The sequence below is a fragment of the Mytilus californianus genome, unplaced genomic scaffold, assembly GCF_021869535.1.
Source record: "Mytilus californianus isolate M0D057914Y unplaced genomic scaffold, xbMytCali1.0.p SCAF_17, whole genome shotgun sequence".
Classification (NCBI taxonomy): domain Eukaryota; kingdom Metazoa; phylum Mollusca; class Bivalvia; order Mytilida; family Mytilidae; genus Mytilus; species Mytilus californianus.
Genome location: NW_026262659.1, coordinates 10,599,971 through 10,744,149, shown reverse-complemented (window position 1 = coordinate 10,744,149; position 144,179 = coordinate 10,599,971). Strand labels below are relative to the sequence as shown.

The 144,179-nt window shown below is 32.5% G+C and overlaps 3 protein-coding genes and 1 long non-coding RNA gene across 8 annotated transcripts in view; 1 reads left to right on the top strand and 3 right to left on the bottom strand.

Annotated features, from left to right (window-relative positions):
* Positions 1-25,168: 25,168 nt before the first annotated feature.
* LOC127726365 (uncharacterized) lies at positions 25,169-136,561 on the bottom strand. 2 transcript variants are annotated; one of them, XM_052233724.1, is made up of 37 exons: positions 134,801-136,561; positions 132,966-133,030; positions 110,138-110,417; positions 109,303-109,416; positions 104,986-105,146; positions 103,049-103,111; positions 101,989-102,757; positions 101,514-101,620; positions 100,085-100,208; positions 98,906-99,103; positions 90,635-90,800; positions 90,041-90,212; positions 89,478-89,624; positions 89,040-89,129; positions 87,902-88,011; positions 87,366-87,450; positions 86,398-86,544; positions 85,470-85,649; positions 84,718-84,926; positions 82,896-83,046; positions 81,438-81,555; positions 79,514-79,715; positions 73,527-73,593; positions 72,962-73,123; positions 71,134-71,226; positions 69,315-69,494; positions 62,841-62,912; positions 59,985-60,095; positions 58,886-59,128; positions 58,162-58,276; positions 56,165-56,298; positions 55,124-55,201; positions 37,665-37,847; positions 36,901-37,001; positions 35,721-36,091; positions 34,622-34,787; positions 29,284-29,432 (listed from the first exon to the last, which is right to left on the bottom strand). In XM_052233724.1, exons 1-36 carry the CDS (start codon positions 134,883-134,885, stop codon positions 34,627-34,629), a joined length of 5,814 nt encoding a protein of 1,937 aa, XP_052089684.1. In that variant the 5' UTR covers positions 134,886-136,561; the 3' UTR covers positions 29,284-29,432; positions 34,622-34,626. The 2 variants fall into 2 exon arrangements, with proteins under 2 accessions (XP_052089685.1, XP_052089684.1); XM_052233725.1 differs by lacking the exon at positions 34,622-34,787 and having other exon boundaries at positions 25,169-29,432.
* LOC127726411 (uncharacterized) lies at positions 39,224-50,995 on the bottom strand. Of its 2 annotated transcripts, none has more exons than XR_007993521.1 (5): positions 50,636-50,995; positions 49,747-49,839; positions 44,632-44,805; positions 42,948-43,055; positions 39,224-39,428 (listed from the first exon to the last, which is right to left on the bottom strand). It is a non-coding gene; the product is annotated as an uncharacterized LOC127726411 (long non-coding RNA). The 2 variants fall into 2 exon arrangements; XR_007993522.1 differs by having other exon boundaries at positions 49,760-49,839.
* On the top strand, positions 114,414-136,369 carry LOC127726381 (uncharacterized). 2 transcript variants are annotated; one of them, XM_052233766.1, is made up of 5 exons: positions 114,414-114,531; positions 125,180-125,813; positions 127,149-127,340; positions 127,635-127,701; positions 129,549-136,369. In XM_052233766.1, exons 2-5 carry the CDS (start codon positions 125,181-125,183, stop codon positions 130,352-130,354), a joined length of 1,698 nt encoding a protein of 565 aa, XP_052089726.1. In that variant the 5' UTR covers positions 114,414-114,531; position 125,180; the 3' UTR covers positions 130,355-136,369. The 2 variants fall into 2 exon arrangements, with proteins under 2 accessions (XP_052089726.1, XP_052089727.1); XM_052233767.1 differs by lacking the exon at positions 114,414-114,531 and adding an exon at positions 116,793-117,710.
* A 3,814-nt stretch (positions 136,562-140,375) lies between the features above and the next one.
* The window catches only part of LOC127726366 (uncharacterized), a 73,751-nt gene continuing 69,947 nt past the window's right edge, over positions 140,376-144,179 (bottom strand). For both annotated transcript variants that reach the window (XM_052233726.1, XM_052233727.1), the window contains 2 exons: positions 143,207-143,359; positions 140,376-141,916 (listed from right to left, as the gene is read on the bottom strand). In XM_052233726.1, coding sequence (XP_052089686.1) covers positions 141,848-141,916; positions 143,207-143,359 — 222 coding nt within the window. In that variant the 3' untranslated portion in view covers positions 140,376-141,847. The remainder of the gene's footprint in view (positions 141,917-143,206; positions 143,360-144,179) is intronic.

The following is a 144,179-nucleotide window of genomic DNA, read 5'->3' as shown; positions in this document are numbered from 1 at the left end:
ACCTGAAATATTGATATACAGTGATACAGGCTATTATATGTTAAGTAAAAAAAAAGTATTTAAGTGTTGCTACTCCAGAGATGTGGCAAATGTCCTCTCACTTGATTTTATTTGCAGTTGTTTTTATTTTATTTTTAAAAATTTTTGCTGGAAATGTATAAATATGATTGATTGTTTAGCTGCAACAGGTACCATGGGACGAGTGAGCTCTAACAAACCTTCTCGTATATGATGCAGAGAAACAAACATAAATGTAGCAAAAGTTAAGTTTATTCACAGCAAATATCACTGCAGTAATAGGTATTGAGAATAGTTTAGCTAGTTTCCCTACTGCAACAGACACCAAGGGGCGGTGCTCAAGGGGCTGTGTTATTTACACAGTCCTCCTCGTGTCTGAAGCAGACAAGAAAGCCACACAATTAACAATTTTTCGAAATAAATTTACCAGCAGCAGTGAAAATTGACTAATCTCCTGTGTTCATAAGCCATATCAGTTTATCTCTTGAGTTAAGACTTAGAAAATTGGGACAACTTTTAGTTATTTCTTGTAATAGATGAATGCGGTCATCCTTAAATTTAACACATTGAAATAGAAAATGATATTCATCCTCCACATCTCCAGAGTTACAACGAGTACAAGTTCTGTCATTTAGGAGAGTACCATGAAACCTTCCGGACTCAATTCTTAAGTGGTGTGATAAAATTCTGAGCTTTGTTAAGCTTCGTCTCTGTCCAAAATTCCCCATAATCGAAAGATATTTTTCTCTTCCAAAATTTGATTTAAATGTAACATAAGTTCTTAGTTTACCATCCGAATACTTTATCCGTTCAGTGTGCCATAATTCTATAAAATATGAATTTAATTTTTTTCATATTAGCTTTGAAGCTATTAATTTTTGGTGATGACAAAGCTATATGATTGATGTCTGGGATCGTTTCAAGAACTGACTTCATAGAGCAATACCAAGATGGTTTTTTTTAATGAAAAAGATTTTGTGATGTTACATAAGCATCTTTGAGAAGAAAAAATCTGGAATCAAGATTTTTCAAGCGATACCAGTAATTTAACATAGATTTAATCATATCATAATATAATGGGAATCACCCTAGCTCGGATAAAATCTCAAAATTTGTGATTTTTTTACGCTCATAGATTTTGTAATGAGGAATACATGAATTGCACCCATGCTTAACTACACATTTTTAAAATTGAAATAACTTATGTTTTGTTTTATTTCACCATCACGACATTTGTTATCTTAGTCCACCACTGTCACAGGTTAGAGAGAGGGTTTAGTGCCAGTAAACATGTTTTTAACCCCTCCACATTCTGTATGTGCCTGTCCCAAGTCAGGAGCCTGTAATTCAGTGGTTGTCGTTTGTTGCTGTATATCATATTTGTTTTTCGTTTTTTGGTTTTTGTACATAATTCAGGCCTTTGGTTTTCAATTGAATTCAATTACATTAGTTTACTTGGGGCCTTTTATAGTTTACTATGCGGTATAGTTTGTGCTCATTGTTGAAGGCCAAACGGTGACCTACAATTGTTAACTTCTTTGTCCTTTTGTCTTTGGTGGAGAGCTGTCTCATTGGCATTCTTACCACATCTTATTTTTATATTGTTATGCAGTTTGGCGAAGGATGTCTGTAACATATTTTAATTTCTTGTTTTTAAAAGTCGACGTTTCTGTGTATTTCAACTTTTCACTGAAGACTTCACTCTGTTGATATATGTTGTGTGACCGTTCTGTGTATCTTTAAGAATATGTAGCTATGTTGAAAGATGTGCATCAAAATAAATGATAAAAATAGGAATTGTTTAGTCTATAAAAGCAAATTTATAAGATATCCGTCGCTTTTTATGCAAAAAAGAGTGCAAATTCAATACTGTTACGTTTAACCGCCAATTTGTATGATAATTGTTCTGTTATATTGACAACATTGTTATACAATATTCAGTCAATCATTTTACAAGCAATGAAGATAATTATTAAATATTAATTTGAATTAATTTTTTTTTCTAAGCTGAAGACACGGATCAAAATACCCTAGCTATATATAATATTGAACAAGACACATCTTCAGTAGATATTTTATAAGAATATGTTTTTATATGAAATAATGGGGGAAATTCCATGTTCAAAAGGTGAAAAAAACATTTTTGAGCTAAGACTGTACATGTACGTATATTTTGATAGCAATGATTATATTGACATGTCCCTTTGTTGTTTTTTTTTTAAATCTTTATTTCTTTTAGGAGGCAGGGGTGTGAAAAGGTATGTCATAGATATAGGAAGATGTGGTATGAGTGCCAATGAGACAACTCTCCATCCAAGTAACAATTTATAAAAGTAAATCATTATAGGTCAATGTACGGCCTTCAACACGGAGCATTGGCTCACACCGAACAGCAAGCTATAAAGGACCCTAAACAATTACTAGTGTAAAACCATTCAAACGGGAAAACCAACGGTCTAATCTATATAAAAACGAGAAACGAGAAACACGTATGAACTACATAAACAGACGACAACTACTGTACATCAGATTCCTGACTTAGGACAGGTGCAAACATTTGCAGCGGGATTAAACGTTTTAATGGTACCAAACCTTCTCCCTTTTCTGAAACAATAGTATAACATCACAACATAGAAAGACACACTATGAAATATCAATTGGAAGGCTTAACTCAATCAAAAAACGTTCACTAGACTGATCATAAAGATCACATAGATCTAATTTTAAAAGCTACATATGCATGAAATATTTGCCACTGGCAAAAAAAATACTTCAGGGTTAATGGTTATAATTATTATATTTTCAATTTTTAATTTGGATAGAATTGCAGCTTTGATCGATTATACATGTATATAAAGTAATGAGTAAATTCTAATTCCCTTAGTTGTGCATTCTTTTCTATTAAAACAACTAAGAAATAAGGAAACACAAGAAAGTTTGATATAGCCTTCATAAAGTCATTTCATTTTCTTTCACATAATAATTAACAGCATAAGAGTTGAAATGGAAACCTTTAGTGTGAAAGTTAAAGACCTGTACAGAAAGATGTCTTAATACGGCACTCAGCAGGAAAGATCGCATGCATGAATCAAGCAACTCCGTGTTTCGTAAAAGTACCAAAACATAAAGGATGGATGCTTATAATGAGCTCATATTGTAACTAAAGTGTCATCTGGAATTACCAATCTAGCAAGAAGTATCTACTGTGAACTAAAAACGTAAAAACTGAATTGTGCGGGATCAATACAATGTGGTTCCAGTGGATATGTTAAAAGAATTTTAAAATAAAAATAGGATTAAAGTTTTAATCTTTGTAATTGTCGACAGCGAACATGGTGATAATACATGCAGTTGACTTTAACGATTTTTTAACGGTACAAGTTGATTATATATAGTTCACATGTTTTAAAAGTATGATAAGTATACATAATCATTCACCTGATCTGACTATACACTTGAAATCTCTGCAATAGTCATTCTCACACCCATTCACAAAAAACCTTGTTGGATAAAAAAATGGTACGTTTTCTGGCATTTTATGAAAAAGACAAAATAAAGTATAATTTCAGATCAATCTGCAGTGATAGTATAAGGCTTGCTTAATTCCAACCTAAAACATCACTAGAATCACTTCTTCACATTAAAGTTGGTATTAATCGATTTAATCCTTTGAAACATGTCTCAAAGTTATGGAATATGCATTATGCAAGCGACAGAATCATTTAAATAATTTCAGAATGCACCAGAAAGATAGCTCGTTAAATATTATGGTACATGTATCGTGCAAAAAGCATAAACTAAATAGTATTTACATCGATGTACATGCATCTGGTATTGTACCAGATCCAGGATCACTCTTACAAGTACAGACAACCCACGGTCACGCTTATCTAGTGGTATTAAGGAATGATGTATATATATTATTGCATTCAAATTAAAATACAAGCCACACTAAATTTATCAAAATCGTAAAAAATTAACCAAAGTGTACCAAGGCTCCGTGTTGAAGGCCGTACTTTGACCTATAATAGTTTTATTTTTACAAATTGTGACTTGGATGGAGAGTTGTCTCATTGGCACTCATACCACCTTCTTATATTTATTGATATTAGTGTTCATTATTATGGAAACAGTGATTGAATGTAAACTAACAACCCTAAAGAGACACTGAAAAAGATGGACTGCATGTATCATTTACTTAAACAGAAGAGAAATATTGGTAAAGACAAGGTGGGCACTAAAATCTAAAAGGTAAATACTGATCTAGTAGTGAAATAAAGCTGTCCATGAAACACACTAAAAAACAGTACTGTTAAGGTACTGCAAAAATAAGTACTGTTAAGGTACTGCAAAAATAAGTACTGTTACTTGAAAATATCAGTTCTGTTACAGTTCTGAAACTAGATGTGTCGGAACGACGCGAATGGCCCCGCTCGCAAAAAAGCTTGAAGCCATTTTAGGAGTGGAAATGTGATAATGAAAGGTTGATAATTTTCACAAAAAAACAACATGATTGGAAAAATGCAAACGCAATGTAGATAAACCTAGAATATATAGGAAGACTGTTTATTGTTAGTTCAAAATAAACTCAGTGATGCTGAATCCTTATGTCGTAACTACAATACCCTTCCCTTTTCACGAATGTGACCTACCGAATTAGACTATTTACCGGATTTGTAATAACACAAGTAACACGTACGACGGGTGCCACATGTGGAGCAGGATCTGCTTATCCTTCCGGAGCACCTGCGATCACCCCCAGTTTTTGGTGAGGTTCGTGTTGCTTAGTCTTTAGTTTTCTATGTTGTGTCATCTGTACTATTATTTGTCTATTTGTCTTTTTATTTTTGGCCATGGCGTTGTCAGTTTGTTTTCAATCTATGAGTTTGACTGTCCCACTGGTATCTTTCGTCCCTCTTTTTCAAATACGTATAAATGTAATCTTACGAAATTATCAAAGTCCGAAGCCCGTTATTTTAGGCAACAATCAGGGGAGCGGAACCAAATGTCAACTCGATCTGTAACTCGTCATAGTTAACTCGCACTGTTCAACGAGTTACATATGTATAGTAAATGCATAAAAATTACATATTATTACGTTCAATTTGCCTTAAATCAAATATTTATATAAAAGTAAAGTAAAGTACATTAAAGGCAAGCTAGATGTCTATTATTTCTTTAAGTTGGTGTCTCAATTAGGGTTCACATTAATTTCCTTATCCTGGTGATAAAGTAAAAGGTCTTTGTAGATATACATCATCGCTTGGATTTTCCCAATAGCTAACGATTTATTAATGCATACAATAACATCTATATGATATAGTAGGCAATGTTTAAAATATGGAGTAGTCACAGGTGCATCAATTTGATACATCGATAAAAAAACAACATTCAGTTGTACAAGTCTACTATAATATATTACTTTGCCAGTAATGGTAGATTTATTACCTTTAACATATAAAAGCTTTATATAAATATCATCCATTCCTTACTGGTCTTATAGTAAATCTAAGTGTTTAAACTATGAATAATGTCTGTTGATCTTCAGGTATATAAAGAATAAGAATGAATACATTTCTCTTTTGTATTAGATATAGTCTTTTCATATATGAGTGTCGTCAGCCACGAAGATATGAGACAACTATATCTTATCTAAATAGAAGAATACTTATTATATATTTTTTCTCTTATTCTAAAAAGAGCGGGTTTTTGATAAAACAGGAAAAGTTACACTTTTAGAAGATGTTTTATTATTGTTAAGGATTTGGAATGAAATCTAAATTGCTTCTATTTTTCTGTCATCAAATTTGTTTAATTGCCAAAACCTGAACTTTTTGCAGATAAATGTTAGAACTTGCTGAAAGTCAGTAAGTAAGTGAATTGTATCTTAAGTCGGCGTATAGTTACATTATCACAAATTAGAACAGGAGCTATGGTGAGCTCTTTAACCGACTATCACGAAAAGTCAGAGTTTAGCAAAAAAAAACAAAAAGGCATGTAAATATAAGCCAATCCAGTTGATTTCTGGACTTCCAAAGTCAATGCCCATAAATCAAGCGCCCTTCTGTGTATTTACTCAGTGGGCCAGCAATCACTGCAATGTTATGAAAATATTAACAAACAAAAAAGGCATTAAAGTTAAACATTAAATTGAGTAAGCACAGGTATTCAAAAAGCAGCTATATATAGTATGCAAAACTGTCGGGCAAAGGAAGAGAAAAAAAGAAGAGGTATAGCATACAAATTCAATATTATAAGCCTGGTAACATTGATGAGTGTTTTAAGCTGTGAGGCAACACTGAATAGAAGCAAAATGCAGTGTTATTACCACGCCCTCCCCGACTCACAAGAAACTTGTATTTGATGTATACTATCAACATATGAAACATATATTTTCCTGAACGATTTTATACCCCAAAATAAAATAGTCTCAATCTAGCTAAGTGCGATATATAGTGTGCTATTTATCTAATTGTATTCAGTTAGGTATCACCAAATACGTTAAATATATATAGCAGAGTAAAAATGTATAGACGCTTAAATATTGATTTTTTTTCTTGATTTTTTTAGCTTTAATTGAAAGTTCTGTGTAATGTGTAATAAAAAAAAAAACATCTTGACAATTTTAATCTTACTGGTTTTGTACTGTGATCGACCATCAATGACGATGATGTTGAAGAGTTGGTAATGGTGGTAGTGATGATAATGATGCTGATGTGGAAGTGTTTGTGGCGGTGGAGGTAGTAATGGTGGTTAATGATGAAAATAATGGTAGCGACAGTGATGGTGAATGAGCTAAACTTTACTGACAAAACAAATGCTTCTGGTGTCATGAGAGGCAACAATTCTTTTACAAATTTGAACATGTAATGATTTATAGGAGCAATACAGATTTGTTCACTTTGACTTTGTCCTTTTTTGTCATGGTTTTGTCTGCTTTTCTAGTTTAGTTTAGTTTAGTTTAGTTTAAACATATTTCATTTGCTAAATTAAAGTAAAATGGATAAGACTCAAGTAAATCATACTTATGAAGTCTTTTCCATAATACAATATGATATATACAATAATAATATAATGAGCATACACGTAAAGCAAGCAGTTTATAGAATATTATACATGTTATACGAGCTATAGATATAATCAAAGTACTGAAGTACTGAACATCGGATGACCGCAGGTTCTTGTGGATGGTCAAAAGCACATGTCACAGAAACAGATCACATCTCTATACCTGAAACTGAGGTTAATTTACAGAGATTTTTTTTTCTTATACAAGTTCGTGCTTGGATGATGAATAAATGACAGGAAATTCAACCTCACCGTAATAACTATTATATTGTAGTGATACAAATCAGTATACCTTAGACTATTATACTAATATAATAATAGTTCCAGAGAATACACTGGTTTGTTGTTATATATTATATTAATATTACGGTTGCATGTATATATAATTTTCATCTATTTGTATATCATACTATTCTACTATTATTATAGTGTAATGCAAGTGCATGGTGGACACTCTTCTGTAAAAAAAAATCAAAGTCTTAAAGGCTGTAAAAGCAATTGCTGCCATGTTAATGTTTTGTGGACTTTTATTTTTCATCCATATATATAAGAATTAAACCTGACAGGACAGGAGTGTTGATTAGTGAGAAGCAAGACGGTTTTAACTTTATATCAATATAAGACTTTAGCAGGAAATCATTTTAAATATGTTTTATATTTTACAAGGAGACAACAAGTTTACCAGGCTAAAGTTGGGGTTAATTATACATGTGCTGAAACATATAACTGAAAAAAAAATCATTATGGATTATCCCCTGGTTGTGTTTGTAACTGGGCAATAATTTCCTTTATTGATTTAATTTCAACCATTTTCATAATTAATTTAAATTAACCATTCAGTTAAAACATTTCAACTTTCCAGACGCTAATGTTGAAAAACGGGACAGAAATAAAATATCTTACAAGACATAAACATGTAAAAAATAAATATATATTTCAGCTTACTAAAAATATTTTCATAATGTTACTTTGACATCATTTCTTAAAACTAAGTCCCAAACATAATTGCTCAGTTGACATGTGTCATCCTCATGCGATACGATATCACTATAATTCTGATGCAATCCCGAAAAGGGGGGTCATCACAAACAAACATGACATTAAATTGTCATTATACGAACTAGAACAAACAGCTCTATGTTGCTTTGATATTTATCAATTTTCAGGAAACATGTGAAATAAATTTCAGGTCCATTTCATTATAGTGCCTAACAAGATTGTGTGAGGTAGACGAAATTGACCTTAAAACGATCGTATTGTCTTTTGATGTCCAAAAATAGGCAGATCGGACATATAAGGACTTTATCTAATGACTACATAAATTTGGGATTTATTATTATTATAATATTCTAATGAAACTGAAAATTGTATTTTTTTTTAGGATAAACAACAATTTTACCTGGCGTAGCCGTTCATAAATGTTTTTCTGCATTTATCTTCGAAAAATGGCGTATTTAATGGAATAGAACGTTAATACAGTAAACTTTCTCTTTTTTCTCCGCAATAGGCTATCAAAAATAATTTATCTAATGTGTATGTGGAAAATTATGTGAAAAGATAAAAAGTGGCAATTGTTACCTTTCATACCTTAAGTTTCGTTCATCTGATTCTGACCAATGCTTATATACTAAATATCTATTTATATGCCGCTACTATTGTTGTTGTTACCAATTATGTAAATCAATTGTATCTGATTTTATGCCCTTTATGGGCCCTGTAATTTGGGAAATAAAAAAAAATCTATTCATTGATAAAACGTAATATGGACTGGTCCAGTGTCCAGTTTGCAGGTCATTTAATTTTCTGTACACATTCATGCACGCTCTGATTTAATCAGTATACTCGTACAAAAAAGCATGAACAGTTTGAAGGTAATCTAATAATAACTTAATCCAATCAAATTGCATAAGATTCAATAACAATGTCAAGTCCACATCATAATGAGTAATAGAGGTAAACTGGGTAGGGAGAAAATGACAGATATTTCAAGTTAATATTTATGCAATAACGAATTAAAATTTGTCAACCAAAAGTTTTGCTACAATTTCAAAAACATGTCGTTCTGTATGGGTATAGTTTTCGGATCTTTCATTAGCGTATTTAAGGCTATAAAAAGTTTGGGCTTCAAAAGTTCACACAATTATTGACTTTATACAGAAAATTCGTCCTTGTAAAACATTTAATAGTTCACAAATGATACGCGATTTTAAAGTAAAATTATTTCTTAAAACACTGCAAAAAATTTCATTCATATTGATAAAGTGGTATCGTCATAAAGTGCGTTGAAATGAACAGTGGTATAGCAAACATCGAATTCCCTCACAAAATGTTATCACACACTACAGTAAGGGGAGTCAGTTAAGTTTGTCAATTTTTAGATACTATACAGGTACAGTAATCTTTTGACACTACGTATACAACCTGTGTGACCTGTGTAGTGATTTTGATTTTACGATAAATTCATGAATGAACGATAATTTTATGAATGAACATGAGCACCTGACCTCTTTCTAAAACACCTATTAAACATATAAAACCGTATTTAATAAGGAGATAATTCAGTCAAATTTTCAGGACTAAATCAACAACTGAAATGATTCCATTTTTTGATGAAACATCGTACGAACGGAGAACGGAATCGCAGGTATAAAAATGCACTTTTTTCCCTTGTAATGACCGCGGATCTATAATTTTTATAGATCGGTTGAAATCCCAAAACTAATTTGCATAATGGAAATTTAGGCGATAGCAATACATCGGAGTGACCTCAAGGTCATCCTCTGTAAAAAGGAAAGAAAATATAAAAAAAAAGATTGAGAAGTTATATAGTACTTTGATGATGATGTCAATGATGACGATGGTCCGTGTTAGTATCAATAACGTTTTATGAAGGTACAAGAAATCTTTTACCTTTTGGAGAAATTGTTTTCTATCATAAATAATTTGGAAAGCCAATTAAGATTATTGAGTAAAGTTTCTCTACATGAAGTTTATTTTGGACAAACGAAAAAGTAATGATGAACATCCTCAATATTTGATCCACATTGACAATAAGGATCAAGTATAATGTTAGCTCGAAAAAGGTCATAGTTTAAGAATGAAGCGGAATATTGCAATTAAGTTAAAATAATATTCAATTTCCTCTGACAGTACAAATAAAACGTTTCAACTTTACTTAGGGGACTACCGTTTTTCAATTCTTTCTTAAATTTAGATATAGAGTTGATGTTGCGAATTTTTGGATCAAGCTTATGCTATTCAGGTATCGTGGACGAAATCAACGATTCAGTAGTAACGGAAAGTCTACAAAATGGAACAATAATATCATGACCATTTCGCAACGGATAGTTGGTTGTACTTTGTACACATGGAGGGATTGCATAGGTACTCGGGTGTATGTATTTGATTCATATTGTATAGCATATTGTATAACAAAGTGCATCTGGCTGGCTGATTATTTTGTATTTTACAACATGTATTTATTTGTTTATTCAGGTTGCACTATAATAAATAATTCTTCTTCTTCTTCTATAACATCTATAATTTTCTTCTTCTTCACATTACAAAAAGAATTTCCCAGCCAACCTCAGAGAACAAGGTTTTAGTTTAAGTGAAAATTGGTAGACCTGTTAAAATTCTTGCGGCCTCTTTTTGCAAGTTTTCTAAATTAAGTGACCATTGTCCCACACTTCCGCCGTGGCATCTTCAAAAATAGGTCGAATAAAAACTAGGTACTAGGTACTACTTTTCTTCGACTAGTGCAATAGATTTTTATTGCGATCTTGGTATCTTCTTCCCCTTCTTAGCCTCTCTTTGAAATGTTCTTTGATGAAAGGTGTTTTAAAAGTTAATTATGATGCCCCTCTTAATCGAAAAGAGGCTTATAACTATAAGCTAATCATCGTTTGAGTGTTTAACGTAAATACAGCTGATAAATTCACAAACATTGATAAATTCATCTAAAATGACAAAAGTATACTAAAGAAACTGAATCGATTAAAAAATTGAAATTGTATTAAAATAACTATTATTAGCTTCCCCGCTTTGAAATACTACTTAACAAGGTATTTAACTAATGCAAATACATATAGATTTTCATATACTGTCCACTTGTGTTATGAAATTAATCCAAAAAATAATTTGAAAATTTGTTTATAACGCACTTGGAGGGATGTTAATATCACCATCAGCATAGGAAATTAGTACAGTTACACTTAGTAAGCCTTTTTTTAGAGATGATTGTTGTATATTTGTATTGGTATGTGACTGCACAGTATGACTTTAGTCTCAAATTATTACACTAAAAGTGATGATTTCATTTAAAATCATTTGTTCAAGGGTATTGTTAGCAGTTGAAACGTTTGTACTATAAAGAAAAGCTTCAATTATTTTAAATCATCTCCTTTACTTAACTAAATAATTCAGCTTTTTCAAAATTTTATTCAATTGCTCATTGTTCTTTTTTATTATTGGAAGTACTTGTGTCGATAGATGGTTGGAATGGATATGTCAAAGTCATAATATCGGGTTTTTTAATGACATGCACCATCTGATACTCCCTTGAGTCTTGACATTCCAGATGAAAATTCATTCTAACAAAGTCATGTTCTAACCTTTGCTCAAGAAGAAAAACTTTACAAGGAAAACGCAGGTTTCCCCACGACCAACTCGAGACCACCAAAAGCTCGTTAACAACAGTTACATTTCTCGTCTACTTCTCTCAAAACATTAATATTTCTTATTATCAACGCCATCGCCAAAAAGACACCACCATCACCTTTACAAACATAATCTCTGTGTCGTCTTTCACCTTCTTCGCCAACGTGAAAGAAAACACTGGGACACATCCGGAATTTAAACATATTTCTATTGCAGTCAAACTTCACAAAGCACTGAAGATCACTGAAAAAATCCATATCCGGAATTTTGAAATCATATTGACATTATCGATCCTTGTTTCATATATCGGCTGGAAAGATCAAAACGGAATCTGCATAATTTGAAGAAATTTTCCTTGACATCGACTGTGGATCACAAAATATGTCCCGAAGAGTGAGAAGAAAGAATGACTTCTGGTCACGTATGCTGAAAACCATTTTCTAAAACGACCACCTCACTAAATATTTCAACCACGTGACTACCCATTTTCTGTCACATGCTTCATGGAGTTGTAACCGGGGAGCATGATTCTCACTAGAAAATAACATTTCGGCTATAAATTTATCGACAGATTATAGGTATTCCTATGGACACCAATTGCACCCCTTTAATATCAGGCTTGTTCTTTTGCTTTTGTATCGATCTGATGAGTTAATCCATTTTCAACTGAGTTTTATAGTTTGTTCTTATGTTGCACTGTTACACCACTGCCCCGTGTTCGGGGAGGGTTGGGCGCCAGCAAACATGTTTAACCCCACCACATTTTGTATGTGCCTGTTCCAAGCCAGGAGCCTGTAATTCAGTGACGTGGTTGTCGTTTGTTGCTGTGTATCATATTTGTTTTTCGTTTATCGTTTTGTACATATATCAAGCCGCTAGTTTTCTCGTTTGAATTATTGTTTAACATTTGTCATTTCGGGGTCTTTTATAACTTACTATGCGCAATGGGTTTTGCTCATTGTTAAAGGCCATACGGTGACCTATAGTTGTTATCTTCTATGTCAATTGGTCACTGGTGGAGAGTTGTCTCATTGCATGGCAATCATACCACATCTACATATTTTTATATTGTTCCTGTATTGTTATGAATCACTATGTATGGCCAAGCTCAGCAAAGACCCGTCTAAATTTCATTTTTTTAATAAATTCAATTACACTAACCGTTATCTCGATGATGGGTTTTGTTTTCGTTAAATAATCAAGAATTCTCCAAATATATTGCCAACCTTTACCCATGGGAACCTACTTTAAATAAACCAATATTAATAGCAATAACTGTCCTTTCCTAGATTTATTTCCTTTTCACACGAGAATCTACACACACAAATTTCGACAAAAGGGGCGATTGTTCGTTCCCTATTGTTAATTTTCCGTTTTTTGAAGGTGATGTACCTATGGTCCCATATTACATGTACGATGTTGATAATTCCAACTGGTTTGCTTTACTGTGTCTCTAGTGACACTTTGGATTTCAATGTACGCGTTATATATGTATTACTATTAGATTATTAAATAAAAGATTTCGTTACCACTAATTACTTAAAACCTTGAGTAATAATAATAATAATAATAAATTCTTTATTTAACGAAGATAACTCATTTAACATACAATTGTTAATCTCACACGAGGCCTTCACACATTAAAATGAACAATTAATACATATAACAATCAATGCATATAACACAATAATCAATAGAGATGTACACAATTACAAATTTATATACATAAGCATGAAAACAGACTGTAGAACTAGCATGGCAAGAATGTCCTAAGAAAAAAAAAAGTTTGTCTACTCATTTTGTTTTGTCAAAAAAAGATTAGCACATTTCACCTTAAAGCTTTCGATATGACTTGAATCCTTTATAACATTTGGCAAACTATTCCAAATAATTAGACCAGAATATTGAAAAGTCTTTTTGAAGTATTCAGACTTTGGCCTTGGTAAATGAAGATGTCCAGATGTTGTTGACCTAAGAGAATAACTATATAGATTACTGCACCCAGTAAATTTACTAGTAAGATAATCTGGCGCTAGTCCATTCATACATTTAAACATTAAAATGGCTTGAAAATATTTTATCTGTGTAAAAATGGTCATCCAATTAAGTTCTTTAAACATTGATATTGATGGATAATCAAAAGGTTTATTCAAAATTAATCTTGCTGTGCGCTTTTGCAGCTTATGAATCCGCTCAATGTTGCAGTTTGCGGTAAAACCCCATATGGTGCAACAATAATCAATTATTGGTAATATATAACTATTGTAAAAAAGGATAAGACCTTTGCGAGGCAAGTATCGTTTTAATCTATTTAGCAGGTATAATCTGCTTGAAAAAATCTCACATACTTTATCTATGTGAATTGACCATGACAGATTTTTATCTATATGGATACCAAGAAGTTTTTCTACTTCCACATTGTCAAATGAAGTCTGATTTTGCGATAATACACACAAGACATCATTACAATTCTCAAGTTTTCTCTCAGATCCCATAAGCATACATTTGGACTTCTTGTTATTTATTATCATATTGTTTTCAGCACACCATTCAATTACGTTTTCAAAGTCTTTATTTAAACAAGAGTTTAAGTTTGAAATAGATTTAGACGATATATGCAAAGTTGTGTCATCAGCATATAATTCAGACTCTGTGTGTTTTAATGTAAACGGGAGATCATTTATATAGATTAAGAATAATAAAGGTCATAATATGGAACCTTGTGGGACCCCGAATGTTACATTATTGTATCCTGATTCAGTTGTTCCAATTTCTAATTTAAGTAAATTCTTTCATACTAAGATTTGGTTTGAAAGTTTGGCTGTACTGTTGAAAACGGGATTTCAAATCGAGCCCGCAAATTTAGATGCGATCCATGTAAACTTATCGATCCTTTAAATAACTAATTCTAAAATTTAAACACTGTAATTAGATTCTTGAATATTGTTTTTATCGGTATAGATATTGATTTTGTTAACAATATCCCAACACACAATTGTTATACTACTATGAACATCCACGGTCCTACATTCTGTCAATACCTTTATTTTTGCATTGCACACGATCATGTTGTTCTATAATTTATGACGTATTTACACTCAATCCATTGGATTTGCACTAGTACTAGTGTTGTCAAATTGAACAGTTTTGCCTAACCGGTTACTCGGATAATCTTTCGACCGATTAACTGGTTAACCGGTTTAGTTAAGTTGAGATTGTAAAGATCTTATCGACAGTACTCTACAAATGCACGGTTTTATGATACGATCAATTGAAGTTTATTCGGGCATTTTAATAATACAATACTACCATATCTACCATGACGTTTGTAATAACTTCATATTGAGAAGATGGAACTCTTCTTGATCTCGTCGTATTGACAAAGTCTGAAACCGATGACTATTTTTCTTCTCTGGTGTCTCAGACAATTTTATGGAGTGTTTCAATTTGAGATGATTAAGCTTGTTACTCGTACCATGGAAGTAATATTTAAATTCAATATTACTTCCATGCTCGTACCACCCATTATACATTAATTCCATTCACATGATTTGTATTTCATCCTTTTTGAGTCGGAATTTCGTTTAATGTACGACACAGCAGTGGGTGATGGAGGAGGCATATTTGCATGTAGGTCTACCCAATATTCAATGATAAAAAAAAAAGGAAGTAAATTTAAAAATTTTATCAACTGTTCAAAATTCATTCATGCTAATTATGTTTTAATTACTTTAGATCTTGCCCAAGCAGATATACAAATTGTCTTTGTGCTAATGAATTTTATAAAATTCGAATGTTTTCAAGGTTAACAATAGCAATCAATATACTTGACAATTGATCTGTAAAATTAAGTAACTCGTTTTAAAATTCGAATATTTACGAATATTTTATTCTCATCAACATAATGTTATCACCAGCCTAGTAGTCAGCACTTCGGTGTTGACATGAATATCAATTATATGGTCATTTTTATAAATTTACTGTTTGCAAAAGTATGAATTATTCGAAATACTAAGGATTTTCTTATCCCAGGCATAGATTACTTTAACCTTATTAGGCACAACATTTTGGAATTATGGGTCCTCAATGCTCTTCAACTTTGTACTTGTTTTGCTTTCTAACTATTTTGATCTGAGCGTCACTGATGAGTCTTATGTGGACGAAACGCGCGTCTGGCGTATCAACTTATAAGCCTGGTACCTTTGATAACTATTTACAGAGAAATTAGTATACAATTATAATACAATAATAATAGTGCATGCGTAAACAAATATGAAACAAAGACATATTTCCAGCTGAAGGACGCCTCCGAGTGCGAGAATTTCTCGCTGCATTGAAGACCTGTTGGTGGCCTTCTGCTGTTGTCTGTTCTGTGGTCGGGTTGTTGTCTCTTTAACACATTCCCCATTTCCATTCTCAATTTTACAGTACATTTAATTGTGTATGGTTAACACAGGAGGGACGACGATCGATAATACATGTTTAATAAATCTTGCGAGTTTTTTTAATACAATAATATCAGATGATGAAAATAACTGATTAAATTTTACAGTATTTACATTTTTTTTGACAATATTGCGGTAATAATTTTTTCCTTTCTGAACTTAAAAAGTTACAGACTAGAATATAATGGTACTCATCACCTTTTTCATTTGAGTCACCTACATTACAGGTTCTTTCGTCTCTATGAATTTTATGCCATTTGCCCGATTCAATGGGCAAACGATGACAGCCACATCTGAATTTACATAAAAAATACATCAGATATGAGGGTAGTATCGACAAATAACGCTCAAAACAGAACTCATTCTTAAATATTCTATAACAAATTGTTTTACTTGAATTTAGAATGTCAGACGACCATTCTTGCTTAAATTGGTCTTTAAAACTAAGTTCTACACAGTTTTCTATACAATCTGAGGAAAAATGAGACTGGGATCTCCATACATTTGATAGACCACAATTATCAAAAATACTTTTAACAAATTTCAACCATTTGCTTTCAAAGCCATAATTGTCAAAATATACAAACATCAATTTATAAAGAATTGAAGAGAACTTTTCCTCTTCACCATTTACTAATCTACACCAAAATTTTATCATTCGCATTTTTAACTGTGAGTGAAATCGGAAATCGTCCGAGTTCTCAAAAAATAATGCTATTTGGTGTTGTATGCTTTAGGTTAATATGATCTTGCAAAATCGCAAGTGTACTTTTTCTAAAATATCCAAATTTTCAAAACACCAGACCTCTGAACTGGCTTTATCAAACATATCTAATAGACATTCAATTGATAAACTATGTCTTCGACATTTCTTAAATTAACTATACATTGCTTTTGTTCCCTGATCTTTTAAATATTTTCTAGTTGTTAAAAATGATCCACTTCTAGCAAAAAATACACCAAGATACTTTTAGTCTTTAACAATTTCAATTTCTTTATTACAAAAAATTAAAAAAAAATAAATTCTGAAATCCTTCCTGTAGAAAATATAAGAATTGGTTTTTTTTTCAATATTAACTTTCAGTTTCCAATTTTCACAATAATTTGCAAACGTATCTAACATTAACTGTAAATTCTTGCTTGATTCTGATAACAATAGGATTTTAAGATAAATCATTAACTCATTTTCTATATCGCAACTGATAGATTCTACCCCCTTAATATCATTTTCTTCTAAATATGATTTAACTCGAATAATTCAAGCCCTTTCTGTGTCCGATTTTCTCCCACACGAGGGCTTAAACTCCTTATGATCATTGGCCACGTCGCCTGCTCTCTGTGAGAGAGAGCCAATCGGCGGCGATCAGGATAAGGAGTCTGCGCAACTGTCTTGTAATTGTCTTACCAAACACGTGTGTTGAATTAACACAAATCCGATAATAATTAATTAACATCAATTAACATCAGTTTACATCATTTAACATCAATTAACATCCGGAACTCCTCCTTCTTTAGCTGCCAACTTAAATAAAAATTCCCATATTGCATAGCGGTGTGAATTTTCCGGTTGACGGTCTTTATCGAGGAAGACGTTCAGGCGTTAATGTAGCCTTCGTAGATCAGCGGAATATAACGACTGAATTATTCGGGTTAAATATGATTGAAGATGATTAAGATACAATGAAAATAGTACAGGAGATAGATTTTCTCCTTGTCTAACTCCTAGTTCACACATAAAAAACCCTGAACATTCATCATTATGTCTAATATATGATTTAATCCCTTCATACATATTTTGTATAATAAGTAAAAATCTACCATTTACATTATTTTGTAAAAGTTAAAAAAAATCACGAATTTCTATGAACAAAGTCAACAAAATTTATTAATGATTTCAATACAAAACACACTTATATCAAATCTATTAAAATTGAAAAAAAGGTCCGGATAACCGGTTAGCGTTTTTGGTGTTCGATATTCGGTCCTTCCGACGGTTAACCGGTTAACCGATTAACCGTTGACAACACTAATTTGCACTGCTTGAAATTTAATCTCGTAACAGCGATTACTTGTTAGATCTGTACTTAGTGTCTTGTGTTGTTTTATTATTTGTTTTTGTGCTTTGTATCGATCTGATGAGTTAATTTTTTTTCAACTGACTTTGATAGTTTATTGTTATGTTGAGCTGTTACACCACTGTCCCAGGTTATGGGAGGTTCGGGCGCCAGCAAAAAATGCTTTTATAAAGAGAATCACGCTCTACGGTTACATTTAACGCCCATCTCAAAAACCGACGGTGGTTAGAGTTGATATCTAACCAGAGTTTGTGTTGCGAAGAGTCATAATGTATGATGACTGTTGATGTGGGGAAAAGTTGTAACGTGTGAAATCGAAAGAAACTTTATTTTGTGACCTTCATTCATGGATCAATTCTATGACTATTATGCAGAAGAATAATGAAAGTGACATTACGCATACATATTACCAATAGTAGTGTTTCAGGCTTAAAATATGATGACATTAATGTTCACCTACGTCATTAATGCTTATCACAGGATATTGTATATACTCTGATTCCCAAAATAAAAGAACGGATTTATCTTGCGGAAATTAATTATTTTGCAAACAATTGATTTGCATTTAAAATCTCTATGTTGTCATGGTATAATCAGATATGGAATAGTTAATTAAACCTGGTTTGGATTTTTTTATATTTGACCAAACATGGTCTTAATATATGACAGATATATACTATTCCCAGATCAATTTATTAATAAAATATGGGGGAAAATAAACTTTTTTCTTCAGATGCGATTTCTTATTCTTGAATCAGCTTCTGCAATGTCCAGGTTTCATAACATTCCTTGCAGATTGATAAAGTTATGTAACAATCTAATCCCAGACAGTGTGTAAATGTTAACTGCAAAAAACTACGTCAATCCATAAGTAAAATACATAAAAATGAAAAAAATATTCAAATTTTGCTTTAGACATGCCTTCAATGATGAGCAAAATCCATATCATACCGTATATGAATCCATAAAATGGCCCGGCATGACAAAATGTGAATCAACGACCTGGGTAAGGCTAAAATCAACAAACGCAAAACAAATACGAATACAACAGACAAGAACTAACGAAAACCACTGAAAATACAGGCTCCAGAATTGAGCCAGGCACATAAAGAATGTGGTGGTGTTAAAAATGTTTGTGAGTGCTCAAATCTCCCCTAATTTAAACATGTTTGTGAATGCTCAAATCTCCCCTAACATGTCATAGTGGTTTAAACACACAACTTCATAACACATCAACGTCATATGGAAAAGCTCGACACCATTCATGGAGGTTCAGAAATCAAAATTAATTTGCTTTCATTATATTTGCATGCTTTTTTTATTTTTTATTTATTAGTATTTGCATGAAGCTGCATGATTTTTATATGATGTTCGGTTAAAGAGCTCACCAAAGCTCATGTTTTATCTGTTACTATGTATTTATTGTTTTCTGTTTGGTAATAAATTAATAATAAGATCCATTTTCTTACATCTGGTGATCCGTTTATTTGGCAATCGCCGATGGCAGTCAGCAGGGTTTAAGAACATCAGTTGTTCGACCTGCTAGTCAAATGCGTTTTGTTAAAATATACTTTTTCACTTTTTTGGTCTTTTGGAAAATGTTGTCTGTGCTGTATTTAGACCCCTCTACCAAGAAAGATTTGCATGCACACGTATAAAAATTGCGGTTTTTATCCAACGCAATCATAGGTTTGAACGTTGTTTTCAATTTAGACTTGTTTATATATATATATTTATATATGCCGACTTTAAATAAAATTTACTTACTTGCTTACACCAAGCCAAAATCCTATAAAAAAACCGGCCACCAATAAAACATTACCATAGTTTAAGGAACAATTCTTTCAAAGTAGAGACTCTAAAGAGCCTGTGTCGCTCACCTGCATCTTCAACAATGGCCACTTTTTAGTAAAAACCATCATTAAAGCGGAATAACTCTATCAAGAGTGAACTTACAATTTCAGTCATGCTGACATATTTGTACATTTTATCCTGCTGATCATTTTCCTTCTAAAAGTTTCTATTCGTCTATACATAGTTTTCAAGATAACAGGCCAAAACAAGAATGTGTCCATAGTACACGGATGCCCCACTCGCAGTATCATTTTCTATGTTCAGTGGACCATGAAATTGGGGTCAAAACTCTAATTTGGCATTAAAATTAGAAAGATCATATCATAGGGAACTTGTGTACTAAGTTTCAAGTTAATTGGACTTCAACTTCATCAAAAACTACCTTGACCAAAAACTTTAACCTGAAGCGGGACAGACGGACAAACGGACGCACTGACCGAAAAACATAATGCCCCTCTACTATCGTAGGTGGGGTATAAAAAACGCAAAAAAAAGTGGAAATAATTATCAACAAAGGACAAAAACTCCAATAACGAGTCGACTGAAGATTTCGACCATTAAGCTTATTAGTAGATCTTGTCTTGCGGATCTTTTTTACTATTTAAAGTTTTTATCTATCTATTAAAGCATTCAATTGTCTACAAATATAATTTTCTGGAATATTCAATTAATTATCTTTCATACGAGAACAATATGGCCAGTGCATGTACCTTTGATGCGAATGCAAATATTCTATTGAACTTCGATGGTGTCGTTTCGATAAGTAAAGGTCTAAAATGTCTGAAAGGTAAAGGTTTAAGCTGGGACATAATATATTGACATAGTAGTCCCAGGGTTAAGATAATAGGCAAAAACGCAAAAAAGTGATAAAAATCGTCATTAAAGAGCAATAACTCCAACATGGAGTCGTCTGACGATTTCAGCCATGGTGACTTATATGTAGATCTTGTCTTAGTGATCATTTTTGCTTTTAAAGTGTCTATGTGTCTATCTATTATAGTTTCAAGATATAAGACTAAATGCAAAAACTTGGGGGTAAAAATCGTCATTAAAGGGCAATAACTCCAATAAGATCAGGAACATATATATAGATACTAGTATACTGTTCCCAGATAAGATGTCGTCTGACGATTTCGATGATGTTAGACTTACTTGTAGATCTTGTCTTGCTGATCATTTTTGCTAATACAGTTTCTGTTTATCTAATATAATTGTCAAGGTAATAGGCAAAAAATGGAGAAAAATGGTACAATTCGTCGATGATAAAGGGCAATAACTCCTATATGACAGTTTTGATGTCAATAGACATTTGGTAGATTTTTTCATTCTGAACATTGTTTTTCTATCTACAGCAGTTTTAGCTTGCACCAAAGGCGGCGTAATCAGTGTTATGATTTTGAAGTGAAATAGTAAACAGTTATATGTGATATGGACAAGATACCTATGTGATGACATTTTTAAAGTTGCAGTCCCATCAAAAATGGAAACTGTAAATTTGTAGATATAATGTTGATGGGGTATGTACAGTGTACAGAGTATTTGTTTGATGCTTTTTCTATTATAAGTAAGCATGTAAATCTGAGAAATAAAAATCATATTTGTTTAAATTTATCTATAACTTATTTTATAAGTGCACCGTTTTTCATGGTGTCCCAGGAAATACATATTGTGACAATTCATAAGGATTCAACTAGAATCTACACTGACTAAAGACAACAGTGCCAGTGGTTCATCTGATAGAAGTGGCAAATACAGGATAGGTAAAGGTAAAGACAAACCCGTTGTTCTATTTTTAGCCATGACGGCCATGTTTGTCGACAGGCGGGGTCATTGGACACATTTTTCAAACTGATACTTTGCAAAATTCATCCTATACCCATGAATGATTATGAAAAAGTTTGGTTAAATTTGGCCCAGTATAGTTTCAGAGAAGATGATCTTTGTAAAAGTCGAAGACGACGAATTGAATTTTTATCCGTAAATGATTAAAAAAATGAAAAAAGTATCGTATGAACTATATACGATATATATTTTTACATATTTAATTATCTATTTATGGATAGAAATACATGTGACTGTGTACAATGTAACTAGTCATTCCTATATAAATTGAGACAAAATGATTTATACAATACAATATTGCTTCTGCGATTCCAATTTTGGTAAATTTCCTGAAAGACTATCAGACCGAAAAGACGTATGATAAAGCAACTTCTCTAGCATCTTGAATAAAAAATATTGTATTTCCACAAAATAACATTTTTGGCATTAGTCTGCAGTTTTGAATTCTGTCGCACATATCTGCAGAACTGCCAACATACACAAAAATATACTAATTAAGGGGGTGTTTAACGACCTTGACTACCCATGAGGGTCTCGCATGGTCAGCCATAACTAGCTGCATAGCCTCATCATTAATATCCAATTCTTATCATACTTCCTCCTTCTGAAAAAAAAACAAGAGTGGACACACAGAAATGTCTTGCCTGTCGTGTATTTCTAATTGAAGTTATGTTGAAAGTAAATGCTATCAGACATACATTATAAATTTTAAGCTGTAAATAATGAGATAATGTCGCTGCTGCTGATGCCTATATGAACGCTAAAGCTGCTGCCAGGCCTGCTGAAGACAACTAACATAGTGTCTTCATACTACTAATTGTATAGGCTATTATCCGCTATATGAAGATATGCTGGATAACTGTGGTTAAGAGTGAAATAACTTAGTGATATACCTTTGATGTTGATTATTGTGATTAAAGATGGCAGTGAAGGATGAAAAAAACTAACATTGACCTATAAACCATGAAAATAAGGTCAAGGTCATACAAACCCTGCCAGACAGACAGGTACGCCTTACAATCATTCCATACACCAAATATAGTTGACCTATTGCTTATATTTGCTAAGAAACAAAGTTCAGCATTACAACTTAACATTGACCAATGAGCCATGGAAAAGGGGTTAAGGTCGTATGATACCTGGCGGACAGACATAAACACCTTCTAAACATTCCATACACCAAATATAGTTGACCTATTGCTTATAGTTGAACAAAAATAGACCAAAACACCAAATTTTAACACTGAGCAATGAACTATGAAAATCAGGTCAAGGTCAGATAAAACCTGCGAGACAGACATGTACATCCTAAAGTATTTCCATACACCAAATATAGTTCACCTATTGCATATAGTATAAGAAAAAAGGACCAAAACTAAAAAACTTAACTTTGACCACTGAACCATGAAAATGAGGTCAAGGTCAGATGACACCTGCCAGTTGGACATGTACACCTTACAATCATTCCATAATCCAAATATAGTTGACCTATTGCTGAAAGTATTAGAAAAATAGACCAAAAACCAAAAACTTAAAATTGAGCAATGAACCGTAAAAATGAGGTCAAGGTCAAATAAAACATGCCAGACTGACATGTACATCGTAAAATATTTTCATACACCAAATATAGTTGATTTATTTTATACAGTATAAGAAAAACAGACCAAAACACAAAAAATTAACTTTAACCAATGAACCATGAACATGAGGTCAAGGTCAGATGACACCTGCCAGTTGGACATGTACACCTTACACTCATTCCATACACCAAACATAGTAGACCTATTGCATACAGTACAAGAAAAACAGACCAAAACACAAAAACTTAACTTTAACCAATGAACCATGAACATGAGGTCAAGGTCAGATGACACCTGCCAGTTGGACATGTACACCTTACACTCATTCCATACACCAAATATAGTAGACCTATTGCTTATAGTATCTGAGATATGGACTTGACCACCAAAACTTAACCTTGTTCACTGATTCATGAAATGAGGTTGAGGTCAAGTGAAAACTGTCTGATGGGCATGAGGACCTTGCAAGGTACGCACATACTAAATATAGTTATCCTATTACTCATAATAAGAGAGAAATTAAGAATACTAAAAACCTTAACTTTGTTTTCAAGTAGTCACTGAACCATGAAAATGAGGTCAAGGTCGATGGACATATGACAGACGGAAACTTCATAACATAAAGCATCTATATACAAAGTATGAAGGATCCAGGTATTCTACCTCCTGAAATATTAAGCTTTTGAGAAGTTAACTAACGCCGCCGCCCCTGCCGGATCAATATCCCTATGTCGAGCTTTCTGCGACAAAAGTCGCAGGCTCGACAAAAAATGTGACTTACATCTCAACAATATATTTTTGAGAAATATAATGTCCAACATGTCCAAAGCTTTTATATGGAACCATTGGATTTTAAAGGGTGTCATTTCAATATTTAGTAAATTGGAATTTCCTGTAAGTCTTTCAATTTAAGAGCAATATTGGAAAAGCACCTAGCAACTTCATTTTTTTAAACATATAATCTAAACTTCAACTTGGAATAATTGAATTTTCAAAGGACATAATTTAGATTTTCTAAATTTCCTTGAAGTCTCTGTGAAGAAATGATTTGAGAAAGCAATTAGCAAGCATATCTTTTAAAAAGCATTATGACGTACACATTGACATTAAACAAAGAATTTCAAAGGATGCTATTCTAATTTTGGTATGTTTCCTGAATGACTATTAAACCCTGATTATTTTAAGAATGGTACCTCTCATATATTTTTGGAGACGTCATTGGCACTATATAGTCATGTCTGATGAGTAAGTCAAACACCCATATGGTAAATATTAATTGGAACTAAAGAGACTTCATTTGGGAGAAAACAATACCCTGTGTCAATCCTTTTTTTTCTTTCTTGTGATTTCCTACCCTACTAATCCATTCATTATATTTGGACTCAAGAACGGTCGCTACATTAACCTCCGATAGAGGGTACAGAATCATGGAGTAAGTGATTTCTTTGATTTAAAAAAAAATAATGACATTTAAGTTAGTCAAACTTTCAAACCTAAAAAAAAGTTGGTTGATGTGGTTCTGTTGTATTTTCCAGTATTTCTGGTGGTTCCTATCATTCTTTTATCCTTATAATGTAATACTAATAATGTATTACTCTCTTTTTTTTTAAATTGACGACATAACACATAAGGTTAATTATTTTATTGATTAACAGAAAAAATAATTACACTACAAAGTGTGTTGTATAAGATTGAGAAAATTGCATTAAATGTACAATAAAAAACCTTCATGGATATTTCAAGACATTTAAGGTTAAAAAAAATCTATAACCTCAAGGTTTTTGTTCATTTGAAAATTTAATTGAATTTAGTTAATGTTAAATGCATTCAACAATCAAAAGCATAAATTAATAACAAGGATACATTGATATTTTTTTTCTCTCATAAACATCCATAAAACAACAATTTGCATATAAAAAGGAAACACATGACCCAGTTACAAGACTAGTACAGGCAAATATTACCTTTTAAATGAAAAGTATGAAAAATAAGGTAGTCAAAAAGCATGAAAAATCAGGTAGTCAAAAAGCATGATACAATATAAAACCTGATTTTTCCATAAGGTAGTATTGATATATGATTGTCATAAAAGATTATCTGTAATAAATTGGACGGAAGCAAACAATAAATTAACATAATATACCATAGATGTTTTTATGCCATCAACTTCAGAGAATGAGAAGTTTGTGAATGAAGTAAGACATCGGTATTGAATTATGTACTGTACATGATTGACCAGCTTAATTACAAAGAAATATGTGTAGTTTGGTGTTAAGGCCTCCAATTCAGACAAAATAAAATCCCTTGGACTAATAGCAACTGAATATAGAACTTGGTATACTAATATTATAAATTTTTATATGGCTACTATATAGATTAGACAAAAATAAAGATATAACTATTAATATCAAAGTAGTATTACCCTCTAATATAGCAAATACAAGTAAAATAATTAGAACTATTCTCTTCTTTTTCTATGTTACTTTCTTTATCTTTGAAACCAGATCCCAGCTTCACATATGTTTCAGTTGTGCTATACTATTTAACTATAGGATATATGTTCTCTGTTTATAAATTCTACATGTTCAAAATAGAATGGTTTTGGATTACTTCAGCTACTATATTAAGAATAATAAGGTTTTACATGTACAGTGTATTTTTCTATTATTATATCAAATAATATTAAGTGATACTAATCTAACATTTTTTATGTTTTGTTCTGTTTAATGGAACATTGTAAAACTGTCATAGAATTGAAGGTTAGATCGATCACTTTACATTCATGGAGATCATTTCAGGAGAATGACAGTTGTTTTCCATTTGATTCATAAGCTAATGTTAAATGATGTCCTGGATTTTTTTCAGAATACACTAAAATTTTGTACAATTATAATTTCATTCAATTTTTTCAGTATCTCTCTATTAAACTGAAGCTTTCATTTATAAATTAAATCATTAATCTACAATTTTAGTTTGCAAATCAAAAATAAGATTTTTGTCAGTTCAATTAACATTGAGATAATAAGTCAACTGTAGACACAAAACATTAAACAAATATACATAAAAACAGAATCAGATCACATCTTCAATGGACGTTGCTTCTCTCTTCGAAGAATGAAAAAGTAGTTGCATATAGAAAACACACCTGAACAATTCTGTATTGGACTGCACCCATACTATGTTATAATGTACCAAAATGATACATTTCTAGTGGGAGTGGAGATATGAATTAACTAATTCAGCTTCAGTCCCTAACAAAGGACATATAGTATAGATATTGTCGTGTTTAGGGAAAATATTTTTTTGTTTTTTTATTATACTCACATTTATTTCTGTTATTTCTGATTCAATGTAATTGTGTCTATTCTATGTCATTTATTGCTGTTGACAACTTTTTATATTGTCTGGTAGTTAAGATGCAATATGAAATTATTCTTCCTCTGTCCAACTAGACATTTGTTTTTTTTTAGGATTACACTGGATAGCTATCCATATCATAGCTCATTAGAATTTTTACTCCTTTTTTACTTTTAAATCCAATGTCAAAATCTATAAGTTATATCCTGTGTTTTTGGTGTTGTTGGATTTCATTCTCTTTGAATAATGCCCCACCATATCTTTTACATATATACATTGTCAAGATACAATTAAAAAAAAAATTAATACCCTATGAATTAATACTATATTCAAAGACATGCCAAAAAAATGTATGTCACTGACAGTTTGTCATATATTTTGTAAAACATTTGTTTGTGATTTGAGATAATAAAATTTCAAGTCTGATGTTTAACCATTAAAATTGAGAATGGAAATGGGGAATGTGTCAAAGAGACAACAACCCGACCAAAGAGCAGAAAATAGCCCAAGGCCACCAATGGGTCTTCAACACAGCGAGAAAATCCCACACCAGGGGGGCGGGCCTCAGCTGGCCCCTAAACAAAAATGTGTACTAGTTCAGTGAAAATGGACGTCACACTAAACTTCAAAACATATAAATGAACTAAAATCTTTTGTATCATGTGGTTTATCATTATGACTGAAAAACACAGCAATATACTGCAGTTTCATTTAGATTTTCACAAAAAAAAATCTTACTTCCCTCCTAAAACACAATATACCTACAGTAGAAAATAATGTAAAAAATAACAAAATATGTTATAAATTGTAAAAATATAGCAAAAAACATGAAATGGACGGATACAAATATCACATGCATTGTTGGAGTCATACTTTAACAGAATACAAATATCAAACATAACACATAGAATTAATAAAAAGAATGAGCAAATAGAGTTCATAGTATTTGAGACAGAACTGTCAGGTATTTCAAGATGCATATAAAACATATGAGGTCAATGGGCATACTATGATAATGTTCATATAACAGTAGTCATCATGTTGTTACGAGAAACTCTCATTATATTTACCTTTTATTTTAGAGAAGAACAGGACAAGAATGGATTATTTAACTTTGTTCCATAAATTATAAATAGAAACATTTTACACATGTATTAACAACTTCCTCAATTATTTGGCATCTAACTTAAACTACCTTTTCCCTGAGATGCAAAGTAATTCAAAAAACAAGTCCCAAGAAAATTGATACTATTATTTCAAGGATGAAGTTCTGGCAGGAGTCATTTTTCTAGGGATGCCAACACATTGACTTTCAAGATAATGCACAAATCTTCACTTTCCATTTGTTTTGTTAAAAAAAAAAATGTAATCACAATTTTTTTCTACGAAAAATATATAAGAAAAAGCATGTACTTATAATCATAGAACAAAAAGAAAAGTTCAAAATATACCTTCTCCTGAATGTGTTAAAATACTAGTCAATTTGAGATAAAAAAAAAAAAGTTTCATATTTAGACATATTTAAGACTTTTTAGTTTTGAGGTTATAGTTATGCTGTTATTTTTTTGTTTCAATAAGACTCTTACCAATTTTATCAAAACATTCCAAAAACAATGTTATTCTGTGACCATATAAAAAGGTTTTTATTTATTAAACAGATGTATCTTTATTAGATTGAAAGATATGTGATTTTATTTCAGGATTTTGTGTATTTAGTAATATCCATGGGACCCCATGACCTATCACATGTTTAAAACTCTTATATAATGTACATAAATGTTAATTCAAATGTAAAAAATCCTATAAAAATATTACAACAACTTAATCAACAATAACAATTCAAAAAAGAAATAAACAAATTATAAATATAATAACATAGAGAAGGTAGTACGATATGGCTACTTTTTTGGTCCCTGAAAGTCATATCAATGTATTATTCATTTCTTTTAACATTCATCTTCAGCATTCAAACTTTACAGAAAAACTGCAAAAACAACCAGAGTTCATACAGTTATGTCAATGTAACTGAGAGAACTTTTGAACACTATCGTTACATGTTAACAATAACATTCGAGACATCATAACTGAGATTTAGTATATAAAAGTGTCTTTTATCATACCCTTCCCCTTTAATTTACCTACATTTCTTCAATTAAAACATTGTAAAGAGGGTTAAATTAATAATGTCACCAACTGTGCAAAAATCTTCAATTAAGACACATCAGTAAAAATTTCTTCTCTATAAAAAAATTGCCATTCAATTTAAATGAAAAGTATGATTACTTTTTATTTCCTGCTAATTGTTCTGTGTAACAGACAGAATAAAACTACCGTAGATAATAACTACAAGATTGACTAGTCTAGTGTAAGCTATGGTAAAGGTAATCACTGAATACTACAAGCTTGACTGTTCTTGTGTCTTTGTGACTTCCTCCAAGAGAGTGTTGAAGTACCACTTTTACTACTGGTTGCAGTACTACTAGTACTTGAGACAGGACGTGAGGTGGATGGACTAGGTATATTAATTGATGTATCTGCAAATTAAAGAGTAAAAAAACTTATCATGTATTAAAAAGAGTTTTAGAACATTGTAGAAACATTAAATACTGTAACATTTTTTCCCTGTGTTTTGACTTTCTAGTGGACTTAATTTTTTGTGTAATTTTTCTACTTGCAATAGTAGTATAAATGAATGAATCACTTTACTTAGTTCGTAAACAGTACAGCACATATTTAAGCCTGAGAGCAACACACTTTATCCCTGTTGACAATAACTCTAAGAGAAAACATTTGTCACAGTGACTAATCAGTTGCTGAACTACCTAGGTCTTTGGTGAAGTTTGTTTATTTGTGTGCAGCAATTGTAGACTGTTGTTTGTCTTTTTTCTTTTGTACATGAAGTTGTCTGTCTTTTATATTTTTTCTTTTGTACATGGAGTTGTCTGTCTTTTATCTTTTTTCTTTTGTACATGGAGTTGTCTGTTGTTTTTCTTTTTTCTTTTGTACATGGAGTTTTCTGTATTTTTTCTTTTGTACATGGAGTTGTCTGTCTTTTTTCTTTTGTACATGGAGTTGTCTGTCTTTTATCTTTTTTCTTTTGTACGTGGAGTTGTCTGTCTTTTATCTTTTTTCTTTTGTACATGGAGTTGATTGTCGTTTATCTTTTTTCTATCGTACATGGAGTTGTCTGTCTTTTATCTTTTGTATATGGAGTTGTCTGTCTTTTATCTTTTTTCTTTTGTACATGGAGTTGTCTGTCTTTTATCTTTTTTCTTTCGTACATGGAGTTGTCTATCTTTTATTTTTTGTACATGGAGTTGTCTGTCTTTTTTTCTTTTGTACATGGAGTTGTCTATCTTTTATCTTTTTTCTTTCGTACATGGAGTTGTCTGTCTTTTTTCTTTCGTACATGGAGTTGTCTGTCTTTTTTCTTTTGTACATGGAGTTGTCTGTCGTTTATCTTTTTACTTTTGTACATGGAGTTGTCTGTCTTTTATCTTTTTTCTTTCGTACATGGAGTTGATTGTCGTTTATCTTTTTTCTATTGTACATGGAGTTGTCTGTTGTTTATCTTTTTTCTTTCGTACATGGAGTTGTCTGTCGTTTATCTTTTTTCTTTTGTACATGGAGTTGTCTGTCTTTTATCTTTTTTCTTTTGTACATGGAGTTGTCTGTTGTTTATCTTTTTTCTTTTGTACATGGAGTTTTCTGTATTTTTTCTTTTGTACATGGAGTTGTCTGTCTTTTTTCTTTTGTACATGGAGTTGTCTGTCTTTTATCTTTTTTCTTTTGTACGTGGAGTTGTCTGTCTTTTATCTTTTTTCTTTTGTACATGGAGTTGATTGTCGTTTATCTTTTTTCTATCGTACATGGAGTTGTCTGTCTTTTATCTTTTGTATATGGAGTTGTCTGTCTTTTATTTTTTTTTTCTTTTGTACATGGAGTTGTCTGTCTTTTATCTTTTTTCTTTCGTACATGGAGTTGTCCATCTTTTATCTTTTGTACATGGAGTTGTCTGTCTTTTTTCTTTTGTACATGGAGTTGTCTATCTTTTATCTTTTTTCTTTCGTACATGGAGTTGTCTGTCTTTTTTCTTTCGTACATGGAGTTGTCTGTCTTTTTTCTTTTGTACATGGAGTTGTCTGTCGTTTATCTTTTTACTTTTGTACATGGAGTTGTCTGTCTTTTATCTTTTTTCTTTTGTACATGGAGTTGTCTGTCGTTTATCTTTTTTCTTTTGTACATGGAGTTGTCTTTCTTTAACTACTGGTTTTTGATTCCCCGTTGACATCTTCTCCCTCTTTTCATTGTATTATACAGGCAACCTGTGGTGGGTTATATCACTGGTATTGATTCATAACAGGTTTCTTTGAAATGAACCCAAAACATAACCTTAAGTTGACCTTAAGTTGACCCATCATGGAATAGTGATTATGTATTTCTTAAAATTTTGGTTATTTGGAGAATTTCGCTTTGGTTACAGTTTGATAATAGTTTCTGTTAATTTTTTAAAAACTTTTTTTATTATCTGGATGATTTATGTTGCCTGAAGATGTGTTCTGGTTATTTGTGTCATTGAGATGTGGTGTCATAGATGAATATCCCAACATCTCCTTTTCTTCATATAAACATTGACCCAAAAGTTGCTGAACAGGTGTGTATTCAACACAAAACTCAAGTCGTGAAATATAGTAAAACAGATAAATCAAAACTCAAAACATAATTAAAGTTATTATAGAGTGAAATGTAAGTCATACTGATCCAAATGATGCTGACTATGTATCAATACTGCAGGGATAAAATATCATTGATATTGTCCTATTGGTATATTTGCATCAAACGGAAACCCAGAACTTACCTAAAGTTATTCAACCATAAAATGTAGGCCACCATGACAGAAGTGTTGTACAAGGTTGATGTAGTGATGAACTAACATTAATACAATTCAATAGCATTATATGACAGGTAAACATCAAAATAATTTAAGGATGGTCTTCTAAAAGAGTAATGCATTTCAGTGATTAAATTTATGCAAAATGTTGCATGTTTGTTTTTAGCACTATCATTCCACATTTTACTCCAGACCACATATTTGACACTTAGAACAGTAAACACTTGCTCAAAAATCCAGGAAGAGTTTTTATTTTTTGGGTTTAAATGAGAATTTTTTTTTATTTAAAGAGGAATTCATAAATAGGGATTCAGAGCCTCTATGAGCTGGTGGTATTTGGAACTATTGACAGTATAGTCACTTAATTAGGAGTATATATGTGTATCACATTTCAAGACTTTTGACACAGAAAAGACCAAATAAACTTTAAACAAGAATGTGTCCATAGTACACGGATGCCCCACTCGCACTATCATTTTCTATGTTCAGTGGTCTGTGAAATTGGGATCAAAACTCTAATTTGGCATTAAAATTAGAAAGATCATATCATAGGGAACATGTGTACTAAGTTTCAAGTTGATTGGACTTCAACTTCATCAATCAAAGCCTTAAAGGCTGTAAAAGCAATTGCTGCCATGTTAATGTTTTTGGGACTTTTTCATACACATATATATAAGAATTAAACCTGACAGGAGTGTTGTCTAGTGAGAAGTAAGAAGGTTTTAACTTTATATCAATAAAAGACTTTAGCAGAAAGTCATTTTTGATATGTTTTATATTTCACAAGGAGACAACACGTTTACCAGGCTAGAGTTGGGGTCAGATTTACATGTGCTGAAACATATAACTCAAAAAGAAATTATCCCCTGGTAGTGTTTGTAACTGGGCAATAATTTCCTTTATTGATTTAATTTTAACAATTACCATAATTAATTTAAATTTAACCATTCAATTAAAACATTTCAACTTTCCAGACGCAAATGTTGAAAAACGGGAAAGAAATAAAATATCTTACAAGACATAAACATGTAAAAAATAAATATATATTTCAGCTTACTAAAAATATTTTCATAATGTTACTTTGTCTTCATTTCTTAAAACTAAGTGCCAAACATTATTGCTCAGTTGATATGTGTCATCCTCATGCGGTACGAGATGACTATAATTCTCATGCAATCCCGAAAAGGGGGGTCATCACAGACAAACATGACATTAAATCGTCATTATACGAACAAGAACAAACAGCTCTTCGTTGCTTTGATATTTATCAATTTTCAGGAAACAATGCGAAAAATGATCTTCAATATTTCGAAAACATGTGAAATAAAATTGCAAACACGGTGGACCGTCGAGTGTCAACACACGTAGTAGACTCGTCCACTGGAAAGACGAGGATAATGGTTTCATCATTTGTCATACATACCCAGTTTTGATTATGATATCCAAAAGGACGTACTTTTTTTCAATCTATGAAACTAGAAAATTCCAAATTGTAAATATCTCTTCATCTGGACTTGGCATCTATCACGTTTTGACGGGTCTATTTCATTAGTAAGGTGATCGATAAATCTTACGGAGTAAATATGACAAAAAAGGAAAACAAACTTATTGTTATGTGTTTTTAACAAGCGTTTCGTTCTGCTAAATTATTTGCGCAAACAAATCAACAAAATAGGTCAGTTAAGTTTGTCTATTTTTAGATTACAGGTAATCCTTTGACACTACGTATAACCTGTGTAGTGATTTTGATTTTACGATAAATTTATGAATGAACGATAATTTTATGAATGAACGATAATTTTATGAATGAACAAGAGCACCTGGCCTCTTTCTTAGAGAAACACCAATTAAACATATAAAACTGTATTTAATAAGAGATAATTCAGTAAAATTTTCAATACTAAATCAACAACTGAAATGATTCGATATTTTGTTGAAACATCGTACGAAAGGAGAACGGAATCGCAAGTATAAAAATGCATTTTTTTCACTCAGACTTCTATGTTTTTATATAGTCAAACGGTTGTCCCCCTAAATACAAAAATACATCTACAAGAACATATGCTGAAACCTCTTAAATCCACTAACGTTTTTCAAAAGTTTCAAGCTATGTATTGCATTAGAAAACATACATAGGTGTTTAAGAATGACAGACCAGGAGCCTGTTTAACAAAATACTATGGCTTGATCTGGGCGGAGTCTCTGATTTGCGTCACAAAGATGGCCATACGCGATGGCATAAAAGCAATTGCTTTAAAAACTACCTTGACCAAAAACTTTAACCAAAACTTTAACCTGAAGCGGGACAGACAGACGGATGAACGAACGAACGAACGGACGCACAGACCGAAAAACATAATGCCCATAAATGGGGCATAGAAATCTTCCTTAACTTTTTTTTACACCAGGAGAACCATTTTCCCTTCAAATTTCATTTCCTTCCTTTCTGACCCACACATATATATCTGAAGTCAACACTATATGCACACTTAGATATGGCCCATAAGTTACAACAAAGTCCTGATCAAATGCTGTTTAAGCTTTCTTACATAGTAATAAGTACACTACCAAGTACATTTTTCTCATTTAATGGGTTAGTACCAACACAAACTTAATATATATTAACAAAGCAGTGAATATAAACAAGTTTTCCAGAAAACTCTCAAATTGAGCATTTCCTCAAATCAATGGGTTTTCTTTAAACTCTTAAAATCTAGTGATTTGATTGGTTTGATTTCGTGGAAATCCTTTAAATCCAGTGATTTTATTGGTTTGATTTAGAGGAAATCCTACCAATGAGAATTTTTTTTCGGAAAAATTCCAAACACATACAAAGATTACTGTAGAGAGCAGATATTACTGCTTTGTTTTCTTGTCTTAGCATTGGCAAGTCCACCAACTATTGTGCTCACAGTCTTCAATGACATTTTCTTTTTACCATCCTCAGTATTTGATGTGGATGGTGAGTTTGGTTTACTGGGAATGCTTGTGGACATTTCTGAGGTACACAAAATAATAATTAAAACAGTCTGTAGGAATAACCCTCCACGGATTGGAAAGGTTTAACAAATTTACTCTAGCTTGTATTGAAACTTTATACAAGTTTTATGTCTTCAGTTAATTTTGATTTTTTTTTTTTTTTTTCTAGGAAAGATTTATAGAAATTTTTTTTGCCATTGCAAAAACCTCATGGATCTTATTTTGCCTCAGGTTAAAATTTTAACTGTTTGTAGATAAAAACATCTTAACTTTGAATTTTAACTGTTTTTCATGTCTTTAATTACCATGATTTGACATCATACAATATCCATATATATACATATCATCTATAACCATGACCAGTTATGATGTGAAAAAAATTGGGTGACGTATAAATCAACACTGATTTGTTAATTTACCCCACCCTCAACTTCATTTTCAAACTGTATACATATTGAGGAAATAAAAGAAGAGTGTGTCTGAGGACTTGAATGCCTTGCTCAAGCTTTGCTAATTTTCAAGTTATAAAGGGGCATAACTCTAGAACGGTAGTTGACTCACTGTCTAAACTCAAACTCTGTCCTTGAGTTTTGGTCTTAGCATTGTGTATGAGTTTCATAAAATTTGGATGAGGAAAACTTAAGTTAGAGTGTGGAAACTAAAACATTTGCAATTTTCCAAGTTAAAATGGGGCATAACTCTAGAACGGTAAGTGACTTACTGCCCAATTTTGATCTCTGTCTGTAAGTTTTAGTTCTAAGCATTGTGAATGAGGTTTTTTTTTGAAAATTTAGATGAGGTAAACATGAGTTAAAGTGTGAAAACATAAATGGGATGGACGGACAGAAGGATTGAAAGACGGACGGACGGATGGTGAAGGGTAACACTTTATGCCCTCCTTACCTAAAAACATAGTTGTCAACAATACAATACTGAATAATAAGACACAAACCTGCAATTTTCACAGTTTTGTCTGATTTCTTTTTACGTGGAGTCCGTTCCTCACTGATTTTTGTATTATTTTCTTCCACTTTTTTCTCAACATTAACTTTTCCAACATCTGACTTTTCTTTCTTCAGCCCTGAAGTCTTCCTAACAAATGACTTTTCCTTCTGGACAGATGGGCCATCCTTTCCACCTTGTTTCTCCAAGAACAAGAACCTGTAAGCTACTGATAAATCTTTCAGTAGTTTGTCCTCCTCAAATATCAGTACCCGAGAGGTGCCATGTATACTTGCTGTACCAATCTGCAGCTGAGTTATACCAGCCTTGTTTTGGTGGTCAGGACATAGCCATGAAATTTTACCACTCTGTAAGTAGCACCTGAAAATATAAACCAAAACCCCTGTTTATCACACATTAAGGAAATTTTACCATTCTGTAAGTAGCACCTAAAAATATAAACCAAAATCCCTGTTTATCTGATATAAAGGAAATTTTACCACTCTTAAATTAGCACCCGGAAATATAAACCAAAACCCTTGTAAATCAGATATAAAGGAAATTTTACCATTCTGTAAGTAGCTTCTGAAATATAAACCAAAACCCTACTTTATATGATTTATTTAAAGGTCTTTTATTCTCCCAAAAGCTGTAGCTAAAAGCTAAAAGGGAGCAAATTTGAACGTGTTTTCCAAATGATGCGCCTTTATGTATTTCCCTATTCAAATCATTGTCCATCCTGTTGTTTGGTTGAGTGTGCAGGCTTTTTTATTGCTTGTTTAACTTCTAAAGCATTTAGGCTAGGTTTAACTGTACCACACCAAGTAAGGCTATTTGGATGACCAGCTATAAAAATATACTGTAAATTCAGAAATTATTGCGATGTTTTTATTATTGCGAAAATGTGACAGGGTTATAAATGCAATAATTTAAACTCACATTTTGGAATTTTTTATATGAATTAAACAATATTTTTCTCAATATCACAAAAATTTAAATCGCATTTTAGTCTAAAATGACACAATCGCAATAATAAATGCACGCAATAATTTCTGAATTTACAGTAGTTGTTTGTCTTTGCTTGTACTTTTATTTATATTCGGGGGAAGTCAGGTATTGTAATTGATGTGGACTGCTTATTGTTCAATATCTTGTTCTCAAAGCAATCCACTGCTTTAATTCATATTTACCTATTAAGTGGACTGATGAACTGGTCCCTGTCCTCACTTTCTGATACCAGTTTATGTATCACTTTGTATGCATCACTTAAGTTTTTGGTATCAATACCTTCCTAAATTAAACAGAAATAATTATATGATCAGTGACAATGACCACAGTGCAGGTAACATGATCTTAAAAACTTGTACATTTGAACCAGAGATTATATTATGAATGCAAATGCATATCAGGATGTAGATACTAGTGGAATAACTTTAGTACACTTCTATAGGTAATTATTGGAAGAGTTATTAAATGAGTTATTTATCATAGAATGTCATATATGCACTTGACAAGAGCATTAAACATATGATATGATTCATGTTTATGAGGTTTTCATCATATCTCAAATTTGCACAGCCAAAATTATGAAACCTGAAAAGCACAAAAGACCTTTAACACAATATATTCTTGAACAGGGAATTTACATGCAAAAATCATCCTTTTATCATGTTTATACTGTAACACTGACTTCTTACATTTCAATTGAGATGTCTTTTGTTTAATTTTTGTTGTTGGTTAACTATACCCCATACCTTCTTTTATTCATATCACATCCTTAACATATAATATTTATCTCCTACATTACAAATGGCCTATTCAGAATGGATAAATAAGACGAAAAAGGTTCTGTATAAAACATCTCTTTCCATTCTATATAACTTACTGTTTTACCTGAATCTCAGGACAGTTCACTATGCCAAATGTTTGATAAATAAGGGGAAGTAATTCATACCTTTCTGATATAGTTTAAGAAGTTTTCTCCCTTTTTATTTGACAGGCAGTTCAAGTTTATAGCACTCTGTTTTAATACAGCATATATCCTAGCCAGAAAGGGTGCAGCATCTTTCAAAGCCTTGTAAATTTCTTCTGATGTTCTATTGATTAAAGACAGAGGTTCTCCAACTACATGCCATCCCTACAGAAGATAACATTACAGTTAATGTAAGTAATATGTAAATGTCAAAAGGATAAATACTCAGGACATATCAATTTTGTGGAAATATCCAAAACAAATATTTCAATCCCAATGTCTCTTTTCAATAGCATTAACAGTACAAATTTTTCTGCACCAGATGCACATTTTAGCAATTAATGTCTCTTCAGTGATGCTTGAGCCGAAATATATGAAAATCCAAAACTAATAAAAACATTGAAGAGCTGTTCAAACTAAAAAGAACCTAAAGTATAGCCAAATCCAAAGAACCTAAAGTATAGCCAAATCCAGACATGGAATCAGAGCTTTCAATTAGAGAGATATATCCATAATATGAAATTATTTCAAAAAAAATATACACCAAAAAATAAGATGTTCAAAGAAGAGAAGTTACAATAAACATACACAGGTAAAATAGCTACGGACGTATTACGTCCGTAAAAAATCCGTAATACGTCCGTATTATACGGAAAACCTACGGACGAATAGTACCACGGACGTAAAACGTCCGTTGCTTCCCATCCATAATACGTCCGTATCAAACCGTAAAACATCCGTTAAACGTCCGTAATACGGATTTATAATGCTACGTCCGTAATACGGATGTTTAGTACCACGTCCGTAATACGGATTTTTTGTACCACGGACGTATAACGTCTATTAATATTATGCATATTATTATATAGAGATATTTTGAAAAAAAATACCTGTATGGTTTGATTTTTATGTAACAGTTATATTGCTGAAACTTTTGATGGAACTGTCAATGACAAAATGCTATACTTTATTTTAAGGTGATGATACTTTTTATCTGCATTCCCTAATATAGTGTTCTATCTAAAATTTGTTTCTGATGCAATACATACAAGGTTTTTGGCATAGAACTTTCTGTCATACAGTGACTTGTTGTTTAACAAGTTGAATATTGATGATAACTTTGATTTAAAATCTTTTTAAACATTCTACATGAATATTCAAGAGTAAATCAACATTAATCATAAGTATTTCAGTGCTTGTCTTTGGTTCATATTTTGCTTTCATATATTAACATGTTAAAATAAGGCTCTTAGTTTTCTATTTGTCATATCCAAACCTTTTCATAGCACACTATATAGTTGTTTTTTTTTCATTGTTGGAGGACCTATAATTGCTCACTATCACATCATTTGAACTCTGGTGGATATTTTTCTCATTGGCAATTCAACCAAATTTCCTTACTTTTATATGATCTTTTAATTATATATCAAGAGTAATTGATCTCAAGAGTAATTGTGAATATTGTATTGTTTCCTTTTTACAGTTTTGAATGTATCTGTTTTCTTAAAACTTTCTTAGAACAAACATAATCTTCAATCTCCTTCAAAGTTCAAAATTTTATTTCCAAGGATTTTTATTCACATTCTAATTTCTTTACTTTCAAAGTCCATGAATGTCAAAATAAATGTCTTCTTTGTAAATTTAAATGTTGTATTTTTTGTAAAATTCCCATATTTGTGAGGTAGTCTTCTATGTCCTGTATTCATGGTATTGGTTATTCTTCACCATGTTCACTGTGAATGGTAACTGAAATAAAATATTCATAAATAATATAAATTTAACTTCCATGAAGTAATGTTATAATAATTAATAGTCTAATACACTTAAGAGGTCCCAAACTGCCTACAAAGTATATGCCTATGACATATTGTGAGTTTTAGCATGTTAAATTAAATTGCTTTGCCGAGTGCAGCTGGATAGGACCGCAGAGGTCCAACCCTGAACAGTTGGGGCAAAAATGGACACAATATTCGCACTTGATACAGGTCTGAATTTGGATTGTTATTAAATATTTGACAAATAATAGGTTTCTGACACAGAATAAATGTAGTCAAAGAACTAGAATTGGTTATATGATTTGAATTTATATTCATTTTTTTGCTTTTGTGCAGTACACTATGCTGTTGCGAATTGACACCCCTCCCCCAAATAATATTTGATGAAATTTTTTTTTTTAATTTCGGACGATGATGTGATTTTTGGCGGTTGTATAAAAACTGCTGTCATGTCCATGTTTATTGTACTTTTTGCTGTAAGGTTGCTGTCAAACTAATGTAAGCCTTTCCTTTTACTTTACTTTTATGAAATCTTAAAACAAAGTTGTGTGTGTACTCATATATCAATGTGCAGAAACAGTATCAATAGATTAATCAAACAATGAAGGAATTTTGATCAAACTACCATAGCCGTAACTTGGAAGAGCCTCTATTAAATACAAGCTGTAGGTTGAACCAGTACATGTATTTACAAAATTGTCAAAGCATGTTAAGCGTACAACTCATAGGTAACCAGTACCTCAACAAGACTTAGAGTGCACATGCTGACCATTTATTTTATGTTGAAATTCTTTAAGATAAAGGTAAAATTACTAAAAGTATCACAAAATCTTAACACTTTACAGATCTTTGACCATGAGGTGAAGGTCGGATAAATCCTATCAGACAGACATCTACACCAAACGATTTTTTTATACACCAAATATAGTTGACCTAATATTTAAGCTTGTAGTACTTGAAAATCAGCAAAAATACAAAAACTTAACATTGATAAATGAAATGAGGTCATACCCAAGATCAGATGAAACCTGCCAGACTGACTTGCCAGACTGATATACATGTACAGTTGACCTACTGCTTATAGGATTTGAGAAATGGACCTTGTCACTGATCAAAAAAGTGAAGAAGAAGTCAGGTGAACCCTTCTAACAGACATGTAGATGTTGCAAGGAACCCATATACCAAATATAGTTATAATATCCTATAACTCATACATGTCATAAGTGAGAAATTCACATGACAAAAGAACTATATATTTTTTTCAAGCAGTTATTGAACCATGAAAATGAGGTCGAGGACAATGGACATATGACAGACAGAATCTTTGTAACATAAGCCTCTGCAAACAAGATATGAAGTCCAGTGGTTGAAGTCATAAAACTTTGCTCAGTGCTCGGAGCACAAAAATTATGCTCGAAACATGAAATCAAACATTTTGATTGGTTGATTTTGGAGTATGAGTACAAAAATCTGACTCAAAAGTTTTATGACTTCAAGGCCAGGTCTTCTACCTTCTGAAATATAAAGCTTTATACAAATCGTTGACAATGCCGCCAAGAATAGAAATACTTATGGCTATGTTTTGACAAAAAAACATTCTGATCAAAAAACAAAATTGAAAGTGTGAAATAGCATTATATTATATAAATAATAATGTTCTTTGGTCTTTTAAATGACACATTGAGGATCATACCTCATCTTTTTATATTTATATGCTGGTTAAACCTGGTTCATTGAAAAAGCTCCAAGGTTTATCCATGTACATAATCTGATTGCTATATGTTTGCAAATTCATTCTGATAATGCAAAATCATTAATTGGTTGATTTTTTTTGCTTATTTTAATGTCCAGTGGCAAATATTTTATGTATTCTAAATGATAACAACTTATCAATACATAATATAGGCCAGTCTGACTAGGTACACAGCTACTTTAGTACAAGTAATCTTGATGTACAGTTCTCAAGATGCATATCGAATGTACATCTGTAAAGCTGTATATTAACTGTACAGCTATAAAGTTTCATTTAATTTGGACCATTTTTCGGTTTTTCACATTTTTGCCATTTCCATGGTAACGGCAGCCATCTTGAAAATTCCAAACCCAAAGTGCACATCTGCACATGGGGATTGTCATTATGGAGCAGTTTTATCAATGTATGTCAAGTCATCTCCGAGAACTAAGCTGGACAAAAAGTGTGGAAGAATAATTCGTAGAATGACAATATGTCCCCCCTTTTATCAAAGGGGTGACATAATAATACGCAAAAGTCGATTGTTCAAAAGCGAATTAAAGGTATTTTCTTTCATAAATTGATCGGAAAAATTATGTGGATTGGTTGATTGATGGTTTGTGATCATGATTGATCAATCAATCGATGGATTGATCGATCGTTTGATTGATTGATTGATCGACTGATTGACAGTTTGTAAAAGGTGAGGGGACATTTTTTTTTCGAATTCTGCACTTGATTAATTACTTGTTTGATATCAAAACTTGATTGATTGATCTCTTATCATGATTTGATCACTTTAATCATGATTTGATTGATTGATCAATACTTTGTATAGCCTAAAATGACACATTTTGCATTGGTTTATTCCTTGTTTTGTGTTGTTCAGTGTCAAATATCTAACGCACAATTTTACACGTAAGATTGAGAAATATACTCTATTTCCTCTTCTTACATCAGAAAAAATGAATGGCGATTAAGGTTATTCTAACACTAGATTTGCTATTGCAAGCAATAGCGGAGGATGTCACCCCGTACTGGACATTGTCAAGGTAGTACATGTAGCAATCATTTTGAGTGTACCAAAGTCAAATGGCACATCTATTATACATGCCTTTGATTCTGATTCCCCCCCCCCCTTTTTCTCTTCTCGTAGAATAAGATTGATGTCTATATCACAGCTACTTTAGTACAAGTAATCTTGATGTACAGTTCTCAGATGCATATCGAATGTACATCTGTAAAGCTGTATATTAACTGTACAGCTATAAAGCTGTATATAAACTGTACATCTGTAAAGCTGTATATCAACTGCACAGCTGTAAAGCTGTATATAAACTGTACATCTGTAAAGCTGTATATCAACTGTACAGCTGTTAAGCTGTATATAAACTGTACATCTGTAAAACTGTTTGTAAACTGTAGAGTTGATATACAGCTTTACAGCTGTACAGTTTATATACAGCTTTACTGATGTACATTCGATATGCATCTTTAGAACTGTACATCAAGATTACTTGTACTATTGTAGCTGTGTAAGTTTGAAATGTAAATGCTATGATAGTTTGAACTTCTGACATCTCAAGTGTGTGTGTATGGAGCAGTAGAAGGGGCAAAGTAAGGATGCCTTGATGCATACATTACATGGGAAAGTGAGAAAAATAAGCAACAGTGTACATGTACAGTTATACTTGAAACAGTTTTAGGTAGATAACATCAAATTATTTAAATTAACTGCAATTCTACAGATGAACTTACTTTGATATCAGTTCTTTTTTGCAGGACATTCACACCTACATGACATACATGTTCACCAGTGATATCAATCATTGTCAATACTGTACTTTCCTTTCATTTGGTTACAAGCTAAAATTGTATATATAAATAATTTAATCAAGAAGTCCAGACAAAAACTACATGTAGTATGAATTGATGCTCACTAATTTATACCTTTACTATATACTTTTACTTTTGAGTGAATTGAAACAAAATGTATGCAAACAACAGAAAGAAGATCAACAGTTAAGCTTATAAAAAATTAATATAAATATATGTGCATATTTTAATAAAAGAAAAACCTTTCAATGTACCTTGGCAATGGATAAATTTTCTGTCAAAAAGCAAAATAAACTTCAATAAACGGTTTCCCAAGCAAAGCTGGAAACGAACCCTGAACAGTTGGGGTAAAAATGAACACAATATTCAAGTTTGATATAAGTCTGAATTTGGATTGTAATCAAATATTTGACACATTATAGGGGGGAAATTTCTGGATCCGCCACTGGGTATTGAACCTTTAGATTAAAGAGTACCATACACTTAAACTAAAGTTTTTTGTCCAGAAACCAAATGTCTTTAAAGGACAACAATGTGATAGCAGTATACTGTGTAGCAGTATACGACCCCATATTGTGGTTGTATAAAAAAATTGTTTGTTCTTTTAAACTTTTTCATATATAATTCATCTGCAAGAAATGTAGGCCTGTTTGGGATTGCTTGCAATGCAATTTTCCTTATAAATTCAACCTTATATAGTAATGCCGGATTTTGATTGGTTGGTAACCAGAGCATTTTTCTTACATTCTTATCCTTTTTACTCTATTTCTGTACTAAAAATCTTTAGTACCGGACATTTACTTTTAATATTTAGTACTACTTCTTTACTCAAAAATTATTGTAATATTTAGGTAAGGTACCAGTATTTTACAGTACTTGTTTTGTACTAAAAATTTTGGTACAGAAATAATACCCACAGTGATCATAATATTCCATGTTTGAAAATCATAACTTTAAGAGATGTGAAATAGACAAACTATCAAAATGCTGAAAATGTAACGGTGTAATAACATGAATAAAAAACTGTAGTACTTAAATTTCAAGTACAAATCAAGTACTGTAAAATACAGGAACTTAATATCATGATAATTTTAAAGTAACAAAATGGTACTAAATATTAAAAGTAGATTTCCAGTACTACATAATTTTGGTACAGAAATAGTAGCTATGCAAAAGTAGCTGTGTTACCAATGTCAAGTTCTTTGACTACATTTATTCAGAAAACTATAATGTGTCAAATATTTATTTACAATCCAAATTCAGACTTGTATCAAGGAATCAGAAACTTGTCAACATTTAAGTTAAGTACTAAGGAGTATTATTACTACAACTGCACAATATTAATGACTTTACCATAAGTTATTTCTTGGTTTCCTTAAACTGACCTCATCACGAATATCAACAAATTGTTTACGGTTTTGTAAAAAAAATAATTTGTCACTTCTAACATGGATAATTTTCGACTTGCCCACAACAAGAATCAAAACTTTGAACTCTATGACCTCAAACTTTAAAATAATCTTGGAAACTACATGTACAATAACATGATGTACCGAGTCTGACAAGAAAAAAATATTCAAATAAAGTCATCATTTTAATAACATACCTCTCATCACAAAATTATTCATTGACTACTGCTCCTCTGTGCTCATATGCACATAAATCAATATGACAATCTATGAATCCACTATATAATCTAGACATCAATGACCCAAATGAATTCTGTTCTGTTGCTTAGCTTCTCCTACTTCTCAAAGTACTTGTACTTTCATTGAAAATGCTAAAAGAAATAATGGTTAATGAAATGAAGTTATAATATCTGCCAAAATTGCCTTTAATATTTGATCCGGCAAAATTGGCTTAGTTTGATCTTTTAAAACTAGACCAACAAACTTTCCCTGAAAAAATAGAGGCTTCCAAGAGCCTCAGTCACTCACCAGTATCCACTGTGGTTTTGGAAATCATGTAAAATAACGTTTAAATCATAATAAATAGTATTAGATACCCCAATAATGATTGTGGCCAAGTTTGGTTAAATTTGGCCGAGCAGTTTTAGAGAAGATTTTAGTAAAAGATTACAAAAATTTACGAAAAATGGTTAATAAAATTGACTATAAAGGGCAATAACTCCTTAAAAGGTCAATTGACAATTTTGGTCCTGTCGACTTATTTGTAGATCTTACTTTGCTGAACATTATTTCTGTTTACAGTTTATCTCTATCTCTAATAATATTCAAGATAATTACCAAAAACTGCAAAATTTCCCTAAAATTACCAATTCAGGGGCAGCAACCCAACAACAGGTTGTCTGATTTGTCTAAAAATTTCATAGCAGATAGAACTTAACCTGGTGAACGTTTTAACCCCACGTCAGATTTGCTCTGAATGCTTTAGTCTCAGAGATACATGTGTAGGACTTGGAACTGCGATGGTACTCCGAACTGCGATGGTCACGCCGAAGTGCGATGGTCCATGCTGATGTACGTTGGTTAACACGCTGAAGTGCAATGGTCCATTGTGACACTAACTTGTTGTTAGATATGCTGAAGTGCGTTTGGTGGGTGCGCTGAAGTGCGATGGTCTAACTGTGACGTTGTGTATACTAGCTAAATGCAATGGTCTGAAGTTGAAATCCCATTTTTAAATGTGGCGGTGTAGTGGTTAATGTGCTAGCCTCGCATTTGGAAGACCAGGTTTTCTGGTCAGGTCAAAATAAAGACTTTAATTTTTAATTTGTTATTGTTTTGCTTAGTATACACAGTATGAGGCAGAAAATAGACTGGATGGCTCAGATTAAGTATAATGGATTCGAGTTGGGGGACATTGTTTTTATAATGAGCATTCAAGTGCGATAAAAAATAAAATGGGTATAGCACAGCGCTCTTTGTAGTACTAACTAAGCAGGATACATTTAATTTTATCAAATATACTAGTAACTTGTTCTTGTCATGTCAGTAGCTACGAAATTTCTCACAACACTCATGCATCTATTTATTTAATAAATCATAACAGTTTTTAAGAAATACAAGAGTGCACACGCTGAAATGTCTCGCCTTCTTTACTAATCATTGATATTATGTTGATAGTCCTAAATATAAAGTTTTATTACAACTGTCACATAAACTTAACATTAACCAAGTAAACTAAACATTGACCAATGAACCATGAAAATGAGGTCAAGGTCAGATGAACCATGCTAGGCAGGCATGTACAGCTAACAATTCTTCCATACAACAAATATAGTTGACCCATTGCTTATAGTTTAAGAAAAACAGACCAAAACACAAAAACTTAACACTGAGCAATGAACCTTGAAAATGAGGTCAAGGTCAAATAAAACCTGCGTGACTGCCAAATAGTTCATAAAATATTTCCATACACCAAATATAGTTGAACTATTGCATATAGTATAAGAAAAACAGACCAAAACAAAAATACTTAACTATAACCACTGAACCATGAAAATGAGGTCAAGGTCAGATGACACCTGCCAGTTGGACATGTACACCTTACAGTCCTTCCATATACCAAATATACTAGACCTATTGCTTATAGTATCTGAGATATGGACTTGACCACCAAAACTTAACCTTGTTCATTGATCCATGAAATGAGGTCGAGGTCAAGTGAAAACTGTCTGACGGGCATGAGGACCTTGCAAGGTACGCACATACCAAATATAGTTGAACTATGGCATATAGTATTAGAAAAAAAGACCAAAACTCAAAAACTTAACTTTGACCACTGAACCATGAAAATGAGGTCAAGGTCATATGACACTTGCCCGCTAGACATGTACACCTTACAATCATTCCATACACCAAATACAGTAGACCTATGGCATACAGTATAAGAAAAACAGACCAAAACACAAAAACTTAACTATAACCACTGAACCATGAAAATGAGGTCAAGGTCAGATGACACCTGCCAGTTGGACATGTACACCTTACAGTCCTTCCATACACCGAATATACTAGACCTATTGCTTATAGTATCTGAGATATGGACTTGACCACCAAAACTTAACCTTGTTCACTGTTCCATGAAATGAGGTCGAGGTCAAGTGAAAACTGTCTGACGGGCATGAGGACCTTGCAAGGTACGCACATACTTAATATAGTTATCCTATTACTTATGATAAGAGAGAATCTAACATTACAAAAAATCTTAACTTTTTTTTCAAGTAGTCACTGAACCATGAAAATGAGGTCAAGGACATTGGACATGTGACTGACAGAAACTTCGTAACATGAGGCATCCATATACAAAGTATGAAGCATCCAGACCTTCCACCTTCTAAAATATAAAGCTTTTAAGAAGTTAGCTAACGCCGCCGCCGGATCACTATCCCTATGTCGAGCTTTCTGCGACAAAAGTCACAGGCTCGACAAAAAACTACCGATTACATTTATGCTTGACATATAGTGAGACATGACACTTGTTCTGTCATTGCTTGAGAATTAGCTGATTTTTCGCTAAGCAGCAGAAACTGAGAATTACAACAAGTTGGCACCATTTGGGTTTCTTTTGGCCTAAACCATAGCAGAATATTAATACTTTAAACAAAATAAAATAACCAAGATTGCCCGTTTTCTTACAAAGCATGCCGGATTCATTTCGAGAATAAAACAAAATTATCGCTACTTGATATAACGAAAACATTGCTAATAATTAATTTATTATTTTAAAAGTTGGCCACACAAAATCATGTGATGTTAACTTGAGGAGAAGTCAAATTTTATATAAGACCAAGACATGCTCAAAACTGTTTGGGACTTAAATCGTTCGTTTCATTCTGTTTCCTTTCCTTAGTACGTACGAAACCTTCATCTACAAATCTTATTCTCCTGCCTGTGAATCCATTTGTTTCATAACATTGTATTTGAAAACGTCACAATATCAAACATCATGCAAAATCATCCCACTTTATCGAAAGGACCATCGCACTTCGGTGTGGACCATCGCACTTCAGCGTCCCCATCGCACCTCCGAGTCCTACACATGTATAAGCCAAAAACTGCATTTTACCCCTATGTTCTATTTTTAGCCATGTTGGCATGTTAGTTAGCAGGAGAGGTCATCTGACACATATTTCTAACTAAATATCCTAATGATGTTTGTGGCCAAGTTTGGTTCAATTTGACTCCCTAGTTTCAGAAGAGAAGATTTTTGTAAAAGTTAACAGCAATGGACAAGGACGACAGACGCCTTGTGATGAGAAAAGCTAATAAACAGTTGTGCCACGAGCGCATGATACACCCGTCGTCTTGTGTGTGAAGTTTTATGCAATAATCATAAATAGTTTCTGAGATACGGCGCGACATGTTAAAACCCCCCTTTTTTACAAAAAACTCAATAACTCTAAAATAAAATTTTGAATCATCACCAAAAAGTAAACAGATCTTAAGATTAATATAAATAAGTAGTGTGTAAAGTTTTAAGCAACAATAATACATGTTTTTTGAGATACGGCTCGACATGTGAAAAAAACACACCCCTGTTTTAGCTATAAAGTCTTGTAACTACGAAAGTTTAAATCTTATTTTCACCAAAAAGTATGCAGATAGTTTGACCATCATAAGAAACGACTATGTTAAGTTTCATTAAATTTGGATAAGTGGTTCTCAAGTTACAGTGCGACATGACAGCCGGAAGCCGGACATTTGTATACCATAATATGTCCCGTAAAAATTTTGACAGGCGTATAAAAATAACTATAAAAAATCAAAGTATTTAATCATTTTAATGTTCTAATGATCTAATCCATCATATAAAATCCATATGACCCTTGAATGAAGCGATGAACAAAAGCGGTTATATACATGTATAATTGGATCTCTGAATCTGTCATGATTTATAATGCCAATCTTTGGGCATCAACTTACCATCAAGTTATTTTAATAATCATGATACTTTTTGAAATTTGAAGTCATTCAAAAATGTTTAAATTATACCAAAAGTTGAACTAGTATTTGATATTCATTGATATAAGGTAATATCTGAGAAATGGACTAAACGAGACAAGGTTTGGTGGTAAATACATGTACATGTACCTTGAAAGTTGTTATTGGCTTTGAACTAGCTGTTAGCAACTGGGAGTACTCTCAGATCTATACTTAGTCTTTTTAGTTTTGGGGATGTATAAATCTGCTTTAAAAGCCCTTTTCACACCAATATCCCAGCTAAGGTGGTTGGTATAGTGCCACAAACTACTAGTCTAGCCCCACCACAACCTTTTGAATGCGTCTGTCTCATGTCAGAAGCCTGTTAGTGTTATTCAGTGGTTCAGTTTGTCGTTTGTTGCTGTTTATAATATTTTGTTTTTTTGGTTCTGTTTTTTATATATTACATTGTATAAATTAGTCTGTTAGTTTTCTGGTTTGAATTGATTTACAAATTTGTGATTCTCATATAGGGTCTTTAAAACCTGACTATGCGGTATTGGCTTTGCTCATTGACATGATTGTTGAAGGATGTACAGTGACCTATTGTTGTTAACTTCAATGTCATTTGATTTCTGGTGGAGAGTTGTCTTTTCTCATTGGTGTAAACAATATTTTATTTTGAAAATAATTACGTAATTTAAACATTATTATCATTACAATATGACAGATTTATTAGGATTGAAAAACAAGTGAATTTACACTTTTAAAAATTCCTCTATTTTTTCTCATTGGCAATCACCACATTTTCTTATATTTAGATTTACATTACATACATGTAAAGCAGACCTTTCATCTTCTCGAGGAGTCCACTTCCTATGTATAACCAGGGGGCCCAAACAGCATCATCATGCATGATTTTGAGTCAGCTAAAAAAAGAATCAAATAGATTATGATACAATAAATAAATACATAAAGTACATAATAATTTAATAATAAATAATGAATCTACAATCATATTTTAAGAAGTGAAACATCATTTTAAATCAATAAATATCATATATTAAATTTCGATTTCTTTGTATCAGTGTCTTCTAATTTCTGGGTAGATAAGTAAATACTGGCGAGTTGGCAGACCTTTATTTTTTTTATATTCTATATTCATTTGGATTTTACCCAAGTTAGGCGAGTTGCCATTGTTGATAGGAGTATTTTACGGATTTAACCCTTTTCATAAGTGGGGCAATTTTTTTTAAAAGCGGGGCGAGTTGGTAAGGAAGCCACCACTTGATTTTTATGGGGTGGGGGCTAGGATAAGAATGTTATCCTGCATTTTTTTTAATTGAAATCTCTGTCCTGCCAGTTAATTTTTCACTATATTTGTTCCTGGTAATTCTTTACATAAATCCTAGCTTTTTTTAACTTATAAGTTGACAGAACTCCAGTTCCGCATATTTTTCAAATACATGTAACACACCCCTACCAGTACCCCCCAATAAAACTCACATGGTAGCTCCCTTAACAAGAGTGGGATATTTTTAAAAAGGGAGGCGTGTTGTTAAAAAAGTAGGGCGTTTTGCCAGTGGGTCAAGTTGACTTGCGTCCGTTCTTGACAATCTTTGACTGATTTTCGGGTTTGCATGCGATGACATTTATAAAGTCAAATTTTTTTCGTGAAAAGTATAGCACTAGCATCTTCTTAAATATGTACATGATAATATTTACCTTTCGTTGCGCTTTCCAAGTACAAAATATTGGGTACGTAATCCGTTAAGAGAAACACAACTTTCTTTCGTTCCCCGGTTTCTTCCAGTTAATCGACAAGCAACCCATTTCAATTTATCTGTATATACTAATAACTTTTTGACCCATCGGTTTTGAAAAACCAGAGTTCTTTGTATTATCTATCTGACTATAATATATCTTTCCATTCTTTAAACTCAAGGATTTGTACAGTGACACTATACAAATCCTTGTTAAACTGTAAAACATAAATTCAGCAGCAGACGAGCGTCCATGGATTTTGCGTCATAGTATAAAAAACGGCAACGGAGAAAATATTTCCGGGTTTTCGTATTCGACGTGTCAAGCTTACGTACATTTAATTACGATCATTTACGTATATGAGAGTTAGTCCGGAACCCGGTCTGGAATCAAGAATGGGAAATTAAGTAGAGATAATAATTACAAAAAAGTTCAGAAGTGGTACACTGAGTATTATATGCCTTTGTTATAATCAAGGATTTGTATACTCTACAAATCCTTAATATAAGACTATGAAGAATCAGAGACATACATGTACATTCGTACATGTCTATGGAAGAAGTGAGAATAAAGAAAAAACTAAATAAAGAATATTTAATTATTTATTTATTATTTAATCTATAACTTATTCACTTATTTTACATTTTGTTCTATTCAGAATTAAATACAAGACTGTTTGCTGAGGGGGTGGTGCCGCGGAATTATGGAAAATTGACAAACGAGGATTACTCTTATCAGAGACATATAATACTTATATGTCTCTGCTCTTATCAAGGATTTGTATATTATTACTATACAAATCCTAGCTCTAATCAGAGAAGAACTAAAGGTTAAACAGTAACTCAATAATAAATAAAATATAAACATAGGAATGCTCTTGGTTACAGAATTGGCTTAAGGAGTCTATCAGTCTTGGCGGAGACTTAAGGGGGGGGGGTCACTTATGTATTCATTTAAGTGCATTCGAAATTTTACTAATCGGACAGACCTTCAGTTAAGAATCCGTGTCAAGTTCTTTTGTAATCATGATTATTAGGAAACATCTTATAAGTTTTCCTACTGCCTCCTTGATTTACTCTATACAAGGTTCTACACAAGTATTATAATAGCCAGTGCTACGTTATCACCCTGATCGATCCTTGAAATGGCTAAATTTTGAACTTGATCTATTGGTCCAAGGTTAAACAATATATTTTGTTTTATAATTCTCAACTTATGAACTTTGCTTGCAAATACTTTAATCACTATCTCCTATATTCAACGAAAAGCTCACCAGATCTTAGGGACGAGTCGACATCAAAAGTTCAATGTAGGATAATTCACTGACCCCCCCCCCCCCCCCCCCCCCCCCCTTTTCACTTAATTTGGGAAAAATTGATTTGATATATATGTAAAATTGATGTTGGATAAACAAAACTTGCAGCAATTTTTACCCACCCACCCCACCACCAAACTATTTGATTTAAGTTTTTTTTTTATCCTACATCGATCTTATGATGTCGTCAGTCCCTTATGTTATCATGTTTGTCAAAATGTCGAATCAAATCAAAATTTTACTTACTAAATTTGCAATTATACTAAGACGTAGGTTGCCACATGTTGAGCAGCCCGGGAAGTTCCGAACTGTTCACTACTATCACTACTTGAGTTCATTCATGTATCATTTGGATGTTCATGTTGCACACAGAGGCGGATTTAGTGCACCCTGCCCCTCCCCTTTTTGTGGGAAAAATTTGATTGATTGTATAGGGATTATCACTTAAGCATGCAGAGGTGGATTTAGAGGGGCCAGGGGGGATTTGGTTGATTATATAGGAAATCACTGAAGCATGACCAGAGCGGGACCCTCACGGTTAGGCAGTCAGTGGGCCCCACTTATGAAAATATCTGGATCCGCCAATGGCATGACTAGTGAGGCCTGCTTTTTAACAGTCAGTGCCCCCACCCCCTTTATGAAAATTTCTGGATCAGTCAGTTTATGTGTAATGGTAAGTTATTGTTGTTTTATCTTTTATTCTCTGGCTTTTCTCGTTTAATTAGATTTTTGGTTATAAATTAATTTAATTGGTATCCTCTTTCAATTTCATCATTAACAATAGACCTACACCAAAAGGCCCTGTACTGTAATTTTCTATCTTGCCCAAAAATACTTTAAATAGTACTGTTTTCACAAATGCTTGCTTGAAACACAACTTAATAAAATAGAAGCACTGCAGGTAATTTGATTTTATTCCACACCAAAGGAGAATAAATGTATGATAAAGTTATAATGTTACCGGCATTATTCTACATATATTCTGAGACTATTATAACACTATGTTATAGTCTGAGGTTATAGTAGTCTCAGATGCATTGTATAAGGGCTTTAATATAAGGGCGGGTATAGGGGACGAAGTAACACCATGTGACTATTGCATTGGTTGTCGTGATTTAAACACGATAAGAGTGTTTCCTTCCCCCTAAATCTCATGATCCTCATTCAGTCATTGAACAGGATAGAAACTACTTCAGACATCAAACAATCTGAAACTTTTCAAGTACTTTCTATATGCTCATGTGCAATTTCTTGTTAGCATAGTTTTGTACTTGGACAGATAATCAGAATGATCAACAATCAAGTATTGACAACAGTCAGGTCTATTTCCATTGGTCTCATTTGACATGTTTGAAGAAACCAGGTATGCGCCATAATGCGGTAATTTTAATTCAGCCATGTACAATATATATATACATCCAGTCATTTTTACTCAAGCGTTACAAATAAGGTTAAATGTTAGATTTTTATATTCTTTTAACTGCATTCATGGCAATTAATTAGCCATCCATCATTAGTTGTTTGTGGGAAAGACACCAAGCACTCTTTGTATAATTCAACTTAATATTGCGAGGACAGGCTTTTAAAAATAAAATCTTTTAAAAAATATAAAGATTTTTTTTCAATTACATTTATTTCTTAATTAGGCCAAATGAAATAATATGTGTGTTTCCTATTACATCTTTGAAAAAAATAGGATAGGTAGGGGATTTTTCTTATTTTACAATTTTTTTTTACATTGAGTCTATAGGCTGATGGGAGAGAAATTCTGACTTTAACAGTGCTTATTGATAAATCAAAAAAACTTTAGGGTAGGCTATTTCTAAGCTTAAAATATAGGGTAGTTGCGGAAATAAGAAACACACATATTTTTTTTTATTTGACCTTACATACAGGAAAAAGATATTTTTTTTAATTAACATTGTTTTAATTTTATATAATTTCACTCACAAGTTGACTCCTTTTCTAGATTTTTTTTGGAAGATATGTTTTAAAATGGTTGATGGAAAAGTACAACCATATCTTAAATTAAATAAATGGATGTTCATGATGAACATCAAGAAGCAATGAAAAAATTCAGTGTTTAGAAACTCACTATCTTTTTTATTATACATGTATGAAAGAATGAGAAAACTGTTGAATCATCGTGACTGTTGTTAAGAAGCTTTCCATTTAATTTTGTTAATTACTACCTGGGAACAGTCATGACAGTATATCAATATATATGTTCCTGTTACTATACACTTTTCATTAAATTTCTATAATTAACCCTTTCCTCTATAATGATGCCGCTGTGTTGTAGTGCATCAATTGAAACGTTTTCATGTACAGTTAACATTGCATTAAAGTACAAGTATTTTCTGCATTTCATTGAAAAATCCTATGCAAATGAAGTATATAAAAAAAAAATGCTCTGGAGAAAAGGATTATAAATCAGTCATTGACATTGTCAGTTAATTATTTTAATATTTCATACTTTTAATTAAATCATGTGGTCTTTTCGGAAAAAGATCACTTCATATGTACTCATATTATGCAAATATTAAAAGTTATAGGCTTGAAGCAGAGATTCACTATACACATGTATGTCTGGCATGCAGAATGTTGAAAGCAAGTTAAGAATTTTACTTTATGCATGTATTAGCCGTTGTGCATATATCATGCATGGTACTTTTACATCTTTGAATAAGATATAGCCGTAATACGGATGTTGCAGAAACGTCCGTAATACGTATGTTTAAGAAACGTCCGTGAAACGGAAAATCCGTTTTACATCAGTTTTTACACGTACGTTTTACGGATGTATTTTTACAGACGTTTTACGGACGTAACCGTATCATCCGTAATACATCCGTATTACGGATGTTTTATGGACGTTTATTACCACATCCGTGAAACGTCCGTAGCTATTTTACCTGTGTAGGTATTGCAAAATTACATTACATAAAAAAAGTGAAAAGTACAATGTGTGTATAACTGACCAGTTAGTGTAATTAATAGATCTCTTAATATTGGTAAATTGTGTATCAAGACTGCAGTAAAGTTTCTATATCCCTTTAGAGATCTGCATATTGATGATGGTAGATAGTTTAATACAATATATTGATGTACAACATTAAGTTTAATTCACTGACCTGTTCATCTTCACACAGAACTCGTATACAGAAATCTTCTCCCTGCCAATCATCTTCTAATTCTTCTAATGTTACAGCCTACAACAAAAGGTTAAAAATATTATATCCATTGGGAGGTTGACTATCTGTATATACATTTGTAAAAGAATGTTCAATTGTTGTTCTATTATATATGGAGAGAAACAAGTGCTTGACCAGTCAGCCTAATTTCACTGAGATTAACATTTTACATTTTGATTTTCCTTGTGACCAGTCACCCTAATTTCACTTGGATTAACCTTTTACATATTGATTTTCCTTGTGACCAATGAATGATAATTTTCTATCTCTATGTCACTTGACAATTTATCAACATTTTATAAGGTGTAAAATTTCTTATTGTTTAACAATTTTATATTGCATAACTCATTTTTAGCCTATTTTTTCTGTAACTTTGATGTAGCATAATACATTAACAACATTCATATAACAATTGTTGAAGTAACCAAAATTAAAAGCAGAAATTATTTCATCCATAGCCCCTTTCGAAATTTTTTTTTCAACTGAACATTTTTGTTTCATAAAAATAAAATTTAGTGCCAAAAAATTACAATAAAGCACATTCATCTTTATATTAGGAAAATACAAACCTGAAAAATATAGGTATCACAAAAACTGAAGTGATCAATTATCAATGAAAATAAGGCCATGGTTAAGAGAAGACCTTTCTAATAATTACACCTGCACATGACAGTTTACTTACTTGTACATTTTTGTAACTGTTACAAATGTATCCAGGTGCAGCTTTATCTCGCTGTGTTGAAGACCCATTGATGGCCGTAGGCTGTTTTCTGCTGTTTGGTCGGGTTGTTGTCTCTTTGACACATTCCCCATTTCCATTCTCAATTTTATGATATTAAATTACTTGTAAGTATTACTTAATACTCTAGCCCTAAATTCTGATCCTCCATTCTCTTATATCAACTGTGACCAGATCTACACTTAGATACAATTTACGTGTATTATATTCCTAGAACTCCAGGAATATAAATATAAACCTACCTTCATCTTATCTCTGCTTTGTGACATTTTACTTGTCCTAGCCCTAAGAGAATGTGCAGTTGAAGGCCTCTCTCCTTCCATCTGAGATTGCAGGTCTTTTTCCCTGTCAGATATGGTCGTCCTCTTTACGGGAGCTGAAATATACAGAACGTTCAAAATCAGGTTTACAGTGGCTTGGCACTTTAACATTGGCAACTTATTGTGCGTGAAATTTTTTGTCATGCATCAATTCCCACCAATAAAGAATTATGTAAATCATTGGTGTCCCATAATTCAAAATAAACACAAAATAAAAATTATTTTAGATGACCAACAAAAATGTCTCCTCTTCATCTGGTTCAATTTTCTTCAGATGAAGTCAGAAGACAAAGTCATTCACTGATCTATAACATGTCACATGGATGTTGCATTAACCTCTACATCATTAACAAATAAAATTTGCACTCGTTTTGTTTGAAAATGATCAGAAAACTTTTTTGGGATACTTCTTCCAATAATACCAATTAATAAAATCATATGTTCAATTCCTAAAAATATTACTATATTGTCATTTTCAATTCTGCATAATAGGTTTAATAAATATTTTGGCCTGTTCTTTTTTAAAAGCATTATATATATATAGTTGTCCGAGATGAACAAGCAATAGCCAAAAAAAAACCAAGCATAATTAAAACAAGCATATGTGTCCATAATGTACAATCTTTTGATCATACTATCACATTTCCATGTTCAGCAAACCATGAAATCTGGGTCAAAATAATAATTTAGCATATATTTTATAAAGTTACACCATTAAAATAAACATTGGATGATGGATGTGTACTGATCGATATCAAAGTCTTAGATACATGACTTTTTTATTCATTGTTATTGGCTTTGAACTAGCTGCCAGTATCTGAGAGTGCTCTCAGATCTGTACTTAGTGTTTTATTTGTTGTGGGGGATGCATAAATTCCCTGCTACATCTATTCTGTGTTTTTATTCTTTGTTTTTTCAACTGATTTTTATAGTTTGTTCTTATGTTGTACTGTTACACCACTGTCCAAGGAAAGTGGGAGGGTTTGGCGCCAGCAAAGATGTTTAACTCTGCCATATGCTTTTGGCCTTTCCCAAGTCAGGAGCCTGTATTTCAGTGGTTGTTATTAGTTCATGTCTGTTATATTTGTTTTTTTCGTAAATTGTTTTGTTATAAATTAGGTCCTTATTTTTCTAAATTGAATTGTTTCACATTTTTCTTGTCAGGGCCTTTATTAGCTGACTACAGGTTAGGTTTTTTCTCAATTTTGAAGGCCGTACGGTTGCCTACAACTGCTTAAATCCACTTCAATTGAACTTTAATAGATAGCTGTCTCATTGGCAATCATACCACATCTCCTTATTTTTATTAATGCATGTGTACTTAATTTCAAGTTGACGAGACCACCAAAACAAAACAAACTGAAACTTTAAACCAGATACAGAATAGATGTAAAAACCAAACGACTAATGGATGAAAGCTAGGAGACATAATACCCCCTTCTAGAGAGGGCATAAATAGAATACTGGCAAAAGGTAATTGAAGGCTAATTTCGTCAAAATTGGCTGAGTGGTTGCTTTATTCCATTTCATATTTTGATTACAAAATTGAACCATTAAATACAATGATATAGAAGAGTGAAACAGAGAGGTTAGCACAGGCCTCAGGCTGAGAGGGTAACACAGGCATCAGGCTGTTAGATGTCTCGTTTGAATTGTATTACATTTGCCATTTGGGGCCTTTTATAGCTTGCTATGCAGTATGGGTTTTGCTCACTGTTGAAGGCCTTACAGTGACCTATATTTGCTAACTTCTACTTCATTTGGTCTCTGGTGGAGAATTTTCTTATTGGCAATCATACAACATCTTTTTATTTTTATATAGTAAATACAAATCTGGAAATGATAGACATGATTTTTCTTCAGCATTTCACTAATGCTTAAAAAACACAAACATACATTACATGTATTACAATATTTACCTTTTTTTACAAAGTCAAACACCATAAGTTTTGGGAGCTCATTTTCTAAGTCATCAGCTCTGGTTATTTTGGAAATATGTCTCATGAACTTTCTCTGTATCAGTTCTATCTCTTCCTATAAAAGGTATTTTGTGATAATTGAATACAAGCAAACAAATTCAAACTATTTTGAAGCATTAGATATCTATTGAAAAGCCTTTCTTTGTATCTTACTTTTTCACAGTTTTATATCAGTTTAGATGATTTTAAGCTTAACAAAATATTTGATACAAACTTTAGCAATATACATTTAAATTGCTCAATTGTAAAATACCAGTCATACTGACAATAATACAATATTACACAACCATTATGAGAGGAGTTGTCACAGATTCTGGTTTCAGTGAATGGACACATACATATGAACATGCATGAAAAGTTCAAAAGTAACACTGTTAATTCATTAACTTTTGCAATATTTTTATTTTTGCACAATTGCAACAGAATAGGTTTAGCAAAAATAACTTGTATTTTAAAATTTTGATAGCATTGTTTGTATGCAGCAATTATTGAAATCACAATAATAAGTGATATTGCATAAATTTCTCAACTTACCATAGTCTCTATCAACTTCACTGAGGCTAATATAACTTTAGGAGAAATTGTCTTATCTTAATTTTAAAATTTTTGATATATTGGCCCAAGACACTCCAGAATAAATAGATTGAGTTTAAAGAACATTTACTTGGAAAGAGAATTTTGTGTCTCCTTGTTGCTTCAGGCTCTTTTCTAATTCTTCTTTCATTGTCTTTTCCTGTTTTTGTTGTACTTTCGCAAGTTTCTCTCTCATTTTCTTCTGTTTCTCTGTTTCTGGGCGCTTGAGAAAATTCTTAACATGTTCCAAGACTCTGTCATAAGAACCAGGAGTTTCTCTCTGCATCTTAACAACTGTTGCTCCATCTCCTAGCTTCTGTATCATTAAAGCAATCTAAAAACACAAAATCCATGTCTCAATATACTTGTTAATGATGAACATGGTATGAATATTTTATTGAATCAAATTAGTGATTGCTATAAAATTTGTGAAAAATGTAACTTTTATGTGTATTTCTTCAGCATAATATCTCCCAAGAATTTGACATTGTAATCTAAACCCTGATTACATGCTGTTGTGATCATAATTTACTTAGAAAATATACATTGAAAAGCTAAGTGTCTTTTAAATGTAGCTAACTAGCTTTATTGTGATACTTGAATGATAGTCAGTATTCAGATTCATTGTTTTACTATTTTTAGTTGTAAATTCCTATTTTTTGTGGGGCCTTGGTGGCCGAGTGGTCTTAGTAGTCAAACTGTTGTATTACTAGCCTGTCAACACTTAGTTGTGAGTTTGCATCCTGCATGTGCGTTCAACTCTACTGAAGGTCATGGTTCTCTCTGGGCACTCAGGCTTCCTCCACAAATAAAAACTGACCGCCACGAAAACAGCACTATTCGAAACAGCACAATAGTGCTGTAAGTGGTGTTAATCACCAATCAATCAACTTATTTTTGTGTCTTTTTAAATGTACCTGACTGGCTTTATTGTGGAACTTGAATGATAGTGAGTATTCAGATTAATTTTTTAAGTTTTTTTAGTTGTGAATTCTTATTTTTGTGATTTGTGAAATCATCACTGATTTTTAGGCTTTTGAAATCCTAGTTTTAGACTTTTACAGATCTATGTTATTTACATAGTTATTGATATTCTGAGTATTAAAAGAATTCTACACAAATTGGTGGTATGTGAATACATTTTTGAATAAAAGATTTAACATTGTGTACTTTCAAAATAATTCACAAACCTCTGATGTTTTCCAATCTTTTCCAGTGCCTACCACACATACAACCATAGGTAAATGTAGATTATAACCTCCAAACCTGGCTTCCATCATACAGGCTTCTGATTGCAGATACTAGAAGCAAATAAAATGTTATACTAACCATACCCTAACTAAAGTCATTTGGATAAAAGAAGTACAAAAAGTTCAATTTTGAACAAATCTTCTCATACAGGCCCTCTAAACCACTGAACACATCTTATCATATTGGCCTATGATCTGATGCTGAACATATAAAATCATACAGATCTATGCTCTGATGCTGAACATATAAAATCATACAGATCTATGCTCTGATGCTGAACATATAAAATCATACAGATCTATGCTCTGATGCTGAACATATAAAATCATACAGATCTATGCTCTGATGCTGAACATTTAAAATCATACAGATCTATGCTCTGATGCTGAACATATAAAATCATACAGATCTATGCTCTGATGCTGAACATATAAAATCATACAGATCTATGCTCTGATGCTGAACATATAAAATCCTACAGATCTATGCTCTGATGCTGAACATATAAAATCATACAGATCTATGCTCTGATGCTGAACATATAAAATCATATAGATCTATGCTCTGATGCTGAACATATAAAATCATACAGATCTATGCTCTGATGCTGAACATATAAAATCCTACAGATCTATGCTCTGATGCTGAACATATCTAATCATACAGGCCTTTGATCAAATATTCAGAATCCCTGTTGATGGTACAAAATAATAAAGACTTTTTTTCACGATATGGATTTTTAGTTGGTTTTTTTTAGAGGTCTTTGAATGACAAATCTCAATAAGGATAGTTAATAATGTATTGTAACTTATTGACTCTAATACAGTTTGTTCAAACCATATATATAACACATGCCTTGAAGACACTACAACTTAAACAACCCTGAATGTCATTGCGTGCAATGGTATACGATGAGATATTAATTTGACTGAAAACCAGATTGCACATACTGAAAACCAGATTGCACATACTGAAATGTCTTGCATGGTTGTACTTCATGATTGAATATATGTCAAAAGTCTGTAATATGATGATTCTACTACATGTATCACATAAACTTAACATTATCAATGATCCATGTAAATGAGATTAAGGTAAAATGAATCTTGCTAGACAACATGTACACCATGTAATAATTCAATTCACCAAATATAGTTGACCTATTGCTTACAGTATCTGAGAAACAGACATAGCCATAAAAATTAAACATTGACCAATGAACCATGAAAATGAGGTCAAGGTCAGATGAAACCTGCCAAAAAAGACATGTACACCTTACAATCATTCTATACACCACATATAGGGGCTCTATTGCTTGTAGTATCTGAGAAAAGACCAAACTGGAAAAACTCAACTGTGTCCAGTGAACAATGAAAAAGAAGTCAAAGTCAGATGAAACCTCACAGATGGACATGTAAGTCTCACAATCATTCCATAACCAAATACAGCTGATATATATTGCTTATAGTACAGTGAAACTTCTCAAAACCGTCTGTCCGTCGGACCACGGAAAACGGCCCGTTTGGGGGGGTGACCGGTTTGTTGAAAATTGAAATCACCAAGAGTTACTTTCTTTTTATGTGTGTTTGAGTATATGTGATGTATTTCACCTTAATCAAAATATATGTTTTCCTCTGTAAATTTTAGTTTTGTTTAGTATATTTACCATAACATACAGCTACAACTTTTCTTTCATCTTATTTTATTGTTTTATTTTGCAGGAATAATAAATAAAAATACCATACATTTAATGATATTTCATTATTTTTTTTATAAAATTACGACTTATAAATAGTATGTGTAATAATTTTAATCTGTCAAAACATAATTAGATTGGGTATTGAAACAAAATTAACAGGTGAACAGTAATCAATCAGCATGCAGGTGTTCTGATTGACCAGATTATCTTTTGTTTACATAACAATTATATGTACGGATCAGTGATTTCAGATGACAAGACTGGTTTAATGAGGTTAGATTTTATTGATTTTGATTAACTAAATACAAAAATAATAGCCGGTATCCGGTTTAAAGAGGTGGCCAGTTTTATAAGGTAACATAACCAATTAATTGGATGCAAATCTGCCGGAACTTCTTGATTTGGCCAGTATGGGAGGGGGGTAACCGGTATTCAGAGGGACCGGTTAAGAGAAGTTTCACTGTATGTGAAAAACAGACAAACCACAAAAACTTAACATTGAATTATGAACCATGAAAATGAGGTCAAGGTTAGATGAAATCTGCCCGCCTGACATGAACACCTTACAATCATTCCATACATCAAAATATAGTTGACCTATTGCTTATTGCATCTAAGATATGGACTTGACCACAAAAACTTAACCTTGATGACTGATCTATGAAATGAAATCGAGGTCAGGTGAACCCTGTCTGGTGGACAAGTTAACCTTTCAAGGATCCTATATATACCCAATATAGTTATACTATTACTTATAATAAGAAAGTGTTTCAGATAAAAAAAAAATCTTCTTTTTTTCAAGTAGTCGCTGAACCATGAAAATGAGGTCTAGGACAATGGACATATGACAAACAAAAACTTTGTAACATAAGGCATCTGTGCTGCCGCTGGTTAGTAAACCTTTAATATGTCTCACATACTGTGACTTTCGTTTCAGGCGAGACAATAAAACAATTAATTAAAATCATTTCATATCCTTTAAAAACATGTTGAAATTTTCCATTCTAATTTTTACCCCTTGAGCATTTATTATTAAAAAGTAAAAATAATAATTGCAATCTACTTAAATCGAAAGTTGTAGTGTATTTATTCTCACCTCATCAGAGACACAGATAACTAAAACTTTAGAATTCTGTAATCCAATAGTGATATCTTGGTAAATACCAAACTACAATACAAAAAAACTTGTCAAAATAGCACAATTAAAAATCATTAAATAAGTACAAAATAAATCAATTGCACAAAATCTTTTACTTTTTGTATCACTTTTGTGTTTCAAATTTATATTGATTATCCAAAGGCTCTATAACTATTAACAACCACAAGTATATTCTAAAAAAATTTAAACAGTATTATTATGTAGTAATTCTTGAAGTGGTAGAAATTTTTGAAGTGTACAAAAATTTGTTTTATAACTACTCAAATTGAACTTGGAAATCTGGCAACTGGATAACATATTATCTTGGTCATTGTTTTTAAATAAATTAGGCCTTTAGCTTTCTCTCTTGAATTATTTTCATTTCAGGGCCTTTTAAAGCTGACAATGCAGTATGGGTTTTGGTCATTGTTGAAGGCTGTACAGTGACCTATATCTATAGTTGTTAACTTCTATGACTTTTGGTCTCTGGTGGAGAGTTGTCTCATTGGCAATTATACCAAATCTTCTTATTTTTATATTCACATACCAAAAATCAGCTCAATATGTGAAAGTGTTTAGATAAAAGGTCAGTATAACAGCCAAAATCAGTTAAATGGAACCAATACCACATAAACGAGTCCAGCACATATCATTGATACTTTAGATCAAATTAAAACTAGATGGTCTAACAACGGCGTGTATTCTTATAAAATAAAAAAATAACAATAAAGTCCTCAAATTATGTGATATTCTGATGACAGACTAAAAAGTTATGATATTTTGAAGTTTGAAAGCAAAGTCAAAACGCTGTGTCCAAAAGCGTTTTCAAAAAAGGACATTGCATTTTACGAAACAAAATATGATCGATAACCGTACAATTTGCGCGCTGTTTACCTTTCTACAGTTACAGAATCAGATAAAAATAGCAAGGTAAGTGTATAAGTTAAAATTCCATACACAATTTTTTTTAATCGAATGTCCAGTCATTTCATGTGAATTACGTTACGGACATGTAGAATTCATGTATACCATCTAATATTGCCGAGATTATTTGTCTAAAAAGAAAGAAATAATAGCCATATACCCTTTTTAAAACAGGTGTATCATTTAATTTGTAATATAGATATGTGTCTATATATAAACAAACTTATTTGAACATTTTTTTTTATTTATTTAAGAATGTGAACTACGTTACGCCAATATTTTATAATAAGGTATTCACAACACATAAAACGAACCCAGTATTTTAACAATACCATAAGCCTAATAAAAAATATGTATAGTTGACATTGTTCAAGGCAATTATTCATGGTAAAAATCTTGTTCCATCATAAAATGTGAAATACGTGATGTGAAATTCGTTACCATGGCAAAACTAAATCTTTCTTTAAACCTTTAGTTTGGTGCAAAAATCTTTCCTTTATTCATTTTTCACAACCGGAAACTATAGCAGACGAATTTTGTGCTTTGGTGAAATGCAAAAACACACAATTAAACAAAAGTGTATGAACTTTCTGTGGTAGGTAAATATTAAAATTGACATAAACAAGTCATAATTTTGACATAAAAGATTAAAACCCTATTATAGTGGATAAAAAAATATGTCGAACTTACATGCATTAAAAATCAAAGCACTGAAAGTTCTGTAAGGTGAGGGTTCATATTCATTTAGCAAGAAAACGTAATTCACACTTCTTGTAACGTAATTCACATAAAATAAGTAAGGATATTCAGCGATTTTATTTATGAGATAATGTTATTGTTATAAATCGGGAGTATCGAAATAAAAGAAACAACGGTTTTGCTATCCCCATGCATTGAAAACACATTTGTTTACACACAATGATTACGAAAAGAGTGTGCATATGCAAGTCCTATACAATGGCGGATACTTTCAATTTATTACACCTTGTTCCTTAATGATATAGCTGGAATATTGCTCACTTCAAGTTAAATATCATATGCATACATACATACATACATACACACACACACATATATATATATACAATACAGTACATACGTGATATGAAAATATGTGCATGTTTTTTTTTATACATTTAGGATAAGTTTTTAATGAGTAATTATTGGTAAGATATAGACAGAAAAGAACTACATGTACAATATATATATTTTTCCTTTAAGATTTGCTTGAAATGGGGAAAAGCAGAGCCGAAATCCAAAAAGCCTATAGAGATCGCAAAAAGGAAAAGGATGGAAATGCGTATCTTCAGAAAGAGAGAGAAAGAGTTAAACGTTATTACGTTGATACATCAGCCCTATCAAAGAAAAAACTAGAACAGAGAAGGACGAAAATACGACAGTGCATGGCAAAAAAGAGAGCTAAAGATAGAGTCCCACAAAATGACAAAGACGAAGTACCGGAGTGCTCAACAAGATCTAACACACAACAACAACAACAACAACAACCTCCTCCGTTGCTAGTTAAGCTGAATTTTCAATTGAAATCAAAAAACAAAATTCAGACGAGAAAGAGAACAAGTCGAGCAGTTGCCAAAGCTAATTATAAAATAAATAAAATGACACAGAAAATTCAAGAGTTGAAAAGATGCAACTGGACGATTACAAAAAGATTACAAAGAAGAATGGCAAGAGAAAATAAAGATAATAAGAAAAATCTTGAACAACCAATTTCAAGCCCTATGCGTAAAGCAAATAAAGATTTAAGAGAAGCTAATCTTTCTCCGACTAAATATCCGGAGCTTCAAAAGAAACTTACGTATCACAACTGCCTTATATCAGAAATTAAAGAATCAGTAAGCCACGAGAAAAACAAATTCCCTGTTCTACAAGTTATAACAGGAAAGGCCATACGAGATCATAAATGCATAAGAAGGCTAAGTTATGACATAAAGGTAAACCGAAAACAGCTGATGAAAATAAAATCAAAAAGAGAGAAGGAAAAAAAGAAAACCCGCATGAAGGCTGCAAGAGAAGATCTTCGTTCAAAAGTAATAGCCTTTCTCGAAAGGGACGATAACAGTACGTGTCTCCCGGGTAAACGAGACAATAAAAAAGACGGAAAAGAGAAAAAGCAAAAAAGAGTGTTAAATGACTATTTAGACAATCTACATCAGAAATTTTTGTCCGAGAATGTACTGACAAAATTAAGTGTTTCTGTATTCAGACGTTTTCGGCCAGCAAATTATGTATTAGCATCTTACGGAAACAGGAGAACGTGCCTTTGTCAGCGCCATCAAAATATGGCATTAAAAGTCAGAACATTGAAAGCACTAAATATTACTACTACATCAAATCCAGATCAACTAATAAGACAGATGACAGATGATGAAGTTTTAGCGAAAATAACTAAGTTGGAAGATGAGAAAATAAAATACTCTGAATGGAAAAGGGTTGATGTAGAGGAGAAGGGAATGATGAAAAAAAGAATGAATGTTGTGCAATGTGAAGCAAATAGACATGAATTCGGCACACTGATCAGAACATCGTTAAATGAGTTTCGAGCTCATGTATACAGGGTACAAACTCAATATGAACAGATACGAACCCTAAAGGAAAACTTACCAAAATATAACGTCATATGTCAAATGGACTTCGCGGAAAATTATTCGTGCGTTCATGCAGATGAAGTACAATCCGCTTATTTCGACTAAGCTTCCGTTACATTACACCCCGTTGTTTTATACTATAAAGTTGACGGCGATATTAATCTTCATCATAAATCGTTTGTGTTCGTTTCCGACGAACCAGGTCACAATTCATCAACGGTATATGCATTCATAAAGGATTTGATACCAAAGATTTTGCAAATAGCTCCTGGAACTAAAACTGTGCACTACATCACAGATTCGCCAACATCACAATACAGGAACAAATACATTTTTCATTTAATAACGTTACATGGTATGTTGTTTGATGGAATCACAGCCTCTTGGCATTACTTCGAAGCTGGACACGGAAAGGGACCCTGCGACGGGGTAGGTGGAACGGCAAAACGACTTGCAGACATGGCCGTCAGACAACAAAAGGTTGTAATCCAAACACCGGTAGATTTCTTCAACTGGGGGAAGTCTCAAGAAACAAGTAACATAACTTACATTTTCGTTCCTAAATCCAAATGTCAGAGCGCAAACAACGAAATGAAAGAATGGAATTCCGTTGCAGTGAAAGGCACTATGGAATTACATGCTGTTGTTCCTATTTCAAGAAATGTAATAAGCATAAGAAACACCTCATGTTTCTGTCTACTTTGTTTCAGTGACGGACGCTTTCATCCTGCTTGTGACGGCTGGCGATCTGTTTCTCTGGAGGGAAAACAAAAAAGAAATGCACCTGGGACTGAAACCAACAAGATTGAATTACAAGCAAATGTACCACAGGAAGACGAAGTAGAGCCACACGTAAAAGGAGAGTCATTACAAGCACAACAGACATCAGTGTTTGAGCAGAGCTACCAAAAGGACACGTTTGTGGCAAGTGTATATGACAATGTTTGGTACATTTGTAAGGTGCTTGATTTTGACAACAATGATAATGAATATCAATTGGCATTTATGACGAAGAGTAATCCAGTATCCCACACCATGAAGTGGCCAACAAGACCTGAAGAACTGTGGGTTACAGAGACAGACATCGTTTGTCAGGTTCAAAATCCAGCTCCAGTAGGCAGAAAACCTGTCAGAATGTATAAAATATTACCCGAGGATGTAAACAAAATCGAAAGTCTACTATAAAACAAACATTCAATGAGCTTAATTCATGAAATTGTGGTAACATAATTCACAAAAAGTGAATGTCGATGATTATCTGTTCATTTATGAATGTTAAATTAAGTGTAATATTGTCCATTTATCAAATTTACCCCTAAATGCATGGAGATATTTGGCGTTTTTGCTGAATTTGTTACTATTTTGTCTGATTGAATTTGAGTGAATTACGTTACCATTGACTCACGAATATTATTTCTGAGCATTTGTCGTATAGTATAGATAATATATCTTAAATGGTTTAAATTTTCAAATTCTATCTTATTACGTTATGAATTTCATATTTTAATTGTTGATATAAAGTTTGTTTCTTGAATTTTGTTGATTAAATCCAATTAGAATACTATTTGTTTATTCATATATGATACTGTAAAACCAGAACACATTCCAGACACACACCATTCATTATGTATTCATAAAACAAAGAATCAGACTTCATAATATATTGCTACACATATATATATACTTCATTTATGTCAATCATTGCATTTTAAAAACATTTTGATATTCGTGTGAATTACGTTACCTGATTGATATGCTTTTCCAATGCACAAAAGTTCAGTTAATGCAATGAAATTATGGACAGATTTTTTTTAAATGGAATGAAATGTATACATATATTGATTTGATAAATATTTTGAGCATTCAATTGCGATTATATATTCTATATTCAAACGTGAAAAATATGTATTTCAATTTCTATAAAAAAATCAGAAGATCATTTATTATGACGTCGGAAAAAACCTGGGAAAAAAATTAGAAATGAAAAATGTCTACAAAGATCGATGTTTTTCCAAAACTTATATGTGATTGAAGTTTTTAATATATTGATTTATGATTATCTCGGATTGTCATATTGGTAATTTCTGTAAAAAGGTTAGAGCAGAGCAAGTAACGTAATTCACACCACGTAATAACGTGTTTCAAATGAGTTGCTGAAAAAAATATATAGTAAGACTATTCGGTGCTCATAATAAAAAAAATAAGAAGTTGCAATATACCACATTAAAAAAATAAATGTTATAACTGCTGAAGTGTTAGGCTGATTCTCGTCGTTTTTGTTGTTGCTATGGTCCCGTTTAACTGATTTTGGCTGATAACTGTTATTTTCCCAAATTTTCAACGTCCAAAGCCCGTAATTTCAGCAAAAATCAATGGAGTGGATCAAAACTTAAACTTGATCTGTAACTCATCATAGTAGGCTCACATACTAAAAATCAGCTCAATATGTGAAGACATTTAAGAAAAAAGTCCATATAACTATTATTTTCACAAAATTTTCAAGGTCTAAAGCCCGTAATTTCAGCAAAAATCAATGTAGCAGAACCAAACTTAAATTTGATATTTAACTCATCATAGTAGGCTCATATACTAAGAATCAGCTCAATATGTGAAGACATTTAGAAAAAAGTCTGTATTACTGCTATTTCCATGAAATTTTCAATGTCCAAAGCCTGAAATTTCTGCAAAAATCAGCGGAGCAAAACCAAACGTTAACTCATTCTGTTACTCAATCATAGTAGACTCACATACTAAAAATTTGTTCAAAATGTGAAGGCATCTAGAGAAAAAGACCGTATAACTATTCATTGTGGAATGACAGAATGACGGATAAGGGTAAAACTATTATGGCCCGACAACTTTAATGTGGGGCCATGAAAATAAGTTAAAACTTTCATTTTACCTTTCCCATCTGTTCAATATCCAACCAGCAAGGTAGACCAGCTTTTTCTATGTGTTTCTTTATAGCTCTGGGGTCACCAAAGCCTAGAGATCCTTCTTTGGCCTGTGTAGTAACACTACAAGCCTCATGAGAATTGGCCCAGCAGTAACTTAAAAATATAGCTGGGTTGCTCATTGTATTCTATAAGTATATATAATGTTGTTTGAATAAAAAAAACATGTAGATATCTGTTTTTGCTATAATGCTACTTATGAACATATGCTTAATTAATTCTGTGATTTCATTAAAAGTTGGTTATAAATGAACATAAGAGTAACCCTTGTTAAATGGTATTAATATCAATATAATTCTATATTATGGGCTACACTCAAGTGAATCCAGTCTGACAGATACACCTTACAACACCAATCAATTTATCTTATGAGCTGGGTCGGATAGAAATCTATCTTATGCAAATGAATGTCAATACGTCTGTTAAATTATTTCGGGTTAATAAATCTCTCTGCAAAGTCTGAAACTGTTTGACAATAGAGTTGATATAACAAACCTACAAAACAGAGCAATATTCATCTTTTTATTTCGTATTTGAATGTTCAAAAATCAATCAAAGTCTTGTATATGTACATGTATACGTGAAATTGCTTAAGGTCAATTTCTATCCAAAGCAGCTCTTATTATAGTTGAGTGTTTTGTGTTTTTAAAGATTTTTTTTTGGAATCGCTAGCAGAGTGATACTGTGGATTCATTTTTATTCGTGGTATACCAATCTCGTGGGTTTCGTGGGTCACAGGGAACCACTAATTTCAGAATTCAACGAAGAATAATCCTGAGAAATGTGTATGGAGTCGGATGTTTATTTCCGGTTATGTTATGCAGTTCTAGTATAGTGTTGACTAGCGGTAAACATTGTAACATAACACAAGTTTTTATTGAAAGAAGATACAAGTATTTTGGTTAAATCAATAATAAATATATCGAATATCAGTGATAATTTACTTTTTAAAATTGATTAAAACTGTTCATGGAAAATAACTGCAAGTTGGTAATTATCGTGTCATAGTTTGGTTTACTGGTGATTAAAAAATCAATAGGATTAAGTAAGGGGATATTGCCCGTAGGTAATATTGTTTATGACATGAACATTTATTTTCACACCTTTTACTTATATGACTGTTTATTATATCTGATTAGGGAAATGAGCTTTCAATCAGAGTTTTGAATGCCTTATAAAATTCCGACAAGAATTTATAAATTGTAAAAACAAACAAATAATTATTTGTCATTGTCCATTATTGTAATAGAAGTTTTCAATGAACACTTTAACCTAGAATGACCAAGCGAGGATTTTGACAATTCAAAACTTTTTCAATGAATTCCTTCTTTTTTCTTTGTTTTATTATTGATCAAACCAAGGAGGTTATATGATCTCCTAAATCAAAAAGAAATCCACGAATTACGTATCTGAATTTTTTTTTTTGTAATCAGCAATCCATGAATTTACGTATACCACGAAACGTCTTTTTTTCTCTATCCACGAAAATTGATACCCACGAAAATAAATGAATCCACAGTATAGGAAAACCAAAACAATTGTTCCATTACATTCTGCAACTAGAAAACAGAATACAACAATGTCAAACAAAAACTGTCTTAAATCTGGCTGTACAGAAAATAATTGATGCTGTGACCTCACTTTAATTTTCTAATCTATTTTTTTCCTTCCTTTTTTGCTCTGTCCATTCCATTTTCTAAAAATTTAACCTATTTCATTCTCCCTTTTTTCAAAATATACCATAAAGCCTTTGTATGATATGTTTACCTTTTCAATATCCAGTATAAGACTCTTGATGATATCTATCAAATCTTCCATTTTCTTCTCATATCTTTTAACACTTTTTATCATTGCCATTCTCTACAAACACAAAACAAATAAAAAATTGTTTGTAGTCTCCTCTCTCTCTCTCTCTTTAATTAATTACTAAATCTAGTCTAAAATAATGCAATATATACAAATATGTATTTATATATATATACTGTAAATTCAGAAATTATTGAGTGGTTTATATTAATGCGAATAATGTTTATATTAATGCGAATAATGTTTATATTAATGCAAATAATGTTTATATTAATGCGAATAATGTTTATATTAATGCGAATAATGTTTATATTAATGCGAATAATGTAACTGGGTGAATATCGCAGTAATTAGAAATTGCATTATGATATCTGATACATATATCTGAATGCAGATTTTCCTGAAATTTCAATAATTAATCTCGCATTTCTGTCCATTTTTCAAAAATCACAATAATAAATGTTAAAACTTCATCTCGTCCTGAACATGCATGAACTATTTTCCACTAGTTTTCAATACTGTCCTACTGAGAGATACTCAAGTAATTGAGTACTCATTGACATCACTCATGAATACAAATGTAAAAGAACAGGAACCAATCTTGAACCCTATATCTGTCAGTTCATTGAACACTGAACAGGAACTAATCTTGAAACCTATATCTGTTAGTTCATTGAACACTGAACAGGAACCAATCTTGAACCCTATATCTGTCAGTTAATTGAACACTGAGAAGAAACCAATCTTGAACCCTATATCTGTCAGTTCATTGAACACTGAGAAGGAACCAATCTTGAACCCTATATCTGTCAGTTCATTGAACACTGAACAGGAACCAATCTAGAACCCTATATCTGTCAGTGCATTGAACACTGAGAAGGAACCAATCTTGAACCCTATATTTGTCAGTTCATTGAACACTGAGAAGGAACCAATCTTGAACCCTATATCTGTCAGTTCATTGAACACTGAGAAGGAACCAATCTTGAACCCTATATCTGTCAGTTCATTGAACACTGAACAGGAACTAATCTTGAAACCTTTATCTGTTAGTTCATTGAACACTGAACAGGAACCAATCTTGAACCCTATATCTGTCAGTTAATTGAACACTGAGAAGAAACCAATCTTGAACCCTATATCTTTCAGTTCATTGAACACTGAACAGGAACAAGCCTTGAACCCTATACTTGTCAGTTAATTGAATACTGAAAAGGAACCAGTGTTAAACCCTTCATCTGTTAGTTCATTGAACACTGCGCAAGAACAAGTCTTGAACCCTTTATCTGTTAGTTCATTGCACACTGACCTAGAACCAGTCTTCCACCTTAGATGATACAGTTCTTTTGAACATTGAGCAGGAACCAATCTTGAAACCTATATCTGTTAGTTCATTGAACACTGAGCAGGAACCAATCTTGAACCCTTTATCTGTGAGCTAATTGAACACTGAACAAGAACAAGCCTTGAACCATATATCTGTCAGTTCATTGAACACTGAACAGGAACAAGTCTTGAATCCTATATGTCAGTTCATTGAACACTGCGCAAGAACAAGTCTTGAACCCTTTATCTGTCACTTTTATTGAACACTGAACAGGAACTAATCTTGAACCCTTTATCTGTCAGTTCATTGAACACTGAGCAGGAACCAGTAATGAATCCTATATCAGTCAGTTCATTGAACACAAACCAAATTACCAGTTAGAACTTTATATCTGTCTTTAATTAAATATTTACTGGATTACAAATATTGAACTCTGAACATTTGTGTCCACTGACTACTCACTGGATTGCCAATCTTGAATCCTACATCTGTTTGCTGCCATTCTTGTGATTCGTCCATCACAGCTACAGCAAATGGCTTGTTTAACTGTTCTATGGCATACAAGAACATCTGACGACATTTTGGATAACTGGTAAATCTTTCTGACATACATATAACTAACACCTACAATAAACATAGGGTTATTTCTTTTTGTCATTAAAAGGGTTTTCTTTTTCACAAATATTTTGAAGCGATACCCTTTTTTTCAAATGCATACAAAAAATATTCTAATGCAGACTTTGTCAATTGGCCAAATACAAAGAATTGTTTGCTTTGTACATAAATGATCTTCCATTATATATTAAAATCTGCCATACAAATTTGTATGCATAGGTCAGAAAGAGTATTACTGATATGCAATTAAAAGTACAAGATTTTTTTTTATAATTAAGCATATTTGCAGTACTTTTTTTTAATGAGTACTGTCATCCTAATATGAAAAAGAAATATACAGATACTTGTAATAATTCTATTCATTGTACTATGATAATTTTTTGCAGATTCTAATATATGGGAAAGAAAGTACCTTAGAATTCATGATAGCTACGGCAATCTCAAGTTCTGTTGTGTTGTCCATATCTTCAGAGAACCAACTGAAATTAACAAAAGCTCAATTGAATGGAGAGCTGAATATTACATGCTATACTATATACAAACAGGTACCCTTTTTAGACAGAGAATACTTTAATGGTTAAGGTGTCTATGCTTATACATTACTGTAATTGCCCAGGGTTAATAAAAACAAATATAATACCAAGGAATGATAGTTTTAAAAAACTTTCACAAGTAGGAGACTTCACTACTTTTTACAGTGAAATTGCAAAGAAATGTTACAATTGCTACAATAGTGGAAGACATGTTTTCAAGATGTCTGAAAACAGAAACCATTCTCTAATAAACTGTTAACACAGAGATATGTCTCACCTTTTTGTACTTTTGATAATGAAAATGTTGAAGTTAAAATAGCAATACTTTGACATGTAAGTTATGCAAATATTCAAAGTCAATGAACCATGACTGAAGGTACATGGCAAAACAATCTCCATGGAAATGAGATGTGCCAATGCTAATACAATTGCATACCAAATACCATAGACTTATCATAAGTCATTCCCTTTCAACAAACCTAAACACAAACATTGACTTGTAAGTTATGTAAAAGTTTCAAAGTCAATGAACCATGATGAGGGAGTGGGGCTATATAATCTCCATGGAAACGAGACTTGCAAATGCCAAAAAATTTGCATACCAAATATCATTGACTTAACATTAGCGGTTCATCTTAAACTGATCTAACCACTAACTAATACATGTAAACTAAGCAAAAGTTTCAAAGTCAATAGACCATGACTGCGGGGGCGGGACCAAATATTCTCCATGGGAATGAGATATGCCAATGCGTATAAAACTGCATACCAAATATTATTGACTTACCACTAGTGGTTCCCCTTGAACTGACCTAATCACAAATTAATACATGTAAACTAAGGAAAAGTTTCAAAGTCAATAGACCATGACTGAGTGGGCGGAGCCAAATAATCTCCATGGAAATGAGATATGCCAATGCGTATACACCTGCATACCAAATATCATTGACTTACCACTAGTGGTTCCTAATAAACTGACCTAATCACAAACTAACACATGTAAACTAAGCAAAAGTTTCAAAGTCAATAGACCATGACTGAGGGGGCAGGGCCAAATAATCTCTACGGAAATGAGATGTGCCAGTACTAATACAACTGCATACCAAATATCATTGACCAATCACTAGTGGTTCACCTTAAACTAGACCTAATCACAAACTAATACATTGCTGACGCTGCCGCCGCTGGAAACAACATACCTATGTCTCGCTTTTTTACTATGTCAAGGCGAGACAAAAATGGAACACTCTTGTATGGACTGACTTCAGTTACTTTTATATATTCCCTTGATAAGTTATGAACTCAGAACTTCTTCTCAATCAATATGGTATGCAAATGTTCTTTCATTTAATGTTATTTTCTGTGAAGCGTCTCCTCTACAGGTTGCTATTATTTTGGTACTTGCTTACCACTAATTACATTTCAAACATTCTTAAATTACACAAAAGCTGATGTACTCAAATGTATCTTGTGCTATTATTTCAGATATTATTTCAAAGGCAATGAACTCATAAACTGAAGTCAGTTCACATAACAAATTAAATCTAAAAAGTGCAGATGATTAAGTCTAGTTGATTTATGTATCATGTATAACTAAATAGACCAAAACAAATGTTTCCCCTTCATCTATAGAAGGAACTCCAGTTAAGAAAAGACAAAAATACACATTCTTGTACATGTACTGAAAAGGTATATACATAGCAAAAAAAGAATATATATATATATATTATATGATTAAACTCCGTTTGTCTTTATATATTATATGAGTTCGAATCCCGGCCAGGGAAGAACAAAAAAAATTGCTAAAAAAAAATTTGCTAATGCAAATTTACAGATATAACATTGTTGGGCTATTATTAAGACGAATTATATATACAGAATGTGTTTTCAGCCTTGTATCACCATCTCTGGTGATCCGATGGATAAAATCTGTTGTAGAGTCGTCCCTGGTTCAGATGTACTTATAATATAAATATTTCTGTGACTGCATCTTACATTAATTTGTATGATCCTTTACAATAGATAATTCAGCTGATCTGTAACAGTTCCATCTTCATGCCTTATATATCATGTACTGTGTTACAAAGCTAGATTAAAACTGACGAGGAAAGGTAACACCCGGCCACCGTAAGCTTTATTTTTATAAAGCCGAGGTGGTCGAGTGGTCTAGCACGTCGGGCACAGTGCAATGCGATTTGGTGCCACAATATCTCAGTAGCATGAGTTCAAATCCTGGCCAGGGAAGAACAAAATTATAATGAGTGCGAATCTTAAATGTTTTTAATACAAAATCAATGACTTGGCCTTGAGGTCACAGATCATCTTCAATGGTATGGGTTAGATCATTTTGAGCAAATACACCTGGGATCAAAGGTCTGGGTCAAGGTCAGGATATGCAACCATCATCTTATGGTCATACACCTTCTTAACAAATATCATAGATAAATGTCTAACAATTAAAAAGCTTCAGCCCAGACAAGAATGTATGTTTCACGAGAAGAAGAATTCTACTACTAATTATTAAAAACATATTGTCTCCCTAAGTTGAAGAGGAAACTCAATTTTTCAGTTCAGAAATAATTAGCAAACTAAATTTTCCACTGAAATAAGGTTGAGGACATATGCCATATACATCTCACAACCTTTCAACACCAAGTATTGTTGACCTATCATGTATAGTTACTGAGGAACAGATTCATCCTGGATCATTGTGTGTTAAAAAATTAGGTAATGCTCAAATGCAATGACAACAAATTAGGTCTCATCATATGCATGAAATACCTCAATACAAAATCTTTTCACCCTAGGTAAATTTGGAATAAGATATTAAAGTTATCTGCAAGAAGTGCACGCTGGCAAAGAGGTAGGGCCAATTTCCCCTGAATTTTTTTCACAGAAGAGCCAATTTCAAAAAGTGCTGAAAGAATAAAATTTACGATAAAAACATGAAATAAAAATGTTTTTTGGTCAATATCTTGATTTTTATGTATTATGCTATGTCTGGAAAATAGTTAATTTAACCTAAAAAAAAAGGATGAGAGTCAAATATGCGGAATTTACCGTGTTTTTAGGTTGGAAAAACAGGGAATCCTCCTAGAAGGACACTTCAAACCAAAACAAAGTTATGTTTTTTGTTGTTGTTGTAATTTATACAACTTTTCCCCTAAAAAATGAAATTGGTTTAGTGTGTCCTTAATACCTAAAAAACAACTTTTTTTAATAAAAAGTGGAACATCACTAAATTTTACCTATATAGCTGCTTAATATCGACTTTGTTCTCAAGAGTCGCCGTGGCTCCATTGGTAGCGCTTAAAACTGTAAATAATGGGTTGTTTTTAAGATGGGGTTCAAATCTCATGCTAATTTTACTCATTTTTTATGTTGAAATATTAAAATGTTATGTTTCTATCACATTTTTTCGGATGTTTGTTTAATTCAAAGAGTCACACTAGGTGCTTGTACATAATCAATAACACGAGAATTGATTATATAGCAATGAAGCCCAAATGTTGTGTGTGTTATACACATAACAAAAAAAGGCCATAGCAGAAAAATTCCAAAACAACAAAAATATTTTTTCTAAATCTTGAACAAGAACGTTTTAGAAAATGGTATGATATGTAACAAATGCAGACAGTACTTTTATCGCCAATCCACCAACTGTGTAGATACTAGTATTGGCATTGTTACATTGTACCACCGTCCCTACACCGGAACCTAAGTCATCAGAAAATGAAACAACACCACAGAAAAAATCAATTACACTACCAATCGTGACTGTAGGTAAAACATCAAGAAAATGTTGAATCTGTATCACAACATAGGGTCGATCCATCTGGTACAATGGCATGCAGAAAAGACCAGATTACATGTGTTTGTTACGCAAGCCGTTCTAGTACCAACTGGATTAAGCTGTTGTCTGGTTCATATAGACGGTAAACCCTAAAAGCTGGAACAGTGTATAAATATGGATACATCCAGATTGAGGAAAACAACATGCCAGTTAAATGCGTCCGATATTTTTTGGCTTCTTGGCATTAAAACAGACACGATCTTGAATTAGATTAGCTGATTTATATTTATTTTTAAGTTAAACAAAGTTGTGAAATACATGTACGCTACAAATTACCTACCAACATTAACACGCTAACTGAAGCACCATGTTTTTTTATTTTAATACAAAACTAATTTTGAATATCTTTAAGTTGATAATTCATATTCTAATGCTCTGAATTTGGATTGTAATTAAATATTTGACACAGCATAGCCATAGGTTTCTGACACAGAATGAATGTGGTCTAAGAACTTAACTTTTAATTTACCTATTCAAACCATATCATTATTATTTGCTTTTATATATAAATCAGAAATAACCAATTTAAAAAAATGGAAAATTTTAAAGAAAAAAAAGGAAAAAAAAATCCCCCCCCCCCCGAATTTTTTGAACCCCCTTATGATTCATCAACCCCAAACTCAATCCCAGCCTTCCCTTTGTGGTATGGTACCTTGCAGTACAATTTCAGAGAGATCCATACACTTGAACACAAGTTATTGTCTGGAAACTAGAAAAATGCTTGTTTTTTGGCCCCTTTTTGGCCCCAAATTCCTAAAAGTTTAGGGCAATTACCCCCAAACTCAAACCCAGCTTTCCCTTTGTGATATGGAACCTTGTAGTACAATTTCATAAAGATCCATACACTTACACACAAGTTATTGTCCTGAAACTAGAAAAATGCTTGTTTTTTTGCTCTTTTATGGACCCTAATTCCTAAAATTTTGAGGGAATTACCCCCAAAATCAATCCCAGCCTTCCCTTTGTGGTATGGTACCTAGCAGTACAATTTCAGAGAGATCCATACACTTGAACACAAGTTATTGTCTGGAAACCAGAAAAATGCTTATTTTTAGCCCCTTTTTGGCCCCTTATTCCTAAACGTTTTGGGCAATTACCCCCAAACTCAATTCCTGCTTTTCCTTTGTGATATGGAACCTTGTAGTACAATTTCATAAAGATCCATACACTTACACACAAGTTATTGTCATGAAACTAGAAAAATGCTTGTTTTTTACCCCTTTTTGGCCCCTAATTCCTAAAATATGGAGGCAATTACCCCCAAAATCAATCCCAGCATTCCCTTTGTGATATGGAACCTTGTGGTACAATGTCAGAGAGATCCATACACTTACACACAAGTTATTGTCATGAAACTAGAAAAATGTTTGTTTTTTGCCCCTTTTTGGCCCCTAATTCCTAAAATTTGGAGGCAATTACCCCCAAAATCAATCCCAGCATTCCCTTTGTGATATGGAACCTTGTGGTACAATGTCAGAGAGATCCATACACTAACACACAAGTTATGTCTGGAAGTTACAAAAATGCTTATTTTTGGCCCCTAATTCCTTAACTGTTGGTACCATAACCCCCAAAATCAATCCCCACCTTCCTTTTGTGGTATTGAACCTTATGGTAAAATTTCAAAGAGATCCATTCACTTAAACTAAAGTTAGAGTGCGAAAACCAATGTGTCTTCGGACGACATCGACGACGCCAACGTCATAAATTTTTTTGCGGTCGTATAACAATAGTCTTGGCCTTGATTATTGTAGGAATACCCTGATACCTGTTCAAGGTATGAAAATAGATGATGTGACGTGTTTTTATATACTAAAATTAGTTTCTATCGGGCTATTTAAAACATGATTTACCTAGCTAATCAAATGAAAAAAACTCACGGGAAAATGGCCCTACCTCTTTGTAATTTGAAGATTAATACCTATGTCTAAACTATAACAAGATTTCACAGGAACACACAAATGAGCCTTGTTCTATTGTTTTTATTTTTGCTAAATTTTATTCATATATTACCAGTTAAATCCCACTTTTCTTAAGTCTTCATGTATTTGCCTAGGGTCTACCATCTGTCCTTCTTTATCTTTAGGAGGTATATCCTCAGGGTTGTATAGTATAACCACATCCTGTGCCATGTTTGTTCTGATTTCCTGTAGTGTACCAATACTCTCCTGTATCTGTACATCAAACTCTGTGTCTCTGTTGTCTGGCATGTTACCTAGAAACAATTATATATTGATGTTTGGTTAACATCAACCTCTGTCCCTCTTTTTTCTGTGGTTATTCCAGGTTTCAGGGGAAATATTTTGATTTAACTGACTTTTTTGTAGTATTTTTTATTAGTGGTACAAATTATATTCTTATAAATTTTAAATTACAAACGAAAGTGAACAAACGCCTGGTGAATTTGTAGTACGGTAGAGTCCCTGAAGTGGATACCTCGGGTATGCAGGGTTGTTATGATATAGCACATAAAATGTAGAAAGTCTTATAACAACAACACTTTTGGGACTGCTGCAGAAAATTTATTGATGTACATGTTTCCCTGCCTAGGGCACAGTCATCAGGCACCAAAACATGTAGATCAATAAATTTTCTGCAGCAGTCTCTAGAGTGTTGTTGTTATAAGACTTTCTACATCTTATAAATTTTGTTTCTTAATAACAAATTTCTAGAAAACTGAAAAGTGGTTCTTACTCAAGTATGATAGTGTACTCTTGATAGCATCACTGAAATGAAAGTTGATTTTATATAAATCTGTAAGAGTCTGTCAAGGAACACTGTAAGGAAATAAATGATATTCTGTTGGAATGAAATACTCAAAAGTTCACCTATAGACACTGTATGGAAATACTTGGTACATTGTAGGAATGGAATACTTACTCAAAAGCCCAATGACACTGTACGGAAATACTTGGTACACCGTAGGAATGAAATACTTACTCAAAAGTTCCCCTACGGACACAGTATGGAAATACTTGGTACACTGTAGGAATGAAATACTTACTCAAAAGTTCCCCTATGGACACTGTATGGAAATACTTGGTACATTGAAGAAATGGAATACTTACTCAAAAGTTCCCCTATGGACACAGTATGGAAACACTTGGTACACTGTAGAAATGAAATACTTACTCAAAAGTTCCTTGGTACACTGTAGGAATGAAATACTTACTCAAAAGCCCTATGGACACTGTATGAACGTACTTGGTACACTGTAGGAATGAAATACATATTCAAAAGTTCCCCTATGGACACTGTATGGAAATATTTGGTACATTGCAGTTATGGAATACTTACTCAAAAGTTCCCCTATGGATACTGTATGGACATACTTGGTACACTGTAGGAATGGAATACTTACTCAAAAGTTCCCCTATGGACACTGTATGGTAATACTTGGTACACCGTATGAATGAAATACTTACTCAAAAGTTCCCCTATGGACACTGTATGGAAATATTTGGTACATTGCAGTAATGGAATACTTACTCAAAAGTTCCCCTATGGACACTGTATGGAAATACTTGGTACACTGTAGGAATGAAATACTTACTCAAAAGTTCCCCTATGGACACTGTATGGAAATACTTGGTACACTGTAGGAATGGAATACTTTCTCAAAAGTTCCCCTATGGACACTGTATGGTAATACTTGGTACACCGTATGAATGAAATACTTACTCAAAAGTTCCCCTATGGACACTGTATGGAAATATTTGGTACATTGCAGTAATGGAATACTTACTCAAAAGTTCCCCTATGGACACTGTATGAAAATACTTGGTACACTGTAGGAATGAAATACTTACTCAATAGTTCCCCTATGGACACTGTATGGAAATACTTGGTACACTGTAGGAATGAAATACTTACTCAAAAGTTCCCCTATGGACACTGTATGAAAATACTTGGTACACTGTAGGAATGAAATACTTACTCAAAAGTTCCCCTATGGACACTGTATGGAAATATTTGGTACACTGTAGGAATGGTGCATTTACACTATGTGCTCTACTGATTAACTCTGCCTTAAACAGGAAGGGATCTTTTGTTCTCTGTAAAATACAATAAATAATTCGTTGAGGCATAAGTCAAGTAAATTATGAATTTTACGATGTTGAACTTGACATGTTGTTGAATTGAACATAATTCTTGTTGCTAATGTTGCAATTTTTATAATTTCAACTGTTTGCATTTAACTGTAAAAAATAAGAATTTATCTTTTTGAAAAATGTTTCATTTTTTACACATTAGAGTTTGATGAAACATACTTATTGGTGAAATTTCACTATCCACATCAATGCTCAACGAATGTCTCATAGGAGACCGAATTACTCATATTTTTGCAATTCTGAATATTTTTTACTTTTTTTTAAAATTTCATTTTTAAATTTCCAGCTTTTGGAGTGTATTCAAAGGAATCAAGACCAAAACATATATTTTTGTTTCTTCAAGCCTGGATTTTATCATTTATTATCAAATAAAATTTTTAGTCAAATCATCAAGGCCCTACCCTTTCTCAAATTGCCTATTCAAAATCAAACGGGTCTCCTAGGCAGTCATCCCATGGAGAAGAACAAATAGGATTTATAGATCTCAAATAGAAAAGTTTCAAGAAAAATTATAAAATGATAAAAATGGTCAAATGGTCAAAAGCCCTTCTATATATATTTAAGGACAAAGACTCCTATAAGGAGCAAGGTGAAACTTCGTGTTGAAATCCTTCTTCATATGTAAGAATGGTTAAATGGATGTAGGAAATATTGTAAATATAAAGATGTCAATTAATTTGGTCAAGTTTGATTCAATTCTTAAGTAAACTGAAGACAAATTTCAGTTGACAAACTTCCACGTATAAAAAAGGCAAAAAACAATTATCTTCTAAAAATCAAATATTAAGATTCACATGGGTATGCAGTGTCAAATAACTGTTAGAATGCACCGAATCCTAAAGTAAACGTAAAAGTTTTGTTTTGACAAATTTTTGCTATGTAAATCTGCTATGTACAAAATTGTAAATTTCATGTTTTGCTAGTTAAAAAATACTAAAGTGCACAATTAAAGACAACATGGAGTAGATTTAGTTCAATCTTATTCCTTTATTAAAATGCAATCAGATTTTGCATTCAAAAACATTTCGCCTGACAGACAGACAAGACTTTCAGGACAAAAAACATGTCTCCAGACATATACTCATTTGGGACTGTATGTTAATTTGCAAATGCTTTTTTTGTGGTCACTATGTTTTTGGGTTGTTGTCTGATTGAAGTTTACATATAAAAATTTAAATATGTATGTAATTATGTAATCTTTGAAACATGTCCTGTATTTAATACAAACCTAGTACAAATTAGATAGTCCAAGATGTGATTACATTTTTTACCATAGAACTTACCTCTTTTTCAACACAATCAGGACATGGTATATAAAAATCATAGTCTACACCAGTGAAGGAGTCCTTTATCAGTGTACTAATGGTCTCATGGATCAGGTCTAATATGTTCTTTGGTCTTGGTCCCTGTACTGTCACAATCATCTCATAATCACTAAAAAGAAGAACAAGCTTGAACACAATCTTCATAAGTTTCTCTTTTGTCTCATTTAAAATATTACAATAAAGGTACTAAAATATGACTAACATATAATAAACCATAGGGGGATCCAGGGGGGCCCCGGGTCCCCCCTTTTGTGGGAAAAATTTGGTTGATTATTATAATCACTGAAGCAGTCAGTGGGCCCCCCCCCCCCCTTATGAAAATTTCTGGATCCTCCACTGTAAACCGAGACTCCTAGGAACCTGAATCTTTCACCTGGTAAAAATATACCATTATACTAATATTGTATTTTCACTATTTCTCATCTAATTACACCTTATATAAGAATGCCGGATTTTGATTGGTTGGAAGCCAGTGTATTTTTTCGCATATTCTAACCTTTTTCCTCATTTCAAACGAATTTGCCTGTTTTTCACCACTGCCGGTGAATATGCCTCAAATTCCCCTCTATGCTGTGGTATTTTCCATTTTGGATATTCTTTTTTTACCCTCGCGAGCCTCTTCCCGCCGGAACTTTTCTCACCTTATCCCAATTATCAAGGCAACATGATTAAGCAATATTGATTTATAGAGGTAATTCGAAAACTGTAAACAAAAATGATCGATTTAATGATGGATGACAATGACGTTTACACATAGATATCATGACGTTACAAAAAGACAGTGCTAACGCGTATAAGTACATGTATAATTCCTGAGGTACTATGATAGTCTTTACTTATCCTCAAAATTAAGCATAAATATGTTATGGATTACAGCTTACTAGTAAAAAAAAGATTTCCCTTTACCTGTACAGAGAGTTTTAATCAAAATCTATTCGGTGTAATTAAACAGATATATCATGTATTTTTCACAAATACCCCTCCGAAACATGATATATCTGTTCAATATTTGGTTTTCAGCTAACAAATAATTTATTTTCACATGTTTAACTTTCTAAGTGGTGTCAAGTCAAATCATAGAACAAATTTTTCTTCAGCGAAAGATCACAATATCACTTGATCTAAACATTTTAAAGGTATTTTCACTGACCAAAACATCTTAAAACAGTTTATATCTTAAATATGCATGAGTTAACTTCAAGGATTCACGTAGTTAAGACCGTTTAGTGATAATAAGCATAAGTTTCATAACATTTGGTTGAGGCAAACTAAAGTTAGAGAACGGAGACGACAGATTTAGCAATTTTAGCGGTAATAGTGACGCCACCCAATTTCAAACTTGATCTGTGTTTTGTGGTAAAAAGCTTTGTGTATGAGTTTTATAACATTTGGTTGAGGCAAACTAAAGTTAGAGAATGGAAACTAATTTGGGGGACATACACAGGGACGGACAAGGATAACACTTATTGCCGCCTCAGCTACAACGGGGGCATAAAAATTGAACGTCCTTCAATGAGCAACCTTTTCTCTTGAAAATTTGCATCTATGAAATTGTATAACAGTAAAAGGTACTGTAAGTTTAGAAATTGCGAGATTAATTATTGCGATTTCAGGAAAAGCTTTATACAGATTTATGTATCAGATATCATATCAAATGCGAGTTCTTTTTATTGCAATATTCACTCAGTCTTTTTATTAACATTAATAAAAACCTCACAATAATTTCTCAATTTACTGTTTTCAACACTTCATCATAATTAATCAATTAATTGAGACCAACCTGATTTGTTTGACCAGAGCGTAATGGTTGTTCTTCTTCAAAATGGATCCTTTCTTCCATAGGAACTCTAGTAATTTAGTATCTGTAAAACCCTGACTAAACAGTCTAGCCTGGGCCCTATTGAAGAGTCCAGTCGGCAGGTATGTAAACTTGTACTGTATCTTACTCTCTCTGATTCCTTCCTCTTCCTCAATCTTAGGCCAGGGAAGCTACAATTTTATGAAAAAATAGTTTATCCTGTGATCTGGTGGTCAAGAAATATTTCTTAACTTCTATACAACTTTATCAATTTATAGCTTTACTTAATTATTGGTTTATAACAGTAAAATCCAATGAATAAAACTGTTCGGTAAACATTTTATAATTCAACTTTTCAAAGTACATGTCATGAAATAGAAATTCCTTCAAAATACAAGTTCCGAAATAGAAAAATACTCTGTAATATATTTCTACTGCAACAAATATTACAGTATTTGCTCTCAATGGAAAAAAGAGTATAGATTATTTGTTCCAACAGGAACAATTATTATGGCACTATTTATAACAGTTTCCAGGGGAGGTTCTGTAAGGCAGAACAATTATATGTTGAAACAGTTACTGATAGATACTTGTATGTTCTTGTTCCTTCTATCAAAGTTTCAGGCAACAAAATTTTTCTTTTTTTGGTAAAGGACAAAGTAAAACATTTAAAGTTTCTTTCAATACTGAAATAGGTATCAGCAACAGGCTACAGGAAGTGGAAGGGTACATACGTCTTCAGGTTCCTCCTCTGGTAGAAGACATGGTACAACGTTGACAGCCTCTCCAGATTTAGGTAAAGGGAAAGTCAGATCAAATCTCTCAGTTAACTTCAACATCCATTCATGTAGACTGGGGTCATAGTCTTTCCAAATCTCAGATATAAATTTATGGAAGAATCGACCTTTACTTTCCTATACAAAAATATAGCACATATTGTTATAGTACCAGAAGACATCACATCATAATTTACATTAAGTTACAAATCATAACATCAACCTATTTATGAATTGACCTATAAATAGTCTACAGAGATCAGAAATACTGTTGCATATTTGTTTTTCATTTTTATTATTTTGTACATCAATTAGGCCGTTAGTTTTCTCTTTTGAATTGTTTTACATTTGTCATTTCTGGGCCTTTTATAGCTGACTATGTGGTATGGGCTTTGCTCATTGCTGAAGGCTGTACAGTGACCTATAGTTGTTAATTTCTTTGTCATTTGGTCTCTTGTGAAGAGTTGTCTCATTGGCAATCATACCACATCTTCTTTTTTCTATGTATTGTTTGTTATAATAGACATATATATTATCCATGATAGTTTCAATCAAGTTACAAATCTTGGATATCTGGAAACATGATATCACTTTTAAAAATTCTATTGGCTTAGAATAAGTAGTAAAATGAACAATTAGCAATAAAAATTGTGCCTCTTTCAACACTGACGTCTGTAGGCATGCTTGATAACCTTATTACTCCATTCTTATATTTCTGTATGGACACAGATGACCTTGCCCATGACATCTAAAATTAATAGTGGGATAATCACTCAACACTTATCTATTGTTGACTATGTTATGTGAATTTCTCATAGATGTATACCAAACGTTTATTTTGTTCAAATCAAAGTTGTCGGACAGCTCAGGTTTGTGATCTCCTTACCTTGATATATTTCTCATTTACAGAGACAACCTTAGCCATGACATCTACAATCCACTGTGGGTTAATAACAACTCTGTCTCTAAGCACCTCTGTATCAAAGTACTGGACTGTTCCAAGGTCATCCAGAAACTGTACGGCTAGTCTGATCTGTAAAATAACACAAATAATTCATAGAAATAGGAAAATGTTATTCCTGGAAAAAATTATTCATTGCTGTTATTATGGCAACAAACTATTATGAAATTTGTACATTTTGTAAACTGTCTTGATTATCCTTGTTTTACATCACTTTTTAAGTTTGTTTAAGATTGGAAAAGTATGTGCACATCCAATAAACAGCTTTCTATTTGGAGAGATTATGTCTATAGCTTTTGTGAAGATTTTCTAAGGGAGCACCCATTTAACTTCAAGGGGGGGATTATGGTTTTTTTCTGAGTCAGAAATTTTTTATTTAGTTTTTCGACGCTATCACTCAAATTATTTTTTTCCAACATTTAACACTATAAGATATGGGGAAAATCTGGATTCAGAATATTTTTTTTTTGTCATCTGCTTGATCAGAATATTTTTTCTTATCAAATTAGGGATCAGAATATATCTTTTTAGGAAAAAACCATAACCCATCCTTGAAGTTAAATGGTAGTTCCCTAATAACTTGGTGTTTCTTGGCTGTGTATGTTTCCACAAAGGAAATATGGATATATAGAAAACATGCATTAATTCAGCATTTTTCTCATTTTAATGAAAAATTGCCATATTATGATGTAATTGTGCTGTAATAAAATGAAAAATATTGAAAAAATTATTTGTTATTCTTGATCTCATGCATCTCAAAACATCATGTGCAAATTTGATATGGTTCTCAAAAACTTCATTATCTTGTGCCAAAATCAGGCCTTAATGTTCTACATCATTGATATGACTTAGATATACATGCAATGAAGTGTTTTCTAACTTTAATTACTTACATCCTTTTCATCATAGATACCATTGTCAATAGCATACTGCTTCAGTTTCCCCCACTCCAGAATGTTCTTTCCTCTCTTTCTTTCTCTACAAACACATTGGAAATCAGAGTGATTTGAAAATGTACTGAAAGTTATTACTAGGAGATATAACTAAACTAACAAACTAAACTAGCACTTCTGCAATAAAGACAAATTTTCAGATGATATCAAAACTATGTAAATAGGTGTGCCTATTTTAACTAGAACTGCAAGTGATACCCCTGCTCTACTTATTCAATTATCTCCCCTTTCTCATGTTGAACTACGATAAAATTCTCTAATGCACATCCTCAAGAAATGTTCAATATCTGTTAAGTTTCATCAAAATGTCTACAGTGGTTAAGGAGGAGTTTTGCTCAAAAGAGATTTTTATCATATGTTGCATTATTGAAATGTCAGTTCAATTATCTCCCCTTATTATCCTTCCTTCATGCACATTCTCAGGCATTATTCTTCAAATATATCTACTATATTTTATATATTGAACAGTAACTTACACTAAGATACTCTCTTCAAAGTTGAGCCAGACTTTTGGAATCTTTAGTTTCATCTGGGAACAATGGGTCATAGTTACTTCTATCAAAGTTTCCTCTAATTCAGCAATGTTCTAAAAATAGAAAATATTTAATTACAATCATATTCCCTTTAAATGAAGCCTTTGCCTATCATAATAAGCAATACAATAACACTTTGGTAAGGCAACACAATTACTGAATTGGTTTACAAATCTTTTCTAAAGATGCACTGTATTTAAAATAAGAAAATGTCGAGACAATTTTCCAAGGGAGTCCAAATGAAGCAGATTAAGTATAACTCACTGTGTCACACAAAAATTCTTGTTTTTTTATCTTATATTATTTGTAAAAATATAAGTGAACCAACACCTGAAGTGGTGATTGTGCGGTAGAGATGTATGATCGTCTGCCATAATTCCCAATACCAGTGGCGATCATACATCTCATATATTCCCAACGCAACTGGAAGCAGTACCTCCTAGAGCGAAGCCAGTCTAATTGGTACAGAATTACCGTGAGGTGGTTTCCATTTGGGAAACTAAACCAAACATTTTATCATCAAACGATACCACTAGGAACCTCCAATAAGACTATATACTATACCATAAGACTACAAGGAAGAACTAACCCTCACAAACTTTTATTAATTTATTTATACAACATTTACTTTTCTTTCTATTTATATTCTCTATGTCTTTTCACTTTCACTTTCATTTTCTATTTATATAACGTCACCATAACTACCGTAATTATACTTACACTTCTGGTTAACCGCTCAACCGCAAGAAATGCACCTCACTGTAAATTTTATATGTAACATTGTCCTGATGACGCCTATCTATAGGTGAAACATGTCGACCAAATAAACAGATACTTTGCGGTAAAAACTTGAGTGTTGTTGTCTTTATTATCGACTTATATTATTTGGTAACATTTCTAAATAGCCTTTCAATTATCTCATATCTATTATGACTAGTCCTTAAGTCAATTATTATATAGATTTCTGACAACTCTCAAATATAGACTAACAGTTCGATCTGTTGAGTTAACATAACAGAATTTTAATCACTAGTATAAAACGATTTTCTTTATCTGTTGATTTAGTTTAATATAAACTTACAGTGCCAGCAGTTGAGCTGACATAACAGAATTTCTTTATTTGTGGATATTTCTTCATTAGTTCTTTTTCTGGGATGTCAGGCATTGGAATCTAAAATAAACAGAAAATTAATTTTAGAACATATAAATAATCAATCTCTCGCAATTTTGCAACTTCTAACTTCAGATCACGATTTAAAGAAAGCTAAAAAAAATTTGCTCTGAATAATTACATTCATCCATATATGACAAATTTTTAGACTCAATTGATCTTTAAAAATATAAATGGTACCACAAAATAATACCAAAATGCATTCATCAATAAAAATGGACCAACAGTTTTATAAGTGTTGTCAATTCTATTGGTTAGAGGTACTGGTTGATTTCTGACTTTGTCCAGCCAGAGAGTTAAGCCAAAAATCTACTTCTACATGACCAACATATCAGATAAATGATTTACCTGATCTAACTGTGTTCCAACTACAACAACTGGTGCATTTGGACAATGACAGGCAACAGAACTGAGCCAGAAGTCTAGTCCTGCATGTTCAAATCCCATTCTCATGTTCCATAGTAACATATACACAGCTTGCTTGGACAGGAAGAACTGTAATATATAAACAACAACAATTAACAAATGTCTCAAGGTGATATCAGTATTATAAAAAGTGATCTTCTCAAATTGAATCTCTCACTAAAATGTGAAAACTATGATCTTTTGATTGGTCAATTTTTATTGAAATATCCCTTTTTCAAATTGTTTTGTGGAATCAAACTAAAAGTACTTATATTTAAATAAATTAATGTATCCATTAGTGTTATGACTATTCTGGTTATAATTGTTATCCTGAAAATGTTTCATGTCATTTTTGGTATTGATAAAATTAAGATTTTCACAGCTGAACTAACAACCAACTTTATATTCACAAAAGTGAAATAAAAGGAAAGACCAACACTCTCTTGCATCATTTTTTTTATCTTATCCTAAGCATTGACAGTTTAATTTTAGGAGGAAGACCTTACCTGATGTGTGTTGTAGTAGACTGTTTGTCCAGCAAAATCCCAACAGCTATATGTTATCTCAAACATATCCTGAACTGGTACCACCCACGGCTTTATTTCAATCCCATCTGTCAGTTTGGCATCCTGTGTTCCTTGTGTTTTCTTTGTCGGACTTTTCAAGGCTTGAAGCAACCTTAAAGAACATATATGAACACTTGCAAAAAAAGTATTTTATTATTCAAGATGACAAATGGATCTGACACTCATTTTTATGACTTATGAAAGTCTTGTCCAAAATATACAAAAATATGTACATAAAAGCTTTTAAATTCCTAGGTTTATATCGAAACATTAGTTTCTAAGGAGATTCATTTTATTTTCAATTTTAATATGGACTAAGAAGATAAATCAAACCGAACAACAGGAAATATTGTTTTTGATTTTAAATTGTTTATCAAAAATCATTGGGACAGTTCTACGATGAGGCAAAACAACATATGTGATCCCTATATGTCACTACAGCTTCAATGTCAGGTGACACAATAAATAAGATCAGTGATTACAGATTTAAAATAACTAATAACTAAAACATTACAACAGAATCATTTGTCTTACGTAGTTTTCCCTGCCTGACCAAGACCAATAAACATTAACTTAGTTCTATGGCACTCTGTAAATCCTCCCGCCATCTTCTTAAGGAAAGCTCTTACTGAGTCAAATCCTCTACCAACAATATCAGGGGGTGGAGAATCAAGCATTGCACAACTGTTCAGATGTAAACCTGAAAACCAAAAAAAAATCTTTTTCTTGTAACATTCTTAAGGGAAGGGGGGCAAACTATCAAATTTAAAACTGAAAAATAAGCTGTAATGTAGAAAAAAATTTTGTTTGAATAATATTGGAAGATGGGAGTTACATCTAGCTAGTTTTCTAAATGTAATCCTGAAAAAAAAGGGAACTATTTTATTTAAATAGATTATTGATACATAATACGTTTTGGAATACTGAGTAGAAGTTACTTGGGGATCCTCAAGTGTCTAGGTTTTTATCCAATCAGCAATGGGATTTCCCTCACTCACTGTCGCATGTGCTTCTCCTTAACTAATTTTTTTTTAAGATCATACTAATTAACCAATGAGATTCATGGCTAATTTTGAATTAAATCAATCAGCGCTTAAGAAGCAGGGCTTTTGTTTTATGCACACATTATTATTCTCAAAGCAACTCTTATATAAAGTGTAAATCAGGTGCTTGTATCTGCACTGTAACTCCTCAACATTTGGTTTGGGTACCAAAGAAATAGCAGACTGGTTATTATTATATATCAACAGCAATATTAAGGGAGGATTTGGGTGGGACCAGTGTTGTTAATTAATGGAACTATTTTATTTAAATAGATTATTAATACATAATACGTTTTGGAATGCTGAGCAGAAGTTAATTGGGGATCCTCAAGTGTCTAGGTTTTTATCCAATCAGCAATGGGATTTCCCTCACTCACTGCCGCATGTGCTTCTAGTTTACTTATTGTTTTTCGAGATCATTCTAATTAACCAATGAGATTTATAGCTAATTTTGAATTAACCAATCAGTGCTAAATTAGCAGGGCTTTTGTTTTATGCACACATTCTTAACTATTCTCAAAGCAACACTTGCTTGCAGCAGCCATTTTAAATTTTCTGGGAAAATATTTTCTTCCCACCCTCTGCTCCCTAGAGGACATTTATTTTTATTTGCTATAGAATGTATATGCATGTATATTACATATATAGTTTGCTTTAGAAGAGTCAACTCTGCATTATTTTTACATTGTTTAATTTAGTAGAGTAGTATTGTTTCAAAGGACTCACAGTTATTATGTACTTTGTGTTAGGAGTACCACAGTTTTCAACTTGATTTTGCTTTCTTTGTAAATATGTTAATTGCTTTATTGATATGCAAAGAAAATATTAAACTGTGATTCTTTCTCCTAAACCTGTGTTTGTTCAGTTTATACCTTTATACAAGAACCAGTTGGCATTATTTGGTCCCTTTAATGAACTCTGATTAGTGTAGATCAGGTGCTTTTTTCTGCACTGTAACTCCTCAGCATTCAGTTTGGGCACCAAAGAAATAGCAGACTGGTTATTGGTACCACTGGCATTATATATCAACAGCAATATTAAGGGAGGATCTGAGTGGGACAAGTGGTGATATTTTTATTAACAAGAAAAATGGATTATTAATACACAGCATGTTGACATGTATCATCGCACATGCATTACCTGTCCTTATTGCCGATTGGGTATTTTATTTCAGCTTATATCTATTAATAACAACCAATGATATAAGGAATTCCCTACTGGCCACTCTTGACATCTCGCTCTCTAATTGCTTTGTGAGATGTGGGAAGGGAACCAATCAGAACAAGGCCCTTATTTCAAATTATCCAATCGGCAGAGATAATTAATTAATTATCATCCTTTTGTTTTAATTACTGCGCGCCTCATTTAGGCATTCTAGATAATACAACTGCATGAAGCAGACGCATTGCAATTTGGCATTAGCGAATTTAAAATATATATATATATTGTCTTTAAACATCGAAAAATTTTACGGGAAAAATTGGTTTAAATCCTTGGAAATGGATATTTCGGCAACGTTGTTAAAACCAGTGAAAGTATAGAGAACTTTTGTCTGAATAGCTGAATTCCCGAGAATGATATTTAACAGTGATACACTGTAGACTTTTGTGCACATTCCGGCGATGGAATTTATTGAGATCTGCTGTTGACGTGTGTAATCCTTGCATACCGTGTTCTGGTGATGGAATTTATTGCGTTTCCCTGTAGACTTTTGTAGTTTTTATCCTGCACGCTCCGGCGACGGAATTATCCGAGTCAGAAATGCTCTGCTTTAAACTTTTTTAACATTTGTACCAAATAGTATATTTGCGACTATAGGCGATATGGCGAGCGACAGTGAAGGCGAAGTAGATTTTCCACGTAATGTCGAGCAGGTACAGATGTGGGCATCCACAATGAATCTGAATCCAAACACAGCTTCCGAATTAATTAGACTTGGCTTCGATTCTATGGAAGCGATTTCATTGATTGAAAAAGAGGATATGCCAGCTTTTAATATTCCGCTTGGGCAGCAAAAAGTGTTGATACGAGCAGTTGAAAAAACTTTCAAGGACGGTCGCGCTGAAGCTGGGAATATGGCGGACACGCACCCTTACGGAAATGAAAACGAGGCTACACAGAGAACTTCCGCTAGGATACAAAATGGCGGCACCAGCAACCAAGATGGCGACGGTGTAAACAACAAAGATGGCGACGATGTAAACAACAAAGATGGCGGCGCCCATACGTCAAACCCCCGATCGGAGGATGCCTATGTGCAAGAGATCCTAAAGATGATGTCGAGGGAGAAGAACATTACAGGACAATTTGTGAATGACTCTCATAATTCTTCCACAGGTAGAGACAATTTGCTGGTCAATGACATTTACTCATGGAAAGACCCTCAAATATTTTTAAAGTCTACAAATTTTGATCCTAATGTGAATTTCTTTGATATAACTGATTTTGTACCTAATACTTTAGGGGGGCACTCAGAATCAGAGGAATTAGTTTCGGAATCGTCAGGGGGCAAATTAGTTTTCAAATCGGGGCCTGTCAAGCCTAAATTAGAAACATTGTCGGTAACACAATGGTCTATGGCTAATTTGTCCATAATGCATAAGTTGATAGCTATAGGAGAGTTACAATCATCCCAAGTTATGGATTATTTATCTTATACTATGCGCATTTATCTTTTTCTTTCGAGCTGTGAGTTGGTGTCTGTTTTTTTCCTTGATCGGGAATACCGACGCCTGCAAAAGCAACACCAATTTAGATGGGGTACAGACATTCCCCATCTCCATTCTGTATTTTTGAGGCCAAAGTTTTTGCAGAGTCAGAATTCCCGCATTGCACCTCAAACTCAGAGCTCGAAAGTAATGGCTAATAAACATGCAGTTACATATGCTTCTCATTCTCCGGGGGGAAGGATGATTTGCAAGAAATTCAATAGTCGTAGAGGCTGTTTTATGCCACACTGTAAGTTTGAGCATTCATGTGCTATACCTGCATGTGCTGAAAAGCACCCAGCATTTCAGCATACAAAAAACTAGATACAATGGTGAAGCCTACTCGTGCTCTTGATCTAATTTCATGGACTAATGAGTTAAGTGATGATTTTGACAAAGAATTTTTGTTATTTGGCATAGAACATGGATTTGACATTGTCACTAATGTCCCCCTACCAGAGAATGTACGCTCCAAAAATCATCCTTCTGCAAAGCCTAGTAGCCCTTTTTACAAACAGGCACATAAACAAATTTTAACAGAAATTGATAACGGAAACTATATTTTTGTCAATTCCCCCCCCAAAATTATCAGTCCGCTTGGGGTTATCCCTAAATCTGATGGCGGAGTTCGAATTATTCATGATTGTAGCAGACCAATAGGTTTTGCAGTAAATGATTTTGCAGGAGAATTTGATAAACAAAAATTTCAAACAGTAGATGATGCATGCAAGTTAGTTTCAAAAAATTTTTATATGTCAAAAGTGGACCTAAAGGCCGCTTACAGATCTGTCAAAATAAGTGAACAAAGTAGAGAGGTCACTGGGCTTACATGGACTTTTCCTGATGGTCATGATTATACTTTCATAGATAAAAAACTTCCGTTTGGATCAAAATTAGCACCTGGTATTTTTCATAGATTATCTCAGGCAATTCGCAGAATGATGTCACGTAGAGGCTTCACCATTGTGGCATATTTAGATGATTTTTTTATTTGCGAGAAGACAAAGAAGCGCTGCGCTCAGGCGTTAGCAATTTTAATTGCGCTGCTCAGGAAGTTAGGTTTTTGTATCAGCTGGTCTAAAGTAACAGACCCCTGCCAACAGATTGTATTTTTAGGGGTTGAGATAGATTCTACTACTTTAGAAACTAGACTTCCTATTGCAAAATTGCATGATTTGAAATCAGAATTAGCTGAATTTTTATTGCGTAAGCGTGCTTCAAAAAAGCAATTGCAATCTTTAGCGGGAAAGCTTAATTGGGCGTCTGCTGTGGTTCGAGGCGGGAGAGTTTTTCTCCGTAGAATTATAAACGGCATCATGCGATTAAAGCTAGATTGGCATAAATTGCGTCTGACAGGCGAAATATTGCAAGATATAAAGTGGTGGCATAACTTTATTTCAACTTTTAATGGGAAGTCAATTTTACTTTCAAAGGTTCCTATCACCTCTGTAGCTACTGATGCTTGTAAATCAGGTGGAGGGGGTGTCTATCAAAATGATTGGTTTTATGTAAATTGGGCAGAAGATCACCCCTTTGCTTTGAAACTTCACATAAATGAATTAGAGGCTTTCTCAGTGGCGTTAGCAGTAAAGCGATGGGCCCCATATTGGCGTGGTCAGCGTATTATAGTTCATTGCGATAATGCGGTAACTGTAAGTTGCATTAATAAAGGTACATCAAAAAATGCTATTTTGATGTCCTTTTTGCGTGAGCTCTTTTGGTTATCAGCAACGTATAATTTTCACTTGATAGCTAAGCATGTTCCAGGCAAAACGAATATACTAGCAGACTGTATTTCACGGATGCATGATCTACCTTTCTGTGAACAATTTTTGCGTGATTATGTTCGACCGCCACTGTATTTACAGGATCTTGTTAGGCACATGTCTAGTAATGCCCTTCGTTTTCTTTTATTTAGGCTCACTGGTATCGAGGGAGGTGAGATCACTGGATAGTATTGTTGCTAACTTTAGATGTCATACTTATGCTGAATCTACCAAAAAGACATATTTAAACTATTTCAAGTCATACGCAGAATTTTGTAGAAGATTAAATATTACCCTTGTTCCATTAAGTCCTATGAATTTAGCCAGATATGTAGCCTATTTATCTTCAAGGTTACAATTTAATTCCATAACAAATTATTTGTCAATTGTGCGGTTGCTACATTTAGAATCAGGAGTTGCATCTCCGATAGATTCCTTTTTTATGGAGTCACTACTCAAGGGTGCTAAACGTGTGTTAGGTGCTGCCATACATAGAAAATTGCCTATTACACCAAAAATTTTGAATGATATATTTACTTTACTGTCAGTCAGCAGTAGTAAGGACTTGTGTTTTTGGGCAGCCTGCTTAGTGGCTTTTTTCTCCTTTTTAAGGAAGTCAAATTTGTTTGCCCCTTCAATTTCAGCTTTTGATCCTTTGCGACATTTTACTCGTGAGGAAATCCATTTTCACTCAGATGGTGTCTGTTTAAAAGTACGCAAAACCAAAACAATTCAATTTTCAGAGCGTATATTAGAAATTCCCCTTCCTAGAGTGAAGAATTCTCATTTATGTCCCTCTAAGGCGCTTCTTTTAAATTTTAAACAGGTGCCAGCAGTGTCAGCCCCCTCGCCTGTCTTCCTGTATTTAGTACGAGGCAAGGTTATCCCTCTTACATATACAGCCTTTGTAAAAATGCTAAAACAGAACTTATCTAGGTTGGGTTATGACAGCAGCAAATATTCGGGACATAGTTTTCGCAGAGGAGGGGCCTCCTTTGCCTTAGAATGTGGGGTTCCAGCTGATCTCATACAATCACAGGGTGATTGGAAATCTAATGCATACAAATCATACTTGGATCCTTCTTTTGCACACAGACAGGAAGTCATGAACAAATTTGCAGTTGCCCTGGGGAAATAATAAACCATTTAACCTACCTTCTACTGGTTACACCACACATGTTTGGGAAGTTTGGAATACCACAGATTATTAATTAATTAATTTGTGTATTGTTTTCAAACTGTACTGTTGTTTGTGTTTTATTAATATGAAATTTAAGCATTAAACTGTGGTTCTTTTCCCAAACATGTCTTTGTTTTACACTAGTAACCATCTGGATTCACAGGTTTCCTGACTGGATTCCGATCAGAGTTAGACATTAACATGCATCTGATCTGAGACTGGTCTAGATTCCAACAGCATATATACACATACACACTATACACATACACAGGGGGGAGGGAAATGGGTGGGGCCGTTTTCAAAGTGATGTGGATTAATGTGATATTTTTATTAACAAGAAAAATGGATTATTAATACACAGCATGTTGACATGTATCATCGCACATGCATTACCTGTCCTTATTGCCGATTGGGTATTTTATTTCAGCTTATATCTATTAATAACAACCAATGATATAAGGAATTCCCTACTGGCCACTCTTGACATCTCGCTCTCTAATTGCTTTGTGAGATGTGGGAAGGGAACCAATCAGAACAAGGCCCTTATTTCAAATTATCCAATCGGCAGAGATAATTAATTAATTATCATCCTTTTGTTTTAATTACTGCGCGCCTCATTTAGGCATTCTAGATAATACAACTGCATGAAGCAGACGCATTGCAATTCTCCTAAACCTGTGTTTGTTCAGTTTATACCTTTATACAAGAACCAGTTGGCATTATTTGGTCCCTTTAATGAACTCTGATTAGTGTAGATCAGGTGCTTTTTTCTGCACTGTAACTCCTCAGCATTCAGTTTGGGCACCAAAGAAATAGCAGACTGGTTATTGGTACCACTGGCATTATATATCAACAGCAATATTAAGGGAGGATCTGAGTGGGACAAGTGTTGTGAATTAATCATACTAATCAGTCAGGGGCATTACTTAAACAAGTAACTTTTTTTAGTTACTTATATATATAGGTAATTTTTGTTTTTAAAATATATAAAATCACTCAATAGAGTTATTTTAAATTTCAATAGAAGCATGGATTAAATGTAGTTTTCATGAATTTTTACATCATTTTATATCATAAAATTAAGAATTTATTAGATTTGAGAGGAGTATAGACATGAAGGGTTACTTTAAAAATAATGACAAAAATGTAACTTGAATAAGTTATTTTATACATATTTGAAAGAATAAGTAATAACACTTATTTAAGGAACATATAATGTACTTGTTTTGGGTTACAAATTATAAATAACTTCAAGTCTTAATTAATTCACAAGTTTCTATCTATTTATATCTGTCTACCTTCAAGATTTTCAAGGAAAATGATATTTTAATAGTCCCAAGAGACCATTCTTTGACCCAGAAGCGTCCATATGAAAGATAAGTGCCTCAGAAAGGCAATTAGTGTTTCAGAAGGATTAGATTTTATATTTCATGGGAAAAATAACCAGATGACTGTAAAAAGTTGTTAAAACTAGTAAAATCTGTATAATTAGACACCTATAAAAATAATATTTATAAAAGTTACTTATATAAGTTATTTTTAAAATAGCCTCGTTTTCAACATTACTTGTATAGGTAATTTTAAAAATTACTTGTTTAAGTAATGCCCCTGACTGCTAATTGAATAAATGACTTTTCTGTGAAAATGTTATTTTGGAAACTAACAGAGCAGCCATTTTCTAATATGGGAGGAAGGTCCCAGATTTTTGTATTGACTAAGAAAATTATTTGTATGCCTCTTAAATAAGTGGACTACTTTCATGTTTGGTGTTGGTGGAAAGTTGTCTCATTGGCAATCATACCATATCTTCTTCTATCTATATAAATTTCTGATTTGTTTTTATATTGTTGGAAAATATTGTAGAAATATATTTTCTGGCTAGATATTCTATTGACTCCCAGTCCCTTTATGGTTGACTACTAAAAGGTTAAACAAGGCAGTTTACAGAATATTTTATGCACTTTTTGCTATCTTCAATTTTTCTTTAAATATTGTCATTAAATAATAACTACTTGCATTTTTTCCTGTTGGGTGAGTACAATTGTCATACTTTTTACAAAAATACTTGTATTAATATTTTCTAAAACATTTTTATTAATTAATCTTACTTCTAAGGTTAGGCAGTAGTCCAACATTTCCAGATACACTCTCTAAGAAAGGACAATGTTCTAAGTTAAGAGTTTGTAAGGTGAACAATTCACTAGCAAAGTCGGGGATACAGTTGATTGCAGTATAGGACAGGTCCAAACTCTCTAATCCCTTCAGTTTGAATATCACTGGAGGAACTCCTCCATATTGAGAGTCACCTAAGGTAAAAGTAATAATACATTAGAATTAAAAGTTAGATTCTATATCTCAAGTCTTAAGCTATAACAAAATCATGAAGAACAACTTCAAATAGATGGCTTGATGTCCAGTACTTGTTTACCAGTCAGGCGAGTAGGTAATCATAGCTGCCAATTATATAACCCTTGTTTGTACCTGTTTAATGACAGGGTACTCAGTGAAGAAATTGTTTTTACAAATATGGCTCTCCATGTCACTATTATTACCAAGTATGTCTGTGTTAGGGAAAACTGTCCAGCCAAAAACATAGCACAAACCTTGGTATTTTCTGAGATCATATGAAACATTTTGCAGTTCTGGTTCAATGATATTCTATCTATACATATGTTGGTTCATGTTTGTCATATTTGTTTCTGTACATTGTACTGTTAAATTAAGCCGTTAGTTTTCTCATTGCAATTGTTTCACATTTTTCATGTCTGAGCCTTTTAAAGCAGACTATACAGTACAAGTTTTTCTCATTGTTGAAGGTCGTACAGAAATTTGAAATTGCTTATATTTTATTTATATATGTATTTCTCTGTCCTGAGTGTTCTTGCATTTATTTGCACTGTATTCCTGTCATGTAATGTTGTTATTTTAGAGGTATTTTTAACATTGCCATAAAAGCGGGAGGTTTGGCTAGCCATAAAAAAAAATTCAACCCAACATTTTTTCTTAAAATGTCCAGTACCAAGTCAGTAATATAGCAGTTGTTATCAAATAGTCTGTTTCTATGTATGTATGCGTTTGTTTTTGTTGCAGTTCAGTGTTTATTGTTCCGTTGTTTTCCTCTTATAGTTGATGTGTTTCACTAGGTTTTGGTTTGTGGCCCAGATTTGTTTTCGCTTCATCGATTTATGACTATTGAACAGTGGTTTACTACTGTTGCCTTTATTTATATCTTCATTATTTAAACTATGGTGGATAGTGGTCGCAAGTTAGTACACAATAAACCTTACCTAATTTCTGGACTCCAATGCGTGGTATATTAGTTAGAAACTCAAAATTAAGCTTGGCAACCTCTGTTGGATCTAAGATATTGTTGTTGTTTTCATCAAACTTATCAAACAAGTCTTCCACTTCCTATCAAAAGAGTAATATTAATCAAACATTCTGTTTGGAACGATTGCTATTTATATGCTTAAGATGTAATAATATGCTCCCAGACTTTCCATCGTGGGGTTATAATCAAAGAAGTCCAGTAATTGATCTTTTTTTTACTATTTTCTATAGTTCAAAGCATACAAAAAAAACCATAACTATTTCATATTTAAAAAGTTTAATATAACTCTTTGTTACCTAACGATGCATTGAAACTAAACAAAAAACACACACTTTCATTGAAATCAATTCGGGTGGGTGATGGTCATGTGCAGTTATGGCATGAGATGCAAAATCCAGTTCAATCTGGTAATGAAAGTGTTAAAACTAATACCAGGGTAAATATATGATCCATGTATTTTTATAACAATATATAATAATATTTATAGTAAGTAGTCATTAATATAATTATTTTACTAGGATAAAAATGAAAATAACGAGAATGTAAACAGTAAGTTTGTGCACATGTGTCAAACATATTTTGTGCTACTTAGAACTCTGCTTTGTTTACAATAAGGATGTTGTATTAGAACTATGTTTTGAACATAATTCTGACTTAAGGAAATAATTTGGAATGCATGTTATGTCTATGTTAAATATCCATTGTTGACGAAATCCTACAATAAGATGCTTCTCAAAATTTGTGATTTTTAACAAAAACAGTTTTCTGAAATTACTGAGCCTAATTCATGAAAAATATAATATGCACATCAACTTCACAAAATTTCATTGGCCTCCTACAAACTCTTTAGGGGTTTTGTGCTTACAAAAGACATTTCTCAAAATTTGTGATTTTTTACTCATACCTATGCTTTTCATTTGGAGTTTTTGTGTTTACATGAATTGTGGACAGTTTCATTTGGAGTTTTTGTGTTTACATGAATTGTGGACAGACAGACAGATTGACAAATTTTAAACTATAGGGCTCCCGCATCCTCGATGTGTTGCCCTAATTAGTGCCCTATTAATACCATAATAAACAATGCGGTAAATACCTGCTATAGAGCTAGCAGAAAGGTAATTCTGATACATCTGACCAGTTTTATGTTTTATTACCTATACAATTTATTTAAAAGCTCTGACATTGACAAATTTACCATCACCAGAATGGTCACAATGAATTTGGATTTATTTTTAATATTTGTATTGTTAACTTAAGTTGCTGTCTCGTTTAGGAATATTGAATTTCTCTTTTCCTTTGTAAAATGTTCTAAAAGTAGCTGAATTAAGTACAGATTCTCCACATTGGATGTTTAAATGTGAGATAATTAAACTGAGTGGACTTACTTTTTCTGAAAGATAGTTGATAATGTATGGATTTTCAGCATGCCAAGTTTCGTAAATAGATTTTGGCATCTGATCAAATTTTCCCTCAAAGGCTATCCAGGGGATTCCTAAAACAATAAAAATAAATAACTTCAGTAAAATCATTACATAATTATCCACATGAAACATACAGATTCTACAACTATATTGAGGTTCATACGATATTTCTCTCCTCAAGACGTCAGTTTAATTTTTATATTATATACATTCAGGCTTCCCCAGTATTCAAAATATTCAAAATCTTACTAAGAGCAGATAAATATTATATGGCATGAGATTCAGTGGTGAAATATAGGTATCTATATATAAAGATTTTAAGATATGTTGGCCAAATTCATCTTTCTTTTTTATTAATTGCAAAAAGATCGTTTTCTTTCTATAAAATGTTGTAAGCAATGGTTGCTCCTCAATACAAAAACAATTTTTGAAAGCTTACCTTTTGCACTTAAATGCTTCAACTTCTTTAAATGTTCAAGTTCGTCGGGTAACGTCAAAATTGGATTGCAATCTAAGTTGAGTTCATTCAGTTCAGACAACTTTGATATCTCTTTAGGAACTTCCTGAATCAGCAGCCCTTTTAAACTTAGTGATGTCAAGGTCATACTTGCTGGCCATTCAATATCCAGCTTTCTGATTGGACAATTGTGTAGATAAAATGTAGATAAAGCTGGAGCTCTCAGTATATCCTTTGGCATTTTCTTTACTCCAGGCAAACCACTTAGACACACTATTTCCAGATCATTGCACCGAGATATACCAGAGGGAAATTCTGGAGTCTGTTTCAAATCAACATTTAGAATTGTTAGTACTTGTAAATTTTCAAAAATGTTGAACAAATTTGATGGTAAAGATTTCATTGGTGATCCGTTGACAATTAGAATATCCATCTTCTCTGAGTAAGGTTCATAAAATTTGCTTTCTAATGACATGTCTGGTATTCTAACAATGTTTCTATCCACTCGACTGTGACTGTGGGCCTTACAAGCCAAAAATGGTGGAAATCTGACAAATGTATGGTTGTTGGCAATCATTCCTTTTCCTAACAGCTCTATGGGAATAGGTTGTCCCTTGTCATCACAGAGGTCCTGTATTTTCTCTGACAGGTAAGTGGGATTCTCTTGGTTTGAGAGTCCACCATACTGAGCAGAATAGATACTACAGAGGGAGGCATAGGGCTGTATCAACTGGAAGAGCAAGCTCTCAATCTGAAATAACGTATATATTAAGTTACATGTAGCCTCCAAATCAATAGTCATAAAGCAGTACTTGAATAGTAACCTCTCAAATCTAATGTTTACAATTTATCCATATTAACACTTCAAAATCTGTAGTGAAAGTTAGTCTAGAACTACAAAAATATTATACAAAATTTTCTCTAATAATTATTACAGAGTTGTATGTTTAGTTCTAATACAATCACATGATTAAATATTTCAATCATTCACTTGCAGATTCAACACAATTTAACAATTTTATTATAAACAGCTTGACTTTACCTGTTTTCTCCCTAGACTACCCAGTTCTCCAGTAAATATTTTTGTATAAGATGGTAACAGCAGCTGAAATACAGAAGAGAATATATAAATAGTTGTCAAAATAACATTGTGGTAAGAATTAACTAGAAGCTCTCAAGAGCCTGTGTCACTCACCTGTATCTACTGTGGTTTTGGAAATTATGTTTGATAAGGTTAAAATCACAATAAATATGGCTAGATACTCTAATAATGATTGAGTTTAAGTTTGGTTTAATTTTGCCCAGTAGTTAAATTAAAAGCAGAAGATTTTTGAAAAAACTTTATTAAAATTTCCCAAAAATTGCAGAAAATGACTTTGAAAGGACATTAACTCCAATTTGATGTGAATTGATGATTTTGGTCATGTTGACTTATTTGTAGATCTTTGCTTAACATTATTGCCGTTTACAGTTTATCTCTATCTAAAACAATACTCAAAATAACCAAAAACTGCAAAATGTCCTTAAAATTACCAATTATTGGGCAGTAACCCAAGAACAAGTTGTCTGGTGCGTCTGAAAATTTAAGGGCATTTTTACCCCATGTCAGATTTGCTCTAAATGCTTTAGTTTCAGAGATATAAGCCAAAAACTGCATTTTACCCCCCATGGTCTATTTTTAGCCATGGTGACCATCTTGGTTGATGGGCAGGGTCATCAGATACATTTTTAATCTAGATACCCTAAGGATGATTTAGGCCAAGTTTGGTGTTATTTAGCTCAGTAGTTTCAGAAGAGAAGATTTTTGTAAGAGTTAACAGACAACGTCGAAACTGACGCCAAGTGATAAGAAAAGCTTACTTGATCCTTTGGGTCAGGTGAGCTAAAAAGAGGATGTGGTATGATTGTCAATGAGACGACTCTTCACAAGAGACCAAATGACACAGAAATTAACAACTATAGGTCACCTTACAGCCTTCAACAATGAGTGAAGCCCATACCACATAGAGTTTTTTTTATTCAATGGTGAATTGTATAAGAAACAGTTGAATGTGTATTCTAGCCAGCATATTTTTTATCTTGTTATCAACAGACTTGATAACGCTCAATCATATATAACTAGACATTTCCCTTTACATATCTTGTGCATCAATGAAGCGACGTAGGTCCAGGCTGGACAAAGACAGGTATTACTCAGGTTTACTTGGACACACCCCTTTACCTACCTTGTGAGTAAATAAAGCTAAGTAGGTCCAGGCTTGATAAAGAAAAGCATAACTTGGGTCTACTTGGACACCCCCTTTACCTACCTAGTGAGTCAATAAAGCTACATAGGTCCAGGCTTGATAAAGACAAGTGTAACTCGGGTCTACAGGGACACACCCCTTTACCTACCTTGTGCACCAATGAAGCAACGTAGGTCCAGGCTTGATAAAGACAAGTATAACTCAGGTCCACAGGGGCACACCCCTTTACCTACCTAGTGAGTCAATAAAGCTAGCCTTGATAAAGACATGTGTAACTCAGGTCTACTCTGACACACCCCTTTATCTACCTTGTGCACCAATGAAGCAACGTAGGTCCAGGCTTGATAAAGACAAGTATAACTCAGGTCTACAGGGACACACCCCTTTACCTATCTTGTGCATCAATAAAGCTACATAGGTCCAGGCTTGATAAAGACAAGCATAACTTGGGTCCACAAGGACACACCCCTTTACCTACCTTGTGAGTCAATAAATCTACTTAGGTCCAGGCTTAATAAAGATAAGAATAACTCAGGTCTACTCAGACACACCCCTTTACCTACCTTGTGAGTCAATAAAGCTACTTAGGTCCAGACTTGATAAAGACAAGCATAACTCAGGTCTACTAGGACACACCCCTTTACCTACCTTGTGAGTCAATAAAGCTACGTAGGTCCAGGCTTGATAAAGACAAGCATAACTTGGGTCTACAGGGACACACCCCTTTACCTACCTTGTGAGTCAATAAAGCTACGTAGGTCCAAGCTTGATAAAGACATGCATAACTCAGGTCTTCAGGTACAGGCCTGTTTACAGTAAAGCCAGGTAAATCCATCATGTGTAAACAAACTTCTCGTGGTTGTTTTAATGGATAAGTCTTCTCTTCTTTACCATCTGTAATAACATATATCAATATATTCATCAATATATGAACCAATAATATTGCCTTGTCTTCTCAATACTGATTGATGTTTTTTTTTCTGCAACTTGTGTTAGTTCACCAATTGATGAAATAGGAGAGGTTAAAGTCCTTACACAACAGGTTTCAATCTAGCCAAATGCCAATGTAACTGCCCAAAACTAGAAACTGAGTCAAAGTGTTCCTTGTCTACTAAACTTATGTCTTAATCCATTTAAGAATTGAATTAAATGACAGATATTTGGTAGACACTGTTGAATTAACTAACAGCTATTTGGATTTAAGACAATTTAGAGCTTTAAATATGTTACTGAAAATAATTGTATTTAAAGTCCATATGTTTACCTCAAGATGTCGATTTTTATAACTCTTTTTGGTATTGTTGGGATGCTGTCACATTAATGTTTTAATACATCCACCCACTACTATCCTTTATGCTAGGATGAATACATTCCTATTTTTTTTAATACTTGAGTTCCACATTATCAAAAAAAAAAAGAAGAAATAATTCAGTTTGTGCATGTTTTCCTAAATACAAGTATGTAAATATGATGATGTAAATACAACACAAAGACACAAAAATTACATTTAACAGTATATATGTAAAATAAAAATCTCTTCACAAAATATCAACATATCATGACTGCCAATTATCATAAATATGGATAATGCGTTTACCCTCAGTCAAATATTGCAAGTCTATGCATCTTCCAAATCTAAATTGCTACATTATACAGACTTTGACTGACATACACTGACTGACATACAGATTTTAACTGGTTAACACTAACATAAAGGCTTTGATTGACATAAACTGACACTTTGACTGACATACATATTTCACTGACATACACTTAACTAGAGACTTTGACTGAACTACAGATTTTGACTGACATACACTGAACTAAAGGTTTCAACTAACATACGCTGATATACAGACTTTGAATGACATACTCTGACATACACACTTTGACTGACATAGAGGCTTTGACTGACATACAGATGGTGACTGACATACAGATTTGACTGACATTACAGATTTTGACTGGCATACAGATTTGACTGACATACATTGATCTACATATCTTGACTGACATACATGGACATACAGATGTTGACTGACACACACTGACATACAGATTTTGATTTTTATACAATGACATACAGACTTTGAATGACATATGATGCCACAGAGACTTTGTGTGACAATAGATATTGACTGACATACATCAATTAAGACCTTGACTGACATACACTGGCATTCAGATTTTGACTGACATACACTGGCATACAGACATTGACTAACATACACTGACATAAAATTTTCAATGACAAACACTGACAAACAGATTTTGATTGACATACACTGACACATAGACTTTGACGGTCATACAATGACATAATGATTTTTGAGAACATATGCTGACATGTTGACATACATGGACATACATCTTTTGAAGGACTGACATCGAGACTTTGACTCACATATAGATTTTGATTGACATATACTGACAAACAGATTTTGATTGACATACAGTGACACACACACTTTGACTCACATTCAATGACATAATGATTTTTAAGAACATGCACTAATATGCAGAAATACACTGACATACAGCTTTTGAATGACTGACATACAGACTTTGACTGACATTTTCTGACATACAGTCTTTGACTGGAAGACACTGACATACAGCTTTTAAATGACTCACATACAGACTTTGACTGGAAGACACTGACATACAGAATTTGACTGAAATACACTGACATAGTTTTTTACTGGAAGACACTGACATACAGCTTTTAAATGACGAACATACAGATTTTGACTGGAAGACACTGACATACAGAATTTGACTGAAATACACTGACATAGTTTTTGACTGGAAGACACTGACATACAGCTTTTAATTGACTCACATACAGACTTTGACTGGAAGACACTGACATACAGAATTTGACTGAAATACATTGACATAGTTTTTTGACTGGAAGACACTGACATACAGCTTTCAAATGACTCTCATACAGACTTTGACTGACATGCACTGACAAACAGCCTTTGAATGGAAGACACTGATATACAGCTATTAAATGACTGACATACATACTTTGACCGACATACACTGAAACAAATTTCATACATGTCTTTTGAAAATGACAACTACTTACAAATTGGATAAACAACTTGATACAAAAACACACACCTGTATTTTAAATTGTTAAAAGTACCCATATAAAAATGGACTTGTAAATCATAATTATATACTTATGAACCAAAAATCAGCTCAATATGTACAGGCTTAATACAGAAAAAATCTGGACAAGTACAATTTTTACAAAATTTTGTCCAGGGGCTGTAATTCTTTGTAAAGAATGTCATTTGAAACAATCTACATCTCCAATCTGTAACTCATCGTTCACAACTGGTGGGTTTTGGAAGGATAAAAGAATGTAGGGAAGGAAAGACAGATATGCATTAAACTCTAGTTGAATGAAAATATTATTAGATAATGAACACTTAGCTAATAAAGACTTATGGTGAATAACTCTGTTAAGGAAAAAAAGTAGTTTACAGTGTATACAGTTTACAGGGCCTTACATCACAGTGTATTGTTATATAATCTCCACAATGATTAGGTAACACAGTAAAAATTAAAATCTGGAAATACATACGTAAACCATGAGGATTGTCTTTAAAAAATAACAAATAAAAAAATGCAAAATCTTGATCATTCTCAATTTCTCAAAATTTTCGTGTTTATTTTCTGTTATTTTACATTTCATTTGCCTTTTCTAAGACTTCATTGGTTAACAAGAGATTATGTATGCTGGATGTTTGTGTGTGTGTTTGTACACCAGTCTTATGACACAAAATGTTATAGTTGTTCCTGATAATCCAAAATTGTACACATTGTTGAATGTAGTTAGAATTTCTCCCATTCCATGAATACCACTGCTAGTGTACATGTACTTAGTGTTGGTTGTCAGTGGGGTTGTTTAAACAGTGAAATATTTGTCGTAATTACTGCTATAATTTTTTATGCAGTGGCGGATCCAAAGGGGGAGGGGGTGAGCCCCCTTTCTTTTTGTTTGACAACTAATGCTTTTTTATGACGACATATGGTTGAAACCCTCATCCCCTTTTTATATGACTTGCATGTTGAACCCCCTCCTTTTAAAAATGACTGCATCTGCACCTGTTATAATTATTGAAGTTTTAAAGGCTTAAGCATAGGCTATGATTTACTAAGAACAATTTGTAATATCTATGAACTATAAGTTGAAAATGTCTATGTTTGCAAATTATAAAAAGATATAACATTGACTTATAAAACTAACAAAAAATCCCAAGACGGTGGTTCATACTGATACTGTTGATTCATTTAGTTTTTTTTTCCATCAGTGTCAATTTTTCATGAATTCGAAGAAAAAATTGTATTTTGGGGGATATTTTAATTTTGTGGTTTTCCCCCTAGTCTGAATACAAGTCATACTTTGATGATCATTTAGATTTGTAGATTATACCTATACCCAAGAAATCAATGGAAATTGTTGCCCCACAAATCATTATGAATTCACAGTATTCTTTTACTTCAACCAGTATTGGGCCACCATCAATAAACTGATTAATTTGCCACTTTTGGAGGGACATGTAAATATTTTTATAGGGAGATTTGTGCTATACATTCCATATACAGTGAAGTTAAAACCATCCAGAACGCCAACGGTGGTCTGTATGGTCTCATTTAGGTGAGTCTTGAAACATTGAATACTACCTACACTGGTGGTGGTAAAAGATAGTGTGTTCAAGGCCCTTATTGTTCTTGGATAGAACGATTCTTTCCTCACTTCTGTTCTATAAGATGGTACTTGGATTCTATTGATGTTTATGTTATGGGATAGTCTGTCTGGTCAAGTTTTCTGTATCAAAATTAACCATCCCATTGGAAAGTTTGTACATCATTGTGAGTCTTGATGCTACTACTAGTATTCATTTTACCATGTTAGTGTTCAATAAATTGACTAGTTTAAAATAAACAACTGGATAAGACATTTTGACATTAGAATGTTTTATGAAAAATGTATTTCACTAAAATGCTGCCTTATGATATATTTTAAAATTACCGTTTATAGTGATGGCGTGTATGTTGATATCATCGTAGGTTGACCTGACCTCTGGATATTTCTTAATCTTTGATGGGAAGACCATTGGCATCTTCTTCATATCTATATATCCATCTGTATAAAAGATAATATAACTGTATTGGATTATATTTGATTTTAAGTGGAATATTAGATTCATTACTAATAACAAAGAATTAATGGAAAGTTATCAAAAATAATTTTCAATACAATATTTTGTACTTATATTGATACAAACTGTCCTTATATTTCTCGTCTGACTTGTTTAAAACAAAAATCTGCCATAGAATTGACTCAAATTCACAACTTCTTATTCATGAAAACATTTAATTTAAAAGAAATAATTTTTGAATTCTTTCAAATGGCAAAAAAACCTGATATCCATGAAAACACATGAGGGTATGAATGCCATTTACCGTCAGGCGTCAAACAGTCATTTTCGGCAACCGTTAGTGTCAAATTGGTAAAATTTTTACTGTCATTTGTCAAAATATACTTATCGTGATTTGTCAGAGGTCTCAAATAATTAAAGTTACCATTATTTTTGGAAAAAAATTAACAAGGATTCGTCAAAATCAGTCGATTTTTTGATCGTCTTAAAGAAAGTGTACATTTTATTGTCATGCACCAAAAATTACTGTTAACATCATTTGGCAAGATTTTTTACCGTTATTCGTCATGAAGGTACCCCCATTACGACCCTCATACATGTACATATATAATTAGTCATAATTATCAATTAAATAATACAGGAATCAATCTTTCCATTGTATTCAAAATAAGAACATAGCTGTTAATTTTCTTTACTATAAAATACCTTGGAAAAAGCAGAGTCTATGTACACTGATGTCACTGAACATTGTCTTGGCATTAGGATATTTGAGAGTGGTGCCATCTAGGTGAGATGGCAGTAGGATTACAGACAACGGTAAGTTTGAATCACGATATGTCAGCCATTTCAGTAGTTTTCTGGAATGTTTTGTGATGGTTTGTTCCTGAACAGTAGGACGAGTTAAGGATTGATAACAAAAACTGAAACTAAATAAAGCAGTTTTCTTCCATTCAGGGTCGATCATCTCCAAAGCTCCACTACTACCCTGAAAAAGACAAAAAATCAAATTTTAATATCTAATGAAATTAATCAAATGCCTATATAAAATTCACAAATCACATTCGTTATGCTAACCAGGTGTGTAAACCAGGGAATTTGATGTTTAGGGGGAAGGGGAGGGGGCTCGTAAGAACTTGCCAGGGAATTTGATGTTTAGGGGATGGGGAGGGGGCTCATGAGAATTTGGAATTAGAGGACCTTATTTTGACACAAAACATTGGCTGTGATTTAACCTTAATTACAGTTTTTTAGTGATGACAAACAATCCTAGCAAGTATCAGTCTTAAGACTCGGAGGGTCAACTAACCATAATGACAAACAATCCTAGCAAGTATCAGTCTTAAGTCTCGGAAGGTCAACTAACCATAATGACAAACAATCCTAGTAATACTCAAAGGGTCAACCAATCCTGATGACAAACAATCCTAGCAAGTATCAGTCTTAAGTCTCGGAGGGTCAACTAACCATAATGACAAACAATCCTAGCAAGTATCAGTCTTAAGACTCGGAAGGTCCACTAACCATAATGACAAACAATCCTAGCAAGTATCAGTCATAAGTCTCGGAGGAGTTGTGTTCTAATCATTAGATGAAGAAACAGATTTTTCTGACAGCAATGGTCAGGTGGTATTATTTTTGTTTTGATAATGAGAAACTGGAACTTTAACCTTTTCCAAAGGGGATTTTCATGCAAAGTTTGTCAGAGGTTGGACAAATGATAACATATGGAAATTTGTTTATCTAATTTCAGCAAATCAACTGCCGTTTTGACTACGATATTTGACCTATATGTTTAAAAATAAATAGGGAGGACTTTCCATTCAAAGGTGGGTTTCGCCACCAATTTTAGATCAATAAAGATCTGATTTATGGTTCAAAAATTATTGTCTGAAAAAAATTTAACAAAATTTAAGTCTATAATTATTGTCCCTTAATTAAACCTTTGACCTAAAATGAATTAAAATTGGATCATTCACTCAAATGGCCCGGTCATGCATAATGTTTCTGAAACATTGAAGAATAATTCATACTGAAAGTTTAAATATATGGAAATAAAAATTAGGAAAATTAGAAAAAATCTTTAAACAACTCATAATGGAAGGCACACAACCTAAACATCTCACTTAGCACACTTTCTGTAAAGTACACAGAACTGCGCTAAAAACAAAAATTGTTACATAATAATCTTTTGAACATTTTTTCTGGAGAAATTAGGTAAAATGTTATTATTTTTGTAAGCTTTCCCCAAGGACTATGCTTTGGGGTTGCTTGGAGCCTTTTAGAGATGCTTATTTCATCAATACACAATCAAAATCCAATTAATGTCAGCCAAATATAGAATCAACACAGAGTTTAAAGCCTAGAGCTAATATGAGCCTGTAAGAAGATGCTTTTTATTTATAGTATTAAACAATCTGTAATTCAATATATTTGAAATTAAAAATGTTCATTATGTAAAGTATGATTTATACATTAATAATATTAGAATGCTAGGGCAGGATATATTTACATTTATCCAACAAAGGACATAAAAAAGATTTTATCATTGGTTCAATTGGGTAATTGCACATTTTGTTTTTTACTGTGGATTCATTATTATTCAGTGGATACCAATTTTTGTGGATTTCGTGGGTATAAGTGAACCACGAAATTAAATGTTCAACGAATGACAAATTTCCTATAGGCTTGTATGCAAACTTCGGCAAAACCACAAAATCAAATATCCACGAACATGCAAGTTTTCTTTAGTCCACGAAAATTGGTACCCACGAAAATAAGTGAATTTACAGTAAGTACAATATATTATTTCATTAGTCTATATTCTTTATACATTAGTCTATATTCTTTATACAATGTCATTAGTCTATATTCTTTATATAATGTCATTAGTCTATATTCTTTATACACTGTCATTAATCTATATTCTTTATACAATGTCATTAGTCTATATTCTTTATATAATGTCATTAGTCTATATTCTTTATACAATGTCATTAGTCTATATATTAGTCTATATTCTTTATACAATGTCATTAGTCTATATTCTTTATACAATGTCATTAGTCTATATTATTTATATAATGTCATTAGTCTATATTCTTTATATAATGTCATTAGTCTATATTCTTTATACAATGTCATTAGTCTATATTCTTTATACAATGTCATTAGTCTATATTCTTTATACAATGTCATTAGTCTATATTCTTTATACAATGTCATTAGTCTTTATTCTTTATACAATGTCATTAGTCTATATTCTTTATACAATGTCATAAGTCTATCTTCTTTATACAATGTCATTAGTCTATATTCTTTATACAATGTCATTAGTCTATCTTCTTTATACAATGTCATTAGTCTATATTCTTTATACAATGTCATTAGTCTATATTCTTTATACAATGTCATTAGTCTATATTCTTTATACAATGTCATTAGTCTATATTCTTTATACACTGTCATTAATCTATATTCTTTATACAATGTCATTAGTCTATATTCTTTATATAATGTCATTAGTCTATATTCTTTATACAATGTCATTAGTCTATATATTAGTCTATATTCTTTATACAATGTCATTAGTCTATATTCTTTATACAATGTCATTAGTCTATATTCTTTATATAATGTCATTAGTCTATATTCTTTATATAATGTCATTAGTCTATATTCTTTATACAATGTCATTAGTCTATATATTAGTCTATATTCTTTATACAATGTCATTAGTCTATATTCTTTATACAATGTCATTAGTCTATATTCTTTATACAATGTCATTAGTCTATATTCTTTATACAATGTCATTAGTCTATATTCTTTATACAATGTCATTAGTCTATATTCTTTATACAATGTCATTAGTCTATATTCTTTATACAATGTCATTAGTCTATATTCTTTATACAATGTCATTAGTCTATATTCTTTATATAATGTCATTAGTCTATATTCTTTATATAATGTCATTAGTCTATATTCTTTATACAATGTCATTAGTCTATATTCTTTATACAATGTCATTAGTCTATATTCTTTATACAATGTCATTAGTCTATATTCTTTATACAATGTCATTAGTCTATATTCTTTATACAATGTCATTAGTCTATATTCTTTATACAATGTCATTAGTCTATATTCTTTATACAATGTCATTAGTCTATATTCTTTATACAATGTCATTAGTCTATATTCTTTATACAATGTCATTAGTCTATATTCTTTATATAATGTCATTAGTCTATATTCTTTATACAATGTCATTAGTCTATATATTAGTCTATATTCTTTATACAATGTCATTAGTCTATATTCTTTATACAATGTCATTAGTCTATATTCTTTATACAATGTCATTAGTCTATATTCTTTATACAATGTCATTAGTCTATATTCTTTATACAATGTCATTAGTCTATATTCTTTATACAATGTCATTAGTCTATATTCTTTATACAATGTCATTAGTCTATATATTAGTCTATATTCTTTATACAATGTCATTAGTCTATATTCTTTATACAATGTCATTAGTCTATATTCTTTATACAATGTCATTAGTCTATATTCTTTATATAATGTTACATCCCATTAATCTCTATTCTTTATATAATGTTACACCCCTTTAATCTCTATTCTTTATATAATGTTACACCCCTTTAATCTCTATTCTTTATATTTTATTAATTTGCACCCCATTATTCTCTATTCTTTATTATGTTTGCCTTTCTTATTTCTTTTCTTTATTTCTTTTAAAAGTCCATTATTCTGCACATTTTGCCCATTATTCTTATTCCTAAACCCCATCCAGACCTTCTTAAACAGGTGTGTCAAAATTATCTCCCATTTTTGTTACTTTACAATACAATACAATACAATACAATACAATATTTTTATTTTTCCAAATTAAAGGGCCCATTCAGAGCATAACATGACATAGACATTACAGATACTTTATATAGCACAGGGTATTTCCAGTTTGTTGATATGTTCTCCATTGACGATTATGATGAGTCTTAAAAGGAAAGTAATTTGATTAAATCTTTCTAAAAAGAATATTACCAGGAACCCCCTGAAAATATAACAGAAAGGTAATACTTATAATGATAAATAATTAGTATTATGAATTGCTAAAATAGATACTTAGCCATTAAATGAAAATGAAAGTCACAGACAAAGAATAGTCCTATAACATATGACCTCGGGGGCATTATTTACTATTTCTATTTTATATTTCTGATTTTTTTTTTTACTATCAATGTGCTCCTAAAAAAAAATAAAAAAATATGAAAATATCAGTATAAAAACGTTAAAAATTGAATAAGAATGTGAAGTCATATGTTATAGGACTAAGACAAAGAAATGAAAAATCATACTAAATTTTTGAAACCTTTTCATTGACATTTCTCAATATAATCATAAGGTTTAAATCAATTCTGTGTTCAATAGAATTAATAAAGCAAAAACAATTTTGGACCTATAGCCTCGAGGGGGAGACCCCCTCTCCCTTTCATTATTTTCTGCTACATTAAATTTTCAAAATACTGAAATGAAGGGAATGTGTTAATAAAAGAGAGGCTGGACAGGTTAATTAAGGAGACAGGTAGAGAGGGGGCAGGAGAAAGGAGAGAGGGGGTGGAAGAAAGGAGAGAAGGGGCAGGAGAAAGGAGAAAAGGGGTAGGAAAGGCAGGTCGAACCCTGAACAGTTGGGGCAAATTAGGACACAATTTTCAAGCTTGATACTGTCTGAATTTGGATTGTGATAAAACTTTTGACATAATATAGGTTTCTGACACAAAATAAATGTGGTCAAAGATTTTAAAAATCTATTGCACAATACTGTGCAATTGAACATTTCTTCTTGAAACTTTTCAAAAATTTGAAATTTGAAAATATTTTTTAAAAAATTGGAACCCAATCCCCCCCCCCCCCCCCCCTTTTGTACGGAAACCAAGAACCCTAAAAAAAATTTTGCGGTTGTATAAAAAGCTTCAAGAAAGTGCTTTTTATAAATAGTCTTGTCCACGAACCAATCCCAACAAAACTTACTAATATACTGGTCTATAGGAGATTTTATTTCTTGTCCTTTAAATACTTTTCAAGTCTCACTATGTATAAGTTATATGCATTAATATGTTTGCCTCCAATCACAGGTTTATTCAATAATTGTTTTGTTAATGCACGATAAGGTGATCCATATATGTAGCATGTGTCTCTTTAAAAGAGGAGGGAAAGATACCAGAGGGACATTCAAACTCATAGATCGAAAATAAACTGACAACGCTATGGCCAAAAAAGAAAAAGACAAAAAGACAAATAATAGTACAAACGACACAACATAGAAAACTAAAGACTAAGCAACACTAGCCCCACCAAAAACTGGGGGTGATCTCAGGTGCTCCGGAAGGGTAAGCAGATCCTACTCCACATGTGGCACCCGTCGTGTTGCTCATGTTATTACAAACCCAGTAAATAGTCTAATTTGGTAGGTCACATTCGTGAAAAGTGAACAGGATTGTAGTTACGACATAATATTAAGGAACATATCCGATATCATCTGTGAAACAGATATTCCATAACGGTCAACCAACTCGTGATGGCGTCCGTAAAATTTACGAAGGAATGATTTCAACTTCACCATTTGAAACTCTTGGTTTAATAGCTTCCTTGTGAGCAGCAACCCTCTATCAAGAAAATCATGATAGGTAAAACAAGCCCGGGAATATAGTATCAATTCGGAGATATATACTCCGTATGCAGGCACTGCTGGAATGTAGCTACATAAAAATGGAAAGTTCACAATTGGGAAGCTGAGATCATCTCTTTTGTCGTAAAGTTTTGTTTTCAACCGACCCTTATTGTCAGTTTCTAGATTTAAGTCTAGATATGAGGCAGACTTAACTGTATCTGTTGTATCCTTTATCTCAAGTTCGATGGGATAGATGCGTTCAACATAGTCACCAAATTTTGAATTAATTAGTGAGAGAACATCATCTATATAGCGGAAAGTAAAGTTAAAGGATAACTTCTTTTGTTTCTTCCTAAGAAGTTCCTGTATGAAGTCATCTTCATAAGAATAAAGGAACAAGTCGGCAAGAAGAGGGTCACAATTGGTTCCCATGGGAATGCCGATAGTCTGTTGAAAAACATGTCCTCCAAATGTAACAAATATGTTGTCAATCAAGAAATCAAGCATCTTGATAATGTCAGTTTCAGAGAATTTTTTGTTTGAATCAGGGTGATTTAAGTATATATATTCACTTTCTTAAAATATTGAGACCTAATTTGATGCAGAGGCAGATTTAGGGGGGTGGCCTAGGGTGCCCGGGTCCCCCCTTTTGTAGAAAAAATTTGGTTGATTATACAGGAAAGCACTAAAGTATGACTGGAGCAGGCCCCCTCTTAGGCAGTCAGTGGCCCCCCTTATGAAAATTTCTGGATCTGCCACTGTGATGGGCCTTCCTGAAAAGTTTTTATTCTGTCAACAGTTCTTATCACCTTTGATTCATTTTATAAAATTTTGGGAGGGAATAACTGTTTGCCTTATAAGTTCAAGAGTCATATCTAGATTGTATAAGGTAGTGAGTTAGATCAAAGTGTCCTTTATTCTTTAATTTTTTAGACCATTTTCTATAGTATATCCTTTATATTTTGGCATCCCATTATTCTCTATTCTTTATATTTTTGCGCCCCTTTAATATTTTCTATTCTTTATATTTTTGCACCCCATTATTCTCTATTCTTTATATTTTTGCGCCCCTTTAATATTTTCTATTCTTTATATTTTTGCACCCCATTATTCTCTATTCTTTATATTTTTGCGCCCCTTTAATATTTTCTATTCTTTATATTTTGGCATCCCTTTATTCTCTATTCTTTATATTTTTGCGCCCCTTTAATATTTTCTATTCTTGATATTTTGGCATCCCTTTATTCTCTATTCTTTATATATTTGCATCCAATTATTCTCTATTCTTTATTATAAGTTAGCCTATTTTTATTCTATTCTTCATTTCTTTTGAAAGTCCATTATTATGCACATTTGCCCATTATTCTCTATTCTGTAAACCCCATCCAGACCCTCTAACAGTGTCTAAATTTTCTCCCATTTTTGTTACTTTATATAGCACAGGGTATTTCCAGTTTGTTGATTATGTTCTCCATTGACAAGACTCATTGAAAATTATGATGAATCTAAAAAGGAAAATACTTTGTTTAAATCTTTCTAAAAAAAATATTATCTGGAATCCCCTGAAAATATAACAGAAAGGTAATATTTATAATGATAAATAATTAGTATTATAAATTGCTAAAATAGATACTTAGCGATTAAATGGAAATAAAAGTCACAGACAAGGAAATAAAAAAATCTTACTAAATTTTTGAAACCTTTTCCTTAACATTTCTTCATATTATCATAAGGTAGCAAATCAAATTCTGTTTCAATAGAATTAATAAAACAAAAACAATTTTGGACATACAGCCTCATGGGGTAGACCCCCTCTCCATTTCATTATTTTGTGCTACACTTAATTTTCAAAAAAAAATTGAAATGTAGGGAATCTGTCAATAAGACAGCAACACAACCACACAAAAATACCCCAATAGATAGATGTTCATAACTTATATATAAAGCTTTACATTTAAACCCCCCTTTGAAGGAATAGTAGTGGGTGAAGTATTTTATAATACCAAATGGAAAATTCATCAATGGCATTACTAAATTTGACTTGTTTTATAAAAAGTTAAGATAATGGTTGATTGATTGGTATTTTAACGCCACTTTTTAGCGCCTATTTTGGGCTATTTCATGGCAGCCAGTTTTTATTGGTGGAGGAAGCCAGAGTGCCTGAAGAAAACCACTGACCTTCGATAGGAAAACTGACAATCCTAGTCGATTAAGATTGGAGTAGAGTGCACCTGCACTAGCGGGGTTCAAACTCACAACCTCTGTGTTGACTGGCTAGTGATTACAATAGTAGAACTACTTAGACCACTTGGCCACCGAGGCCCCTAGTTAAGATAAAGAGTGAATGTCAAAGAAAAACAACATTTATAAACGTGTATGACCATTAAAAACTAATTACACTGATGCCTTAAACCCAGTCTTCGTGAAAAACTTTTTGCTTACTGGCTGAAATAATTTTTACACATCCTTAAGGCTTGTAACTTTTCTTTTGAAAGTTTTTTTCTGTACAGTTTTTAACCGGATTTTCGAAGGAAATATCGGTTATTAAAATGGTGATATACGGCGGGCGGCTGCCAAACAGTGTCAGCACAATAACATGAAAACGCTTAAACAATTTTTTTTCAAATTTAAATATGTTGTTTCCTGGGACTTAATGAAAGTCTCTATTAATTTTCAAGATTTTAGTATATCTCCTTTGTGAGTTATCACCATTTTTAATATCCAAAAGTAGAATTTTAAAATATTTTACTGTTGTTATCATGTTATGATTTGTCTTATCTCAGAATAAAAATTGGAATGACAGATTAATTTGAAAATTATCTATTTCCTAAGTGGTAATGATTATAAGCTATATCATTAGAAATTTTGAAGATTATTACATTATTAATTATGTTAGAGTACTATGTTAAACAACCATAGTTCTGTTCAATTAGATATTATAAATATAATAGCATATGATAATGATTTATTTTCATTATTAATTAGATCTTGGAAATATTTTAGCATATGATAATCATTGGAGTGACAGATTTATTTGAAAATTTTCTGTTTTCTGATAAGATCTGTAGGACTGTATATATAAAGTTTGAAACTTACTAGTATTACTGTATAAATGAAGTTTGGAATTTACTGTTCATTATTAGACATTTTGTAGATAATTAAGTGTCCGTTAATCATATATATTCTTACCCCTACCCCCCTTCAATTTGATAATGTGCTTTTATCTTGTATACAGTTGAGATCCCTACTCCTAAACCATATATATTCTTGTATGGGACAATAAAACAAATCAAATGAAATATTGGGATAGTCCTCGGGTTCACAGCTACCCTCCTTTTTTTAGAAAACTTGTAAATGTGCAAGCTCCCCACCCTGAAACCATATATATTCTTGTATGTTACAAATCAAATGAAATAAAAGGTGAGTCCCCTGGGGTCACCCTCAGCGTGTCTGTTTGAGAACTTGTAAACGGTTGAGATCCCCACCCCTAAACCATATATATTTTTGTATGGGACAATAAAACAAATTAAATGAAATATAGGGGAAGTCCATTGTGGTAACCCCCACCCCCTTCTGTTTGAGAAATTGTAAACGGTTGAGATCCCCACCCCTTAACCATATATATTCTTGTATTTGACAATAAAACAAATCAAATCAAATTTAGGGGAAGTCCACGAGGGTAAACCCCACCCCCTTCTTTTTGAAAACTTGTAAACGGTTGAGATCCCCACCCCTAAACCATATATAATCTTTTTTGGGAAAATAAAACAAATAAAATGAAATTTAGGGGATGTCCCCTGGGGTAACCCCCATCCCCTTTTTTTTGAAAATTTGTAAACAGTCAAGATCTCCACCCTGAAACCATTTTTCTTCTTGTATATTACAATAAAACAAATCAAATGAAATAAAAGTCGAGTCCCCTGGGGTCACCCCCACCTTTTTCCTGTTTAAAAACTTGTAAACAGTTAAGATCCCTCACCCCTAAACCATATATATTCTTGTATGGGACAATAAAACAAATCAAATGTAATATAGGGGAAGTCCATTGGGTAACCCCCACCCCCTTCTTTTTGATAGCTTGTAAACGGTCAAGATTCCCACCCAGAAACCATATATATTCTTGTATGGGACAATATATCAAATCAAATGAAATATAGATGAAGTCCATAGGGGGTAAATCCCAACCCCTTCTTTTTGAAAACTTGTAAACGGTTGAGATCCCCACCCCTTAACCATATATATTCTTGTATGGGACAATAAAACAAATCAAATGAAATATAGGGGAAGTCAACGGTGGTAAACCCCACCCCCTTCTTTTTGAAAACTTGTAAACGGTTGAGATTTCCACCCCTAAACCATATATATTCTTGTATGGGACAATAAAACAAATCAATTGAAATTTAGGGGAGGTCCCCTTGGGTAACCCCCACCCCTTTTTTTTTTGAAAACTTGTAAACAGTCAAGATCCCCACCCCGAAACCATATATATTCTTGTATGTTACAATAAAACAAATCAAATGAAATAAAGTCAAGTCCCCTGGGGGCTCATCCCCACCTTCTTTCTGTTTAAGAACTTGTAAACGGTCGGGATCCCCACCCCTAAACCATATATATTCTTGTATGGGACAATAAAACTAATCAAATGAAATATAAGGGAAGTCCATTGGGGTAACCCCTACCCCCCTTTTTTTTTGATAACTTGTAAACGGTCAAGATTCCCACCCAGAAACCATATATATTCTTGTAAGGGACAATATATCAAATCAAATGAAATATAGGGGAAGTCCACGGGGGTAAACCCTACCCCCTTCTTTTTGAAAACTTGTAAACGGTTGAGATCCCCACCCCTAAACCATATATGTACTTGTATGGGACAATAAAATAAAGCAAATTAAATTTAGGGGAAGTCCCCTGGGGTAACCCCTACTCTCCTTTTTTTTGAAAACTTGTAAACGGTCAAGATCCCCACCGCGAAACCATATATATTCTTGTATGTTACAATAAAACAAATGAAATGAAATAAAAGGTGAGTTCCTTGGGGTCATTCCCACCTTCTTCCTGTTTAAGAACTTGTAAATGGTCGAGATCCCCGCCCCTAAACCATATATATCCTTGTATGGGACAAAAAAACAAATCATATGAAATAAAGGGTGGTCCCCTGGGAAAATTAATCAGTTTGTGTGTGTTATATTTGAACATAAATTAAATATATATAGGGTTCTTTCAAGTGCTGAATCTGAACTTGTTTTTAATTAGATAATAATCTATTTTTATTATGAGATAAAGTTTTTGACATTGATAGATAAGTTGCAGATCTGTATTATTTTTTGACACATGAAAGAAACAATATTAGCAACTATTAATTAAATTTGATTATAATATGGAAATAGATATAACATCATATCTGATTTTAGAGAAGTATTTTGCTGGTTTTTTACTGGTTTATGGAAATAAGTTTGAGTTATTTGCTTTGAAAAGTGATGTGTTTAATTGACATATATAAACTGATCTAATTTTAGAGATTTATGAGTGGTTAAGTCATATCTAATTTTAGAGAATTATTTTGGTGTTTTGTTACTGGTTCATGTCAATAAATTTGAGTTATTGGCGAAATATCATTGGTAAATTGTTTGAAACTTTTTTGGTAGGCTGTGTGTCTGTCTGTCTGTCTCTCTGTCTGTTTGTCCTTCAGTTTGGCAAATCAGTTTGCCACACTTTTATGCCAGGTGTTGAGGGGGCATTAAGTTTTACCCTTGTCTGTCTGTAAGTACATATGCTGTATGTCCCAAAATTGGTTTTCGTTCTCCACGGGACAATAAAACAAATCAAATGAAATATAGGGGAAGTCCATTGGGGTAACTACCACCCCCCTTCTTCTTGATAACTTGTAAACGGTCAAGATCCCCACCCTGAAACCATATACCTATGTTCTTGTATGTTACAATAAAACAAATCAAATCCATTTTTAATATCCAACAGTGGAATTTTAAAATATTTATCTCTTGTTATTATTTTATGACTTGTCACAATAAAAATTGGAGTGACAAATTTATTTGAAAATTATCTATTTCCTAAGTGGTGATGATTATAAGCTATATTATAAGACATTTTGAAGATTATTACATTATTAATTAGATCTGGGTTATATCTTAGCATATGATAATCATTGGAGTGACAGATTTATTTGAAAAATTTCTGTTTCCTGATAAGATCTGTAGGACTGTATATATAAAGTTTGAAATTTACTAGTAGGACTGTATAAATGAAATTTGAAATTTACTGTTCATTATAAGACATTTTGTAGATAATTAAGTCTCCCTAAACCATATATATTCTTACTCCCACCCCCCTTCAATTTGAGAATGTGCTTTTATCTTGTAAACAGTCGAGATCCCCACCCCTAAACCATATATATTCTTGTATGGGACAATAAAACAAATCAAACGAAATATAAGGCGAGTCCCTGGTACCACCCCCTGCCCCTTCTTTTTGAAAACTTGTAAACGGTCAAGATCCCCACCCTGAAACCATATATATTCTTGTATGGGACAATAAAACAAATCAAATGAAATATAAGGCGAGTCCCCTGGGGTCACCCCCACCCCATCCTGTTTGAGAACTTGTAAACTGTCGAGATCCCCACCCCTAAACCATATATATTCTTGTATGGGACAATAACACTAATCAAATGAAATATAGGGGAAGTCCAGGGGGGTCACCCCCACCCCCTTCTTTTTGATAACTTATAAATGGTCGAGATCCCCACCCCTAAACCATATATATTCTTGAATGGGGCAATAAAACAAATCAAATGAAATTGAGGGGAAGTCCCCTGGGGTAACCCCCACCCCCCTTCTTTTTGAAAACTTGTAAATGGTGAAGATCCCCACCCTGAAACCATATATATTCTTGTATGGGACAATAAAACTAATCAAATAAAGTAAAAAGCCGGTCCCCTGGGGTCACCCCAACCCCCTCCTGTTGAGAACATGTAAACAGTCGAGATCCCCACCCCTAAACCATATATATTCTTGTATGAGACAATAACACAAATCAAATGAAAATATAGGGGAAGTCCAACGGGGTCACCCCCACCCCTTTCTTTTTGATAACTTGTAAACTGTCAAGATTCCCACCCCGAAACCATATATATTCTTGTATTGGACAATAAATCAAATCAAATGAAATGTAGAAGAAGTCCATGGGGGTAACCCCCACCCCCTCTTCTTTTTGATAACTTGTAAACCGTCGAGATCCCCACCCCTAAACCATATATATTGTTGAATGGGACAATAAAACAAATCAAATGAAATTGAGGGGAAGTCCCCTGGGGAAACCCCCCCACCCCCTTTTTTTTTGAAAACTTGTTAACAGTCAAGATCCCCACCCTGAAACATATATTTTCTTGTATGGGACAATAAAACAAATCAAATGAAATATAAGGCGAGTCCCCTTTTGTCACCCCCACCCCCCTCCTGTTTGAGAACTTGTAAACGGTCGAGATCCTTACCCCTAAACCATATATATTCTTGTATGGGACAATAAAACAAATCAAATGAAATATAGGGGAAGTCAAGGGGGTCACCCCCACCCCCCTTTTTTTTAAAACTTGTAAACAGTCAAGATCCCCACCCCTAAACCATATATTTTCTTGTATTGGACAATAAAACAAATCAAATGAAATAAAAGGCCAGTCCCTGGGGTCACCCCAACCCCTCCTGTTTGAGAACTTGTAAACAGTCGAGATCCCCACCCCTAATCCATATATATTCTTGTATGGGACAATAAAACAAATCAAATGAAATATAGGGAAAGTCCATGGGGTAACCCCCACCCCCCTTCTTTTTGATAACTTGTAAACGGTCCAGATCCCCACCCCTTTACCATATATATTCTTGAATGGGACAATAAAACAAGTCAAATGAAATTGAGGGAAAGTCCCCTGGGGTATTACCCCCACCCCCCTTCTTTTTGAAAACTTGTAAATGGTCAAGATCCCCACCCCGAAACCATATATATTCTTGTATGGGCCAATAAAACAAATCAAATGAAATATAAGGTGAGTCCCCTTGGGTCACCCCCACCCCCCTCCTGTTTAAGAACTTGTAAACGGTCGAGCTTTTCATTATTAATAAAATAATACCACATTGAGGTCCAAAGGGTCCTAAATTAAACTTTTGTTTAATTTCATCAAAAATTGAATTCTTTGGTTCTTTGATATGCTGATTCTAACAATGTTTGAGTGTTTAATCATATCTAATTTAAGAGAACTTAGTCATCACTGGTTGTTGTTATTATATTATTGATTATGATCTGAAAAATTGCATCATATCTTATTTTAGAGAACTATTTATCCAGTTTGAGTTATTTCCATTTGCACAGAAAATATTATGGATAAAATTAACCTGTGTTTCATTTCAACATAAATTAAATATATATATAGGTTTTTTTCAAATGCTGAATCTAAACTCTATTTAAATATTAGATTCTTAGGCCCAGTTTTCAAGTTGGTCCAAATCAGGGTCCAAAATTAAACTTTGTTTGATTCAACAAAAATTGAATTTATGGGGTTCTTTGAAATGCTGAATCTAACCATGTATTGAGAGATTTTGGATTGTGGGCTCCTTAATCAAATTGGTCCACATTGAGGTCCAAAGGGTCCTAGATTAAACTTTTGTCTGATTTCATCAAAAATTGAATTCTTTGGGTTCTTTGATATGCTGATTCTAATTTGGACCATAATAGGTATTTAAATGTCCAATTTCAAATATATCATTTCTTTGACTACATTCATTTTGTGTCACAAACCTATGATGTGTCAAATATTCAATCACAATCCAAATTCAGAGCTGTTTTAAGTTTAAATGTAGTGTCCATACTTGCTCAACTGTTCAGGGTTCGACCTCTGCAGGAAAATCCGGTTTGCTGTCTCTCTGACAGCCTCTTGTTTCATGATAACATGCAGATTTTGTGGTTTAATGTAGAGACACAGTAGCCTCATTCAATTTTTAATTGTATTTAGATTATGATTTTGCTTTTTCATTTTATAGTATGGACAGAGAAGATCGTCGTCGTTACTTTATAGTAGGATCTGTAATACTAGAGGTAGTCACTCCATTGTTCTGGAAGAGGATAGAAAATGATTATACAAGCTGTGGCTTAGCATCACTACAGGATTTCTTAAATAAACAATCCACAATTCACGTCCTCTTCCACCTTCGACACAGAAACACATGGTGCTGCAAGGACAAGACAAAATGTTCCAATAATCGTTCACTTCCACTCCAATATTGCCAATGGGATCTACTGTATACCGAAACTAATCCTGGTGTGAATCCACATGACTGCCATTGTAAGTTCTCCGCCAATCCTGTACAACTAGATGATCTAGACATCACCTTAGCAAGCCTGATCCTACTTAACTGCTGCACCCTTACACCTGATGAAAAAGCTGCTATCAAAGAGTTACGACAATACAAGAATGACTACCTCAGTCACAATATAAAAGGGGCAATAACCAAAAGAGAGTACAGAACACTATGGGCAGACCTGACAAACTTTATCTTACAACTGGACCCCAGTATACAAGATAATCTGACTAGGATAGAGGCCAGACCACTAGATGAAGCTTTATGTAGCAGATATTGTATTAGTCTTCTTGATCTCCACGAAAGACTTGATGAGGTTAATTTACTTATTTGTCACATTCTGTTAAAACAGATTCTCTAATTAAAGTCATCTTAAATGAGCTGTAAATATATTTCTCTGAGGAACATTGTTTTGGAATCAGACAATTCCATCTATAAGAATTTAAAGAAATGTTGAAATTCATTCTTCAAAGCCCACTACTGGGGATAGTGTAGTAAGAAGGTCTGAATTTTTCATCAGACCATTGTAATCATGAATAAAAAATTATGGTTAGTACCAGTTAGGGAAACATTCAACGCAAAGTTAGTTTATTACGATGATTTCTGTAAAGAAGGTGTATTAAACAATTATGATCATTGACAAACACAGATTGATGCTAAAATTTGAGTTCTTCTTCTTCATTGTCATTCAGGCAGTACTTCTCTATAGAAGTTCCTTATAAATTGTTCTTGAGCAACGTAAACCAGGACTGATACTTGGCATTTCTTTCATTTTCAAACTTATACAGGTATTTAAAAATGGCAAGGTCATGCTTTGCCAATGAAAAAACACAAAAAAAAATTCTTGTCTAAATAAAAACTAGAGGTAATCTGCTAGCAAATCTCACAAAATAATACCCCACCTCTTGTATTAATCTTAATATACAAAAAAGTGAGCTTGACCTGGCAAGCAGACATTCCAATATTATTTGCAACACATCCACTGATGGTGGTCAACTTTATATATAAAACATTATTTATATCCTTCAATAAAGGCATTCAAAATTTCTGAGTAAAATATGACTAAGTACAAAGTTTGTGACGACCTTGACCCTGCAGACAGACATCCCATCTGAACATTCCAACCTTTAGGTTAGACACACCTTCATGTCATGTGCAACAATTAATACTAAGTACCATTAATATGTAAGTAACTCTAAGGAATTCAAAAGTTCTGTACCAGTCACAGACAGACAAATAGGAGTGATTCCAAGAAAGGGGTTGGGGTAGGGATGGGGATGGTATAAATAAGACTTACACAACTATAAGTGGTATTAGGTGATTATATAAAGTTTTGTTCCTTTCCCTGTTTACATACAATAGATATAAGAAGATGTGGTATGAGTGCTAATGAGACAACTCTCCATCCAAGTCAAAATTTATAAAAGTAAACCATTATAGGTCAAAGTACGGTCTTCAACACGGAGCCTTGGCTCACACCGAACAGCAAGCTATAAAGGGCCCCAAAAATAACTAGTGTAAAACCATTCAAACGGGAAAACCAACGGTCTAATCTATATAAAATACGAGAAACGAGAAAAAAAACTTATGAACCACATCATCAAATGACAACTACTGAAGTATGTATATTTTTTTCTCAAAATCTTTACAGATTAACTCTACTATCCAGACCATGAACAACTCAGTACAGGGTTCTCTCCAAAACATGGATACAACAGTTCAAAGTTCACTACAAAACATGGGTTCATCGATGCAGGTGATTGGTAACTCGGTACAAGGTTCATTACAGAACATGGGAACATCCATGCAGGGTACACTGAGGAATATTGATACATCCCTACAGGTAAGCAGAGTTATATTTATCATTTTTCCCCTTATCTAATTTGAAGTACAGTTATAAAAACCTAACCAAAATACATCACATAAATGTCAAAAGTAGAAATGGTTAAAATAATACTTGGCTTTAACTTTGTCATGAGAAACAAAATAAAATTATTAAAATGCTTATGAGCACTAAGGGAAATATTTGTCGCTGAACATTGAGAAATAATTATTTACTTAAACTACTGTCAGATAAGATTTGATAGTTTTGCTTGTGGTGTAAAAAGTTATATCAAACCATGTTTTATTTTTACAGGAGTTATTGTTTTATGCCAGAAGAGGTATGGCATGTCAATGTTATGCGGAGAGGAGTGACAATCAAGGTTAGTTACTTAAAAGATAGGTGTTGACCCCTTAATCAGAAAAAATATTGGATGACCAGAAGATATCAGATTGTTAAGTATCATTCAAATACCATTCTATTTCTATTTTGCTGTCAACTGTCAAAATTAGTACCTGCTACTATGGCTACTTTTACACTTTCTAATGTGGCTGGATGCCATAATTTGAGTTTCTTTAATAGAAAAATGAAAACATCATGTGTCCAAAGCGCTTTTCTGGATTTACTTTCACCTGGAAGGTGTAATACCACCAAATCATAGTACGTCACATCCGGTTGCATATGAAAATAAGTCGAAAAAAAAATATTCCCTTGAATTTGACAGTTGTAGGTAATTGATCCTACATTTCATTGCAGTAAAACATTTCTGGGTCATAAACATATATCTTAGGGTATTTCAAAGCAACATTATTTTTTTATTTGGGGTTTCTATAGAATATTTTGGAAACTTGAGGCTACATGGTTACTAAAGCTTGTACACAGGTTAAAAAAGGGGGAAAATTTGATTGGTTAACTTCCAGTGATGGTTATTTTCTTATATGCAATGAAATGTTATGTGATATTTTTTCTATAGTACTGGACAGGATAAAACTTTACTCATGCCAAGTATTTCTTTATTTGAAACAAAGATAAATTCTGCACAATTTTTTGAAAAGTGCAAATTTAACAAAGACTAATAGGGTAAAATCAATGGTGGTATTACACCTGGAACACTCAAAGCTGAATATTTGAAAGCCAAGAATGTAACAGTTGAAGAGCTTAAATCTTAGGGATATTTTGACTAAATCAAAATAGGCCACCAGCATTGCCTTATAAAAGAGGGTAAATGATTACAGGGTAAACTGAATGTTGGGAATTCTTCTCTGATCAGGATACTACTGAATATTATTGCTTAATATTTGCAAGACAAACAGTCCAAATTTTTTATTTAAATCAAAATTTATATATAAATTTACTGTCGTTTCATGGCTTCAGGTGTAATACCACCATTGATTTTCCCCTATTAGTCTTTGTAAAATTTGCACTTTTCAAAACATTGTGCAGAATTTATCTTTGTTTCAAATAAAGAAATACTTGGCATGAGTAAAGTTTTATCCTGTCCAGTACTATAGAAAAAATTTCACATAACATTTCATTGCATATAAGAAAATAACCATCACTGGAAGTTAACCAATCAAATTTTCCCCCTTTTTTAACCTGTGTACAAGCTTTATTAACCACGTAACCTCAAGTTTCCAAAATATTCTATATAACCCCAAATAAAAAAATAATGGTGCTTTGAAATACCCAAGATATATGTTTATGACCCAGAAATGTTTTACTGCAATGACATTTAGGATCAATTACCTACAACTGTCAAATTCAAGGGAATATTTTTTTTCGACCTATTTTCATATGCAACTGGATGTGACGTACTATGATTTGGTGGTATTACACCTTCATAACCTGTCAATATGTTACAGTTGATAATAATAACTTATAAGCATTGTTTATCAAATTCATTTATTGAACATTTAGTTTTGTAATTGCATATAATATTGAATTGCATTTAAGATTTAAGCCTATTTCAACAAAACTCAAACCTTCTCTTTTACCCTGATCTAAATGGACAAATTATAGCCATTATGTTACCTACTGTTGTCTAATGTTGACCTAAAGCTGAATATAGTACAACATAGGATATCCTATGGAATTGTAATCTATTTCCTTCAATTTATAATCTATTCTCTTTAAGTATAACATTTCATTTTCCCTTACTTTTAAAAGTCATTAAATATTTAATACCACTAATTAATTTTACAACATTAACAGTCTGTTATTTTTTTTCAGAAAAAAGACTTCCTTTCAGAAGGAAATACAAACTAGGACAGTCAATCTTCAAACTACATCATCAGACAGACCTGACATCAGTAGTTAGTAATGACTTGAGATATGATATAAGAGGTATAGTAATGATGGATGATGGTAGACTGGTGATGTGTTTACCTCACAAGAACAAACTACTGATCTGTAATACAGATGGATCACCGATAGACCGTATACATGTACAGGGTTTACCATGTTATGTTGCAGCAGTCAACAACTCTACAGTAGCTGTTACACTGTTGTTTAGTGAGTGTATAGAGATGTATGACATAAACAATAAACTCAAACTTAAATCAATATCAGTACCTGGAATGAGGTATTTGATTTGCATTACAACTATAAACAACAAGTTAGTTGTAGGTGGTAATGACATACTACAGATCATAGATCATCAGACAGGAGAGGTGGTACAGACAATACCAACTGACTGTCCTCCTGACAAGATACATGGTTCTGGTGACAGAATATTCTACTGTCACCACTTCTTCGGCAACAACAAGAAGCTGTACTGGTACAGTTATAGTGATGACAGACATCACTCCCTAACATTACCATCACGACCCAGGAGGATGACTACACTACAAGATGGCAGTCTGTATGTGATGTGTAATGATGGATCATTACAACATGTGTCATCTGATGGTAAACAGTATAAACCAGTGACAGGTCTAGAACAAAGTTACAGTATAACAGAGATCAGTAATAATAAAAAACAAAGAAAACTTACTACAATTTATGGTTCATTTGTTCAATTATATAATGAGATATAAACCATGCAGTGTACCCTTTATATCTGATATTTCTAGTAATATGTTTAACATGTTTGAGGTGTGTCTTCTTGACTAAGTTACATTATGGATGTATAGGAAATAAATAGTCTTAAAAACAGGTGATATTTCAGTAAGTTAATTTTGACTAAATAATTAATGAACAGCAGGAGGTTGCCTGTGATACACATTTTATTTCTTATGCAGAAAAAAAAATCCTGCAATCTGATTGGTTAATTACCTGGTAGTAAAAAACACCCAACCCTTGTTCACCTGGGGATAAAAAAAATATAGCCAACAATTCCCCCAAAAAAAAATGTTGCCAAAATGTTGAAAAAAAAGTTAAAATGAAAAACAAAATTTACAAAATTACAAAATAAAAAGTATATAAATTTCAGGACAAAAAAGAAATAGAATTTTTTTCCCCTCAAAATAAACAAAAAATACAAAATAATTCCAAATTTCCCTAAAATAAAGAAAAAAAAGTATTTGACAATGTGCAGCAACTGTGTTCAAAAAATGTTCCACTGGAAATTATTCATTAGCATTTTTAGTCCCCTACCAACGAAGTCGAAGGGGACTTTAGGTTTGCACTCTGTCCGTCTGTCTGTCTGTCTGTCCATCTGTCAGTCCGGCAACTCAGTTTTCCACATTTTTTTTCTTCGTTCTTGAAGATATTGATTTGATATTTGGTATATAGTTTTATCATGACAAGTTATAGATCAAGTTCGAATTTTATTCTGGTCGGATGATTTAGTCTAGAGTTATGGTCCATAAAAAAACTCCATAACTATTGTTAGAGTACTATGTTAAACCATATATCTGTACAAAGGGAGATAACTCATTTTTTAAAAGACATCCTTTGGTAAATTGTTTGAGGAATTTTGTGGCAGGTTTATATGTTATTTTGTATAAACTAATTTTCTGAATGCTACATGTATATATATATATTTTTTTGAAATCCTTTAATTAGATAATAATCTATTTTTTTTAAGGTATATATTTCATTACATTACATTGTGTAGATAAAAGTTGTTAACATTTTATAGATAAGTTACAAATCTTTATTAGTTTGTGACAAATGAAAGAAAAAATATTTGGAACTATTAATTATATTTGATTGTAATTTGAAAATAGATATACATTGTATTACATCATATCTAATTTTAGAGAACTATTAATCATATCTAATGTTAAGAGTGTTATAGGTTTTCCTCACTTTTTTTCATCATTATTGAAGATATTGATTGACAATTGGTATATAATTTTATCATGACAAGTTACAGATTAAGTTCAAATTTTTGTTTTGGTCTGATAATTTAGTGCAGAGTTATGGTCCTTAGACTTGAAAAAATTCACTCATATGTTCAGTTTTCCACACTGTTTTTAGTCATGCTTGAAGATATTGACATGATATTTACTTTTTGTTTACACACCATGACAAGTTATAGAACAAGTTAGCATTTTGTTCCAGTATAATGAATTTTTACCCGGTAGGGGACTATGTATTGCCATGCAATACTCTCAGAATGCTTGTCCTATTTAACATCCACAGGCACTTGTCTCAGAATTTTTTCTCCCTTTATACCATTGATATAACACAAGGTACTTAACTCGCATTTTTGAAAAATGTCAGCTGGTCACAAAATTCCGTTATATGCCAATTTCTCGGTTGTCAACCCACAATGGTGTATAACACACCTGCTTTTGTTGTCAGAATCATCCTTAGCAGGCCTACCAAAGTATGTCAATCGTAATTATTTCGTCTGCCGACACCAGTTTGGAAACATAAAACTAGCAGTATAAGGTATCTTCCCACTCTCTTTATATATCTCGGTTTACAATTGGTCAAATTTTATGGGAAGGTCTAAATGTTTCTCTGAGTTATCTAATCTTATTTCATTTCATACGTGAAGTCCAGAGAGAGTCTGAATGACATTGATGTAATGGGAAAATTTGAGTCTAAAAAAACAAACTCGTAACTTATTAGGACATTCTACAAATAACACTCATTAGATTTTTTCTCATGATATCTTATACAATTTTACTAACTGGGTGATAAGTTCTATTCAGACAAAAACTAACAGTTTTTTTAAAATAATTTTTATAATTAATCATATCTGCAAGTTTTATGTTTCCAATCTGGTGTAGGTAGACGAAATAATTACGATTGACATACTTGGGTAGGCCTGCTACGGATGATTCCGACAACAAAAGTAGGAGTGTTATACACCATTGTGTAGAAAAATCAATTTAGATTTACGGCATAACAAGTTTTAGTGGGGTTGACAACCGAAAAATCGGCATATAACAGAATTTCTCGACCGGCTAACATTTTTCAAAAATGCAAGTTAAGTACCTTGTGTTATATTAAGGTATATAGGGGAAAAAAATTCTGAAACAAGTGCTTGTGTTAACATCCCAGTTTAAAAATGAGTAAAGAATGCTTCATAAGAAATAAATTTGTTATCTTGGTGTAATCAGGGGTGTACAAAATTTTACACCTGTTGAAAATGCTTCTGCTGCGCCTCAGGGTGTATGAATTTTCCATACTATAAAATTCTGTACACCCCTCAGCCCTGATTACACCAATGTAACACATAGTATACCTTACCTTTGTAACTAGGTGTGGTGGTGCTGGGACATAGGTTCTATGTAGCAGGGACATATTACTGGGGGCTGAAAACAGAACAGGTAATGATTAAGTAATGACAAAAACCAATTCTAGTTTTTTAAATGATTTAAAACTGAAAGCCATTTTTTTTTTAAATGCAAAGAATTTCTTTTAATAAAAATTATAATTTCTGCATTATTTTTTTTAAATGTTTTAACAGAACTCTGTGAATTTCCTAATTTGAGAATATTCTTTTATTTCAATTTGAACTGGAAGTTATTTTTCAAACATCTGATAATTTAGCTTAAACAGGGACAGTCTATACTAACGGGACTGGTCACTTATAACAATGTGTATACAAATTTGCAGACAGAACTGTGCCGTCGCTGATGTCGCGTGACTTCATAGCAAATCTTTTCCCATTTACGAAGTGTTCCTCATAACTATATGTTCAAGTTAACGCAAAAACATTTTTATGAAATTTTATACATTTTGTCATTGCAAAATGCTGTTTTTGAAAAGATTCCTCTGATAGTTTTTATATGCCCGTTTTTTTATAAATTTCAGATTTACCGTTTTCCAAGTTATGGGGTTTTATTCATTAAAATAGGGGGGATTTTTCAGTTTTTGGACAATAACTCAAAAACAATCTCACCAATTTGCAAGAAACTTTGGTGAATTGTTTATTTCTATCGACATGAGCTCCCTTTTGATTTTTTTAAATTTTAGACTATATGTTTCTGATTTATGGGGTTTTATTCATTACAAAAAGGGGGATTTTCCAGTTTTCGGACAATAACTCAAAAATGCTTTCAGCATTTTTTATGAAACTTTGGTTAATTGTTTATATCTATTGTTGTAAGCTCCTTTTTGATTTTTATAAATTTAAGATTTTACGTTTCCGAGTTATAAGATTTTATTCATAAAAAAAGGGTTGATTTTCAAGTTTTTGGACAATATCCTTAAAGTGCTTAGAGCAGTTTTCATTAAACTTTGATGACTGATTTATATCTATTAAGATAACCTCCCTTTAGTTTTTTATAAATTTCTGATATAACATTGAGAAGTTATTGTTTGTTTATAGTCTGACAACAGATTTACTAAGTATTGCGCAACAGCACAGTGTATTGCACAACAGCAAGAGATCTTTAATTGAATATAAATTCAATTCATATAACCAATTTCAAGTTCTTTGACTACATTTATTCAGAAACCTATAATATGTCAAATATTTAATTACAATCCAAATTCAGACCTGTATCAAGCTTGAATATTGTGTCCATTTTTGCCCCAACTGTTCAGGAATGGACCTCTGCGGGCGTATCCGGCTGCACTCAGCGAAGCAGTTTATTTAAATATAGATCTTTGAATTTTGAGGTAATTTGTTAGTGAATTACGCGTGGCCGTCATCTTGTTCGATATGTAAACCCTTTTGCACGACTGGAGTGTTCTTCCAAACGATACGTCTCAGTTTAATAATTTAACATTCTTTCAAAATCTTATATTTTTTGTCATGGAAAATGGCTATTAATCAGATTTTATATTAACAAATATTAAATTACAATGTACTGAGAAATATGATGTAACTAATAGCTTCTTATATCAGAGATACAAAACTAAGTTTTTTGTTGGGTGGAAGATTTACACGGGCGGTTTTATTATTAATTAAAATCAATAGAGACGAGTCTGGTTAGTATAGAAAGTCCCTGGCTTAAACAATGCCTAAATAATCTAAATTTATTTCTATTGAATTCAAAGAATGGAAAGAATGTGTTCTTTAAATTATCAATAAATTTTTTCCTAAACGTAGTGTCTGGAACTACACAAAATCTTACATGTAAGAAGTTGTATTTTCATTTCCTCCTTGTTCCCTTTCCTCTCTATCTCTTCCCAATCTGCATCTTCTATCCCACAATCCATTGTTCCAACACAAATCTTCTCATTTCCTGTGTAAACTTTACCAGGTGACGTATACTCAAAACAATATCCACCTCCTTCATAGATTTCTGATATCACAGAATCTGCGAACTGATCTCCAGAACTATGAATAAATATACAAATGTTCTGCTTAGATAATTGTATGAAGTAAAAGAATGTAATTGGAAAACATCTTTGTCTTTGACTGTAAACTGTTTACCATGATAACATCACAGTTCCAAAATTGCACAGAGTAATCATCCATTTGGTAAAAATAGCAGCAGAAATCTTCATGTTTTCTTAAAGACCAAACAATTTAAATTTTATGATGTGACAATATGCACACCTATCAACACAGCTTAATATATCTAAATTATACACAAAACGTTCACAGTAAATATCAACAAATGAAGAATTCAATGGAAAAGTAAAAACTACGGAAACGTCGCCATGTGACATCCACAAAATGTCAACTTCTAAAGAGCAATTAAAATATGTTACAGGCATCCATTTCTTAATAATATGAATAGTAAGCATAGACTAATGTCAAATTGTTCAAAGTATATTGAGAAATAAGACAAACCCTCAGTTATTCCATACGTAGGGATGCCAATTGAAGCATGGATGCAATTTGGGTACTCCTAATTACGGAGTCATTGATCGTTTGGAGGTTAGTTCAAACCCATTTTTCTATGATTCAATATGGATTCAAAATCAAATCGGTGGAACTATTTAGTAAATAAGGATACATCTACAAATAAACACAAAATAGAAAGTCTTGTCTGCATCAAAAATTAAATTAAAAGAAAAAACGGTAAAAATAGGTGCAATTTAAGTCCATCATGTTATACATTGTGGTTGAGGATAATATCTATAGGAAGCAGTTCAACTTAGAAATCTTTGTGTTTTTGTACATATTTATTAAAAGCTGACTTGTGATGTGTAACATATATAACTCAACATTACACAACTATTTTAGTGTTTGTATATTTTATGTGTACATTTTATAATAAGCATAACACACTACTGTTACTACTCTCAGATCTGTACTTATAGTGTCTTTTTAACTGGCGTATGAAAATGATTTGTGATCATTAGCCAATAATTCATGTAGGCATTAATATGATAATTGGGAGAGCCCTCTAGACTATCATGCTATACTCAAGTGTCAGTTTCATTACTGGAAAAGCATTATGAAATAACCGAAATTATTTCTGTAAAAAATAATTTTTGGACCTAAATCCCAATCTGCCATTTCAGTCATTGGCCTATCACATGTATCAGTTTAGGTCATGTCTGGCAAATATGTCTGTTTTTGGAACCCTTGATGTATAAATTGGATTATCACGATTTCATAATAACAGATCAATTTGTTTTTTAAACCAAATATTTTTCTTTTTTCTTCTTTATTTGGACACAAAACTTTGTTTATTTGCATATATATTTCATAATATTTATTACATCAATAAAAAAAAATTACAAATTTATTTGTTCCAATTAATTTCTGCCACTATATGCAAATTTAGCATGTAAGCACACAACACAAACTAAGAAAAGATGACCCCTAGTTTTTGGTAGGGTTCGTGTTGCTCATTCCTTCTATGTTTTGTTTTGTGTACTATTATTTGTCTATTGGTCTTTTTCTTTTTTAGCCATGGCGTTGTCTGTTTATTTTTTCCCCATATAAGTTTAAATGGTTCTATGGTATCTTTCGCCCCTCTTTTTATACAAGTCTTTGTACAATTAGAACTAGAGAGCCAATGTAGCTCACCTACCAGTATGTGCATTTTCACCATTGAAGACTTAAATATAATTCATTACTTGGATCCCATTTTTGTTGATCTTGTCTTTTTGATAAATTTGCTGTTTACATTTTCATTATCTTTTACAATTTTTGCATAATTTGCAAACAAATGGGTTAACAAATCAACAGAGAGCAATAAATTCTGTGAGGAGTCAACTGACAATTTCGGCCATGTTAATATATTTGCAGATCTTGTTTTGATGATCATTATTGCTGTAAACATTATTTCTTTATCTGCTATAGTTTTGGTTGAAAATTCAAAGAATGGTAATAATCATCATTTAGGGACAATAACTCCTATAAGGAGTGGATCAACAATTTTGGCCATTGACTTGTTTGCAGATCTTGCCTAGCTGATAATTTTTTCTATTTTTAACCGGATTTTCGTAAGATCCAGTTATTGATTTAGGATGTACGGTGGGAGGGCAGGGGGCGGGTGGGCAGCTGCCAACAAGTGTCATTAACATGAAAACCCTTTGACAAAATCTTTTCAAATTTAGATATGTTGTTTCTTGTGACTAAATGAAGGTCAAGTTCAATTTCACGATTTCAGCTGTTTTCGTTGTTGAGTTGTAGACCTTTCAGTGGCAAAAGTGATTCTTATTTATGATTTATTTTTTTAAAGTTATTTCCCTTTGAACAGAAATGGTGTAATTAGTAAGTATATGGATAGATAGTCTATCAATGATTGTATCTGTTCAATTGATTTTAGTCAGTTGTCAAAAATTTCTTTATAGCTATTTTTTTTAAAGTTGTGTGTTTTGAAGGTATATGTCACAGTTGTTATGTGGTATTTTCTTTTTGTTGTGTGTGTTAATGTTTAATTTTTACTTGATCCTGTTTGGGGGTCCAGATTTGCTAATTTTTTTACTTGATCCTATTTGGGGGTCCAGATTTGTAAATATCATTTTCATTAGGTAATAATCTATTTTTATTCTTCCTATAAAACTACACACAATTTAACTAAATATACACATTTGTACATGTAAATAAAATTGAGAATGGAAATGGGGAATGTGTCAAAGAGACAACAACCCGACCATAGAGCAGACAACAGCCGAAGGCCACCAATGGGTCTTCAATGCAGCTGGAAACTCCCGCACCCAGAGGCATCCTTCAGCTGGCCCCTAAACAAATATGTATACTAGTTCAGTGATAATGGACGTCATACTTAACTCCAAATTATACACAAGAAACTAAAATTAAAAATGATACAAGACTAACAAAGGCCAGAGGCTCCTGACTTGGGACAGGCGCAAAAATGCGGCGGGGTTAAACATGTTTTTTGAGATCTCAACCCTTCCCATATACCTCTAGCCAATGTAGAAAAAACAAACGTACAACAGTACGCACAGTAAAACTCAGTTCAAGAGAAGTCTGAGTCCGATGTCAGAATAGGAAACAAAAGAAAATAAACAAAATGACAATAATACATAAATAACAACAGACTACTAGCAGTTACTGACATGCCAGCTCCAGACCTCAATTAAACTGATTGAAAGATTATGTCTTCATCATATGAATATCAGGCACAATCCCTCCTGTTAGGGGTTTAGTATTATACCGTCATAAAATATATGAGAAGAACATAACCCATGTCATGCCAACAACTAGTTTTAGAATAAATATGTTTAATTCCGATGCAAAGACCCTATAAGAGAATCAATATTAAAGCCAAAATATGCAATCTTTAATGACCTGACGACAGTATCGTAACTATATCCCTTCTTAATAAGTCTGTTTAAAGGTTTTGTTAGCTTTTGAGGTGAATACTGACAAAATTGTCTTTGAATAAGGACAATGTTTTTACTATTACTTCATTCATGCAATAATTTCCACCTTTTATCAAGATAACAAACATGTGGTAATTATCAACTAACTAGACATCATTGAGATGGGAGCCATCTCTGTGGGCCCCACCAGTAGCAGATACAGAAATTTTCATTAGTGGGGGCCCACTGACTGCCTAAGAGGGGGCCAGCTCCAGTTATGCTTCGGTGATTACCTATATAATCAACCATTTTTTTCCCACAAAAGGGGGGAGCCGGGTTAATATACATGTCAAGTATAAACTTTGAAATCATAACGTTCTCAAGATATAGAGCGGACATGATCTTTACCATAGGACATGGGGTTGTCAATTGAAACCAAAGTTTTTGACCTCGACCTTCAACCTAGGAAGTTGTACATACATTATGACACACCCTTTGGTGTTGGTTAATATACATGTCAAGTATAAACTTTGAAATCAGAACGGGCCTCAAAATATAGAGCAAACACGATCTTTACCATAGGACATGGGGTTGTCAACTGAAACCAAAGTTTTTGACCTTGAACTTTGACCTAGGATAATGTACAAACATTATGACACACCCTCTGGTGTTGGTGTTGGTTAATATAAATGTTAAGTTTAAAGTATGAAATTATAACGGTTCTCTAGATATAGAGCGGACACCATTTGTTACGGAAGTACGGACTGACAGACTGATCACTAGGCGGGCCCTAACAAAATTAAAATTGGAGTGACAGATTTATTTTTGATTTTGGGCCGAGTTTTCAAGTTGGTCCAAATCAAGGTCCAAAATTACACTGTGTTTCATTTCAACATAAATTGAATATATATAGGATTCTTTCAAATGCTGAATTTAAACCTGTACTTAAGATTTTGGATTTTTGGTCCCAGTTTTCAAGTTGATCCAAATCAGGGTCCAAAATTAAACTTTGTTTGATTTCAACAAAAATTGAATTGATGGGGTTCTTTGAAATGCTGAATCTAACCATGTATTTAGAGATTTTGGATTGTTGGCTCCTTTATCAAATTGCTCCACATTGAGGTCCAAAGGGTCCTAAATTAAACTTTTGTTTGATTTCATCAAAAATTGAATTCTTGGGGTTCTTTGATATGCTGATTCTAACAATGTACTTAGATTTTGGATATTGGACCATAATAGGTAAAATGTCCAATTTCAATTTTTTCAGTTATTTGACCACATTCATTTTGTGTCATAAACCTATGCTGTGTCAAATATTCAATCACAATCCAAATTCAGAGCTGTTTTAAGCTTAGATGTTGTGTCCATACTTGTTCAACTGTTCAGGGTTCGACTTATGCAGTAAAATCCAGTTTGCTGTCACTCCGACAGCCTCTTGTTAAAAAGTACCTATATCTATTAAAGTTTTCAAGATAATAGACAATAAAATGCTCCGGGGCCCAGCTTGACACAACTGCAGAGGTTAAACCCTAACAGTTGGGGCAAGTATAGACACTACATTTAAGCTTGATACAGATCTGAATTTGGATTGTGATTAAATATTTGACATAGCATAGTTTCTGACACAGAATGAATGTGGTCTAAAAACTTAAAATTTGAAATTGAACATTAACCTATTGTAGTCTAATATCAAAAATCTAAATACATGGATAGAAACAGCATATCAAAGAACCCCAAAAATTTAATTTTTGCATGAAACAAACAAAAAAAGTTTTAATATTGACCCTTTGGACCTCAATGTGGACCAATTTGATAAAGAGGCCAAAATCCTAAATCTAGATACACAGTTAAATTCACCATATCAAAGAACCCCATATATTCATTTTTTGTTGAAATCAAACAAAGTTTCATTTTGGACCCTGATTTGACCAACTTGAAAACAGGGCCCAAAATCAAATTTCTGAATACATTTTTAGATTCAGCATATCAAAGAACCTCAATTTCATAGAGATCCATACAGTTATTCTCAAGTTATTGTCTGGAAACCAAATGTCTGCCAATGACCAACACTCTGATGTCATTACATTATACAACCATTTTTGCAGTCATATAAAAATGAAAATAAATTGGTTAAAAATCAGCATTTAAGGGCAATAACTCATATAAGAATTTGTCTGATAGTTTTTTAAGTGAATGGACTGTTGGTAGATTTCAGCATTCTAAACGTTTCTGTCCTGTCAGATTTTCTTGATCTATAGCAGTTTTCAAGATAATAGACAAAACTTATATTTTACCCCTATGTTCTATATTTTGTATATTTAGCCATGTTTGTTGGCAGGTGGGATTGTTGGACAAATTTATAAAATAAATACCCAATGATGTGCGTGGCCAAGTTTGGTTCAAATTGGCCCAATAGTTTCAAAGGAGAAGTTTTTTGTAAAAGCCAAGGGACGAAGATGACTGACTACAATGGACAATGGATACCAAGTGATGTAAATAGTGTGTGTGACCATTTTGAACCAGTTGAGCTTAAAAATGGGCAGGGACTTGTACCTAGCTTGGCCTTGTTAAAGGAGTTATTTAAAATAAATATGAAGCATGAAATTTATGTTTAGTTTTTTTTTCATTTATAACCATTTGAGACCTCAAATTGCAGTTATATAGAATATGATGTGGTATGATAGAATATGATGTGGTATGATATAATATGATGTGGTATGATTGGAGACAACTATCCACCAGTTTCCTAATGATGTAAATGTTAGCAACTATATTACCCAGTTTAGAACCCTTTACAAAATCCACTTCAATATCAACAATCATTTAAAAGATAAATACCATCCTCTTAAATGTACCCGGTAATAGTTTCAAAAAATTGTTAAGTCTAAAAAGGCTGGGTTGCAATATTTGTGACTTATGAATGTAGAATGTTTACAACGGAGTTACAATTACATAAAAGTTCCAAGTCGGGGTAAAATGTGAAAAAAGTCTTCAAACAATTCCAAACAAGCAAGTGCACAATTTCAACACATGTGCAATCCTCCTGTGAAGTTTTAGGGTTCTGAGTTGAAAACTATAAAAGGATTTGATTACACAAAACTGGTACCCTCTTTCATAAATTATGCTGAAAATATTAGGTGCCCACTTTTCCCAGCCCTTCTGAACATCCCCCCTTTTTGTCCAACCCAGCAAAAATCAACAATTATACCAAAAAATGTTGAACAGATTGAAATGCATATTTCATACATAACTTCCTATAACTGCACATCATAAATCATATTTACGACAGACGAATGAATTCCTGTCCTAGACATGCTAACTACTATGCCAAGAATGTTTGAACTAAAATTTCGCCAGTTAATAATAGTATTTTGTGCTGGACAAATGTTGGATGTAATTTGAGAATGCGCAATAAGACAAATTGTTTACAGCTTTATACATCTACTACCTTACCTGTCAATATCCAGCTTGACAACAACTTTCATTCCTTTTTGCAATTTTGGTGGATATAGGAAAGACTATAAAATAAATAATCAATATAACTATGTATACAGCAAATATATTTTTAGAAATAGATAAATGAAGGCACATTATGATGAGGCTGATATTTAAAATTCATCCCAACGATATGGACAAGTCCTTTAATTTAGGTTTTATTGCCCAATAGAAGCCCATAAGACCATATTTTTACACCCCAGTTAACAATTATTGTTATTCCACTGCATGTTGATTTTGAGAGCGAAAATCAATATTTGACTGGTTGAAACTATCCCACGTGACGTCGAACAAAACTTCATATTCCCCTCTGAACGTCGGGATTGCCTTGTGCGACGTTACCTGTGGTTAATGTTTTAAAACGTTTTGATCGTTTTTTTAAAGATAGTATAGTAATTTCGTTTTTAAAAATTATTTCAGATCTAAAAACAAACAGAAAAGAATAAATAATTAACTTTTAATCAAACTGATTATCATTGTGTATGTTGTCTTTAGTTATAAAAAAACAAACGGATAAGAAAACAATTATGTAAATTAATATCTTATGTTCAGAAGTAAAAAAAAAGTATAGGCAGTGGAATAAAATATTAATTTCCCTGGACTTAGGGAGATATGAAGATTTGTTCACCCTCTAAAAGTCATATTTCCCTGGGGCGATGTCCTCATGAAATATGATTTTTTCTTGGGTGAACAAATCTTCATATCTCCCTCAGGCACGGGAAATAAATGTATAATATCTCAGGGGTCATTTACTATGTAAAGAGTGGAAGGGATTAGCCGTTGAAATAGGTAACTTTTTCAAGCTTGATCATATATGATAAGGTCAAGAAATTAAGATGAAATATATTGTAAGTGTGCTGATTTAGTCATAAGTATCTGAAACTGATCAGGTTCAGATATTGTTAACAGATGCTATTTAATGCAGTCGTAAACATATCAGATATATGTCAAATCTATCTATTTGTCCATGAAATAGCATAATCATAATAGTTTCAAGTATATTTCTTTTACGCTATATTTATATGTATATTTGATATTCAAAATAATTCTATTTAAAAGGTATGGTACCGTATGTCTCAGTCGCTCATCCATATCACAAAAGGATTGAAGATACTGGATAAGAATGCCAACAATCATGTCTCTGAGAAAAAATTAACAACCAATGGTTAACCAAATTGACTATACATATTGAACCGTATTACCATAATATTATTTTTCCCAAAAGTCAACCAGTTTATTGCAAAATGTGAAGAAATCTCTATACAACTGTTTTTTTTTATGAAACAGAACTAAAAATTACTGTTTAAACTTACTGGACATTTTGGTCTTTTAATGATGTAATCAGGTTTTGTTTTGTCGAGATCAACCAAATCTAGGATATACCTTCCTCTCTTCAGTAGGTAGGAGTCAACCAAAATACAGTTCTTAAATACTTCAAGCTTATAACCATCTTGTTTTACTGGATTCTGAAAAAAAACTAGAACATCTCACATACATTTTGGGGATCAATAAAATAATTTTATAGATAGTTATTCCGTGTGACCCATACAAAATAGAATATATCTTTTAAACATAGAATATAATTTTTTGCTTTGTAATTTGCTTCTTTCAAGATAAAAACAAACTATATTTGTAAACAGGTTTTCCATTTTCACCTTTGACTTCCCATATAAACCTAAAAAAAAGTAAACTGCTTCGTATTTTTTTTTTTGTTTTTTTTTTTTGTATTTATTAAAATTTATTATATGTTATACTAAATTGAATATACTGTTGGCACTTTATATTGTTTGTTAAATAGTTGTATTTTTTTTCTTGAGACAGATTTATAAAAGTTTTTCCATACTTGTTTCCAAATCCCTAGTGATATTTGAATTCTATGCAAAATTGTACTACTGCATTGTTATCATTTTCCAATAATAAATACTAAAAACCTAAAAAATATTGATTGATTGATGTTTGCTTACTATACATCAAGTGGCAATTATTTCATGCACATACATTCCATTCTCAATTTTACAGGATGAGAAACCATTAACAATTATTGCAAAAGGTTTGTTCTGTAACAAAGACTGGACGTGCCTTAAAATAAGTGACAAATCCACAATGATTACTGTTGTTTCAAAATGAGATATACTTGGGTTAGGTCTGATTAGATTATTTCAACAATGGTGTCTATTATGTCCCTTTTTATTCTTTTGTTTAGGTTATTTTTATAGCTTAATATAAGGAATGATTGACAATCAGACAACTATTCAAAGAAAAAAATTAAAGAAATATTACAGGTTA

Excerpts from the sequence above, each read along its gene's own strand:
- LOC127726381 (XM_052233766.1), top strand. The coding sequence starts at position 125,181 with ATGGACAGAGAAGATCGTCGTCGTTACTTTATAGTAGGATCTGTAATA. Across the intron at positions 125,814-127,148 it reads TCCACGAAAGACTTGATGAG|ATTAACTCTACTATCCAGAC; the intron begins GTTAATTTACTT and ends AAATCTTTACAG. Across the intron at positions 127,702-129,548 it reads GGAGAGGAGTGACAATCAAG|AAAAAAGACTTCCTTTCAGA; the intron begins GTTAGTTACTTA and ends ATTTTTTTTCAG.
- LOC127726365 (XM_052233724.1), bottom strand. The coding sequence starts at position 134,885 with ATGGATTGTGGGATAGAAGATGCAGATTGGGAAGAGATAGAGAGGAAA. Across the intron at positions 109,417-110,137 it reads TAGACTCTGCTTTTTCCAAG|ATGGATATATAGATATGAAG; the intron begins GTATTTTATAGT and ends TCTTTTATACAG. Across the intron at positions 85,650-86,397 it reads TAAATGAGAAATATATCAAG|GAAAGTAAAGGTCGATTCTT; the intron begins GTAAGGAGATCA and ends ATTTTTGTATAG.